Genomic DNA, 144,179 nt, shown 5'->3' with positions numbered 1-144,179 from the left:
ACTAAGGGGAAGGATAAGTGAGGAGCCGTTACACATCCTCTCACCTTATGGTGCCCTCGTATGTCTCTGGCGCCTCATTGCTTTGTCGCAGCTTAGATCTACTGTTGTGCGCTCTTTCTCAGCTTTTTTTGAACATTTTTTTCATATGATGGCTTCTCCATCGTCTAAATTGAGTAACAACCTTTCTTTGCAGTTTGCTTTAGCTGTAAATTTTTTGGATCCCTTCGGGGAAAGTTATTTAACTTTTACGATGAGGGAGCCGGAGCGCTCCGAGTCCAGCTAGCTTGGGGGCCTCACACTGAGATTTGGGTGGGGATGAAAAGTAAGGGTGGGTCCATCAAGGACGACATGACTATCTCACCCAAAAATAGATTTTTCCTATACCAAAATCTGTTTTTTGGGCTCGAGCCTTGTCGTCCTGATGGAAGTGTACCAGAGAATTAATATTCTCAGTTGTGGCTAGGAGTGTTTTAACCCTTTGACCCCTCATAGACATATCCACACTTCCACCTAGCAATGGGAACAAAGGTCCCAAGCTATGAGCACAAGCGATTTGTTTGTAATATAAGGAGAAGCAAAGGAACTTAATAGTACAGTAACACTCATAACATAATAGGAAAATATCGCCTTTGACTTTTTAAAATTATAGAATAGTACACATTGCAAATAAGAACATTATTCCACTTGCTCAATGTAGACTGAGAAGTCCCAATTATACAGTCCATGAGAGTCCATGCGCAACTCTTGAGAAGGTTGTTTAATCACACTACCAGCGGCCACCACAGTGTTAATCATTTCTTCCAACTGGCTTAAGTAATGTTTGAAGAACACTCTCGAAGATTTCCATCCCACGTAAGCCTGTAAGCTTTCAATGGACATGGATTGGAAAAAGTTTAAGGAAGAGGCAACTTTCCTAGGGTCATGACACGATGGCATATTATGAGGGTCAGCCCTTCTGATGAAATAGGTGAGTTTGGACCTTAGTTTTTACAGAGAAAGATTAGATCCAGTCGTTTCCCCTTTAAAAAGTTGACCGCTTTTAAAGGCTCGACTCTACGAGGCATTCCACGGGCACAGAGAAGGATCCTCCTTTAGTGGAACAATCTTCCAGGGCCCCCAACGTTTTGTGGGAAGTTCGTTTTTCTCCAAGAATGCAGGATCTGGGTAAAGATTTACCTCTCCTGATTCCCTTGAAAGTGCCACAATCTTGCTGACTCTAGCACCAGAAGCCATAGCAAACAAAAAGATTTGAGTAAGATTCCTTAGAGGGGTAGTGTTATCTATCGAGGAGACAAAGTGCAAGACTTTATCCAATGACTATGAGATAGCCTTGAGAGGAGCATTAGGTTTCAATTTAGCACAAGCCTTCGGGATCTTATTGAACAGCTCACTATTGAGTTCAATATCAAAAGCATTAGCAATAGATCTAGTTCACACCGACTTACATGAAGCAGTAATTGTAGAGGCCAGACCCTGTTCATTTAATGAAATAAAGAAAGAAATACAGAAGTCCATAGTAGTGGAAGAGGGCTGATGACTTTTAACAAATTCAACCCATTTTTTCCAGGAAGACAAGTATTGCCATTTATTGGACTAGTACTCTTCTATAAAGACAATTCTCTCCTTTGCAACTCTGAACTTTCTTTGAGCTGCTAGAGTGAGAAAATCATGAGCTGAAGGTTTTTCGTTATCTGAGAGGAAGCAAAGACAGTCTTCCGTTGAACATCCTTGGACAGCACTGGAGATGGTAGAGGGACCTGGAGAGGCTTGAGTTCCAGAACAAGACGATACCAATTGCTCTTGGGCCACTAGAGCCGCTGTTCCTTTGAAAGTCCGCAGTTTGTTCAGGGCTTTCATTAGGAGGTTGAACGGTGGAAATAGGTACCTAAATGTGAGACCACTAGTTCCAATCCAGGGACATCACATCCGTTCCTGCCACTTCCAGATCTAAGTTTTGATGCTTTGTACCGGGAAGCTTCTTTTTGAGGCTGTTTGCAAAGAGATCTTTTTGCAGTTGTGGGACTTCCTCTTAGATGAAACAGAATAATTTTACATCCAGAGACCATTCTGTTTCCAGAGGCTTGGATCTTGACAGGTGTCCGCCATCATATTGCAAACCCCTTCAAAATGAACTGCTGATATGCCAATTTCTCCGCTTTGCCAAAGTGAGAAGGGCTAGAATCCCATGGTTGATCTGAGGAGACCTGGAGCCCTGTCTGTTGACACAGTAGACTATTGTTTTGCTGTCGATGACTAACTTGATGTGTGATCTTGTCTTCGGGTTCAGTCTCTTCAGAGTCAGAAACACTGTCATAGCTTCCAGAATGTTGATATGAAATTTCGGAATGTGGTTGACCACCGACCCTGTTTTTTCTTGGAAGGAGAATGTACCTCCCAACCTTGTTCCGAGGCGTCTGTATGAATTGTCACGGAAGGAGGAGGATACTGTAGAGGGACATATGTCGACAAGGTCTTGGCAGTGTACCACAGCTTGAGCTGTTTTTGCAGTAAGGCCAGGGTTTTGTTGCGAAGGTCTCTCCGAGCATTTGATGCCTTTCTTCTCCAGACTCTGTTGGCATCTGTGAACTCAAGACTCTTTCCTGTTGCCCTCTGGTGATTACTCTAGAACAAAGTAGGCACCTGACAGATTTTGTAATTTCGTTTCTCTTGCCTTGCAGTAGAGAGAGAGGATGTGTGACTTTAGATTCCAGTGAAGCCCTAGCCACTGTAATTCCTAAGCAGGAGACAGCCTGGACTTTTTGGTTGACGTGAAAGCCCAGAGACTGTAGGAATTTCATGACTTCTTGAACTGTTAGAAGAGACCTGGATACCTTTGTTCCTTAATTGTTGGATGATGGCCTCGACTAGCTTTGTGAAAATCCTTGGAGCTATACTGAGCTAGAAGAGCATAGCTCTCAATACGTAGAAATTTCTTGCCAGTCGGAAACCTAGGTAGGGGAGAAGCGCCGACCTATGAGAAGATGCCAACAGGCGTCTGTAAGATCTATGGAGACAGTGTAGGCCCCCTGGGGTGGTAGGGTCCATATTTGCGAGATAGTTAGAATCTGGAACTTGTCGTTTCAGAATGAATTTGTTTAGTGCGGAGAAGTCCACAATAGTTCGAATCTTTCTTGGGCATACAGAATAGTCGCCCTGGAAAGTTCATGGATTTTGTGCAACGAATAACTCCCTTTCAGAAAAGATCCTGGACATAATCCTCCAAGAATGGGGTTGAGGGTTGGAAGAACCTCTTGAGCTGAGGTGGTTTCTGTCTCCATTTCCAGCCTAGTCCCTTGGAGACTATGCTGTGAGCCCAGGGATTGAACTCCCATCGATCCCTGAAAAGGTAAAGTCGTCCCCCTACCAGTAGCTCCTCATTGTTGTCGTGAAGGACCTGCTTCTTTAAACATCTTGCCTCTTGACTGACCGCCCCTTTCAGACTTTCCGCTGCCACCAGAGCTTTTCTTTTGAGCTCTGGCAGTATGAAAAGTTGTCGTGACTCTCTCATATGCTGGATTAAAGGCTGGAGACTGTGATACATACTGCTGGGGAACAGTGTTCACAGTCTGGGGGATGGCGGAAACTGAGGCTGCCGTGACAGGAAAGGATTTCCTTCCTTTGAAGGGACTCTTAGGCTTCTTACCATCAGGTTGAGGTCCTTTTCCGGGGTAAATTTCCTTTTAGAGAACATGCCCCACGTTTGCATAATGCTCTTATTCTCTTGAGCTACTCTGTAATTAATTCCTTAACCAATTTCTGGGGAAAGTGATCTTTCCTCTGATGTTGGAGTCAATCAACTTTTTAGGCTCGTGACCAATAGTTGCTAGGTCTAGGGCATGTTCTCTACATGCCCTTCTAGCTAAGAAGAAAGTATGAAGATCCCCATACAAAGTAGCCAGGTAAGCTTTTGCCAAGACTTGGAAGATGTCAAATTTGGAATAGTTCCCAATTAATCTCTACAGATAGGACTGGTGGGATAAAGATGCAAATAGTCTATCTTTGGCTTCCAGTTCTGCGTCCAACAGGAATTCAGGAATTCTAGGAAGCCTTTCATTAAACTGCTTGCCTCCAATGTAATTATCAAGTTTTCAAACACTAAAAGTGTGTTGGACATCTTCCCAACTGTCCGAGTAATAAGGGAAGGCTAGGGAGACAGGTTTGCACTCCTCTAGCACTGGCAGTGGCCTACCCTCCACTACTGCTTTCTTCACAGCCTCTAAACTTTTAGAGGCGAAGGCAAAGACATTATCCTTGGGAGAAATGAAGGGGGCCTGCATCCTGTCAAAGGCAGAAAGTTGGGTATTAGTAAATTTAGCCGTCTTGAGCTCCTTAACCAATAGGAACTGACCCTTGCTGTGGTCTAGCATGATAGTTTCCTTAGGGATCGTATCATCCCTAATGGATGCTTTCAAGTTAAGCCTTACACAGCAGCAAGGGTAACTGTCAGTATAGGGAAAGAATTCTAAGTCGGAGACCGGCTTAGAACCCATACCTTCTCCGATGTAGAGGTACCCGTCACTCAAAGCCATATGCCCAGCATAACGCCAAGGATTCTTAGCTGAGCAATCTGGCAGGCTCGAAGCTGGTGGAGCCTTATACGTAGGTGCCTGTTGAAAACCTTCTATCTTTGCCTCTAGAGACGCTTGAGCACGTTTATGTTCAACATGTAAGTTTTCCATGGATGCCATAAATTCCATATGACCTGGGAACAAAGGTTATTTGTTGTAGGAACAGAGGTTAAAGTAGATGCAGGGGCCGTAGATATAGGGATGGGGGAATGAGCCGAAGAAGTACTGAGCACTGTACTCACCCGATGGACATCCAGTGACTCATCAGAGGCTTCCGTGGTCAGCAGGATCATCTCCCTCTCTGGCATCACAGAAGTCGTCAACATGTTGTCGGCATCTAGGCTCATCATTTGCTGAGCATCCCGAACTTCATCATCCGCATGAGCCAAAGGTACTGGCGGGAGTTGAACTGTCGGTAACTGGTGACCAAAACCAGCGGTCACCTCGGCCTTGGGAAAGAGGAGGTCCTTAAGTTCCATAGAAGGAAAGTAAGGGCCACCTTATTGAGAGTTCTTCTGAAAGCCTCTCACTCAATGACGAATGGTCTTATGACTCCGCGCTTTCTCATCCTGGGAGACATTGGTAGCGTGGAAGCCAGTTTCTACCAGGTCTTTGCAGATTTTGCAGTTGGAAGGTTCCCAAATTGCATTTAACCCTTGGAAACATGACAGTCCGCATGCTTCCAACAAGTCTTGTGGCCACGGAGCAACTTGAACTCCCTTGTACAGGTTTCCGTTGAACATACCATGTCATCAGCAACCTGTAAAGAAAGAAAATTTTAAGTACAAGTCATTAAAAAATTTTTAACCTTAAAAATGGCTTATAATTATTAGAAAAAAAATGCATAATAAAAATATTTCTAGAATGAAAATTTCTACTGCACACATTATGGCCACAGCTACACTACAGCAGAGACTTGCCAAACAGCTCAGAAATCTTGAGAGATTCATGAACAACTATAAAAGACAGAATTGTAGAAAATGAAGGAAAGTGTCACATCAGTGGAACACCATTACCCCCAAAGTCGGTTTATTCACTTATCTTGCCTAAGCCGGCAGCAATTGCCCCCGAGGCGGCAGTAGTCGGGTCTAAGGCAGCAGCTATTCCTAGCAACCATGGCATCATGAACTGACCTTGCAACACCCCAAGGATGTCAATACAATGCAGCAGAGGCATTGACCAGTTGAAAAGGATAAAGGGGACGATCCTAAACGGAAAAAAGTCCACAATCAGGGGAAAGGTACATGAATGAAAGGCAGTAGATAAGTAAACCTGCCAAGACCTGGTCATTATCATTAAATCATGGAAAAGGGTGGACCCTAAAGATATGATAGCCATACAAGGCAGCCAGGAAGCCAAGAATTGAAAATTCAAGGGATATCCTGACAACCAGACGAGATCCAATCGACCAACTTTAGAGGATAATGTTCCTTTGATATGGAAGAGGAAAAGGAGTTGTAGATTACCAGCGTAAGGCTGCATCTTAGCCAGCAGAGGAGGAGGGGAGGTCCCCCATAGACCGCTCACATCTAATGTTAGAAGAACTCAAGCTGACAAGACTGAAAGCAGGGACAGAAGGCAACACTTTTGCCTGGATAAACCAACCAGGCAAAGGAGTCAGGGCTCCACAGCAAGAGGTACATAGTCTGGATGAGAAGCTGCAGTCATAGGCTAGGCCACTACCAAGGCGGCAGAGAAGAACCCCAAGGGGTACTAGCTCTCTGCCGGGATAGGGTTTGGCCATGGGAAATACTGTGCAGGCAAGCCTAGCCTACATAGTGGATGAAGGAAACTCAAATGCTAGGGTAAGTAGGCGAGATAAGAGGAACTGCAGTTCCTAAGACAGGAAAGGCATATGGTCTAACTAGGAAGGGGAAGGGGCAACTAGACCACCTAAGAGTGGTCTCTAAGGAGGCAGAAAGAATTAATCCAGGGAAGTATTAAAAAAAATCTTGCCTACCTAGAGCCAGACTAGATAGCCCACAAGCTACCCCGTCCTTCTATATAGCAATGAAGGACTCTTCAGTCGCCAGGGAACTGGACATGGAGGAAAACAAAGTTCCACAGCAAGTAGATGCACCAGCAGGCACAGAAAAGGGCGGGTGGGGAGGGAGACTCAGAAATTGGTGAGGTGACAGGACAGGAAGGCCTAACTGTAGCATGAGAACTAATATGTTTTCTAATGGGTCTGCAGTAAGAAGGCACAGAGAACGAGTCCTCACAACTAGCCGCTAGCCTACCAAAAACTAAAAAGGGAAGCCTAGGAATGAGCAAGACAGCACTAAAGGGAGGTCTACCTGTCAGCATTAGAACAAGGTAGTGTGTTCCAATGGATGGACGAGAAGTAGACACAGGGAACAAGTTCCCATGAGCCATGGCGCCTGGCCAGACACACAGGCTAAGTGGATGAGTAAAAAATAGTCACCCTATGACAACTGTGAAACACTATCCAATGCTCCTAGAAAGACCTTCAGGACTGCAGCTCCCCACTATGACGCATCAATAGCATGGGAGGATGGGCTGACTCACGAAACCAGTAAAGTTAAGTGATAGAAGGGAATCGTGCACAAGTACATATCCCCCAATGATGGCCGACGGCCAGGGTAGAGTTAGCCGAAGGCAAGACTGATAAAATACACACATGCAGACTACTGTATAGTAAAAGAGGGGGATACCCCATAATCATACCTCAATTGTAAAAGATTAATTTAAAACACATTCTACAATACTATGACAAAATAACTAAGCATTTCTGAGCGATTTGAATACATGAGTCGTCGGCATCGACCATGCGACAGCCGCGGGCAATAAAAGCATGCACATAGTAGAAATAATGGTATGGAGACGTGAAATTCTCCAACACAAAAGGAAATGGTACTCAACTTAGTCGATGAGGTAGAATCAGAAGTATTCATGATTGCAAAATCACTCAAAACAGCTATGAAAACACACAGAAAAACTCCAAGCCACCGTCAGGATGGCGCTGCAAGAAGGAATGGTAATCGAGGAAACGTGTTTTTAATCGCACACTGCCATCGGAAGTTGTAACGGCTCTCTCACCCACATATCCAATCCTATCCCATATCTTTCTAGACAAGGTTAACTCCTTTCGGGGAAGGATAGCCGTGGCTTATTTTAAACACGTCCCTCTTGTATACACGATATCTCTCGGGATATTCACTCCAAGGGAAAGAACCCTGTAATCCTTCTTAAGTTAAAATCTCTGGTATATCACTCGCAGAAATATCCTAAGTAGAAAGCTGCTTTTGAGGAACTTCCATCAGGATGACATGGCTCGAGCCCAAAAATATATATATATATATACTGTATATATATATATATATATATATATATATATATATATATATATATATATATATATATATTTATATATATATTTATATTTATATATAAGTATATATATAAATATATATTTATATATATAAGTATATATATAAATATATATAAATATATATATATATATATATATATATATATATATATATATATATATATATATATATATATATATATATATACATATATATATATATATATATATATATATATATATATATATATATATATATATATATATATTTGGGCTCAGCCATGTCGTCCTGATGGAAGGTTCCTTTAGGCAGCTTTCTAAGGGATATTTAGCTACAGTGATACTCCCAGAGAATTAACCAGAGGTCTCCAGAATTCTAACTCCTGGCACGAGTATCCTTAATATATCTTTAAAGATATCGCATAATATCAGGGGACTTATTTTTTTATACGACACATAGCAATCTTCACCCTGAATAGATTTTACTCTTTGAGGGGGAAGAGTGGCTAACGAAGGGGAGCCATTATCAAGGTACCCGGTGGACCCCCTCCCTGTACTACTACGATGCATTATTCCTTTTAAAAGTAGCATGTAAGCACAGTGCTTTCCCACGTTTCTCTCAGTGTTGTTACTATTTTCAAGGAATATTATCATGCAATCTCCAGCATCTTCATCCTCTGGAAAATTGAGTATTTAATCTTTCCTGTGTATTATTTTATAGCTCCCTTCTCACCGTTAAATTAACATAATTTAGGTGTGTTAAGTGAGCACTGCCATCTCCGGAGACGGCCATCTTGAGACCGCTGTCGCACGCCATAAATGCAATTATTTAGTTAGTAGTGCGACGCTCCCGGTATTTAGCTATAAAGAAATTTCTAGCTAGTTAGGCAAAATTATACTAATGAAGATTGCATATACACAGATAATATTTCCTCTTCCAATTATAACGTTTCTTTCGTATAAATTAGGGCCTCGGTGGTATCACTTGTAGCCATGGTCCCCACTCGAGTTAGGCTAGCCTAACCCGTTTAGTATACGTTAGTAACGTTAATCCCATTGTTTAACCTCTAGTATCGTTTCTATTAATTCGGTCAGGATATATATCCCCTAGAATTATTGGTATACAGTAATTCGATACGCTTCTCTTTTAGAAGAAAGAGGATAAATCCTTCTTCCCCCCCCTGAGTGCCGCCATCCCAGGCGGCAACCCTATCTTCCATCATCGCCAACGAGTAGTTAACTCCAGCTTGACATGGATAGTGTTTTACTGTCGATCTTCTTTGCCAGCGAGTATACCGGCTTTGAAGTATGACAGTAACTCGGGGTGTATTGTCTTGTAGCCGACAATGTCATCGACAGAGGAAGCGTTATTCCTCTGCCGGCTATGACGTTATTGGCAAAGGAAGCTAGGCTTCCCTAGTCTACAACCGAAAGTGGACGGCATAATTGCCGCCTCCTTTATCCCTTATGGACTAGAAGACATGTTTTATATCTGGCAATGTCACCGGCAGGGGAATTGTTATTCCCCTGCCGCCCATAACGGCGCCGGTATAGAAAGCTAGGCTTCCTTAATTTACAGCCGAAAGTAGACGGCATACTTGCCGCCACCTTTCTCATCTGTAAAATATAAGACCCTTTCCCTCCCCCTTCTGTCCTTTAGTGCCGGCCTAGATGTCACAAATGTCCTTTGGCCAGTATTCTACAATCATCCCCGCTTGCCGGGCTGACTGGGTTACCGGCCGAGTTCCTACAAACGGCGGTTAGGTTACCGCCTCGACCAACTCCCTAACGGAAGCAATGCTTCGGGAAAGGTTGAGCCGGCCCTGACGGCTGCCGGTGGGAAACCCATTATACTGTTGAGAATTCTTCAGTCCTCTCTTGGACTGCCATCCACGAACCTTGTAACCGGCAGTACAGCCGGCAACAGAATTTGTGGCTGGATGGAAGCTAGAATCAATGTATTCCTCCCCTTCTATTAGAATTCCCATTCTGGGAAGAAGGCTGTAGAAGGCAGTAGCCCCTTACACCGTGCAGTATTAATATTCTACAAGTGGAGGAGTTAGTGTAAATATTCACTGACTCCGGCTCTACGTATGAGAGTTATTCCACTCTGTATTTTCCATAATAAGGAAATTAAAAATGTTAATAATGACGGAGGTCACAGCAATTGCCTGGAGAGGAAACACAGATATGTGTCTTTCCTACTTCTTTTCTAGCTTACTATCCTAAGCTATTAAAAATAATAGTAAGTAATACTATTGTTGACCATGTGTATTTATATCAATGATATAAACAACTGAGTACTCATTTCAAACCTTTTTCTCCCCTACAGGAGGAGCCAATGGTGAAGGATACAGTTGTGTTCTGCAACCCCAAGAGAAAGAACTTTGTGGGCCTACGATGTACAGGTCGCATGCCCCCTGCTGCATTGTATCTGGATCCCTGAGGTACTGGGACCCGTATTTTAAGCACATACTATATCAATGATATAAACAACCTAGTACTCATTCACCCTTTTCTCCCTTACAGGAGGAGCCAATGGCGAAGTGTACAGTTGTGTTCTGCAACCACAAGAGTAAGAACTTTTGTGGGCATACGATGTACAGGTCTTATGCCCCTGCTGCATCGTATCTGGATCCCTGAGGTTCTGGGACCTGAAGGGTCGCTCCAATCGCTTGACCTTGCTGACCGACGGCTTTGTAGAAGATATCCCTGACACTACGGAGTCAAGGGATACAGCAAGGGAAACCCATCAAAGGTGAGTATGAGGCTTTCAGAAGAACTCTCCGGGACCTTACCTACCTAACAAATCTTTGAAGTGCCTACTGTTCCCTAAAGCTCAATCGAATACGTTTGTACCTCAGGTACAGGTCCAGCCTCCCTCTATCCAATGGACAGTGGACGCGGATATCAACAAGGCACTGCAAGGCTTGGACATCCACCAAGATCGGATGTCAGAGGTGTCCATTGACACTGGACAGGACCTACTTCAAGAAGGCCCTGAATAAGGAGTGGTTCAACCACCCACAGAGGAGGAAGGATCCGTTTCGACGATGACTGAGGTCCCTCAGCTCACTGTGCAGGCATATCAACCTATGCCGTCAACCTCTTCAGCCCTAACTCCCCAACTGGCTAGACAGGTCGGCAGGAGAGAAACGCTCTAGAGTCGATTCCACAGATGTTGACACTGTTCCGGAAGGAACAAGAGGAGAATAAGCAAGATTTCAAAGAGATGAAGAGAGAGGGACAGGGAAGAAAACGCCCTGGCACTTCCAGGGGCTCCGCAAAGCCCCTTAAAATACCTGACCTCCCTCACTGCTCTGAACCAACCCCTGGAGGTAGACAGAACACATGCCCATGTTGAATGGGAAGCTTTATATCTCCGAGACGTTGGGGGTCCAATCCCCTTGAAGAGCTTCAATTCTGGCCCAGCTTTCAGTGTACCCAGATTGCTACGTGAGACTGCGAGATGATCCTACATCCCGTGAGGAGACTATACCGAAGGAAGTCATTGTCCTTGAACATGACAAGGCACAAGCCATCCTTACCAAGACCCAGAAAAGAGCCGGATATACTAACTCCAAAGTCTCGGCATTAAGCAAGGAGCACCCAAACCTTCATTGCTCCTTCCTCCAGAGCCTTCCCCCTTTTGGGGAAAGCCCTAGACTGTGTCACGAGAGCAGTCAAAGAGGGCAAACCCTGCCCAATCCTAGAGAAATGCAAACCATTATCTCTAGCTATGCCCACCTGCGAGGAGAAGTGGAAAGAGGTACATCTAACCTTCTCCGTCTCGAAGTTGGATCCGGAGATAGCAGGCCTGCAGTTTAATGAGAACCTTCCAAAGTTGCCAATCCCTTGAGAAGGGAACAGGAGATGAAAGATAGTCTTGCCGCCTCTCTGTCTCATCAGAACTGCTTGGAAATGTGTGCAGGCCTTAAATAACGCCCCACCCTTGTGATGGATTTGTATGCTTTTCTCAGGTCAAAAAAAGGACCTGTAGAGAGCATGTGTTTGCCGCAACAATGGTGAAACATGAACCCAGAAAACTGATTTCATCAAATATCTGGGGTGAAGACCCTTTCCCACAGGAAGTGGTCCAAGAAGTCATTGCCAAAGCCACCACGGAGAATATGAACCTTCTCCAAAAGTGAGGCATGTCCTCAAAGAAGAAAATCTTCATTAGAACTGCACAATTTCCGACCGTGACCATGACCACGGTGCCTCAAATTTTGCCCATCCATAAAACACTTTCCAGATGGTCTCTCAACAGCTGGCAGCCAGTCACCTGTGTTTAATCCAGGCTTTGAAAGGCACTCGACCACCTTTTGACCCTACAAAGGTAAGGGCCCAAAAAGAGGATCCTCCGTAAACCCCCCAAGGGTGAAGGAGGACGCGGTCATAGAAGCAGGTCCTCAGGAACCTCTAAACAATGAGAAGTTCCAGGTAGGAGGCAGACTTTTCCACTTTCGGGATCGTTGGACCTTCGATCCCTGGGTCCACAGCCAAATTGCGAATAGACTTGGTTGGAAATGGAACAAAAATCCACCCCACTTTTCCAAAATTCTTCCAACACTCCACCCCCTTGTTGGAAGAATATACCTCAGAACTCTTGAACAAGAAGGCAATGAGAAAAGCGAAGCCCATCAAAATTCCAGGGAAGGCTGTTTTGTGTTCCCAAGAAAGATTCAGACAAACCCAGAGTCATTCTAGACTTGTCTCCACTCAACAAGTTCATCGAGAACAAGTTCCGGATGCTTACATTGCAACACATAAGGACCCTTCTACCAAAAAGGGGTGTACGCAGTCTCAATAGGCCTGGCAGATGCTTACTGGCACCTACCAGTCAGTCGCCCCCTCTCCACCTACCTAGGATTCAGGCTACAGAAGACAAAATATGTCTTCACAGCCATGCCCTATTGGACTAAACATAGCCCCAAAGGTATTCACAAAGCTAGCGAACACGATCGTCCAGCAACTACGCTCCAAAGGAGTACAAGTAGTAGCATACCTGGATGATTGGCTGGTGCGGGCAGCATCCAAGACTACTTGTCTGCAAGCGGCCAGAAAGGTGAGCTGGTTCCTGGAACACCTGGGCTTCAAGATCAATCGCTAGAAGTCTCGCCTTTCTCCAGCTCACAAGTTTCAATGGTTAGGAATCCATTGGAACTTGCAGTCATACCACCTCTCCATTTAAAGAAGAAGAGAAAAATAGCGGCATCTGTCAAGAGACTAATCCAACACAAGAGGATTTCAAGATGCCAACAGGAAAGAGTACTGGGCTCTCTCCAGTTCGCAGTAGTGACAGACCCGATTCTAGAAGCACAGCTAAAGGATGCGTCAGGAGTCTGGAGAAGATATGCATCAAACGCTCAAAGAGATCAACAAGGTTGACACCGACCCGATTGTTCACGCTATTAAAGCCGTGGTCAACGAATAAGAGCCTAGCACAGACAATTCTCTTGCAACCACTACGAACATCAGTGGTGATACACACGGACGCCTCCCTGGAAGAATGGCGAGGCCATTAACATGAAATGAAAGGGCAAGAAATTGATCATTCCAGTTCAAAAAACTTTCACATCAACATCTTGGAGGCTATGACAGTCCTCCTGACGTTGAGGAGACTATCCCCTCGCAGAACAGTCCACATCAGACTGACCCTCAACAACGAGGTGATAGTAATATGTCTAAATCGACAAGGCTCGAGTTCACCTCACATTAATCATGTGATGTTAGCCATCTTCCACCTGGCAAGAAGGAGAAGATGGCATTTATCAAGCAGTTCACCTTCAAGGGTTCTGCGATGTGACGGCGGATGCTCTATCCAGGCGAAAGCCGATAGAGACAGAATAGTCCCTAGACGCAGAATCCTCCTTTTTTCTGATAAAAGTCCCGGAACTGCAGATCGACCTCTTCGCAACAAGCGACAACAAGAAACTACCTCGTTATGTAGCCCCTTACGAGAACCTTAAGCAGAGGCTATAGACGTCATGTTTCTCGACTGGAACGGATGGAATCGAATTTATCTGTCTCCACCAACCAATCTCCTGCTAAAAGTCCTCGACAAGCTAAGATCCTTCAGAGGAACAGCTCCTGTAGTGGCCCCCAAATGGTCCAAAAACAATTGGTTTCCTCTAGTTCTAAAATTGAAACTGTAGCTGTTTCCTCTGCCGTACCCAGTTTTATCCAAACTGGTGCAGAAGCTGACTGTTACATTTCACCCTCGAGAACCAACAACCTGCATCTCATGAAATTTTTCGCCCTAGCAGCGAACAAAAAGTTTGGGATCTCGAAGAATGAGGCTGACTTCATTGTAGAGTACACGTCAAGTCCAACCAGGAGACAATGTGAATTGTCTTGGAAGAAAGGGGTAACCCTTGTGAAAACAAGGAGACCAACAGAAATTTCAACAGGTTTCTGTCTCTCTTTCTTTTACCTACTTGAACAAGGCCTGACTTACACTACGATAACCGCATGAAAGTCGGCTCTGACTAGACCTCTTCTATACGCCTTTGAGACGGACCTCATAAGCGAAACCTTCTTTAAGGTGCCAAAGCATGCACTAGACTCAAGCCGGCAACCCCTTTAAAGCCCATTACATAGTCGTTGGTCAAAGTCTTGCACTATGCTTCGAACTTGAACAATGAGGATTGTACTCTAAAGGAACTAACACAGAAAGTCAATTTTCTGTTTGCAATAGCCTCAGGGGCTAGAATTAGTGAAATAGTGGCCTTATCCAGGAACGAAGGCCATATTTAGTTCACAGAAGAGGGAGAACTGAACCTTTTTCCCGATCCTACCTTTCCCACCAAAAACGAACTGCCCACAAAGAGGTCGGGTCCTTGGAGAATTTGCGCCCTGAAGGAAGATGTCTCTATGCCCAGTAGAGTGTCTTAAGGTCTATCTTCGTAGAACTTCAGACTTCAAGGAAGGACAGCTCTTCCGAGGCGAAACCTCAAGATCAAAATCTATCCCAAAAATTACTGAGAGCAATGCTCACCTACTTTTTCACAGAGCGGATCCTGACAGCTCACCCGCAGGTCACGATCCTAAGAAAATTGCTTCTTCACGGAACTTCTTCCAACACTATACGAAGCAAGTACATGAAATAAAACATGTTGTGGTGGCGGCAAGTAGTGTTGAAAAACCCGTCGTCTAAGTGCTGCAACGAACAGTGAACTGCTTTGGGACTTTCCAGTGCATTGGGTTCATGGGTACATTTACCCTCAAGTGCAAATCACAACGATGATGAACACACTGTTCCATATAGGTGCATATCTGACCGACAACACCAGTGCCGAGTGAATGTTGCGTCACGGGTGTTCATGCATTTCCAAAATCTGTACAAATCAGTCAGATTTGGTTTCACATCTCTATTGAGTGGCATCATTTCAATGAAATTACATATTTTCAACAAGAAATAATATGGACCCTGATGTGTTTTCAATGCCGGATCAGATTCATACTTGATTATAACTACATTTGATAATCTAGTTACAAAGTAAAATACTAAACGTATTTGCGTCTTATTTCTGCTATCTCATTTACAGACGAATAAAGCATACTAGAGTTTTAATTAAACCCTAGAAGGGCCCAATTTAAAATCAGAGTACAGATTTCCAAGGTATGAGAAGGGTAATCTCTGAGATTTACCGTCCGTCCTTATGGAGATACAAACTTGGATCCTTATAGTCGAAGTCGACACTTTCCCTACAGGGGGCAGGAAGCCCTAAGCTTGTTCCAAGCTTAGTGGATATGACAAATAACAGTAATGTCATATATAAAGGTCTAGCAGACCATATAAGGAACTCATTCAACGTAAAGGCACTTATACAAACCCACAGATATAGTACTTTCAAGTTAATTCTCTGGTAAACTTCCATCAGGACGACATGGCTGAGCCCAAAAAACGGATTTTGATCAAAGCGAAAAATCTATTTTTGGTTGAGATAGCCATGTTGTCCTGATGGACCCACCCTTCTTTCTTAAAATGACCCCACCCAAAACTACTCTATCTGCGGCTATTCCTGCTTAAATGCAGCAAGGAATAATGCGCCGTAGTAGTATAGGGAGGGGGTCCACCGGGTACCTTGATAACGGCTCCCCTTCGTTCGCCACTCTTCCCCCTCAAAGAGTAAAATCTATTCAGGGTAAAGATTGCTATGTGTCGTATCTAAAAATACGTCCCCTGATATTATGCGGTATCCTTAAAGATATATTGAGGATACTCGCGCCAGGAGTTAGAATTCTGGAGACCTATGGTGGATTCTCTGGGAGTATCACTGTAGCTAAATATCCCTTAGAAAGCTGCCTAAAGGAACCTTCCATCAGGACGACTAGCTATCTCACCCAAAAATAGATTTTTCGCTTTGCTCAAAATCCGTTATATATATATATATATATATATATATATATATATATATATATATATATATATATATATATATATATACTTATATATATATACTTATATATATACATATACATATATATATATATATATATATATATATATATATATATATACATATATATATATATATATATATATATGTATATATATATATATATATATATATATATATATATATATATATATACATACATATATATACATATATATATATATATATATATATATATATATATATATATATATACATACATATATATACATATATATATATATATATATATATATATATATATATATATATATATATATATATATATATATATATACAGTATATACACATACATATACTGTATATGCATATATATATATATATATATATATATATATATATATATATATATGTATATATATATATATATACATTATATATACATATATACATAAATATATATATATGTATATATATACATATATATAATACATATATATATGTATATATATATATATATATATATATATATATATATATATATATATATATATATGTATATATATATATATATATATATATATATATATATATATATATATACATTATATATACATATATACATAAATATATATATATATATATATACATATATATATATATGTATATATACATATATATACACATATATGCATATATATACATTATATATATATATATATATATATATATATATATATATATATATACATTAAATATATACATATATACATATACATATATATATACATATATATGCATATATATATATATATATATATACACACATATATATATATATATATATATATATATATATATATATATATATATATATATAAATATATATATATATATATATATATATATATATATATATATATATATATATATATATATATATATATATATATAACGGATTTTGAGCAAAGCGAAAAATCTACTTTTGGGTGAGATAGCCATGTCGTCCTGATGGAAGGTTCCTTTAGGTAGCTTTCTAAGGGATATTTGCTAGTTATACGCCCGGAGAATTAACCATAGGTCTGTAGAATTCTAACTCCTGGCGCGAGTATCCTTAAGGATATCCTTTAAGGATATTGCATAATATCAGGGGACGTATTTTTAGATACGACACATAGCAATCTTCACCCCGAATAGATTTAACTCTTTGGGGGAAAGAGTGGCGAACGAAAGGGGAGCCGTTATCAAGGTATCCGGTGGACCTCCTCTCTGTACTACTACGGGCCATCATTCCTAACTTGCACTTAAGCTGGATTGAGCCGCAGATAGAGTATTTTCGGGTGGGGTCATTTAAGGAAAGAAGGGTGGGTCCATCAGAACGACATGGCTATCCCACCCAAAAGTAGATTTTTCGCTTTGCACAAAATCCTTTTTTTGGGCTCGGCCATGTCTTCCTGATTGAAGCTTACCAGAGAATTAACTTGAAAGTACCATATCTGTGGGTTTGTATGAGTGGCATTACTTTGAATGAGTTCCTTATATGGTCTGCTAGACCTGTATATATGACATAACCGTTATTTGTCATATCCACCAAGCTTGGAACTAGCTTAGGGCTTCATGCCCCCTGCAGGGAAAGTGTCGACTTCGACTATAAGGATTCAAAGTTTTTATATTCGTAAGGATGCAAGGGAAACTTTTTAGAGATTACCTTTTCGTGCTTGGGATTTCGGTACAATCAAGATTCTATTCAAAGGAATAGAATAAAACTCTGCACTCTTTTATTTCGTTTACTGAGGGATAAAAGAAGACGCAGATACATTTTTCTATTTATTTTCATAAGCAAAATAAATTGTAAATGTATACATCATAAGTAGGAGTCTAACCTTGCATAGATAAATACCTGTATCATGGTTATATATATTTTTGACCTGTAAGGGAAGAAAATACATATAAGAATTCTTTATAAAAATGCCACTCAGATGAATGTGAAGCTAAACATGTCTAGTTTCACTCAGATGTTGGATATGCATCAACACTGTGTTCAAATGTTCACACGGCACTGGTGTTAATGGTTAGATTCTGCACCTGTATAGAACAGTCTATTAATCACCATAGTGATTTTCAGTCTAAGTTATTAATACCTATGCACCCGATGCACTGTTAAGTCCCAAAACATTCCACTGTTCATTGCAGCACTAGACGACAGGTTTTATGACACTAACTGCCGCCACCCCAAAGTGTTTTATCTCATGCACTTGCTTCGCATAATGTTTATAGAAGACTCTGGAGAGATGTAAGTTGTTGGTTCTCAAGGATGAAGTGTAAACAGTCGACTTCTGAACCAGTTGGGATAAAACTGGGTTCGGCAGAGGAAACAGCTTCAGTTTCAATTCTAGAACTAGAGGGAACCAATTGCTTCTGGGCCATTTGGGGGCCACTGCTGCAGCTGTTCCTCTGACGGATCTTAGCTTGTCGAGGACTTTTAGCAGGAGATTGGTTGGTGGAAACAGGTAGATCCGATTCCATCTGTTCCAATTGAGAGACATGGCGTCTATCGCTTCTGCTTGAGGGTCCTCGTAAGGGGCTACATAACGAGGTAGTTTCTTGTTGTCGCTCGTTGCGAAGAGGTCGATCTGCAGTTCCGGGACTTTTTCCGAGATGAAGGAGAATGAGTCTGCGTCTAGGGACTATTCTGTCTCTATCGGCTTTCGCCTGGATAGAGCGTCTGCCGTCACATTGCGGAACCCCTTGAAGGTGAACTGCTGATAAATGCCATCTTCTCTTCCTTGCCAGGTAGAAGATGGCTAACATCACGTGATTGATGTGAGGTGATCTCGAGCCTTGTCAATTTAGACATTTTACTATCACTTCGTTGTGCAGGACCAGTCTGATGTGGACTGCTCTGCGAGGGGATAGGTTTTTCAACGTTAGGAAGACTGCCATAGCCTCCAAGATGTTGATGTGAAAAGTTTTGAACTGGTGCGACCAATTCCCTTGCACTTAACTTTCTTGTGAATGGCCTCCCCATCCTTCCAGGAAGGCGTCCGTGTGTATCACCACTGATGGTTGTGGTGGTTGCAAGAGAATTGTCCGTGCTAGGCTCTTGGCTGTTGACCACGGCCTTAATAGTGTGCACAATCGGTTCGGGGTCAGCCTTCGTTGATCTCTTCGAGCGTTTGATGCATATCTTCTCCAGACTCTTGACGCATCCTTTAGCTGTGCTTTTAGCACCGGGTCTTTCACTGCTGCGAACTGGAGAGAGCCCAATACTCTTTCCTGTTGGCGTTTTGAAATCCTTTTGTGTTGGATTAGTCTCTTGACAGATCCCGCTGTCTCTCTCCTCTCCTTTAATGGAATGGAGAGGTGGTGTGACTGCTAGTTCCAATGGATTCCTAACCATTGAAACGTGAACTGGAGAAAGGCGAGACTTCTTGTGGTTGATCTTGAAGCCCAGGTGTTCCAGGAACTGGATCACCTTTCCGGCCGCTTGCAGACAAGTCGTCTTGGATACTGCCCACACCACCCAATCATCCAGGTATGCTACTATTTGAACTCCTTCAGAGCGTAGTTGCTGGACGATTGTATCCGCTAGCATTGTGAATATCTTTGGGGCTATGTTTAGCCCAAAAGGGCATGGCTGTGAAGATGTATTTTGTCTTCTGTAGCCTGAATCCTAGGTAGGAGGAGAGGGGGCGACTGACTGGTAGGTGCCAGAAAGCATTTGCTAGGTCTATTGAGACTGTGTACGCCCCTTTTGGTAGAAGGGTCCTTATGTGGGGTGCAAAGTAAGCATCCGGAACTTGTTGTTTCCGATGAACTTGTCGAGTGGAGACAAGTCTAGAATAACTCTGAGTTTGTCCGAGTCTTTCTTGGGAACACAGAACAGCCTTCCCTGGAATTTGATGGACTTTGCTTTTCTTGTTACCTTCTTGTTCAAGAGTTCTGAGGTATATTCTTCCAACTAGGGGTTGGAGTGTTGGAAGAATTTTGGAAAAGCGGGTGGATTTTTGTTCCATTTCCAACCGAGTCCATTCTTGATTAGGCTGTGGGCCCAGGGATCGAAGGTCCAACGATCCTGAAAGTGGAAAAGTCTGCCTCCTACCTGGAACCTCTCATTTCTTAGAGGTTCCTGAGGATTTGTTTCCGTGACCGCGTCCTCCTCTATCCCTTGGGGGGTTTCTGGAGGATCCTCTTTTTGGCCCTTTACTTTTGTAGGGCCGAAAGGTGGTCGTGTGCCTCTCAAAACCTGGGTTGAAGACAGGTGACTGGGCCACCAGCTGCTGAGGGACCATCTGGAAGGTGGTTTGCAGCTGGGCTACCATTTGAGGCACTGTGGCCATGGTCACGGCCGGAAGTTGTGCAGGTCTACGTGGTCTCTTTGCCTTTCTGTTCTTAGGGTGGGGACCACTTTCTGAGGAAGATTTCCTTTTTGAAGACATGCCCCACTTTTGGAGAAGGTTCCTATTCTCCATGGGGGCTTTGACAATGACTTCTTGGACCACATCTTGTTGGAAAAGGTCTTTGCCCCAGATGCATGATGAGATAAGCTTTCTGGGTTCGTGTTTCACAGTTGCTGCGGCAAACACATGCTCTCTACATGTCCTCCTTGACCTGACAAAGGCATATAAGTCCTTCTCAAGGGTACCCATGTGGGACTTGTCTAAGACCATGTACATGTCTGGGACATTAGTTAGGCCTGCACACATTTCCAGACTGTTCTGATGAGACAAGGAAGCGGCAAGTCTTTCTTTCGTCTCCTGTTCCCTTCTCAAAAGATGGTCTGGCAACTTTGGAAGGTTCTCATTAAACTGCTGGCCTGCTATCTCCGGATCCAACTTCGAGACAGAGAAGGTTAGATGTATTTCTTTCCACTTCTCCTTGCAGGTAGGCATGGCTAGAGATAATGGTTTACATTCCTCTAGAACTGGGCAGGGTTTGCCCTCTTTGACTGCTTTCATGACGCAGTCAAGGGCTTTCACCGAAAAGGGGAAAGCTCTGGAGGAAGGAGTAATGAAGGTTGGGTGCTTCTTGCTCAATGCTGAGACTTTGGAGTTGGTATATCCTGCTCCTTTCAGGGTCTTGGTCAGGATGGCTTGTGCCTTGTCATGTCCGAAGACGATGACTTCCTTGGGTACCGTCTCCTCGCGGGATGCAGGTTCATCTCGCAGTCTCACGTAGCAATCTGGGTACGCTGAAAAGCTGGGCCAGAATTGAAGATCTTCAAGGGGTTTGGCTCCCAACTTCTCGGAGATGTAAAGCTTCCCATTCATCATGGGCACGTGCTCCGTATACTTCCAGGGGTGGGTTTCGGAGCAGTAAGGGAGGTCAGATACTTTAAGGGGCTTAGCGGTACCCCTGGAAGCGCCAGGGTGTCTCCCTTCTTGTACCTCTCTCTTCGTCTCTTTGAGATCTTGCTTTATCTCTTCTTGTTCCTTCCGGGACACTGCCAACATGTGCTGAATCGACTCTAGGAGCACCTCGCTCCTGTCAATCTGTGTAGTCAGTCGGTTGGGGAGTTGGGCCTGAAGAGGTTGACTGCATAGGTTGATATGCCGTCACAGTGAACTGGGGGTCCTCAGTCACCGTCGAAACGGATCCTTCTTCCTCTGTTGGTGGTTGAACCACTTCTTCTTCAAGGCCTTCTTGCAGTAGGTCCTGTTCGGTGTCGGTGGACACCTCCGACATCCGTTCTTGGTGGATATCCATGCCTTCAAGTGCCTTATTGATGTCCTCGTCCATTTTCAGTTGAATGAAGGGATGCTGGACCTGTTCCTGGGTCATTACCGCACTGGATTGAGCCTTAGGGAACAGAAGACACCTAAGTGATTAGGTAGGTAGGTAAGGTCCCGGAGAGTTCTTTTGGAACCCTCTTACCCACCTACGAAGGGTTTCCCTTGCTGTATCCCTTGCCTCCGTGGTGGCAGGGATATCTTCTCCAAAGCCGTTGGTTAGCAAGGTCGAGCAGTTGGAGCAACCCTTTGGGTCCCAGTACCTCAGGGATCCAGATACGATGCAGCAGGGGGCATGAGACCTGCACATCGTATGCCCACAAAAGTTCTTACTCTTGTGGTTGCAGAACACAACTACACACGTCACCATTGGCTTCTCCTGTTAAGGAAAAAAGGTGAAAGGAGTATATAGTTGTTTATATCGTTGATATAAATGCATACTTTTAATACTAATACTTACTATTATATTTAATAGCTTAGGATAGTAAGCTAGAAAGGAAATAGGAAAGGCACATATCTGTGTTTCCTCTTCCAGGCAATCCCTGAGACCTCCGTCAATATTAAAATTTAAATTCCCTATAAGGGAGAATACAGGGTGGAACGACTCCCGTACGTAGAGCCGGAGTTAGTGAATATTTATACTAACTTCTCCACCTGTAGAATATTAATACTGAACGGTGTTTTACAAGCGTCCCGATGATCAAAGGATTCATCAGGGATGACTGTCAGAATACCGGCGAAAGAATGTTGTAACGGCTAGGCCGACACTAAAGGACAGAGGGGGAGGGGAAAGGGTCTTATAGTTCACAGGGGAGAAAGGCGGCGGCAGGTATGCCGCGTACTTTCGCTGTAAACCAAGGAAGCATGGCTTCCTGTGCCGATGACGTCGTGGCGGCAGAGGAACAAAGATTCCCCTGTCGGTGACATTGTCGGCTGCAAGACAGTACACCCTGAGCTGCCATCTTACTTCAAAGCCGGGATTCTTGGCAGCAAAGAAGACAGACGGTATAAGACTATCTAAGTCAAGCCAGAGTTTACTACTCGACGGCGATGACGAAAGATAGGGGTTGCCACCTGTAATGGCGGCGGCTCAGGGAGGGAGGAAGGGTTTAGCCTCTTTTCTCTAAAAGATGAAAATATCGAACCTTATCCATAAATTCTAGGGGATATAAGTCCCCATCCGAATTAATAAGGAACGATACGATGAGGTTAAACAATGGGAATTACTTTACTAACGTATACATGACGAGTCAGGCTAGCCTAACTCCGGTGGGGACTGCGGCCAAGGTTGGTACCACCAGAGTCCCCGGCATAAACGAAAGTAAAGTTACATATCGGAAGAGGAATAATTAAATAGTATGCAATATCTTCACTTGTATAATTTGCCTAACTAGCTAAAAATTTTTATAGCTAAATACTGGGTGTGTCGCACTACTGACTATATAAAATGTATTTATGACGTGCGACAGTGGTCTCAAAATGGCCGCCTCCGATGTCGGCTACACTCAACCAAACATACTTAAATGATACGAATTTAACTTTGAGAAGGGAGCCTTAAAATTATACACAAGAAAGATATGATACTCAACTTTCCAGAGGATGAAGATGCTGGAGATTGCATGATAATATACCAAAAATCCGTAACAAACACAAGGAAAAGCGTGGGGCCGCACTTAGTTTAAATGCTAGACAAAGGAATGATGGCCCGTATTAGTACGGAGAGGAGGTCCACCGGATACCTTGATAACGGCTCTCCTTTCGTTCGCCACTCTTCTCCCTCAAAGAGTTAAATCTATTTGGGTGAAGATTGCTGTGTCGTATCTAGAAATACGTCCCCTGATATTATGTGATATCCTTAAAGATATATTAAGGATACTCGTGCCGGGAGTTAGAATTCTGGAGACCTATGGTTAATTCTCTGGGAGTATCACTGTAGCAAATATCCCTTAGAAAGCTACCTAAAGGAACCTTCCATCAGGATGAAATGGTCAAGCCCAAATATATATATATATATATATATATATATATATATATATATATATATATATATATATATATATATATATATATAATATATATATATATATATATATATATATATATATTTATATATGTATATGTATATATATATATATATATATATTTATATATGTATATATATATATATATATATATATATATATATATATATATATATATATTTATATATATATATATATATATATATATATATATATATATATATATATATGTATATAGATATATATTTATATATCATATATACATATATATACATTATATATAGATATATATATACATATATATATATATATATATATATATATATATATATACATATATGTACGTATATATATATACATATACATGCACACACCCATATATATATATATATATATATATATATATATATATATATATGTATATATATATGCATATACATATATGAATATATATACATATATATAAATATATACATATATATATACATGTATAAATACATATATATATATATATATATATATATATATAATATATATATATATATATATATATATATATATATATATATATATATATATGTATATGTATATATATGAATATATATATACATATATATACACATATATACATATATATGTATATATATATACATATTCATATACATACACATACACACACATATATAAATATATATATATATATATATATATATATATATATATATATATATATATATATATATATATATATATAATTTAGGACTATAATTTCAGAGCTTATGATTATACAAACATAAAAAATTAAAATTTCTCTACAGATATAGAACATTTCTTGTGGTAAAATATAGAAATACCATATATCTCTTGAATAAACAGTTTATGTATAGTTTTATGAACAAATAAAACACACTGTAATCTCTATGAAGTATTTAATAATCCATTTTACAAATACACTTTGTGAAAAACATATTACAGTGCTCATTGATTAGCATCATATTGGAATATTGCATATCATATTCTGAAATTATAGAAAGTTATTCAAAAATAAAATGGGAAATTTTACACAACTCTTATCCTGACACAAGTGACAAGTTGTAGTGACCTTTTCTCATATGCAGTTTTGGTCTTTCCATGTTCTTATTTTAGTTTGTCATCTTCCCTCTAGAATAATGTATTCAAGTATTCCTTAACATTCTTTTATTTTAGATACATTATTCAGCAAGCCCCATATAACAATCAAATCATTTAAAAATAAACATAATTTGAAGAATTGTGTTCAAAATTATTAGCCCCTCTAGCACAAGGTTTGATAGTCGAAGATTTAACTATCGATCGTAAAATTTGAATTTCCTTTTTAGAATTATGTACCCTAACTATAATCTCTTGAATGAAATATGATGCTTTTTATAAAAAAATGTTTTAATCTCTACCAGTGATAGCATTCTTTCATAGTTTTTTCTTGTATTATTTTTCAGAAAAACCTTTGTGCTGATTTGCAGAACATCCCTGCATTCCATCTGTCTTGTTAAACCAAGAGACTTGATTTGGCTCTTAATTCAGCAAGCGGCCAGTGTTGGTGGATTAAACATGTAACGTAACCGAGGAATATGTTAATGTCATTGCTATCACCTGTGTTGTTCCTTTTTCGTTAGACAGTCAACAATCTATGATTAAAGTCTGGTACACAAAGAAGAGGGGTGGCTGAATTGACCAAATTTAGTGGGTGGTCAGCAAGATGCAGATGACTAGCAGGAGCAAAGGGTTGTGAGGTGCCATAATGTAGTGTAAGCAAGCCAAAGAAATAAGTAGTCATAGATGTAAGGAAGCCTATATTGGAGCCTTGGTGCAGAGACAGATTTGTGCACATGTTCAGCCATAGAGAGATCCTCTTAGTTGAACAGTTTTGTCTGACTTCTGCACACCAGCTTTGCTTGGTCTGATCCTGGAGATCAAAGGACAAAAGACATGTATACTTGTACATAGCCATATAGACTACATAGTATGCTCTGTGTTTCAAATGTTGTGTTTAGTGCTTATGTTCCGTAAGAAACTGGGAGATTTGATGTGTTTGTGTAAATAATGACAAATGTTCGAATGACAGTGCTAATACACCTATAGGAATGTGCCTTGATTGACTTTGCATTTGCAACAGTCTTGGATTGGATAGACCAGATAATTTTTATATGATTTTTTCGTTTTTCTTCTTTTTAGACAGTCGATGTATATAATTTGTTTCCTTTGTGAGTTGTAAATTTTTCTTTGTATTTTGTGTGAATATGGAATGATGTATTTTTTATACATGTTGGATGGTATGGGGACAAGCGCCAGTGAGTACGGGAAATTCCATTGTTGAATATCATTTGTACTAAAGTCATCTTTTGATTTAGCATTTCAGATTTTGATGTGAAACAGTTTGATCAGAGGTCAATTTTTCAAAATTTCCTAGATTCTGCATGCTCTATATATCATTATCACATAAGTGAATGCTTCAAGTTGATTGTGAGGGAAACAAAACTCTATGCATTGTGCCATTTAAAGAATATTTTATGAATTTACAATTCTAAATGTTATTACATTATCAACTTCTATTGTTACATCATTATTGGAGATATAAAAATTTTATGAACGGTATAAATATGTGTTTCACAGAATTTAAGTGCAAGTAGTGCCTTAAATTATTTCACTTTAATGTGGGAACTACATTAGGTCAAAACATAAGATCCTTGTTATCTATTTATCCTGTCCTTCGAAATTACTATTTGGTGCATTATTGAAGAATTGCTCAACAATGCTTCATAGGCTAATTTTGCATTGGTATTCCCTGTCCAGCTCATGAAATGTTAGCTGGGTTTCATTAGGAACACAACATGCTATCATAGATTTTTAGACATATTTCATAATTAGGCTTATTGGTTTATAAATTTCTTAAATTACAGGACTTTAGGGAAATATCTTATTAAAATTTCCTAAAAGGCTTACATTCGAGTTCAATATTATATTGGTGCAGAATCTTTTACTGCACTGTATTAGAGGAATATTCTCTTCAAGAAAAATATGTGGGTTGTAAGTATCCTATTATTCATATGTTCCTTTCAAAATACAGAGAAAGAAAGTAGTTTTCATGATTCCTGCATAAAGAGAATTTCTAACATATTGCAAGACAATATTATGTGTACTGTAGTACATCTTGGTTCTCACTTGCATTCATATAAGTTGCTACATCATCTTCAGTGATGCAATAATGTCATTCCTGGTCTATAGTGCTACAGTTTAAGTAGCTATTATCATTATTGTTCTAGCATTGTCCCATTCTACTTTATTTTGAGTTCTTTTTAAATACACTACTTATATAAGGTCCTCTTAACAGAAAGAAGGCATAACAGCAGTACTTTTATACCAAGTTATATGTTATCCACATTATCATCTGGCCCAAAATATGCAGTAAGAACCATGGAAGGGATTAACTGGCATGTTTATAGAAAAAATCCTCTTAAGCTGACTGTCTCTTCACAACTGAAATTAATCATTAGTACAAATAAAATGTAAAGTAAATCCCTGAGACTTCTAAAAGATTTTAATATTTTAAGTGATTTTCTAAAAGCTTTCTAGCAATGGTATGTCAGGAGAACAAAGCAGAAAAGTTTCCATGTGAATCTCAATTATAAATTGTGTAACCATATTAGATTTATTTGAACTCACAAATCAAAAACCATATGCAACCAAAATATTTTTATATGGTGGATGAACAGAAATGGATATTTCTTGATTTATTTTAAAATTGCTGATAATAAGATAGAATTTTTTTTTTAACTGAATGGCTATGTAAAGGAATAATAGTTTTGAAGATGCTGACTACTACTGTATGCTTAATTTTCATCATAAGTTATGATACTTTTAAACATTTTAATAATTATTGAGCTTGCTTTTATGAGTAATTTCATCATGAAAATTTAGCCCTAAAGTTAATGGGTGGGTTCTAATTTATTCACAAGCTAGTCCTTTAGTAAAATATCTTGTTAATTGTAACATCAACTGTCGTATCAAAATTCTCTACTCACAAGGGACATATCTTTTTGCCGTTCATTATCAGTCACTTTACATTGCCTTTCAATGTTTCCTTATCAATTATCCACTTCTAGTCCAAAATATATAATGCATTTGATTATTCATTAGAGAATATGGCTTTATCTTGGAATATATTGATACAAAAATATCAGGTATTAAATGCAACTGAATTTTAATTGTTATTAAATATTTTCCGGATGATAAATATTCTAATGTATTTAATAATGCATTTCGTATGATGTATTTTCTTTCTACCTTTTAAGAAGCTGTTTGAATAATGTAGCATTTCAATAAAGTTAGAATGCAACTGAAGGCACTGCATAGAGCTCAGATATGGCAATATTTTCTGACATTTTTAATGCCATAACCTCTTTTCTTAAATACAGTGGTTCTCACAACTGACAAAATAGTTGAGTTTTCTGATGGCTCCATTCATTCTCCCGACTATATCAGTTTTATTCATGTGACATTTAAAGGTTGGTAGACCGATATCAATGAGTCGCTAAATTGATGTTCAGAAAATGGAAGTACTTGTCTGTTTGAATTTTCAAGAGTATTTATTGGTGCAAGCTACTTCACTGTCAGATTTCTAATTACCATCTACCTGATCTCTTATATTCTTTATGATCCATGCAGGTCAGTTTGTACAGTAAAAGTGACAGATAAAAAGCACTGTTGCACACTGCAATCGTGAAAACTTTGTGGAATTGTTTGACTGTACAGAAATTTATTGTTGATTTAAATTCCCTCGTTTTTAATCAAGAGCCATGATAAGAATAGTATGTTGATTTGTAAAAGAGAGAAAATTAATTCTCAAGTGACATCTTTCTTCAAAAGAAGTCTATAGGTAACAGAATATTTAATTGTTCCTTAGAAACTTGATAATAATATGATTTTTTTTTTATTTCTAAAACTATAGTCTTTTCCTAATGCAGTGTTATTACCTCATTTAATATTTTGGCCTAGAATATGTTTAGTAAATTTTTGCTTAGACTTCCCTATAATTGAAATTCATTACAGTTTAGCACCTGAAATTTTGTATCAATAAAGTTCGATATTTATTATAAAATTATCAGAGTTGGGATTATTGCATTGTTAGAATAATTAAAATCAGTTTTAGAAAGATTAATATTCAGATGGATCTTTGGTATAAATATTGCTTATAAATAATTTACTTGAAAAAATTACTGGATGCTGAATTTAAAATCAAAAGTTTACCCCCCAATTGTATAGTGTAAATGCTTGCCCTAATCACACTTCATTGGGTATGTATGTTGCTAAATGTCGTAAAGGGTTATAGTACAATGAAAACCAGCCTATGAGTGTTAGGCAAACCTAATTGGTTTAAAAAAAAAAACCATCTAAAGTCACAATAATAAAGATAAATCTTTTATCTGATATTGAACAGGAAATGCAATATGGATATTAAGGCAGGCATTTTTGTAAAATTAATTATTGTCATGATAATTATTCTATTAAGGTTGAATAGTGTTAAATTTAAATCTTTAATCAGTCTTACTTGGTTTACCTCAACTTTATCATGAACTGCTAAGAATTCTGTACACTAAGAATGTAAGCATGTGGATTTAGTATAAAGTTTTGTTCATCACCTACAGTTTTCACCTAAAGTATTCCTTTATATACAACTGACAACAGTATGTTTTTTCTTTTTCATGGGAGTATTTTAATTTTACAGAGCTGGCTGGCTAGCTCTGAACAATGTAAGTTTTGTATGAATGAGGTTTACAAGAATCGTTTCTTGGCATTAATTTTTGTTGAAGTATGGGCAAAGGATTTGCCAGTCTGCCTGGCTGCAGGTTGAGCTAAGATCCCAAGTATTGCAAGTCTGAAACCTCTCCTACCACTTCTAGCTCAGTAGTAGTAGATGGAACCAGCAAGAGTAAGGAAGCCTTGGCCCTGCCTTGATAGTGAGGGCCCCTGCTCATACCTCACCACAAAAAATGCCAATGCATGACAAAATTACTTTGTAATAGGAACTGTCATTCATTAATGTTTGGGTAAGGGACAGTACTATGTGATCTCATTCCCTGGTTAGTGGCGCTAGTTATTTTAAACCTATATGCACACACCACTACCCAGATTTCTTCGGTCAGCTTAGCATTGTCTCTGCATTGGTTTTCTCTTGGAAAATTAGGATGGTTATATGTGACAGTGCCTCTTGTTCAGTGTACATTTTACTGACCCTCAAAATTGATACTAGACATGCTATAAATAGAATATAAAGAAGTATTGTTCTTTGTGCACTGGATTCATCTTGGATTGCATTTTCATAGCTTGAGCTCTTTGTAAGCCTTACTCACGTGCGCTTAATTACCGTCCTACAGTTTCTTGTGCAAATGTGGCAGTCATACTAGCACAGGATAGCAATAATTGTATTTGATCCAAGTGGCTAGTGTGGCCATGTGACTAGGTGGGAAAATACTGCCTTTGTAATGAAAATGTTTTCAGGTCAATGACTTTTGAGATCCTGGTCCCCTGGTTGGCCTCACTAGAATTCCACTTGTCACAAACCAACTACCTCAGTTGATTATGTACAGTTTGTCAAGGTGTGTGTAACAGTGCTTATGAATAGTGCAAGAAAATAAGGAAACTAATCAATGTTCTTTTAAATGTATTTGTGTTTTCACAGTATGATTTATAGTAGACTAAAATATAAGAAACTTGAGGTTCACTTCGAGCACCATTTCCTGTTATGTTTAAAAGTTTACCAAACTTAAGACAAGGACTGGGCTGATATATGAATATTCATATTAAGATTACAATCTTAGTTATGATTATAGTAACATGATGTAATCAGCCATGTCCTGATATTTAAGTCATTAGATATCTTGGAACAAATTAAATAACAACAACGCTCCTTATTTTCTTTTACTGTCAGCTTCTACTGGTGTGTATGTATATTGTTCAAGTAACAAGGGTGCATGGGGATAGCATTATCACTGTTTAATTAAAAAGAAATCAGAAATGTAAACGGTGTGACTAAAGTCAACTAAAAAAGTGGTTAACATTGCTCTCTTAATGCACTCCCAAAAGTATGGTTGGTAGAAATCATTGTTAAACCACAGCTGGGATTCACTGATGAGTCTTGTGGCCAGTCTTAAAGAAATAGTTGGTTCCAGAAAGTGTTGGTTTTAAACATAATATACTGTACTCTTAAGTTATGCCATAGGGTGCAGTACTAGCATATGTATCTTTAGTGCTGCATTACTTATGTTCTATAAATTTTTCTCTAATACTTAGGAGATTTTACTTACTTATTTTTAAAACTGAAAACCAATGGACAAGTGCTGGATGCAGTGAGTCCCGGATGGTCTAGTATTTATTTTTTTTATTTCAATTTATTCTATTGCTGTTATTACCATTATTTTTAGCCAGAGGGGACCAGGGCACTCTTATTTATGACATCTATGTTATTACTCCTACTCTTCTCTTGTGTGTACTATTCTTGTCTACTGTGACTCTTGGTGTCCAAAGCAATGGTAGTTTTGCTACAGACTGAATTTAGTATATATAACATTCGCAGTTGTATAATAGATGTTTTATTTATTTTTGCTGCCCAATATTTTATGTCAAAGCAGATGTGTATATGAATTGCTATGTGTTGATAGCCTTGTGGTAAAGTCAAAATTAAATTCTAAACATGGAAGCCAATGCATATGTTATAAATGTAAATAGTAAATGTATTAATATTAATTATTGTAAATGTCACCATAGATGAATATCTGATACATTTATGGGACTCTTATGATGTTAGAAAAACCAAATAAATTACACTTCTGAGAGGGCAAGCTTTTCTTATGAAATTTTTAGTCTATCCTTTTAACAGACATGAAGGTTGCCGAATTATTGTTTAATCTATCCTTTGATCATGACATGTTAGTAAAAGAAGTTTGATGGACGTATATTATGAATCATACCATAATTCACCAAAATGGGTTATGAGGATACATGTTCAAAGATTAGGAAAGTGTTTAAAATGGTGAAAGATATAAAGAAACCAATCACAATACAATTTCTTTGTCCTTTGAGGTAGCACCTTGTATTATATTACCAATGGCACTACATGAATTAAAATAGTAGGTCCTCCTGTTTTATTCCATCTCTCATATACAAGGTTTTCCTGACCTGAGTGTAATTGTTCTTAATCTTTTGTTAATTTGGATTGTTTTGTCCAGCTGTGTGTGCTTTCATGGATACTCGATCATTTTCACATAAATGTAAAACCAATATTCAGTGTCTACTTCTGTTTGTCGCTAACAGAGAATGCAAACTGTTTCAAAGTGATGGTCTCTGTCAAAGTTTGAGAGGTTACCTATGAAAGAAGATCAACCAGGGTGAAGATCAACACCATGCATGCTACAGTTTGTCTCTCTTCTGCTGGCACTGTAAAGCAGTATGTTCTTACTATGACCTGCAGTATGATTCCAACCTTATTTAACCATCTTGGACAGTCATTGAGTATTTACCAATATTTTGTTCCTTCTGCTAATAATTCACTATATCATTCCCTAGTTGCATATACTCTTTAGATTTATTTTGCTTGTTCTACTATTTGCCATAAAGAATACAGTTCGTTCATTATCATATCCATGTCTATTTTATTAGCTTTTAAAACTGTATCAACAGGAATAGTCATTTTGATCTTCTATTCCTCGCTATCTTCATTCTCTCCATAGTTGCACAGCCAATGTGTTCTATTCTACTCGGTTAGAAATATATCAGTGTATTTTAAATGCAACATATAATATCTCTTATTCTTATCATGTTCTATTAAATTGAGTTTGTGGTATATGATAACGGGGTCACAAACAGGAGAAAAAAAAGTCCTGACACACTCATTATGAGCCCCTAGCTTTACCAGTTCATGTTGCTCTCAATGGATAAGGATTGCTTTATGGAGCCAAAATTCAAAAAATATCTAACATTGACATTCATGTTCACGCAGTTAAGTTAGTCAAAAAAACAAATTCATAAAAAATGCAATTTAAAACGACAAAACAGTATATTTCCATTTTTTATAATCATGTTAGTTTGATAGGTGTGACAGGCACTATACTATGCCCCATCTTTATGTTTTTGTATTATTGTTACTTCCCCATTTCTCTCCCATAGTGTGTGTGTTTATCAAATTTCAGCTGTTTTACACTTTTACCTGTGTTCTTAACAATACCCATTACCTTTGATGTTGATTACCAAAAACTAATTTCTGTAGGCTGAAGTGTCTTCCCCTATAGCCACTTACACTTTTATATGCTGAATGTACAGAACATTCCAAAGCATTGTCTTGGAAATGCCATACCCATTATGATGGTGATTGATATCTTTAAGAATATATTTAATTCTGTGTGGAGATGTGTTTCCCTCCCAGTTGCATCTCAAAGGTGTGTGAATACTGCTGTTTGGTGACGGAATAATAACAGGTCAGCATTGCCAAACTGAGTTCCTTTCTTCTCTGGTCAATACATTATCTCCAAGGCCTTCCTCCATTGAGACATTGATGGATCATCAATTACTAATTGCTCAAAATATTGCTAAACCTGATCTGCACTGCAGAACCTCAACCAAATAAAAAAACTACATTTGATAATACAGGTACGCAATTGAGATGACCAACAATGAATTTACCGCTCGTGCCAATAGTCGGTTCTTGGGAATGCCTCCAACCATGTTCCCTTAATAAGTGGAAAAGACGGGAGAAAAGCATATCTCTCACCAAACCCCTTTATTTTCAGTAGCTTACATGACTTTTTGGGGATTAGGATGCTGTGAAGTCCCCAAGAACTTCCTTGTTAAAGGCTAAAATAAGGAATCCAACATGACAAAGTACCAAAGAAATACAGTATTGTTTTCGTGCCCTAGGGCCAGTGTATCACTGTGCAAGGCATAGACTCAAATAGTATTAGGGAAACCCACATGTTTAGGGTCTTAAACTCGTCACTGCACCTCCAATGTTTAAATTTGTCTGACAGCCCATGACACATCATCACCGAGAACCAATACAAATTTTGGAGACAATACTACTTGGGTGCTTGTTTGCACTCAACCCCATTCTTTTCATTGGTGTCAGTGAAATATTGTTTCCGAGCACTATTGTTTGAAAGATTCTTCATTGACCTTTAAGTAAAGTCCATCTAATTATATTATGAATTGGTTATCTACTATTCTTAATGATAGTGGTAACATAATAGAGATGTTTATTTTTACTTCACTTTCAGTCGTTTGATTTGATTTTGTTAATACAGCATATGACACTTTCATTTCTGGCTTTCATGACAACAATCTCAATTTTATATAAATTGTTAGCCTAGCCTAAGTCTTAAACCTTTATTGTAATTTAGGCAAACATAACCCAGAGTTTTTTATGGTTACCGGCTTTTATGCCATTACAGCTCCGACTTTCGTGATAGCATGGGAGTTTTCAGATAATACTGTACAGTAGCAATTTATCACCGCTACCTTTTTTAAGTTTTATCTGTATCATATGGGTTTTAAACTAACCTTAGTTGCAGACTTTTTGTTTGTTTGCGAATTTTAGGTTAGCATAACGTAAGTGTTTGTTACTTGTCCTATACTTAGATATAATACGCAAAGGTTTTTTAATCCATTGGTAAGTACTGTATATAATATTGTTTTCACTATCCATTATATGTCTGCTGTTTACTGTTTATAATTTTGTGGACCAAGTTTATGGCCTCCTTCCTTACCCTTCAACTCATCAGAGGGTTTTGAAAGTCTTCTATAGCCTTCTATAGTTGTAGTTTTTTTTTTTTTTTTTATTGAGTTAGCCTGCTTTTAGTCTTAATTTCTTTTATAAAGAGTTCAGTGGTAGTATGATCCTTGGTGATGGGCCAAGGAAGGATCTCCTCCCCTTGGTGATACTAATAAATTAATATTTTCAATTATGAACATTGTATTACGGATGAGTGAAATCAAGATTAGGTGTAACTAGGTTGGGTGCAGTAACATGGCCAACCTTAGGTGGTGCGACAATCGGTGTCACTATTATAGCAACTGTTGTGCCGCTTGGAAGCCTGAAAATTGCCTTATCTGCATGCAGTGGGTTCTTTCTGCTGGGAGCAAGGATCCATTAGCAGCAGTGCTATTTTTCTCCTTTCCATGTAGGAGCACTGTATTAGTCAAGTAAAGAATGATGAGGCTTCATCTGCCCATCAGCGTTAGATTATGTAGTAAGGTGTTTTTGTAAAGGGGTTGTGGTGGACCAAGCCCCTGAACAAGTAGAAAATTTTGGGTTGGAAGATGATTCAGATCTCTCCACTGGATGGCAACTTTTGGGTGCTCCCCCTGGGTTTAGCCAGCTTTCTAGCTCCCCTCCGACGCAGGTTTTTGCTGGGCAGGTTACCATTCTTCCTTGGTTTGGTTAACTTGCATCTCTTGTGGAAACCTTCATCATTTCTAAGATAGTTTAGGCATCAATCTGTTCCCTCTTCGTTCCAGCCTGGATTCTCAAGGTTTCAGTTTTAGGAGAAAACTCCAGTGTGAGTGTAATCTCCTTACCCAAGTCATCCGGGCTCTTTAACAGGAAAGAAGATGGTGGGGCTGGTTTTTGCTATGGATGTTGAGCAGGGGGACCTGGTGAGAAACCCTTAGCAATCTGACACAGAATGTGTTTGCTGACATGATTTGAACACATTTTGTTGTAAAGGCTTCAATATTCCCTTAGATGATGTGGAATTAAAAAAAAAAATATATGCTACTTTTTCTCAATTGCATTGGCATTTCAAGGAATCATCCTCTAGGGCTTGCCTCCAGCTTACACCTAAGGAGGTGTTATTGATGACACAAATCTACTCAAAACAATCTAGGAGAGGCAGTTTCAGGTGCAGAGTGGTTGCTCCTCAATCACAGGCTTTTAGAGGCTACTATGGTTGGAATGATAGTGCCAGGCCCTTCTTGACCAAAATATTGCTAAAACAAGATTCCACCCTCCCAAAGAATTTAATCCCTTTTAGGGGTTGATCCTAAGGAATTCAAGGGATTCGTGGAACTTCAAAAGGTTTCATGAGGCCTACTTCCCAAAGAAATGGGAGGTTTGTGTGGATATTCATCAATTGGGTGATTGTTTTCCCTATTTTCCAAAGTCTTTTAGGCCAGCAGAGTTTAGTGCTTGGCAGACACTTTTTAATCTGGTGTCTGTCCTCTCTTGAATTGGGAGTTGCTGTGGGATCTCCAATTGCCTCTTCATCTATTGCTAAGTTACTGTGTAAGCCTACTTATAAGGTAAGACACCACTTATTGGCTGCATGCAATCTGGAAAAGGTTGAAGTTGAGTAATTCCTCCATTGTAACCCTCAGCCAACACTTCCCACTATCCTTATTGGATAAAGCTATGGCTAATACCTTGACGGGTAATATATCACTTCCAAGGAAGTGGAGAAAAACATAACCCCATATAAAAAAGAAGAGAACTCAATAATAAGGCTCTGACCCATAATAAGAATCAGTATATACAGAGGCAAACTGCAAAGAAACCAGCATCACACACTCCACCCAGTCCCTTCCAGTCTATAAGCAAATTTCCTAAAGATGATGAAAGACAGCAACATCAACTTGCTCAGGCATATCCAAATCCAGAGTACTTCTGGGCTTTTATCAGAGAAAAGGGAGTACTTGGAAGCCGACCAGGGAAGGTAAGGGTTCTGGTCCATTTTGCAGAATATCCTCAGGTTGGGGTCATCTCCATCGTTTTTAAGAGCATAGGACCTTTTCTTGGGGAGAGAGAATTGTATAATCTCAAAAGGTCTGGGTTGGTCATAGATTCCCAAACCAGTTCCGTAACACAAATTCTTTGAGGGCAAACCCCTGGAATCAACTCCTTTGTCAGCAAAATGCTGGAAAAGGGAACCATAGAGAAATGCAGTTTTCTAAGATTCCAGGGCAGGCTGTTTAGTGAACCAAAGAAAAAATATCTGTTTGAAGAGCGATTCTTGACCTATCTCGTCTCGACTAGCATATCAAATGGGACACATTCAAGATGGCAACCATTACACATGTCTGCCAATTACTACATTTAGGGAGTTGGAACTTTAATAGAGATCTAGAAGATGTTTATTGACACATTCCTATAGCTCCCCACTTTTGACCTTACCTAGGGTTTTGGCTCGGACGGGGTTCATACAGGTTTAAAGTGACCCATTTTGGCCTCAAAAACCCTAAATGGTTCACCGAAATAGCAAAGTTTATAATTCAACTCCTACAGTTGCAGGGAATTAAGGTCATTGCATATTTGGCTATTTGTAGAGGTTTTATGTGGACATTGCATACTTTAGTAAGGAAGTGGTGGAATTGATTTTTAATTTCTTTAGATGTCACTGTCCTAGCATCAAAGATCAAATTTCTTCCTACGGACAATCCTCTAGCTCTTTGGTGTGTCTTTCTTAGGTCTCCCATTCACAGCTGCAATAAAATTTTCCATACCATTTATGGGTAATAAATTCGGGTTTAGAATCATTTAGTCAAAGAAAGGCAGAGAGAAAATGAACCATTCCAAACATTTCGCAAATTCTTACATACCGCATAACGCAATCACTCATTCAAAGACTAACCATTGTGCCCATACATGCCTTGGGGTAAATTAATACTCCTAAGATCATCTTTCTCTTGACTCCAGTACCGATCAACAGCGAGGTAGTCCATTAGATCTGCTGATTTATGGTAGTGGCAATTACTCCAAATCTCACTATTTGAATGTATAGTAGCTTATGAATTGCAGGTGTGATGACTAATCCAAATAGTACAGCAGTTTGTTATAAAGAGGAGCTTAGTTAGTTATAAAAATGAGCATAGGAAAGCAAGTGACTGTATTACCGCATATTTTTTGGCATAAGGAATACATTTTACATGTCCACGAATAATACTATACCTAGTAGGTTTTAACAGCCATTGTAATATTTATACTACTTTTGGCAACAAAATCTTAAATAGTGCGTGGAAAACCTTGCATTGCTTTCAAGAACCAAACTGTAAGCTATATACTCACAATAATACATTTTTATAAGAAAAACAAATTTTTAAAGAAGTGATTTATTTGTATTCACACAAAAATCATAGGATTATAGTGTTTTAAAGTTAAAATGACAAGTACATTACTATTCACGTGACAATTTGCACTTTTGGTAATTAAGAAATTCTAATTCAGATTTGTTCTGACCTTCATAAGGGGAAGTGAACAGGGGACAAAGCATAAGTGTTTGCTATTACTGTTATTATTACAGTACTTAGGTATACTATGTTTACAAGCATAAAAATTTTGGCAAATATATATATATATATATATATATATATATATATATATATATATATATATATATATGTGTGTGTGTGTGTATATATACACATATGTGTATATATATATATATATATATATATATATATATATATATATATATATATATATGTGTGTGTGTGTGTATATATACACACATGTATATATATATATATATATATATATATATATATATATATATATATATATATATATATATATATATATATATATATATATGAACAAGCAAAGATTATACAGTATCAAGTTCTGTTGCATAGGTTCCTTTAACTTTTCCAATGGCTTTTTTACTTTTATTTCAAGTTTAATAGATTTGTTAGTCACTACTGCAATGTAATTATCAGTACTCAATTCTTTCGACACTACTAAGAGACTTCGAACATTCTTCGTTCCACAAACATGATTCTTATACAATTACTGACAATATCAAAACTTATGAATATATGTGTGCTGAACAACAACTTTGGTATTAGAAAAGCAGTTACAATAGAAATACGGTGAAGAGTAGACAAATATATTTAAGTGAAGGAACATAGAAGAATTACTGTATGAGTACAGGCAATGTAAGAAAAGAGGGCGGATGATGGTACTCTTCAGGGTAAGGAAATGGAAAATATGAATCAGCGAGAAGATATGAATTAGTTATAGTATTGTATATGGAGAGCATAAGAGATAAGGAATGGATATAGATGAAGGGAATGAAAAAGTTTATTTCCTTAGACCACGCAAAATGTAAGTATGAATACGAAGAAATTGAATTATAAAGTCAGAGATAAATAACAAAGAAATATATGAAATATTACAGGGAAGGAAGAAGAGAGTCGATGGAACAATTTGATGGTGTAGTTAAATATACAAGAGGGAAGCTGCAATCAAAATGGAGAATAAAAAAGAATATTCTGAAACCAAGATGAATTAAGAGGAAGATGAAAATTAATGAAGTAGGAATGTAGTAGTAGAATGAAAATGGTGCGAAATGGTTAAAAAGGGAAGGAAAGGGGCAAAAGGAAATATTCTTAGGGGTAGGGTAATTATACATAAAATACATGGAAATAAGATAGGTTATGCATGGAATAATGAGGGAAGATCAATTCATAGAAACGTTAAACTACGAAGATAATTGAATAAACATAAAGGACAATCTTGTTAAAAAGGATTAATGAAAGATATGGACAGGATAGCTCTAACTATAAGAATTGAGACAAATGAATAAGTCACACTTGCAAAATAAAATCAAGTGTCTAAGACAGCCAAAAATGTAAAAGCAGCAGGGATAGATGTACTGAAGTAATTTTATATATATATATATATATATATATATATATATATATATATATATATATATATATATATTTATAAACATGAGGAACGATGTTAAAGCCAAAGAAATGCTGCTTAAATTTATCTTGCAAAACAAAAGGCTGGGAGGGGGAAGAAAATATGAAAATATCGAGATCAAAGATGAAAATGGTAAGCAGCCCTTCGGTAAAGGACTTGGCGCCTATGACACTTTCTAACATGTATAAGATATTTTTTATATAGTGGAGGTGGAAATAAATGACCTAGAGAGGAAAGTGGAAATGAAAGAAATACATGCAAGACTTGAAACAGGAGAAGGATACATAACAAAATTTTTAGTTTTTGTATCGTAATACTGCATGGAAGGGTTCTACTAGGAAAAAAGTCTAGTAGCAGTTCAGATTGGATTGGATCGCCCCACATACAGTATGTGTGGGGCACGGTCTCTTGCACTGGCAGCCCGTATTCAAAGTTGAAGGTACACTGCAACTGGTTTCCGATGTGACGAAGTTTGAAAAGGGGATGAAAATCATGCTGGGTTGGCATGAAAGCCCATGCTTGGTCGATTTGGACTATACCACAGAGGGATGGACAAGATGATGATGAAACGAAAAACCAACTTCATCGAGCAGTGACTGGACGGAAGGGAATCCTGGGGCGCTGGCACCTACAGTTCATTCACCCAAACCTATTCCTCTTCGGTCCTCGAGCATTTTTCATTTATCGTATACCATCTTCAGTGGCTAACCAGACAGAAAACCTAGTAACAAAATCAATAGATAGAAAACACAGCTCCATAAAGAGGAAAATCCATATAATTAAAAAACTAATGCAAAATACACTCAACTTTGATTAATACAGTATCAGAGTTTGAGTATTGGCTATTGGGAGCAGGACAAAAACTGATCCAGTGTGTAAACGTGAAAATATATTTAAGAAATAAGGAATTTTATAAAACCAGGATGCACATGATCAACCTTTAATTGGCCACCCATACAAGGCCGTACTACCCATGAGACTATCTAGGCTGAAACCTAGAGGCCAGACAAGGGTAGGGGCCCACCAAATGCAGGGGACTATGCACCTTTTATTTTCTGTTAGTGTTAGATGTGAACACTATGGATTATCTACTTCAACTGTAGTATCATTATGATAAAACAAATGTTTGTAGTATCATTATGATAAAACAAATGTTTGTAGTATCATTATGATAAAACAAATGTTCCGGGGAGCCCGTTGGAGGATGTAGGGGGACCAAAGAAGCTTGAAGCCTCAGGATCATGTCATGTGTTAATACAATACTGCTAATCATAGAGCTAAAGAAAAGAAAAGGGGTTGTGCAAAAGAAAATATTTGTGCCCTCATAATTTGTCAAACTACAGCCTTACCTGGAAAAGCGGATACTACAATTATAAGCCTCAATAGGGAGAGAAATCTGGTAACCTACAGAAAAGTAAGATATTGGAAGTCGTGAACACCAATAAACATTCATAACAACCCAGAAGTTTTCTAATATCTATTATATGGTATATTTCCCGTTGGTGTATGTATATTTTATTGTGTATACCATGATGTATTGAGTCACACACACCGTTAATTTCTTTATTTGTATTCTCCAGGTCAAAAGACGGGTTCCTGATAATGAAAAAAAAAAACAATAACCAATTCTCATGTACAGATGTGTTAGTCATATTTTGATGTTTTTGACTGCTTCATTTTAAGATGTTATTTAATCTAATGTTGTGACATATAATGTGGGTCATTAATAAAGTATTATAATTGCCAATAATTTATATCACGTCCCTCAAATGGTTTTTGCTCCGCCGTGGCTTGCTACACTTACAAATTAACATTATATCAGTGCTCATCTGTTCTTGCAAACAGTATATTGATGTGCTGCTTATGCTAGCCACGCAGGTCACTATTTAAGGTATCACACTTACCTATAATCTGTATTACTATTAAACTGACCCAGGATGCAATGTTGTCTTTCCTTGTAAAAATAAAAACTTAATAAAATTAAACATCGTTCATTTATCCTGTATCTTACACCACATTTAAGAGGGGAAATTTTGACTGATCATTGTGATGTTACTCTTGAAGATACTGAGTAACAACGTAAGGTTAACATATGATACTTTAATTACCAGCGAAACTGGAATTCGCTATAAAAGAAAAAAAAATGACGACCGTTGGCTAGTTTGGCATTTATCTCTATATGTTTACGGATGTTTACAACTTTTAGTATCTCCTTACCAAAAAGAAGATAAAAACGAGAGTAAACTATAAAAGGAAAATAAAAAGATGTCAATCTGCTCAACGACAAGTATTTGCAACAAGTTTGAAGTCTTTAAATTCCCAGAATTTGATAGGTAAGAACATTTCGCAGCTTTGTTATAACAAATAAAACTTCCAGAAGAAAGTAAAGGCAAAACTATCATAATTAACTTCCAGGTATGCAAGACCTTTGAGTTGGAAACTCGCAAGGGAAATGGCTTTTTAATTATAAGACAGAGAATATGTATGGCATAAAAGTAACACAGCATGTGCTTAAGATTAACCATTCAGGAAAATCTATAATTGGGAAACGAAAAAATTGGAGAAATATAGATGAACTTAAGAAGCTAGCAACTGTATTTGATAGGTAAAAGTTGCCGTGACTGCATTGTGCAGAAAGAGGCTCTAGGCCTACACATGTCTTGACTTACTGTGGAGAACTATGGACCGATTATCTTAGGGTTGTAAAGACTAAATTAGTAACAGTATTCGCGTCGTTAATCTTTAACAACTAGAATTGATCCCAATGTGTCTCACTTAACATGATTATCAGTCAAGTTCTGAAAATATGAGAGAGAGGGAGAGAGAGAGAGAGAGAGAGAGAGAGAGAGAGAGAGAGAGAGAGAGAGAGAGAGAGAGAGAGAGAGAGAGAGAGAGAGAGAGAGAGACCTTTCGCAGTATTTCATGAGAAGCTATTTTGGGACCAGATAAGAGAGAGAGAGAGAGAGAGAGAGAGAGAGAGAGAGAGAGAGAGAGAGAGAGAGAGATCTTTCGCAGTATTTCACGAGGAGCGATTTTGGGACCAGATAAAACGGTAATTATAAGGTAAAAGAAAAGTAATCACAACTACTACATGGCAAAGGTTATTGTCGTAGATTAAAAACATGAAAAATACGCTGCCACGGCAAAATCAAGCTAGAAGAAGGTTACAGGGGCATAATTGTGCACAGAAATGTATCTGGATAAGGCATCCCTTGTGATGAAAGCAAGATTAAATATGCTCAACTTAAAGCAAATTTCAGGGGAAATATGATGAGAATTTGTGTGACTTGTGCAAAGAGGAAGAAGACTCTACCGAACATTTATTTTTATGCCCAAAATTAGGACAGCTAAAGAATGTAGAAATAAGTTTAGGTACGCTGAAAAATCCTAGCAGGGATCTGGCTGCATTTATAGGTAGGGCAATGCATATAAAAGAAGAGTTTAAGAAGTCCAAACTGATTACCACAATAGGTTGCCAAAACTGATGATAGCAAGGTGTTATCCTATCCAATTTCAAGGTAGAATGGAATAAAAGTAAAGATTGATAACCTCATTATGATATTAATTTATTTAAGGCACAGGTGATATAAACTTAATAACAATAATAAGAATAAGCTTAGAAGCTTTGCACCCATCTATAAAAAGATAGAGTGCCCGCAAACTTATTTTGCGGAGTGAGCAATAAGGAACCAGGAACCAGGAACCCGCCATCTGGTCTGGATGGCAAATGAACCGTAGGAGTAGCCCAGACACTTCCAGGCCCTGGAGAAATTTAGTCACTGTTTCTAAAACGTGCCTTATTGAAGGGTTGGGAGTCTTTATTTTGTTTTATTTGAGAAATACCGGATTTAGAAAAAATAGCTAATATACTAAATGTGGAAAGAGAAAAGAAACTGGAAGAAATGGAATTATAGTATAACCGTTAGGAGTTCTTGTTGTAAAGGCAAGATATCCAGTCAAGAATTAAACCTTTATGATTTTTATGGATTTGCTTATCAACTTTACTTCAAACTTCAGCACATTCTGAAAGGACATAATTTTCTCCAGCAACTCCTATTTATGGTAGAAATGTTTGACATGTTTTTATTATAAGTTGTAGCTCTAAGATCTCCAGATATTATTTCATAATCTCTTAAATTTAGAACTTTTCATCCAAAATATTGTTGGCAGCAGTACTACTGTAGCAAAGTTACTGTAGTACGTTTTATTTACCATTAATTTATTGCATTATACTGTGATTGAGTAAATAAATTACTTTTGGAAAGTTTCTAGGAGGAAGTGTCTTGTGCATTTTTATTATAAATTAATCTCCAAATATTTCATTTGGTTTCTCACTTTAAAATTCCTACCTCTACACACGTATGTCTTTCTAGTATCTAATTTTCTGCAGTAAAAGCCGAAGAAGAATCTAGATGCAGAGTGGAAGCGTTTCGTATAGTTTATTTGATAGATCCTACCATTATATGAATGAAACTAGGTCTGTATTTGATAATTACAGATGAATAATATACATTATAAGACATATATTGTTATATACTACCAAAAGGATTTATATTGTACTTTGATCACCATGATTGAAATAGTTAAACTTTAGTGACAAAAATGATTTTGTTTAATGTAAACGACGCTCGGTTCTATTGTTGTTGTTCTCTTGCGGTGATCACACGTGCGAGTCTTGGTACTCGATTAGTTTTTATTTTATCATATGTCCGACAGATAACTACAAATGAGTGGGAAAAGAAAGCACGAACTGGTAGAAACTAAAAATGTATCCGAAGAAGAACCGCCAGTATTCGATAAAAATGATGTAAGTTGGTTGTTATATACACTACCGCTAATTTTATACAACAGACTAGGGTAGGCCTATGTGGCTTGAACATAGATCGGCTAGGTTGTTGGAAATCTTACAGCCCACTCCAAAAATATCGTGGAATGTTGTTAATATCTAGTAAACATACAAATTTCTTTAGAATATAAACTTGTAGGTACGCCTGCCATCTATAATGATTTTAGAGCTGAAATTTTGGAGCTCGGTAACGCATTGCTTCACTTCAGGCTTCAAAATGTCAGTGATTCGTTAGGGGAGATTTGCCCAAGCTGGCAGATCCATATTGTTGTTTTGAGGTCTGCTATGTTGTTGTTAGACGAACACACACATGAAGGTACCTCATGTGGATGCTGAGCTATCCTTCAAAGGATGTAATTATAGCTAACTCGAAGGCACAGTATACCTAACACTAGTGTGCATCCAAAACTTCGGGTAGTTTGTAGCGCTACGGCCAAGCGTCCTAATTTGCTTAATACCTCTCCGACTGTTATCTTGTATAGAATAAAAACGTTTGGAAATGGTCTACGGATCTTAGATATGTTAAGTAGGGGGGGTCTAGGGGGGGGGGGGGGCACAGTCCCCCTGGGTAAGGACATGGCTTTTAGCATAGGTTAGGTGGGTTTTTTAAGTTAGCTTCTCCCATCGTACTCGTAGATAAGGAAACTGATGTGTAAGGGGGGGTCCAGGGGGGCGAGGCCCCCCTGGGTAAGAATACGGCTTTTAGCAAAGGTTAGGTGGGTTTTTTAAGGTAGCTTCTCCAGCCAAAATCGTTTTTAGAACGACGGCCACGGTTCAGAATATTCCTGTTTTCTACGGGATCTGGCCGTCACCCTACAAAGGCTCCAAAACTTCTATCCCAACCTAACCTCTTTGGGAATTACATGAAGACTAGTCGGTATTATTGCATGTGTTGCAATTGTTCGAAAGCTCGAAATACTATGCACAATTGGGTAGAGCATTATAAAATCATTATTTTGAATAGGATAAAACCTAAGCGCAAATAGATACTAATTTAATAATTATATAATTCTTAAAAATTGAAGCCAAATTCAAATCTGAAAGTGTTCGAACGGTGTGCGGAGCCTTTACATATTAGCGACCAGTTCCTCCAGCGAGCATATAATATGGACACCAGTTAGCCTAAACTCCCCCCCCCCCTACCTAACCTACAAGCTGTGTCCTTACCTATTGGGTGGGTGATTCCCCCCTTCGACTCCCCTTACACTGCCGTATTCTTAGTCAGCCGTCATCATACATACATGCTTTTCCAACTAGGGTTGTATCTTGGATAGTAATAATAATAGTAATCTCTATCATACATACACCCCCAGTGTATTACTGGTACAGCTCTACCTAAGATTGTTCATTTTTTTTCATGTGGTTTGTTCCTGGTTTGGTTAGTGACCTGTTTTCTTACTAGTGTAGGTTAGGTTAGCTATGTATTAGATATTAAAAAATAAAGGTGAAGTCCTTGGAGAATCAAGCGTTTGATTAGTGTCTTTTTGTGTCGGTAAACATTGTCGATGGTTGTCAATGCGTTTCCACTTTTGTGAGTTCTTGTTTTCTCAGTGAAATTGGATAACGGAATGGTTTTATGGCATATTTTCACGTGTTTTGAAAGAATTTTACCATGATTTTGATCGGAAATCCATATGTTGAGGCAGTTGATACCTAACTCCACAACTATGGATTTGCACTGATAATCATCACCAGATTAATTCAAAACACATGAAAATATGCCAAAAATCCATTCTGTTATCCACTGGTAATTATTGACAACTTATGCAAATTTACCGACTCATCGCCCTCACTAAATCAACGCTGCTTGCAAATAAAGCCTGCCATACTCTCAGAGGACTGACCTCACGATTTTCCCTGCACATGCTCCGGACTAGTCTGTTTAGTTCAAGAGGATTGGGCACCCATGATTAGGCCTACATATTTACGTTTTTGGTACTTGTTAACCAAATTTGGTACATTATGGGGTATCAAGTACAATTAGTAGCCTACATCTAATTTTGAAAATGCCAAATTTTGGTACTGTTTACTTTCTTCATTTTTTACTCAATATAAATCTATGAAATCTGACTTGAAATAATTAATGAAGGAATGTGATAGGTATTCTCTATAGGCTTCTACACGGTGGTAATTTGTTCGATACGATGTTAATGTACTTATTTCTCTTGAAGTCATTATAGACTACCTTTTCCGTTTATCCCTCTTGACGACAGTCCAAGTGTCTCCTGGGAAGAATATACTAAATGGATTTTTAGACCTTTCTGGAGATTATTTTATGCTGAAGCACTACTGCACTTTTAATTAAGCGTACTTGTTTTCACGTTTATGTATAGAAATTTGAAAGTATCTATAACAGTGTTTGATCCTGTTGGTCGCATCTTGTGAGATAGGTCGGATTAAACGCTTCGCTTATCATAGATTGGGATTACTCCTCCAAACTTCTCTACTATTTCCTCCCACCGGCACCTGCGCAGAATTAGTACCCCTCATTAATCTTTTGACTTTACTGTGGGAGACTACATAGTTAGGGAAGAGAGAAAGAACAATCTTCTCTGATATAATGATGATAAGGCAAAAATTGTTTTAATACAGTAATAAGTCAAAAAATTGTGAGATGCAATCAGTGTATATCGTTATAAAATAAAAAGGGGTCCGATCAAGAGACGAAGTATGGAATACTGTACCTGTCAAAATAGGTGAGTCAACCCAGTCGCCATGCTAGTCCGTGCCCACACACGCAAGAGATTGCTGGGGCATACTGCCAATTGTGACGGGATTAGCCTGTCCGGTCAAACATGCTGACAAGATGAGAGGACAGGCTAGTCGCGCTGAGTTTTTCCTGTTTACCCCCCATACACGTTAAAGATTGGAGCGAACGCGCCAATCGCAGTCAAATCAGCGTGCCAATCCTCTGCGTGTATGGCCTGCTTAAGGGAAGATTTACTAAAGCTGACGACTGACATGTACACTATGCAATTAAAGACTTTTTACTAGGTAATTTTAATGATAGTCAGAGAGACAGTGAATCTGTTCATTTGGTTTTATGATACTTTCTATAAAAGATAAGAAACTGAAATAACGGTCAAAGTTACCAGTATGGTTGTAATTCAAGTTGGCAAACAAATCCACTTACAAGTCAGTAAACAAATCCATTTACTCTTTACTCAACATTCAAGTGGTCTACCAGTATTAAGAATGGTACGTGTGCTCTGTTGATCTTTGGGTCACCAGGCCTGCTGTTCATATAGAAAATGAGAATCCTTCCTATCCGTGTCCATTGTCATCCACACTAATAAATGTATCTACGAGTATGTTGGTCAATGAACTACTGTAACAGCAATTATTTACTTTCATTGCTCTTTTAAGTACGCTGTGGTTTGGTCAGTATGAATATCATATGTTGCCAATTTTATGTTATGGTAATCATTTTAGTGTCAAGGATCTTGAAATGTGTTTAATTTCTTGGAATGTAATGTTTTGCTTTCAACGGATGTTTTGAATACTGTATATCTTATTTCATCTATTATTAGTTAAAACTCGATTGTTCCAACACGAATACAAACCCTTGTTCTTTACAAGGAGTAACTCAGCGTAGCTGGGTGTTCACGCAAGGTGGCACCCAATCCCCCCTTCGCAAGGAATAGCGGGAGAGGTTTCCGATCAGCTTGCACACTCACTCACCTTTACCACTTTTGACCTGGCTGTCGGAAAGAGTGGACGTGTGTAGCTCCTTTGTTTGCGTTTAAGTGGCATATATAATTTTCTATCTTTTCCTTTTGAGGTAAGGTTGCACCGTTTTCCAGAGGAAGTAGCATGCGAACATGTCCTGGTACAGACGGCTGCCCTCGTGGTATCTTCAGTTTCCCTCCCAAGACTGATGCTCACCAGCTTTGTCCTTCGTGTAGAGGAGAATCCTGCACGAAGGCATCTCCACACAACGATTGTCTGGAGTGGCCATCCTCTCAGTGGGAGCATTTAGACTACTGGAGGAAGAAGTCTAGGAGAGATTCTTTGCCCCAGAGCTCTGCCTTAAAGGGCATGAAACCCAGATATTCTGCAGGAATCCTCCCCATTTTGCCTTTGACCAATCAGCCTCTTCTCGAGTTTGATCGGACAAGAGGGCTGTGCCTTTGACTCTGACTCTGGGTGAATTTTAGCCCTGGAGGACCCTGTTGCTAACCCCTGGAGAAACAATGGCGCCCTCCTTCCAAGGGAAGTCCTCCCTTGTTATTTTTTGTGAGCTCTGTCCTTCGTTAGGATTTTCTGGTTCTCCCTCGAAGGACAGATTGTTAGAAGTGTTGAACCGCAGCGCATAGCAGGGACCACCGCCTCCTGCTGAGATAGCCCTAGGCCTTTCCTCTTCCCGAGCTGCGTGTAGGGATCCCCTTCCCTCTGGCTCTGTGCCCTTCACTGCTTCTGCCTTCGCAGCTCCTCACCAACATGAGATCCTGCAGGTTGTTCCCACATGGGGTGAGCGAACGTTCTTCTCCCGCTCAGCACCAGGGTTTCCCCCAGCAGACACCCTTGTGTTCCCCATTGGTTTGACATGCTTGAGCTAACTCCTCCTCGAGCTTCTTGTAAGCGTGCTCGTGGCTATTCACCAGCTTGTTCTAGCTCTTTGGAGCGGATAGGGGATCTGGATGATCTCCTGCACCCCATTATACATTGACTGCGCAAAAGATCCCACCGAAATGCCTCGCTTACCATCAGCAGTTCACATTGAAGTGGGCCAGCCCTTGCAGGAAATTCCCTGGATGAGTGGGGGCAGGCTAGTTACCGTTCTCTTTTCTCCTTTCCCCCCTGCTCCCTAAGCTAGGCTCAGACTCTTTGTCAAACGTTTACCTGGAGGGCATGGGCATGTGCGAGCAAGCGATCTTTTTGCCAAAAGGGACTATAGACCATCTTACAATTAGAACTACTGTATGTTTTAATAATCATTAGTGTTGATGGCTAATAACTAGCGGGAAACCAGGTTATGCAGTACTCTTCTACCTTACTATAACCAGTCATACTGTATAATATGTGGTGTGCCTTCATCTTAGGCAGTTCCTTCCTATCTTTCTAATCGGAGGGCTTAGTTTTTAATAAAAATACTTAGACTGAAAACTTCACATAAGAGAGTCTGTTTCCTGGAAGGGAACATTCGAAACTTATGCCAGTTTTGCCGATTAGAGACGAAGTACTACAAATGTTTTCGTCTTTCATGAACGAATGCTTATCAGTGTTCTCCAACCTAGTTCCAGACACAACTAATAATTCAGGCTACGCCCGTATGTTCGTGCGGCCCTCTGGTCTGTGTTATTGGGCCGTAGATGTAATTATGATTACATTACCTGTCCAACAATAGATTGAAGATATGTCTCAGTCTTACCTTTCGGAAGTAGTTGTGTGCGATCGGTTGTTACCTAACAGTCTCTTACTCAGAAGTGATCGCTAAGGAGATTTGCTGTTATAATAACTTCCACTAAGCATTACTGGCTACCCTGGTTTACCAATCTGTAACACACTTACTCGGTCAACTCCCACTGGATTGGTAGCAATTGGAGGACAGAATTCTTCCCCCCTCTTCATAGCAAGTGCGTGCAACTGTTGCACATCTTGACATCAGCTTGAGATGTCACTTGCAACGCAATCTCTAGGCCCCTTGGGAGGAACCGAGGAGAATTGAATTTTTGCTTGAGAGTCAAGGTCGTTTGTTCCACTCAGTGGAACTTTGTAGCTCTAAAGGGGGAAACAACAGTCACAATCCCAGGGTATTTTTTACCACTCTACTGGGTATTAGGTTGACGAGGTAGTCCAGAGTCCTTACCATTTTCCGATGATCAAATTGGGAAAATCTTTCCTCATGGGTTCACTGGTGTCTCAAGTCCAAGTGGAATCAAGTAAGCAATTCCCTGGACACCCTTGTTCAGCTAAGGTCAGAGGAACTGACGGACCTCAGATGGTGGGTGGCAAACGAGGACCTCTGCAAAGAGGTCGATCTTCTCGTCCCCGTCTGGAACTGATGCTCTTTTCGGATGCATCAAAAAAAAGGGTGGGGGCCCCATGTGCTACACCACACCATCTCTGGCCTTTGGTCCAAATCAGAAAGGTACCATCATATAAGTCTCATAGAGATGGGGTCATCCTTCCTTGCCCTCCAACAGTTCCACCTGTTCTTGGAAGGGCACTCCGTGGTCCCGACAAGCGACAACAACCACTGTAGTAGCTTACATAACAAGCAAGGCGGTATCATTTTGCAGCCCCTGTGCCATCTAGCAGTAGAGATACTCAGATAGGGGTAAGACTACTTGGTGGCCCGTGTCTGCTCGATTCATTCCGAGTAAAAGTTATGTGCTTGCAAACAATTTTAGGAGAGCAACTCGGATAGTGGGCTCTGAGGGATTTTTGAATCATCTTGTAGTTAACAAAGTTCTGACTTTGGTCAGTACCCTACTGTGGACCTGTTTTCGACGCCCCTGAAATTCAGGCTCCAGCTCTACTGCTCCCCAGTCCTGTGCCCCCAGGTTCTATGGCAAGATGCATACTAACAACGGTGGGACATCATTGATGTTTACGCATTTCTCCGCCCCCATCTGTCTGATGAGAAAGGCCCTCAACCAAGTAAGAATACTGTATGCGAGAACTTATCAATGTCTGATTGCTCCGCTATATGGCATCATACAAAGTGGTTCTGGGACCTCCTAGCAGCACTTCTGATGGAACTTTCTCCACGACACGATCTACTCACCACATTCCAACAGCTTGCACAAAGTCGTAGCTTCGCTTTGACTTCATGCCTTGGAGACTGTTCAGCATTGCCTCACTCAGAGAGGCTTTTTGCAACAAGTTGCGGAAAGGATGTCGGAACTCCCCAGATACTTTTCAGCGTCATTCTACCAGGCTGAGTGGTCTGTTTTTTGTGGTTGGTGTCATGGAAGGGGTATCACTCCCCTCGTTGCCTCTACAGGGTATTTCAATTGTAGCAGAGTTCCTTGTATATCTCCGGGAAGATCTGTTTCGGCAGTCAAAGGCTACCGCTCAGCCTGAGTCTCGTCTTTAAACTGAAGGGAGTAGATATTTTCTCCTCGGAACTTCTCTCTCCTCATACGAAGTTATGAGATTGCTTGTCGCCATTCGGAAGGTAGACCTCCTACTTAGAACATGGTTCAAGTCCTTCAGTCTCTGAAGGGAGCTCCCTACAAACTATTACGCCGGGTAACAGATTGCCACCTTACTCTGAAGACTGTGTTCCTACTCACTTTGGCCTCGGCCAAGAGAGTCTGTGAACTGCATGTTCTATCATAGGACATCTCCCATTCCAGGGGATGGGGAAGAGGTAATTCTCATCTTTGTTCCTGATCAAAAAGGCTCAAAATCCTGGGGTAGCGGGTCCTAAATTTTGGGAGCTTCAGGATCGAAAGTCTTCGTTTCGTAACTGAAGACCCAGACCAACTGGAACTTTGCCTGGTAAGGAGTCTGAGGGGTTACCTGAAAATAACAGCAGCAGCTCGCCCCGTGCGTCTGTGCTCTGTCAGCACAGGAAGGTCAAGAGGAGGGTCACAAAGAACACCATCATGTCGTGGATATGCAAGCTCTCTGACCTTGCACTTGATCCTGACCCTCCACCACCACGACCCAAAGCTCATGATGTTAGGGGCATTTTGATGTCCCTGGTGCTCAAAAAGAACTACTCTGTGGCGCAAGTATTGCAAGCAGCCGTGTGCAAGCGGCAGATGACCTTCACTGCCCACTTCCTGCAAGACATAACCCACAGGAGCATGGAAACATTTTCCATTGGTCCTGTGGTTACTGCAGAACAAGTGGTCTAAACATCTCAAGCTCCTTGATGGACAAGTAGCAGAAGGTTGAGAGCTGAGGTTACCCAGGTTAGTCTGGGGTTAATGAGTTAGAATTACTCACTTTCTTTCCTACACCTTCCCCTCCCTTGGGGAATCGGCACCATATAGTACTCGGCACAGCCGACCTCACCTCTGCAGGTAAGATCTATTTCCCTTGTGTAACCTAGTACTGTATAGAAATTATACTTGTTCCGTAACCGAAATACAAACCACGCCATTTACATTGGGTTTACCTTTTAGCGTAGCTGAAATGGCGTGCCATTAGAATTTAAAGAGGGTGTATTACCCCCGCGCTAGTTAGCAGGGGGGTAGGGGAGTGGTAGCTAACTACCCCTCCCCCCCTCACACACCGGTGAACTGCTTCACTTTCACTTTTGGCTCGGACATGGACAGACGTCTCTGTCTTTGTCCTCGCTTGGCAGCAATTGTTTGTTTTGTCTTTACTTAATCACTTACTTTTCTTTTACTCAATATATATGTAAACATTTTTTCGTGTATATGTATATATTTGAGTATAGAAATCAGTAAGTTTCCTTTTCAGAGTTTGTGCTTGTGTGTGTAGTGTACGATATCTCCGTGGAGCCCTCGGCAGTTAGGCCACCATGGTGTAATTTCATGGGTCGCGATCGAGTTTGACTTCGGTCTTTCTCTCTCTTGAGGTCGTTCACCCTTTTACTACGTTATTTTTACTACGCCTTTGTAGCTTCCTTCCCGTGTGGGGGGGTTGCTACGCCGTACATTTTGTCTCAATTAGTTTATGAATCTAATTGTATTTGTTGATTTTTCAGCTTTGTAGAACGATTCCTTTCGGGGTTTTCGTTCTTTCTTTAGTGTTCATTCATTTTTAAATTACATAATTACATAGTTACATAATTATAATTGTTATAATTCTGTGTTGGTTACAGCTCTCCTTCCGTGAGTGTAAGTGGTTGTGGGGGCACGTGCCTGTTGTGTAATTCTTGTGTTCCTTTCCCTCGGGATTCCTCTTCGGAGCCTTCCCGGGGGAATGAATGTTAACTAATGATTTTTGTTTTATTTTTCACAGTTACCGATCTAGTTCGTTTCTGTAATGTGACAACGGAGTGAGCTGTCTTGTTGAGGCCTGGGGATTCGGCTGTTGCTGCCTCCCCTATAGATCTTCGTCAGGGGCGTGTCTCCTTCTCCTGGAAGTACTCCTGTGACGATTGACAGCTCTCCAGTTCATTTTAGAACACTTAGGAGGCTCGCCTCCTTGGGTGGGTAACTTTCCTTCCAAGGGAAGTTTTTCCTGTCCAGGCTTGAGTTTTTCCCCTTTGGGGGTTTCTTCTCTTGCCTTTTTTTTTTTTTTTTCCGTGCGACTATGCTCTTGGTGTTGAGCGGTCGCACCTGCAGTTACGCTCAAGGGGCTGGGCAACTGCAGGAGCCCCTCTTCGGAGGATTGCTCCTTTTAGGTCACTGGCTGACTCGTCTCTTCTACGAAGTGTTTCTCTTTCGTTCGCGAGAGAGTACTCTCATAGAGACTCCTCTTCGGAGGACTCTTCTGCTGTTGTTGCTGTTGGCCGCCTTCGCCGTAAGGCTCACCGTCCGCTATGTCGTAAGGGCCTCCCATCCTCCGTATGCAGCCTACAACTCCTTCTTCTTGATCTTCCGCCCCTGGTGCAGATGGACAGCAGTCTGACCTCGTCTTCCGACGGGCAACGGTCTTCCCGACGGATAACGGTCTTCCGACAGACATCAGTCTCCCGACGGATAGACAACGGTCTTCCGACGGACATCAGTCTCCCGACGGACAGAAAACGGTCTTCCGACGGACATCAGTCTCCCGACGGACAACGATCCCTTCGGGGCAAAGGGTTGCCTCCCACGGGGGTTCTTCCCTTGCGTGTCAGGGGTCCCCTGCGTGCCCTTCTGCAGTGTTCTCTCCTGCTCATCAGCGCTTTCCTGATCGTTAGCGCTCTCCTGTTCGTCAGCTCTTTCCTGATGATCGTCTCTGCTGTTCCTGTTGGTTCCTGTTACGCGCCCTGTGCGCCCACGTTCTCGCGATCTAGAACTTCGGTTCAGGTCTTGGACAAGGACTCTTCTACGCACAGGATTCCACGCGTTGCCTTCTGCTCGCCAGCGATCACCAGCTCGCCAGCGACCACAGACGCGTCAACGTTCGCCTGCTCGTCAGCGATCTCCTACACGTCAACGATCGCCATCGATCTGCCAGGCGTGTCAGTTCCTCTGGACACCATCAGTAGCGATCTAGCGCTCGCCTGCTGTGGACCACGATCTCCGGTAGCTAAGTCTTGCCGTAGATCTTCCTCCTGCTCGCCAGCGCTCACCTTTACTTCTGTCCTTCTGTGCGCCAGCTTTCTTCAATCGCCAGCGCACATCTGCGCGCCCTTTTCTGCCACGCACCAATGGGCGCCAACGGTTTTTTCTGACCGTCTAGGATCGCCTGATTAACAGCTTGCTTCAGCGCTCACCTTCCTGATGCACCTGCGCGCCTTCTGTTAGCGCGATGCGCGCTAACCATCACTAGTCTAGCGCGCTAGCGGTTTTTTAACGCACCACCGCTCGCCAACGCGCCTTCACTCGCCTACGGGCCATCGCTCGTCAACGCGCCATCGCCCGCCTACGTGCCATCGGTCTCCCGACCGCCTGCGCGTCCACACGCCCGCGCGCCTACGCTCATGCGCGACCACGCACATGCGCTGCAATGTTCGCCCGCGCGCGAACCAACGGTATTTCATTGCGCGGACCAACGGTGTTCCGTCGCGCGGACCGACAGTGTTCCGTCGCGCGGACCGACAGTGTTCCGTCGCGCGGACCGACAGTGTTCCGTCGCGCGGACCGACAGTGTTCCGTCGCGTGAACCGACGGTGTTCCATCGCGCGAACGTCGGCTTGATTCCTGCAGTAGCCATTGCTCGCCTACGGGTCATCTCTCGCCCTCCTTCTGCGCTCCTTCGCGCACTTTCGTTTGCGCTCCTGCGTGCCCGCGCATTGGCGCTTCCACATTCGGCCACGCGCAAACCATTGATTTACCATCGCGCGAGCGCCAGGGCGATGGCGATTGCGACCGCGATTCCCGTCGGGGTTTCGCAACATGGCCAGCCTGGCGAGTCTTCTGGGGCGTATTTCCAGAACACGGTCCTCACCCCGTAAACGCAGAGCATGGCACATGCAAGACCAGGAAGAATCTTCAGGGAGGTCTGAGCAACATTCTTCTTTCCAGAACCTGGGTTAGCCCTTCCCCGTCATTCCCTGGAAGGGTTTTGCCAGGGAGCTTTCCGTTCGAGATTTCTCCGTCGGCCAAGGGGTGACTGGTTTACCCCTTCCTCTTCTCCATCTCGTGAAAGGGGCTTACCAGGTCCTTTCCCTCCTCGGTTGCGACCCGAGGTTTTGTACAAGGGAGCTCCAGGAAGATCATTGGTACTTTCCTCCTCTCGGGCTCAAGCACCTTGGCGTTTCGTCGCCAAGTTTCGAACTTGCGGGCAAGCTCGATGTTGGACCATCTGGATCTGGACGCAATGACCGAGGGCTTCCTCTCGGGTGTCTCATCCGTGGATGTCGACAAACTCAGACACCCTTCCATCCTTGGGAAGAGCTTGTTTGTGCCCAAGGACAGACACATAGACAGCGGTTGTGCGGAGGAAGTCGACTTCCGTTTTCACTCCTCCAAGGCGCTTTCTTCCAGACCCTGCAGGCCTCCAGCGCCTCTTTCTTTCAGCCTCGTCGGCCTAAGTTATCGGACCTGCTACGGCAACTAAGACAAGGTGTCCAATTGCAGTCCCCTCCTGTCAGGAACAGGTAGCACGGGAGGCTCTCCCGGGGGGGGGGGGGGGGCATAATCCTAGAGGGAGCGGCAGAGTTCACGAACTCTAGGATTGGCAACCTCCCCTTGCAGGTCTCACGCTGGGAGGATGCCTAAGGTTACTCATCAGGATAACAGCTTCCCGATGCCGATTCCTGCACGATCTCCGTGATCAGCCAAGGATATAGCGCCTGCCGTCTCTGTCAGCGATTTCAGTGTCACTGAACCTCTATGCCATGGGGTCGGCAAGAGTTTTGCCCGTTTGGGCAGAATGATCCATGCCTTAGAAGGTCCTCCATAGGATCGTCGACGGCTTTACCCCCCGGCTTCTTCAGTCGATCCTTTCTCGTAGGAAAGCATCTGAGACGGGAATTCCGTAGTCGACCTCTCAGCTCTGATCAAGTTTGTCGAACAAACTTCGTCCAGCGTGGAACAGCAGAATCGATCAGACTGGTAACGAGGCGGCAGGAGTCCTTAGGCCCTGGATCGGAAGGACGGGTACTTTCAGTTTCCATTCCATCCATCTTCCAGGAAGCTCTTGGAATTCAGCCTAGACTACAGGTGTTCCTGCTTAAGATGCGGTGTGGCGATCCCGCTGTGGCATTGCAGGTTTTTCCCCAGAGAACTCTCCCTGCTTTCCTCATGGCCGCTCAGGAGCAGGCTTCCGCCTCCTTCGCCTTTTGGAGGTCTGGTCAACTCCGGTAGGCTCGGGTTCGACCTTCTTCAACGCCGGGACAAGCTTCCGGATGCTTACCATCAGTGAGGGATCATGGTAATTTGCTAGGAGCCTTCTCTACTTCTGCCTCAACATCTGGAGTATCTAGCCATGATGTTGAGTCAACGGCCTTACCACGTTGGAAACCCCGCTTCTCGTCCGTCCAGCGAGGTTAAGCAACGTCGTGTCTGGTCGGTACTTGGATGGGTGACCGCCTGGGGACGCCAGATGCTGTTGCCTCCTCCGAGCCTTCCCTTCAGTTGACTGTGGCAAGGCTGAGGAGAGTCGCAGTACCTGTTCTCAGTCAAGCAGAGCTTTCAGCCCTACCTTGGAACGTTTCCTAGGTCTCTTTTCCTCATTGACCCGTCTAAAGTCCCGAACGGTCGCCTCAGGATAAGTTCCCTGTGGGGCGGCCCAAGTTCCGGTGGTTTCAAAGCAACGATTAACCGGACTTTCTGGCCCCTATGGGACCAGCGGAACGATTAGACCTGCAATGGGTGTTGACCTATGGAACCTCTTGATGGGAGTGGATGTTCTCGTCCTTTCCCCACATTTTTTATGCTGTTCTCGGACTCGTCAAGGAAAAGGGGGGTGGGGGGGGCATGTTCCGGTTCAGGCCTATGGTCAGGACCTGAAGGATACCTCTCCATCATTCAGGCAGGCTTAGGGGCCGTAGTCTGGCCCCTCAACAGATCCTACAGCTCCTGCCGAGTCGCTCCGTGCGCGACGACTTCATGGTACTGGCGTATTCCAACCAGCAAGGGACGCATTTTCATACCTTCGCATCTTGCAGTAGAGATACTGAAATGATTTGAGATCCTATCAATACCACTATCGGCTCGCTCATTCCGGGCAGAGGAATATTCTCTCCGACTATTTGAGCAGAGCCTCGTAGATAGCGTGTACCTGGGGGTCTTTGGCCTTTAGTAACCAGCAAGTCCTGGCCTGGGGGACCTGATCGCGACAGCTTGGAACTTCAAGCTTCCGCTGTTCTTCCCCCCAGTCTCAGACCCCAAAACTCTTTGGCAAGATGCATTCCGGTGATGGTGGGACAACATCGACGCCTGCGTCTTCCCTCCTTTGTTGTCTGTTGAGAATGGGTCTCAACAAGACCAGGTTGTCTGTCAACCTTTCAATGGCCCTGAGAGCTCCACTGGGACTATACGCAGAACGGTTTCCGGACCCTCTGCTTCCCCTGACGGAACTCCCAGGAGAGCTTCTCCCACAGCACAGGCTACTCAAACAACCACACTGCAACATCTTTCACGAGCCGGGGCATCGCTTCGGCTTCCCGCCTGGAGACACTACGCCGCCTCCTCAAGAAGAGACAACCCGCTACAGTCGCGGGGCGGAGGTCGCGTCATCTGCGATAGTCATCCGCAGGGGTCTACCAGGCGAAGTGGAGAGTCTTCTGTGGTTGTTGTCGTGGGAGATATACCTCTTCCCTTGAGGCCTCTTCTCCAGCAATAACGAACTTATTGCTTTTCGGCGGGAGGGAACTCCTTTCCGCTCTCGGCAGTGAAGCCTGTCGCTCAGCCTTTCCCTGGCCTTCAGGCTGAAAGGAATAAACATTTTCCTTCCCGCTGGACCTTTCCACGCTCATGCGAAGCTGCGAACGTCCCCCCCCCCCAGTCGAAGTGAGACCTCCAACATGGAGCATAGTTCGGACTTTTTAGTCCCTTAAGAGATCTTCTCAAGACCCATTACGTCAGGCCTCTGATCGTATTCCGTCTTGGGGCTCCTGCTCACTCTGGCCGCGGTCAGTGTGTAAGCAATCTTCTTGGTCTCGTACGACTCCGCCCTTTCTAAGGAATGGGGGAAGGCAACATTCAGGTTCGCTCCCGAGTTGTTGGCTAGACTCAGAATCTTGGGGTCCCGGCCCTTCGGTCCAATTCCTTCAAGATTTCGAGTCACCATTCTGTATCAGATGACCCAAAACCTTCTCCTTCTTGCCAGTAAAGGAATCGAGGGGTTATCTTTGGGAACAGCTGCAGTTTGTCCTCACGTGCAGCCGGGTTGGGAGCACAAGAAGGACACGGGGGAGAGTCACCAGTATACCTCTTCAGCTCGGACTCAAGGACATTCATCTCGACCTGAATCCAGACCCTCCCCCGTCACGTCGCCCTACAGCACGATGTCGGATACATCGCAACGTCCCTCGCCTTCGAGTAATACTACTCTGTGACGCAGGTGCTACAAGCTGGAGTCTGGAAGCGTCTAATGACCTTCGCAGCCCGCTTCCTACAGGACGTGACCCACAGGAGTATCGATACGTTTCTATCGCTCTGTGGTGGCTACACAACAGCTGGTCTAACCTCAGGCTCCATTTTGGACAGGTAGCAGATGGTTGAGGGCATTGTTATCAGGTTTTAGTCTGCATGAACGAAAGAAGTATGTCTGGCCCTTACTTCTTTCTTTATCATCCCCTCTACTGGGAAGCAGCATCCTAGTCTTTGCATAGCTGATCTCAAACCTCTGCAGGTAAACCATGCTTCCTTGTGTTCCGAGTATTGAGTCAATACTGTCGCGTCCCCCATACCCTGACGAGGTGGTATTGGGAACGTCCTAACCCAGAGTTCCTTCTGGAACTCCAGGTCAACTGCCTAGGACGGGTCACACTTCTTCCTTCACACACAAGTTTATGTAGGCCACACGGTTCCTTGCGGAGCAAGGAACTTGTGAGGTGCAGGGACTCCTTTTCTCGAGTGCGACTCACTCGGATTCTGAGTTCCCGGGTAAAGCCAAAGCCAGTATGGCTGGGGACTTTCCACCCTTCCTAAGAGGTAATCACCCAATGTAAATAGCGTGGTTTGTATTTCGGTTACGGAACAAATGACAAATTCGGAGATAATTTGTATTTTTCCTAACCATACAAACCTTAGCTATTTACATATATTTGCCCGCCAGCCCTGTCCCCCAAGACAAGTCCTACCTCTAAGTGAAAGTGAAGCAGTTCACCGGTGTGTGAGGGGGGGAGGGGTAGCTAGCTACCACTCCCCTACCCCCCTGCTAACTAGCGCGGGGGTAATACACCCTTGTTAAATTCTAATGGCTCGCCATTTCAGCTACGCTAAAAGGTAAACCCAATGTAAATAGCTAAGGTTTGTATGGTTAGGAAAAATACAAATTATCTCCGAATTTGTCATTTTTGTGTCCCCAATACTTCTAGCAAGTGGGCTTTGGGTAAGGTCTAAGTACTCTCAGATTCCTATGATTCTGAGAACCCATACCTAGACCAGCCACAGTGTTAGTATCACAAACACACAGCTTGCGCAGGCTGCTGCACGACAGTTTTAGCGAGGTGCAGGGTTCCTAACGACCGTAGGGAGAGAATCCCGGGTCAAATACCAAGAGCCAGTTGGCACGGACTTCCTCCCTCCTAAGAGGTAAGTCATCCTCTATAAATAGCGAGGGTTTGTGTAGAGTGACGGAACAAATGATAAATTTGGAAGTAATTTGTATTTTTCCTAATGATGCAAACCTGCAGCTATTTATACAAATTTGTCTGCCAGCCCTGTCCCCCAATAAAGTCCTGCCTGCAAGCAGTGTGGGTGCTCGGCCCAGGTGTGTGAGCAAGCCGGTAGCCAGCTCCCCACCCCTCCTGCTAACTATCATATGGCTCGTCTTTCAGCTACACCGAAAGTAATATCCCTTATGAATAGCTCTAGGATTGTATCATTAGGTAAAATACCAATTACTCCCAAATTTGTCATATTTTGTCATTTAAGATATTTAAATTATACATATTGAATTTTAGATTTTTTTGTAACTAATTTTGATACTACATAGAATATTGGTTTAAGAATTACACTGTTGAGCAACTATGGAATTCACTGTTTGACAGAGTATTTTTCTGCAGAAACAAGTTTTTAAATTTTTATCTGAGTATACCTGTTTGCTATATGACCATTCACATTATTCTTAGGTGTTCACTTAACCCCTGGTTGGCTGTGAATGGTCATTGTTTGGTTTTAGCTTTTCCACAATGTGGTTCTTTTCCTATCACAGACTTGGTGTTTGTAGCCTTTTGCTCTTCCGACTAGGGTTTCAGCTTGGTTTGTGATGCTAATATTGCTCAATTAGTATTTGACACTTAAGAGGTACCTTTCTTTGATTAATAATTATGGATGTTTTATTTCATTCGTAGCCATTATGAAGTATAATAAATGAATTGATAATGTAAAAGGAAAATTATGATTTGTATTTGTCAAATGTTTAATACATCAAATTAATTTTCAGGTTGATTATTTGACGACAGTAGATAACGAAGGTGATTCTTCTGATTCTGAGTATGAAGATATTGAGGATGATGATGATGATGAACTTCTGGTATGGGAGGAGGGTGATGAGGACGCAGAAGAGGAGGAGATCAAAGAAGGAAATACAAAACAGAAGGTGAAACCAAAAGTTAATGGTGTTGCACATGATTTGCATGAGTCCAGTCGAGAAATTGAATCAGATGAGAGTGAATCTGAGGAAGAAGAGGATGATGGTGTCGATAGCCTTGCTGAAGACTCTGATGAAGAGGAAAGTAAAAATGAAGAGAATTCTCAAGAAAAGGAAATATCACATGATAAGGACAGTGGAATTGATGCTGATAGCCAGCCCAGTACAAGCAGGTCTTCAATTATACCTGATGAATACGAGTATGATTCGTCTGATGAAGAGGACCTTAGAAATACTATTGGTAACATACCTATGAACTGGTATGATGACTATCCTCATCTTGGTTATAATTTAGATGGCAAACCTATTCTTAAACCAGAACAAGGGGATGCTTTGGATAAATTCCTTGACAAACTAGAGAATCCAGATTTTAATCGTACTGTATTTGACAAACTAACTGGTCAAGAAGTTCGACTAAGTGATGATGATCTCGATATAGTCAAGCGCATCATGGGCCGCAGAGTGCCTGACAAAAACTTTGATATGTATCCCAAGTTTCAAGATCTATTTTCACATGAAGTTATGGATATGCCTATATCAGGGCGGCCAGAGCATAAAAGATCATTTATTCCTTCACGAAGCGAAGCTGCCTATGTTGCCCGAAGAGCGGTACTAATTAGGAGAGGACTTATCAAGTATAATAAGGACAAGAAAGAGAAGAAAGATAAATTCCATTATGACTTGTGGCATGATGAAGGTACCAAATTAAGAGGTGTATACAATCATATGCAAGCACCAAAAAGGAAATTACCAGGTAAGAAGTGATGTTTATTACCTGTATTTTGTTCTTAAAAAAAGACTTTGGCAGCTTGAGAACAATATGTCACTATGGCATCTATTGAAGTATTCATATCACTTAATTTAGTTAATGATTCTATGCTAAAGTATTTTCTTATTTGTATTTTCTTTTAATGCTATCTTAATCTAATTTCATTATTTAATTTTGAGTTGCATGTCAAAGTATTTTGCTTGTACTTTAGAGTTAATGTAATACAGCACTATGGTGTAAATGACTTGTTCCTGCACAAATACAAACCCTTGTCCTTTAATACGAGAAAAGAGTTCACCGAAGCTGGAATCTTCAATTAAAATTTATAATGAGATGTAAGTAGTTACTGGCAGGTAGTGGGAAGCTCCCTCCCCCACCACCCCACTGAGTAGCCACTCTGACTTTGGACGCCAGGTAGCACAGATGTATTCTCGCCGCTAACAAACTTGCCTTTTTTCACTTTCTTTGACTATGACTGATTATTTTGTGCTCAGTAAATGGAGAAACCACATGCTGGCATGGGGACCTGCCCAGGGGTTTCTGGCTGTAGTTGTGGAACTTCGGTGGATCCCCATTCTTTGTACCCCCTTGCAGGGGTCATAACTGTGTGCATTCATCACCCTATGAGGAATGTAGGGAGTGCCATCCTCCCAGGAGCTGGGGTATGATAAGAAGTCCAAGTAAGATTCTTCACTTTCAAGTTCTTCCTCGAAGGCTAAAGAATCTGCTAGACCTTTTGCCTTTCTCCTACTGGTACTTTGGTTCTGAGCTTTCTCTGTTTTCCTCCTCCTGAAGAAATGTAGAAGAAGTATGACAGCAGTGATTTAACTTTATGACAAGCCCAGAGTAAGACTGCATTACTGCTTACCCTAAAGAAGCAGGTATTCTGTCTCATCGGGGTAGCTAGAAACCATCTTCACAGGTAAGTGCTGCTAAGAACGCTGTAGCCTTCTTTAGACATTGAGGGCATTGTGTTGTTGGAAAGACATTTGCAAGCCCTTGTAACATCAAGTGCTATGTCTTCTCCACCTGTTCTGTCTTCCCCTGCCACCCCTGCCAAAGAAGTACTTGTTCCGTAACTGGCATACAAACCTACGCTATTTATTTAGGGGTATTACTTTCTGTGAAGCTGAAATGACGAGCCATTAAAATTTAGCGAGGGTTAACTACCCATACCGCTAGTTAACGGGGCTACGGGGGGTTAGCTTGCTACCGCTCACACACCGGTGATTTAGCTTACTTTACTTTTGGCTCGGATGGAGACCAGTTGTAACCGCTCTTCCTCCTCGCCTATTTTGGACTGCCATTAATTTTTGTCTTTTAACTTGACTTTGTGGGGTATTTTGACGGTGGATCTGTTCGCAACGTCCCTGAACTTCAGGCTCATGTTATACTGCTCCCCAGTCCTGGACCCCAAGTTTCTCTGGCAAGATGCATTCCAGCAATGGTGGGACAACATCTACTTTTATGCCTTTTCCCCATTCTGTCCAATGAGAAGAGTACTCAGCAAGGACAGAACAATGGTCAACCTCTCAATGACCTCATAACTCTTCCATGGCATCACGCAGAATGGTTTCCAGACCCTTTGCAACTCCTGTCGGAACTTTCGAGAGAACATCCACGACACAATCTACTCAGACAACCACATGCCAACATTTTCTACAAAAGAGTAGCTTTGCTATGTCTTCACGCCTGGAGACTATTCAGCATCTCCTCACTCAAAAAGGATTTTCACAACAAGTTGCAAAGAGGATATCGGAATATCTGTGAAGATTGACAGCATCAGTCTACCAGGTAAAGTGGAACGTCTTCAGTGGTTGGGTTAAAGGTTTAAAGGTCGCTTGTGAATGGCAGAGGCAAGGGACAGTGACGTTACTCTAGCAATCAGGACAATGCCCTAGAGACTGACTATATATTTTATGATCAGCGCCCAAGCCTCCTCTCCACCCAAGCTAGAACCAGGGAGGGCCAGGCAGTGGCTGCTGATGACTCAGCAGATAGACCTATAGGCTCCCCCAAACCACCCAACCTTAGCTCACAAGGATGGTAAGGTTGCAGACACTAATGGCACTAACGAGACTGAGCGGGACTCGAACTCCCGTCTGGCAAACACCAGACAGACGTAGAAAGGGTACCTCTCCTTGATGCCACTATTATTATTATTATTATTATTATTATTATTATTATCTTCATTATCATTATTATTACTAGCCAAGCTACAACCCTAGTTGGAAAAGCAAGATGCTATAAGCCTAAGGGCTCCAACAGGGAAAAATAGCCCATTGAGGAAAGGAAATAAGAAAATAAATAAACCATATTAGAAAAAATTAACAATAAAATATTTCAAAAACTGTAACATCAAAACATATGTCATATATAAACTATAAAAAGTCTTACGTCAGGCTGTTCAACATGAAAACATTTGCTGCAAGTTTGAACTTTAGAAGTTCTATTGACTCAACCAACTGATTAGGAAGATCATTCCACAGCTTGGTCACAGCTGGAATAAAACTTCTACCACACTGTAGTATGGAGTCTCATGATTGAGAAGGCCAAACTATTTGAATTAACTGGATGCCTAGTATTACAAACAGGGTGGAACTGCCCCGGAAGATCTGAATGTAAAGGATGGTCAGAATTATGAAAAATCTTATGCAATATGCATAGTGAACTAATTGAATGATGGTGAAAAAGGTTAATATCTAGATCAGGAATAAGAAATTTAATAGACCGTAAGTTCCTGTCCAACAAATTAAGATGAGAATCAGCAGCTGAAGACCAGACAGGAAAACAATCCTCAAAACAAGGTAGAAAGAAGGAATTAAAACACTTCTTCAGAATAGATTGATCACCGGAAATCTTAAAAGACTTACTCAGTAAGCCAATTTTTTTGTGCAATTGAAGAAGACACAGACCTAAAGTGTTTCTCAAAAGTAAATGTGCTCTCGAGAAAAACACTTAAAATTTTAAAAAAGTCATGCAAAGTTAAAGAAACATCAATGCTGAGATCCGGATGTTGAGGAGCCACTGCTGATAGCTGAGTTCTTTGGGTATTTGCGGGAGGAAATGCGCCTTTCAGTGAAATGCTATTGCTCAGCCTTGAGTCTCCTTTAAACTGAAAGGAGTGGACATTTCCTCATTGCTGGAACTTTCCCTCATAGGGAGTTACGAACTTGCCTGTCCTCAGTCTGAAGTAAGACCTCCTCCTTGGAACATGGTTCAGGTTCCTTGGTCCCTAAAGAGGCCTCCCTACGAACCATTACGCCAGGCAACAGATAGCTACCTTACATGGAAGACGGTGCTCTTACTCGTCTTGGCTTCGGCTAAACAAGTCAACGAGCTGCATGATTTCTTGTATGACATCGCCCGTTCATGGGTTGGGAAGAGAGTTAAGTTTCTGCTTCGTCCCCGAGTTTGTTGCCAAGACTCAGAATCCGAGGGTTTCGCATCTTAGATTCGATTTCTCCCGGAAAACGAGGGCCCGCTCTGTAACCGACAACCCAGTTCATTTGTTAATACGTCCAGAAAGAAGTTTAAGGCGCTACCCCGAGTGCCCTCGCCCTTTGTAAGCACGAGTAGAAGTAAGAGGAGGATCAAGAAATACTCCATTCCTGCTTGGATTCACAGTGTTAATGACCATGCTCTTAATCCATGTCCTTCAACACGTCAACCCAGAGCCCACAATATCAGGGTCATGGGTACGTCCCTGGGCTTCAAAAGGAACTACTGTGATGCAGGTTCTGCAAGCGGACGTGTGGAAACTTCAAGTGACTTTCGCCGCTAATTACCTGTAAGACGTTACCCACAGGAGACTCGATACCTTCTCTATCGGTCCTGTGGTGGCTGCACAAGAGCTGGTTTAGCACATCAATCTCCTTACTGAACAAGTAGCAGAGGGTTGAGGGCATTGGTTACTTGGTGCTAGTCTGAGTGAATGAAAGAAATGTCGGGCTCTTTTCCTTTCTTCATCCTCCCCTCTCTTGGGGAAATCGGCATCCTGGGTCCTTTGCACAAGCTGGCCTCAACCACTGCAGGTAAACCATTGCTCCCTTGTGTAACCTAGTATTGTCCCAATAATGTTGCGTCCCCATACCCTAGTGAGGTGGTATTGTGAATGTTTGGGTCAACTCAGTTATTTCCTACACTCGGAATAACTTATACCTTGACAGTCACATTCCTAGTAACTCAACACAGAGCTTGTGTAGGCCGCAGACCATGCTTAGTGAGGTGTTAGGTTCTTCTTATTTGTGCACTAACATACACAATATGTAAACCCCGGATAAGGCCAGATTGTCAGGGACATACACTTTCCTAATGGGTGAGTCTACCCCCTTTAAATAGTGTTGTTTGTATTCCAGTTATGGAACAAATGACAAATTTGGAAGTAATTTATATTTTTCTTAACGATACAAATTTCTAACTATTTATGCATACTTGCCCGCCAACCCTGTCCCCCGTCAAAGTCCTACCTCCAAGCAAAGTGAAGTAGTCACAGGTGTGTGGGTAAGAGGGGTAGCTAGCTACCCTCTACCCCCGCTGATTAGCGTAATGGATAGTTAACCTTCGCTAAATTCTAATGGCTCGTCCTTTCAGCGAATACCCCTATAAATATCTAAGGTTTGTATTGTTAGGAATAATACAAATTACTTCCAAATGTCATTTTTTTTTACACAACAATGAAACTGGGAATATAGATACACAACAGAGCTCTTTTGAAGAAATATATAAAGAAAAAAGGGCAAAATGATTAGCTGGCTGCAACACTAGGACAATTTGGATATAGACGGAGGATGGAATGTTTGAACTTGTTTGATATACAAACTTGACGACTAAGGGGACAGTTAATAGAGGCATTCAAAATTCGTAAAGGAATAACAAATGTTGATTACACAAATTTATTTTCGCTTAGCACAAATTAGGATAAAGCGGATAGGGTTAGGAGCAAAGTAGTGAGGGTGAGAACGGGTATAAGAAAGGAGTTAGCAGCTAGAGTGGATGTGAATGTGTTGAGGTGGTTTGGCCATGTTGAGAGAATGGAAAATAGCTGTCTGTTAAAGAAGGTGATGAATGCAAGAGTTGATGGGAGAAGTACAAGAGGAAGGCCAAGGTTTGGGTGGATGGATGGAGTGAAGAAAGCTCTGGGTGATAGGAGGATAGATGTGAGAGAGGCAAGAGAGCGTGCTAGAAATAGGAATGAATGGCGAGCGATTGTGACGCAGTTCCGGTAGGCCCTGCTGCTTCCTCCGGTTCTTGGATGACTGCGGAGGTAGCAGCAGTAAGGGATTCAGCGTTATGAAGCTTCATCTGTGGTGGATAACGGGGGAGGGTGGGCTGTGGCACCCTATCAGTACCAGCTGAACTCGGTTGAGTCCCTTGTCAGGCTTGGAGGAACGTAGAGAGGAGAGGTCCCCTTTTTTGTTTCATTTGTTTGATATTGGCTACCCCCCAAAATTGGGGGAAATGCCTTGGTATATGTATGTATGTATGTACAAATTAGACCAGTGGTAACGGATACAAACTAGAATTAAAAAGATACAACACAATTCTTTACATACAAAGTAGCAAATACCTGAATAGACTTCCATCTGATATAGTAAACAGTAACATGGTAAACGAGTTCAAGAATAAGTTAAAAAAGATCATAAAAACTCTCTAAACACTCAAACCAAATCACTCTACCCAAGAGTAAATGGAGTCTCTCCAATGGACTAAAAAGTCATTGAGACACCCAAAATCCTTGTAATTCCTTCCCACTGACTCATGGTATCAAGAGTAGGGATAATATCAACTTGAAAACTCATATGAAGGGTATCTGACATGGGGAATCTAGGCTTCTTACCACTTAGTGCTAGAAGGTTCCCTTCTTTCATTAAATGCACGTATCTATTGACACGAAAGAAAATGGGAAAATTTGTAAATTCTTAAAAATTTTAAGGGTAAGTGTAGTTTAAACTGAACTTCCTGAGAAGAAGCAATATGACCAACAAGTGAGTATAGAAATATGAAATTTATTAAAGATCTTTTATTGCATCTTACATGGTGCACTGTAGGCTTTACTTTGGGGTTTTGCAGCGTCCCTTGGGCCGTAGCCTACACACATTTTTTTTTATGTTAAGATTATCTCTATTCTTGTTTCAGTTCTTTCACACCATTTCCATCGGTTATTTCATAATGCAAATGTGTTTTACTTCAGTTTCAACCATAGATCTTTGTACTCCATCTCATTTACTTTTAGAATCTCTGGTCTTGCTGTCTAACCATTTATCTCCCTCTCTTCACCATCTGGATACAGCACTGTATTGATTAACCTAGGGATTGCTGTGCCATTTCGTGAAACCAAACAGATTTTTAAAAAATTATGAACTGAATTTTCTTAATATTGATTTTTATAAATTTAAGTAAAGTTAAATATGAATTAGGTTTCAGGGCAACAGATGTACATTTGAAAAATACTGATTTTTTAGCTTTATCCATATTGTTTGTTTCAGGCCATGGTGAGTCTTATCATCCACCTCCAGAATTCCTTCCAACCCATCACAAGCTGTTAAGGGAAAGAACATTTAGCTGTCTTCGTCATGTTCCTGGTTACAAAAGATACATTCAAGTAGGTAGATTTTGTTAATGGTAGACAATTTGTTGCTTTTGCTTAGTAATATATTAAGGAAGGTTTATTTTCAACCAGTTAGATTTGAACCAATAATATGTAACAATTTTTGTTAACCTGGATGCAGTTTCCTAATTAACCATTTTATTAGTACTGCCTATCAAGTTATTCTAATTCTTTATTTGTTCTACAGGAACAGTGGGACAGATGTCTCAACCTTTATTTGGCTCCTCGTCGTAGAACTATGAAAATTCAAGCTAGTTCTACTGTAAGTACTTATCTACTTAATTTTTTATTCTTCAACTAATGGTTCTCTTCATGTGTGGCTAATTGATGTGAAACTACCATCGTGCATTCTTGAAATGGTATTGTACAAGCCCTATACAATATATTTATGAAATATATTTACCTTCAATATGTATTGAAGAAATTGAATTAATAAAAAAATCCTGTACAAAAAATACTGAATAATGAAACGAGCTATAATTCTTGCAGTAACACACACACACAAACACTCTCTCTCTCTCTTGTGGAAAAATTAAGAAATTAGAAAGCTTACATCCATCATTCATTTGGTTTTCTTTTTTTTTCTAATTTGTGTCATCATAATTTTTTTGTAGGTTTTCATTTATACAGTTTCTTTTAATAGCGTGAAGAGCTATTGAAATGAATATTTTTAAGATTCTAAAATCCAGAACGTATGAGTTTGCTGGATAATTTGTTGTTGTTATTATTACCTCCGCCAACAAAGTTGGAAGGAGGTTATGTTTTACCCCCTGTTTTTTGTGTGTGTTTGTGAACAGCGTACTGGCCACAATTTTAATTGTAGAGTAATGAAACTTGGAGGGATTAACTGTTATGTAGAAAGCTGGAAATGATTAAATTTTGAAAGGTCAAGGTCAAGCAAAATGTCCAATTCACTTGAACAACCATAAGTTTGGACATCGTTGTCGCAGAGACTTCAAACATGGTTGATATTTGAGTGTATGAAAATCCACGCCAATGCATGTTAAGATCAAAGGTCAAGTTGAGTCCAAGGTCAAGGTCAAGCAAATGGTCAAATTCCGGTCATCAATTCTACGGCCACAATTTTAATCGTAAGATAATGGAACTTGCTAGGATTTTAAACTGTTGTGTAAAGAGCTGGACATGATTAATTTTGGAAGGTCTAAAGTTAAGGTCACGGACAACCTAAATGTCCAAAATCAGTCAAAAAGGTCAAGAAATAAGCTGCCCTGCCGGAGGTCTGCGTTCTACTGAGGGCCTCTCTAGTAGTTATTATTATTATTATCATCATCATCATCATCATCATCATCATCCTAACTACAACCCCAATTGGAAGAGCAGAATGCTACTAGTCCAAGGGCCCTAATATGAAAAGATGATATACAGTATTAAGATCAGTAACAACATTTAGATAATTTATATATATACTGCTTAGTAAACTAGGAAATGAGACTTATGTCAAGCTGTTCTACAGGAAAGCATTTGCAACAAGGTTGAACTTCTGATGCTCTACCTATTTGACTACAAGATTAATAAGACCTTTTTGCATTCTGGTCCCATGTTGAATATAACTTGTAGAATACTGTGTAGTATTGACCTTTATGAGGGGGAAGGCAAGACTACTAGAATTAACTGCTTACCAAGCACTACTTACTGGATGGTACACAATCTGGAAAAATCTGAATGCAAAGGAGGATCAGAATTATGAAAAATCATGTGCTATTTGCTCAAAAAACTAATTGATTGATGGTGCTAGAGATCAATATCCAGATCATGGATAAGGAGTTTCCTAGACAGCGGGTTTTTCTCCAACAAATTAAGAATGTTTTGTCCATCAAATTAAGATGATAGTCAGTAGCTGAAGACCAGAGAGAGGAACAATATTCAAAGAGGACTTAGTTCATATAACTTGTTTTTGAAGTAGCCCTCTCTCTTCCCGCTAACAGAGGTGGAGGCGACATTGAAATGGAGGAAGGATACTCGAGACTATCCTGCATCGTGTGGTGTTTTTTTGATAGCCTCAACCTTCTATGTCGGGTCAAAGAAAAGCAGCTGCTCAACTGTCCCAGCCCCAAAAACCAGCTCAGAGAGGCGGGTACTGGCCTCGACAATCTATCGTCAAGAACTCTTCAATGCAGTCTTTTGCCTCCTGCCAGAACCAGGGTCGCAGTAGGGCCAGAGGCAAAAGCAGAGGACAACGTCTTCATTAGCAGGGTTGTTCCCCCCACTTCACCACTAGTGGGTGTATGCTTCAGGCTAACTGGAGGAGATGGTTTTTCCACGGTGCGGAGAGATGAACGCTACAGGCCCTTTTGATCTGGTTACCTCCTCCCGTTCATCAATTTTTCCCCATCCTCTGATTTCGCAGAGGAAGAGGAAAACGTCTCGTGAGAGAGGGCATTCCCCCACCTCACCACCAGTGGGCGATGCTTTCAGGCCAGCTAGAAGAGGTGGTGATTCCATGGTGTAGAGAGATGGACGGTGGAGACCTTTGATCCTGTTACCTCCTCCCGTTCGTCAGGTCTTCCTCCTCTCTGATTCTGAGACCAGCAACATCATCATCTTATTGCCAGGGGTTGGCAGAAGCTCTTGCCCTGCAACCGGAAGATCATGCCATGCTGGAGAGGGCACCCATAAGGAGGTTGATTACAATTCTCCAGGCTTCTTCAGTAGACTTTCTTATAAGGAAGGCGTTTGGAGGCTGGAGACCAATCGGCGACCTCTCAGCTCTGAATGAGTTCATCCGGCAGACACCATCCATGATAGACCATAGCCACGGTCACACAAGCGATCAGGCCTCATTACTTTATGGTCATCTTGGATTTGAAGGATGCATACTTCCAAATCTCTATCCACTCCTCCAAAAAATACCCTTGAGTAGTTGTAGCCATAAAGGTGTTACAATTCTAGGTCCTTTGATTCGGCCTGTTATTGGCGCCCCAAGTTCTCACAAGGAACTCTTATCCTCGTGGGGGTATGCCAATAGAATTCGCCTGCTCTGCTGTCTAGGTGATTGGCAGATCCTAGCTGAGTCGAAGGATGACCTCCTCCTAGACCAGGGGTGGGGAACCTATTTCGTATTGAGGGCTTTTTGGTCATTCATGATTGTTCTGAGGGCCACAGAAAATTACGAATAGTCATGAGTCAAATGAAAGATAAGTCTCAATATTTTTAAGGCTTCTTTTTGTTTTTGTTGCATACAATAACTAGAAAAGTACTCGGAGAGAGCAGACCTCCACCACGGCAGCTTATTTCTCAAAACCAGCGTGCCTTTCCCAGAATCAAATAATTATTTCCAGCTGTTTACATAACAGTTTAAAATCCCTGCAAGTTTCATTACTTTACGCTTAGAATTGTGGCCGTATGGTTGATGACCGAAATTTGACCTTTTCCTTGACCTTGGACTTGACCTTGACCTTCAATCTTTACAGCTCTTTACATAAAGGTTTAAAATCCATTCAAGTTTCTTAACTTTATGATTAAAATTGTGGCCGTATGGTTGATGACCAGAATTTGACCTTTGGCCTAACCTTGGCCTTGGGCTTGACCTTGACCTTCAACCTTAACATGTATTAATTGGTGTAGTTTTTCATACACTCAAATATGAACGAAGCTTGAAGTCTTTGTGATGATGTCCAAACTTATGGCTAATTACGTGAATTGAACATTTTGCTTGATCATAGTATGACCTTGGCCTTTGACATTGACCTTCCAAAATTTAATACTTTCCAGTTTTTTACGCAACAGTTAATCACTGCAAGTTTCATTACTGAACGATTAAAATTGTGACCAGGAAGCTGTTCACAACACACACACACAAACAGGGGGTAAAACCTAGCCTCATTCCAACTTTGTTGGCGGAGGTAATAAACCATGAATGCGTGATGTAAAATTGCAGTATTTTATTTTAGAGGCCTAAATAATTTTGCATAAATAGTAAATGAAAACAAAAATACTGCTGCTTCATGGTGAATTGTTTGCATTCTTAGCATATCTATCAAATGTGATCACATTTTATTCTGATTTGTTGCCCTGAGAACGTCTACAAATGGAACTCACTTGGTTAATGTGATGGCTGAAACTTTTCTTTGGCAAGACATGTAAGGTCAGGTGGTGGGGATAATGTTTAAACCCGCAACTGGTTACCAAGATATGTATCAAGTGAGTCATGGCTGCAAATGATTCTTTGCTAAAGCAATATATAGATGCATATTTCATCGCATGCCTCCTCATAGATGGAAAAATATCTGCCTTTATATACCGTCCATAAAAGACTGTAAACGAGATTTGTGAACTTGACTTTCAATTCATCATCACTTTGCAGCTGAATTAATTTGAGTTGTAGGTCAGAAGGGATATCTGCTGGATCCACAGTAAATGGTGTAGCAAAGATGTTTAGCTCTTGTTTTTTACTGTTAACATCCCTGAACTTTTCACTAAAGGCCTCAATTAATTTTGCACAATCATCAGCATACTTGGATGTTGAACAAGGATGTTTTACTTGTTTTCATGTTGTATTTTCCACGGTTTTAATTTGACTTTAATTTGGCTTCACACATGAAAGCAGTGAACTAAGAAACTGGGAAACCTGGGTCCCCTATACACCCACCCTCTGAAAATTATCTACCGTATAAACTTATAAAGCTCTTGAATTTTCATTTTATAAGTTTAGTCTGGCTATGCCACAATTGATAATTTTAAATAGATTTTATTTAAATTTTTCCACTCTGGTAGGCTTAAATGTTCTCTCACGGGCCAGACCAAAGAGTTTACCTGTATATGGCTCGAGGGTCTGATGGAAAGGCCTTGGGGGCCGGATTTAGCCCGTGGGTCATAAGTTCACCACCCCTGTCGTAGACAGTTCTATGGTTTTGGCCGAGACCTGTGGGTCGGGATGAATCGAGAGAATTCTGTCCTAACCCCCACTCAAGACTTGTGTATCTCAGGATGGATATAGATACAGTGCAAGGAAAAGTATTCTCGTCACAGGAAAGGATTTCTCGTATGCGATAGGTAGCTCTCCCCTTCCTGCAGCAGTCCCTTCTTCCAGCATGCCAGTGGCAGTAACCTTTGGGGCACATGACATCGTTAGAACAGTTAGTTCCAGGTGACACATCTCGTCTTTGATAGGAAGCTTTCCCCAGCAGTTCTTTCTTCCAGCACGCCAGTGTCAGAAACTTAACGTTGTTAGTACGGCGTGTTCTCAGACAGATCTTGTCTTTGATTTCTGCAGTGAGAACTACAAAGATACTGGTCACATCATATGAACATTTTGCTCCATCCAGTACAGAAAGGGGAGGAGTCCAGAAAGGATCTTGGCTAGAAGAAACAAACCTCCTGAAAGGGGGCCATTTCTCGATACCTCCTCTGGAATTTGTCCTCTTTGCAGATGCATCCAGAGAAGGGTGGGGAGCTCACCTTGGTCAGTATATGGTGTCAAGTACATGGATCGATCAAGATCGTCACAAAAAATAAAAAATCTAGAGTTTAGAGCTGCCACTTTAGCTCCCCATGAATTTTACACTCTTGGACAGGACACTCGGTGTTGATGGCAACAGTGAGGGTTCTCAAGTGGGCAGAGATCAACTTGATTACCCTGTAGGCATGTTTCTTCCTGGGCTGAAACGAACCTAGTAGCTGACAAATTGAGCAGGAAGACTCGGATAATTGGGTCAGAATGGTCTTTGTGCCCTTAGATAGTAACAGAGATCCTGACTTTGTAGGGTTCTCTGACAGTGTATCCGTTCGTGACCTCCCTGAACCACAAGTTCCTGATTTATTACTCTCCGGTTCTAAACCCGAAAGTAGCGTTTGAAGACAGGTTCCAGCATCTGTGAGATGACCTTGATATACAGTACTTACTTCTTCACCCTTTTGCCTGTTAAAAAAAAAAGGCCTCGATCGAATTCAAGCAACACCAAACCCACTAATGACTCGTAACACTGAAGTGGCCATGGATGGAGTGGTACCAGCACCTGTTCCTCCTAACAGAAACCTAGAGAGAATTGCTTACTCTCCCCGACCAGCTATGCCAGGCAGAGGCCAGGATTTTCCACAGTGCAGCAGGATGTCTTCAACTTCACGCATGAAAGTTATCCAGCATTTCCTCTCAGAGAAAGGCTTTTCACGAGACTGCAAGAAATGTCCTCATACCTCCGTAAATTCTCGGCAACAGTCTACTAGACCAAGTGGTCCAACTCCTTAGGTTGGTGTTGTGGGAGGGGTGTCTCTTCTTTCAGAACCTCTGTTCCGTTAATCGCTGAATTTTTGTTTGTCCTCTGCAAGGAGGGAGACTGTTTTGTTTTTGCAGTAAAAGGCTATTACTCGGCCATGAGCCAAGTCTTTTAGACTGAAGGAAGTAGACATTTCTTCTTCGGAGAACATTTCAGTGCTCATACGATATTTTGAGCAGACCTGTCCTCCAAGTGGGGCGAATCCACGATTTTGGAGCATCGTTAAGGTATTACGTTCCTTGAAGAGGGCACCCTATGAACTGTGAGGTGAACCTCAGACAGGGACCTTACCCTGAAAATGGTCTTCCTACTTACTTTAGCTTCAGCTACACGAGTCGGCGATCTCCATGAGCTCCTAGCTAAAAGTCAATCTATCGTTGCCTGATTCCAGGTTTTTATCATTTCTTATTTTAACCCTTATGGATGTAACCAATGACCCCGAACAGCTGTTAGTGTGGCCTTTGAGAGCACTGAGGTCTCAAGAGGACAAAGACTTAGACCTTGCCTGTAACGTTTCTTCATGAGCACAGGAAGGTGGAAGATGATTTCCAAGAACACAATCTCTTTCTGGCTGAGATAGGTTATCCCTCGGATAGTCACTTCCCCTTCCACAGAAGGGACACTTGTAAAAGCTCATGATGAGAGAGATATTAGTACCTCTTTAGCTTTTAAGAGAAATTTCTATGTGATGCAGGTTCTTCAGGTAGGTTTATGGAAGCATCACTACCTGTGAGATGTGACCCACATGTCGTTCACCTTATGACTTGTTGTAGCTGCCTTAGCTCCCATCACAGGACCAGTAACTGCCTATTGAGGGCTGAGATTACGAGTAAGACTAGGTTGAAAGTAAAGAGTGATTGGTCTATTTCCTTTCAATCTTCCCCTTTCTTGGGGGTACAGCTTCGATAGACCTCGCCAGCTGGACTCTGCCTGCTAGTTAGGTAAGCCAACTTAGTGTATAGCTATTCCCTGCTCAAACAAGGAAGAATCTTTTCCCTACACTCCTTACAAGGGGGAATATGATGTAGCCAGGCAAACCCACAATCCTGAAATGGCCTTTAAGGTACAGCATCAGCAAACCTATTTCTTTTGCCAGGTCTACGACACTGGACATTCCTAGTCGAAAACAATTCTCAAAATCCATGGCTGTGAAACCGCTTGGTGAAACGATTTCCTTCTGGGTTGACCAGGTGTGAGGAGCCCTTACTCTTACAGCATCCCGGATGCTCCATTTTTGAGTTTACCAGGTTACATTTTCAGCCATTTGGAAATTGGACTTTCTCTCACCTAAGGATGAGTCTCTTAATTAAAGGATGATGGTTTGAATTCGGTTAGGAACAAATCACAAATTTTTAAAAGAGGGAGACCAAAGCGAAGGTGGATAGCCTGTATCAAAGATGACCTTCAATCAAAGGGATTAACCGGTGATAAGGTGTGGGACAGAGGTAGATTGAGAAAGCTGACCAAAAACATCAACCCTACATAGAAGTGGGAAAAGATGTAGACAAAGAATAAAGATGTATTTTTCCCAACTATACAAACCTGATTCTTTACTCAAACTTTCCCACCAACATCAACCCTGGCTGCCTTCTAATTAGTTTGTCAGTGAGCTGGCAGTTGCCTCCCTGCTACCGACAGGTCACTATCTGCCAGTCGTTCATACCTCGTAATTTTAACTGCCATTTGTTTCGCAACTGGAATACAAACCAACGCTGTATATAGGGGTATTTTCAGCGAAGCTGAAAGGACGAGCCATTAGAATTTAGTGATGGTTAACTACCCATTCCGCTTGTTAACAGGGGTTAGCTAGCTACCTCTCTCATCCACACACCTGTGATTGTGCTTCACTTTGCCTTTGGCTCGGAAGGAGAGCGGTTGTTACTGCTCTTCCTCCTCGCCTAGTTTGGAATGCCATTAATCTTTGTCTTTTTAAATTGTTTTTCTTTTATATATATATATATATATATATATATATATATATATATATATATATATATATATATATATATATATATATATATATATAGTGACAAATATATATATATATATATACACACATATATATGTATATATATATATATATATATATATATATATATATATATATATATATATATATATATATATATATATATATATATATATATATATATATACATACACATATATATATACACATATACATACATATATATATATATATATATATATATATACTGTATATATATATATATATATATATATATATATATATATATATATATATATATATATACATACAGTATATATGTATATATATATATATATATAATATATATATATATATATATATATATATATATATATATATATACATATATATATACACACATACACATGAAAAAAATTTTAATCTTTTTACATATATGTTGTAAGTTTCCTTTTCCGTGTATGTGCTATGTGTGTTACCGCATAGTACGGTAGGTTCTCAAGGACGGAGAACCTACCCTTCCGACCTTTATCCCCTTGGACTTTGGTCATCCCACTGGCGGATTGCCTTTCATGTAACCGGCCGCCGCCACAGGGTAATCATCATTGTTTGGGTACTTCTCCAATTGGCTGTATCATCGCCTTCCCCTCTATGTGTTCTTAGTAGGGATCTGCTTGGGGAAGGGAGTGCAGCCCTTTTGGAGCTTGACTTCGGTCTTGCTCTTTCTGAAGGTCACCGGCGCTTACCCGTGGGTGGCTGGCAGAATACTCTGCGGAGGTAACATCTTTCCCGTTCATGGGTGAGTTTGCGCTTCTGAATGGTTTTCTTCATTACCGTAATTAAAATTATAACTGTTGTAATTTAATAACAAGGACTGGAAAGGCACCAAGTTCAACCGTGAAGGAAAACTGCAGAGAGGTGGCATCAGAAGCTACAAGTGCTAGGATAGGCGATACCCCTGCTTGTCCACCATTGGGGGAATGCCTACAAAGGTGCTGGCTCAGGTGGATGCAGCTCTGGGCCGAACCTTGGACGGTCTCCGGGATTCATTCAGGGTATCGCGTCCCGTTTATCTCGTCTCTGCCTCCACTGACCAAGAATCCAGTGCTTGTGTGAACTCCTTTGCGATGGGATCAGAAAAAGGGCAGGCCCTTCAGGCCGAAGTTCATACCATGTTGGAGTTGGGCGCTCTCCAGGAGGTCCTCGACTGGTCCCCAGGCTTCTTCAGTCGACTATATCTTGTAAAAAAGGCTTCTTGAGGCTGGAGACCAGTCATCGACCTCTCGGCTCTGAACGTGTTTGTCGAACAGACTTCGTTCAGCATGGATACATCAGGCACAGTGAAACAAGCACTAAGGCCACAGGATTTCATGTATACACTGGATCGAAAAGAAGCATACTTCCAGATTCCAGTCGATCCGTCTTCAATGAAGAATCTAAGATTCAACATCGACAACAAAATATACCAGTTCAGGGTGCTTTGCTTCGGCCTTCCAACAGAACCTCAGGTCTTCACAAGAGTGTTTGCCCTAGTGCCATCCTGGACACACAGGCTCGGCCTCCGTCTTCTTTGTTACCTGGACGACTGGCTGATCCTAGCAGACTCGGTGGCGACCTTTCTTCAGCACCGAGACAAACTTCTGAAGCTTTGCCAAGATCTGGGGATCATGGTGATCCTCGAGAAGTCATCCCTACTTCCCACTCAAAGACTGGTATACCTGGGCATGATATTAGACACAAAACTACATAAAGCCTTCTCGTCAGACGAAAGGATAGCGCGGCTGAGGAAGGTCGCAAGACCCTTTCTCAGACGAAAAGAACTCAAAGCCCAGAAGTTTCTATGTATCCTCGGACACCTATCATCCTTGGCCGTCTAGTTTTCAACGGCTGCCTTAGAATTCGTCTCTCCAGCGGTGCCTGAAGTCCAATTGTAATCAGGTCTTCTATTCCCCGGACACTTTGATCCCCATGGGACCAGAGGAAAGGACAGACCTCAGATGGTAGCTGGCAGATGAGATTCTGCTGAAGGGTGTCGATCTTCTTGTCCATCCACCCTATTTGATGCTTTTGTCAAACGCATGAAAAGGAGGGTGGGGCGTGGCCCACGTGATGCACCACATGGCCGCAGGGCTTCGGTAAGAGTCCATAAAGTACCTTCACACATATCCCTTAAGAGGCCTTTAAAGAGTTCCACTAGTCTTGGTGAGTCATTTGGTGGTTGTGATGAGCAACAACTCTACGGTATTGGCTTACATCAAAAAGCAAGGAATACTTTTTCACAGCCCCTATCCCATCTAGTAGTAGAGATACTGAGATGGGCGGAAGTCCACTTGGTCTCACTATCAGCTCGCTTCATTCCCAGCAAGAGGAATGTGCTCGCCGACAATCTGAACAGAGCATTGCAGGTAGTGGGTTCAGAATGGTCTTTGGATCATCTAGTAGCCAATAAACAACAAAGTCATGAGTGTGGTTCGCCGACTGTGAATCTGTTCACAACGACCATGAACTTCAGGCTCCCGTTGTACTGCTCCCCAGTCCCAGACACCAAGGCTCTCTGGCAAGGTGCATTTCAACAACATTAGGACAACATCAACGTTTATGCATTCCCACAGTTCTGTCTGATGACAAGAGTACTCCACAAGACCAGAACATCAGTCAATCTTTCAATGACCCTCATAGCTCTGCCATGGCATCACACTGAATGGTTCCCGGACCTCCTTCTTCTTACGGAGCTGCCTAGAGAACTTCCTCCATCACACAGTCTACTCAGACAACCACATGTCAACATTTACCTCAAGGCAGTACCTTCGCTACGTCTTCACGCTTGGAGACTATCCAGCATCTCCTCACTCAGAGAGGATAAAAGGATGCCTCGATATCTGCAAAAGTCATCCGCTTCACTCTACCAGGTGAAGTGGAACGTCTTCTGTGGTTGGTGTCGTGGAAGGGGTCTCAATCTACTCGATGCCACTATTGCAGTACTGTTATAGCGGAGTTCCTTGTGTATTTGTGGGAAGAAATACATCTTTCGGTTTCAGCGATTAAAAAGCTATCGTTCAGCCTTGAGTCTCGTCTTTAAACTGAAAGGAGTGGACATTTCCTCATCGCTGGAACTTTCCCTCCTCATATGGAGTTATGAACTTACCTGTCCTCATTTGGAAGTGAGACCTCCCCCATGGAACGTGGTTCGAGTACTTCGGTCCCAAAAAGGACCTCCGTACGAGCCATTAAGCCAGTACACTAGGCAACAGATTGCTGCCTAACTTGGAAGACTGTGTTTCTGCAAGTCTTTGCCTCGGCCAAATGAGTTTGCGAACTTCATGGTCTCTCGTATGATGTTGCCCATTTAAGGGGATCGGATGAGGTAAGCTTCAGCTTCGTCTCTGAGTTGGTTGCCAAGACTCAAAATACGGGTTTCGGATCCTATATTCGATTCCTTCTGGATAATGAGTCCCCGCTCTATAACCGGCAACCCAGATCATCTGTTACGATGGCCAGTAAGGTGCTTGATGTGTTACCTTAAGAGAACAGCAGTAGCTCCGCCCATTGTCCTCACTTTTCGTCAGCATGGGCAGAAACAAGAGGAAGATCACAAAAAACACAATCTCCGTATGAATTTGCAGGGTCATTGATCTTGCTCTGAATCACGATCCTCCTCCATCACGTCGTCCCAGAGCCCACGACGTCAGGGGCGTAGTTACATCCTTGGCCTTCAATAAAAACTACTGTGACGCAGGTATTGCAAGCGGGTGTGGAAACACCAAACTATTTTCACCACTCACTACCTGCAAGACGTGATCCACAGGAACCTCGATATGTTCTCTATTGGTCCTGTGGTGGTTGCGCCACAGCTGGTTTAGTACCTCAAGCTCCTTATTGGATAAGTATCAGAAGGTTGGGCACATTGGTTACCTGGTTCTTAGTCTGAACCTCTGCAGGTAAACCATTGCAAACTTGTGTAACCTGGTATTGTCCCAATACTGTTGCGTCCCCATACCCTAGCGAGGTGGTATTGGGAATGTCTCGGTCTCCTCGGTTATTCCTACAAGACTTGGAATAACTTTTACCTTGAGAGTCACATTGCTAGTATCTCATCACACATAGCTTGCGTAGGCTGCATACCATGCTTAGCAGCTTTAGCGAGGTGTTAGGGTCTCCTTATTTGTGCACTAGCCTGCCCAATAGGGAGTATCCTGGCTATGGCCAAAAGCCAGATTGGCAGGGACGTTCACCCTCCTAATGGGTGAGTCAACCCTATGAATAGCGTTGGTTTGTATTCCAGTTGCGGAACAAATAACAAATTTGAAAGTAATTTGTATTCTTCCTAATGATACAAACCTTAGCTATTTATACATACTTGCCTGCCAACGCTGTCCCCCATCAAAGTCGTACTTCCAAGCAAAGTGAAGCACAATCACCGAGGGTGTGGGTGAGAGGGGTAGCTAGCTAGCTACCCCCTTAACTAGCAGGATGGGTAGTTAACCCTCGTTAAATTCTAATGGCTTGTCCTTTCAGCTTCGCCGAAAGTAATACCTCTATAAATAGGTAAGGTTTGTATCGTTAGGAAAAATACAAATTACTTCCAAATTTGTCATGTTCCAGCTTGCTGTAGTATATTCTCCTAAATAAATAATTCATGTTTGTATAGTTATGAAAAATAGAAATTACAAAAATTTGTGGTAAGCATAGGTTATTTATTGATTAGTTTAATGATGTATGCTAGTGACATTAGTAAAAGGTCTTTCATATCAGTTTTTTTATTGAAATTAAATGACCTGCTCAAATGATTATTCTTTACCTGGATAGACTTATTGAAAGATAGTCTTGAACAGATGTGTGTGTGATATAATTAAACTAGTATAACTAATACATGAGTTAAACTAATTATGTTCAGTATTTCACTCTTATATTGTACTGTTGAATCTCTTGCAGGATCTCATACCATTATTACCGAAGCCCCAAGATCTTCGACCATTCCCCACTCAAGAAGCTCTTGTGTTTACTGGTCATAAGTCAATCATAAGGACCATCTCTGTTCATCCTCTTGGCAAGTACTTGGCATCTGGCTCTGACGATCACACTGTTAAAAGTGAGTAATATTTTTCTTTTTCTTGATTGGAACTTTATATCCTGTATTACAGAAAATAATTTTTTTGTAAGCAAGTGCAGATCACATTTTTATAAGTGTTTCTTCTAGAATGTTTTTATTCAAAATTATCAAACATGCAAATGGAAAAACACTCAGTATACTAATAGAATTTCCATGTTGAAATAAGTTTCATTTTCTAATTCTTACAAACAGAATATCGAAAGTCAATTCTTTCAGTTATAATCACCCTCTGATTTATCTAGTTTCTTGGATACAGTTCCTGAGATGGTGCTGACATCTGGACTATACAGTATTTCATTAGGGCCAGAGGAAAGGAGCTTATGGCAATGATACCTTTATTTCTTATTTCAGCGTATGGATTCATAAACACACTGCAGATGCATCTTTTATGTGTTGTTTGGAAAAAAGTATAGGAGTTTAAGTTGATATGGTGTAATTTTATTCGTTTAGAATTAATAAGTACAATAATTGATTTGCAAAGACGTTGATATATCAAGATCTCTCATAAGGCTGCGAGTAACTTCATTTACATATTGGGGACAGTGGAGCAAGTAACTGCAAGAATAACATCTAAATGTTTTATTGAATTTTTATTAGGTCAACAGTCATGTCACCAGTAAATCTTTAAAATTAAAATTTACCCAAAACACTACTCAGTGAAACTAAAGACTGTAGGCTTAATCTTACTGAAAAATCTTAAATAAATGTTCTTTTTCTTGAAAAGCTGTGAATGAAGTCAAACCCATAGCCCTTAGTATAAAGTTACTAATTGTTCCCGTACTAACAAACCTTTCGTTATTTATGTGGATATACTTTCAGTGGAGCTGGAGGGCAGCCATTAGATTCAAAATGCGAGGTGGCAACCCTTCCTAACCACTTGAGTGAGTAGGCAGGGAGTGGCTGGGTACCCAGCTGTGAGCTACGTCACTTTTTGTTTTGGCTGGTAGAGAGCGGACGTCTCTTCTCTCTTCTTTCAAGGCTTAGCCATTTAGACTATTGCTTTACACTCATCTTTTTTCTCTTACATATGTGACTGTGTTTTTTCACTTGAGCCTCCATTTCAAAGTAATGTGATAGTTTTCAGATGTTATTTGTCCTCACGAGTTTATCCAAAGGAATCCTCTTCACTGACAACTCCTTTTGGGTGTAACCTCTTCCATTTGGGCGTTGGGTTTTTCTTTTTCTCTGGATGGGAAGAATTTTTAAATCTCTCTGTTTCTTCTTCAAAGCTTATAGACGACATCGGGGTTCGAAGTTAGCTGCTGCAGCTGCGGCTCACGTCTTCGCTGTCTATGAGGTCCACCTCCCGTTCACACTTCCGTCAACTCCTGCTGACGACAGGTCATCTCGCCACCTGACGATCTCGTCGCCTCGCAACGATCCACAATTTCTCTCTTTCCGTACAGGTAAAGTTCTAGCCCGGGTATGCAACTTCCGCCTGTTGAGGATTCCGAGACTACAGACAATTGTCAACCCATGGCTTGCTAGTCAATCATCAGAATGACTGATTATTTTCTATTCACGGGGAATGACCCTGGTCGGTCAGGATGTTGTCGTTTGTGACAATCCAATGATGAGATCAGAATTTATTCTGTTCAATGATCGTAGGGGCGAGACTCATTACCTCACCACCTTTGGCGGTCGGGATGTCGTTAGCGACAGTCCGATGTTTCGACAACCCTCAAGGCGTCGTTCTTAACAATCAATGATCGCCACAGAGATCAAAACGATCATGAGATCGAAGATTATCATGATCTCGACGCTCTTCTTCTTGAATACGATTACAGTCACGAGTTAAATACTCATGATAATGAGATCGTAGGTCTTCACGATCTCAATGCTCTTCTTGTTGGAGGCGAACACCTGTTCGGTCTTCCCTTTAGGGGATTACTCCGGCATGGATTCCCGTCCTTTGTTCAGGAAATCCTTTCGGGGAAAGCTCAGAAACAAGCCTTGGCTTTTTCTCAAGCTACACTCTATGTTAACCTTCAATTTGAGATAGAGCTCGTTGAAGGGAAATAGTGTGCTGCTCGGAGGTTCGCCTCCAGGTGTGAGAACTTCCCCTTCCGAGGGAGAGTCTCTACACAACCCTTGAGAATGCTCACGATCATGAGCTAAATACTCGTGATCACGAGCGAGACGCTCACGATCATGAACTACGGGCTCACGGTCATGAACTACATGCTCACGATTGTTAGTTACACGCTCATGGTCACGAGCGTCACGCTCATGATCACGATCACGAGTTAGAGACTCATGATCATGATCACGAGCGAGACGCTCTTGGTCACGATCACAAGCTACACTCGTGATCACGAACGAGACGCTCACGATCACAAGCTATAAGCACGTGATCCCGGGCTGGGCGCTCACGATCAAGAACTAAATGCTCAAGATCAATGGCTATAGGCTCACGATTCACGTGATAAACACTCGCTCATGATCACGAGCAGGATGCTCATGATTGCGAGCTAGATCCTCACAAGCTATAAGCTCACGATCAAGAGCTATAAGCTCATGATCAAGAGCTATAAGCTCATGATCTAGAGCTATTAGCTCACGATCAAGAGCTATGAGCTCACGATCAAGAGCTAAAAGCTCACGATCACAAGATAGACGCTCACAATCACAAGCACGAGCTAGACACTCATGATAACAAGCACAAGCCAGACGATTATGATCAGGCTTGACGCTCATGTTCAAATGCTAATCACTAAATATCACGAGCTAAATGCTCACGATCATGAGCTAAATGCTCACGATCATGAGCTGAATGCTCACGATCACAAGCATGGGCTACACGCTCACAATCACGGGCTACACACTTACAATCATGAGCTTCACAATCATGAGTTACATGATCATGACCACGAGTAAGATGCTCCCGATCATGAGCTAGATGCTCTCCATCTCGAGCTGGACGCTCACGATCAAGAGTTAGATGATCACGATCATGACGCTCGCGTTCACGAGCTAGATGCTTACTATCACGATCTAGAAGCTCACAAGCTAGACGCTCACAATCACAAACTCACTCATGCTCTTGTGCAAGACACTCACACTGTTATGCAAAACGCTCACGATCTCGCACAAGGCTCTCACGACCTAGAGCGAAGCGCTCGTGATTATGATCACAGTCACAAGCGAGATAATCCTGATCGTCACCATACTGATCGTCAACTGGTTCAGCGATCGTCAGATCACTGATCATAGTTATGTCGATCATTTAACACCTGATCACCGATCGATAGCTTGTTAGTTGCTGATCGTCAACCGCTGGAAGATCACTGATCACCGATCACCGATCTTCAAGGTCCGATCGCCAGCTCACAGCATCAGCTCAAAGCTTGCTGATAGCCACGGTGATCGCCGATCCCCTGCTTGCGGGTCACCAGTGCTCCGATTCGGTAGATCTCGGATTTACCAGATCTCCGATTTGTCAGTTGCCATTCGCTGTTTTTTCAATGGTTAGATGATCCCCGGTTGCTTATCAATAGCACTGTTCGCTCTTTTAATGTTCGACGGCCAATCATTCGTTGTCTCACATGACAGTAGCTCGTTGTTCGCTTGCTTGCCGTTTGCTTGCTTGCCGTTTGCTTGCTTGACATTAGCTGGTCGGAGGTTAGTGATCACTAATAGGCCTGCTCCACTCTAGGTTTATAAATCAGCAACTGCTTCTATGAGAGGGAGCTGCTCAAAAGAGCACTCTCTCCTAGACGGCATAGATCGTCTCTCCTCGCTCTTGGGCTTGCACTACTTAGACGTTAAACTACACCCTTCTTCGACGACAGGGCTAATACGTTAGTGCAAAGCTCAGTGCCCCTCATTGTTTTGGGTTCTTGTTTGTGTATCACAAACAGGGCTTCTTGGGTTCCCAAAGTTTTCTCACCTTCTGTGAGATCAGAGGGATCCACATCAAGGTGGCCAGGTTTACGCATTGGATCCGGCATACTCGCGGGAATTAATCTCTCATGAACGTACGTGTTTTCACTTACACTTCATTTATACTACAGGTAGGCTTACAAGCAAATTACCTCAGGAACCAGGTTGCTACTTCGGTTGCTACCTTCTCCCTTGTTGTCCCCTTTAGTACTGCATAGGGCTGCTCACAAGTCGACTTTGCTTGAGTAGGAACTACTCTAGTTACGCAGTCTCCTGAAGCAAATCGGATCTCAGGTGTGGTAGGAGTGACAGATCCCTTGAATCTGTTCCTACCCCTCCGGCCGGAGACACAACCATTTGAGGTTACTGCCATTCTCTCCCTCTTAGAGATTGAAATTCAGTGCTGTCTAAGCGACAGCTATAGCAATTTGCTACGATTCTGGTCAGCCCTAGATGGTTGACTGATGAGAATAACAGAGGTTGGTGGAATTTTGTGTTCTCCCAATCTCTGTTAGCCCTTTTGCCCTCGGACCTTAGTGGGAACACATTCAACCTCCATCTGCATCCGTTCCAGGGAAACCTTTTTCTGCCTATACATCATGAAACTCTGTCTTGTTCATGAAGTTATGAAGTTAGCAGATGACTTTCTCCCGTAACCAGAGCTCTTCCTTAGGCTGGAGTGGTTGGGTAACAATATATTCTCTCCTCATGGAAGAACCTCTCCCATGGGCTCTAAATAATCGGCTCATGTCTTTTTCGCTAAGGAAAGGGAGTCCATATTTTAGCTAAAAAAGAGAGATGCTCTTGTATCTTCCATTTTCCTTCAGGAAATGGGAAACGGTCTCTCTCTTCTTCCTCATGATTGAAACATCCGATCTCATTGGAAGACGCAGTACACTAGGATACCGCCGAGCTTCACCGGTCATAAGTCTCTACTTTTAGTCTCCTCGTGAGACGAGCTTAATCTTCAAACCCTGTCGTGCGAAGAAAGGTTTTGCGATCAATCAGTTAGCACATAATTTCCTGTACTTTATAGGATTGGCCCAAGTCTTGAAGACCTCCAACTACTGACTGATCTTAAAAGTCTCGAACTCCTGTGAGACATCTTCAGTTTATCTTGATCTGAAAATTCGAGTAATCGAAGGAAAGGGACGAAGGTCATATCCAATACAGTACAGGTATCTGTAGACTGGGTCATGAGCCTGTAGAAATTTCCGCAGATTTGGCAAGACCACATCCGTCCCTGTCGAATGTGACCTCTGAAGGCCTAGCCGGGTCCCAGGTCCATCGGCACTAAGGATTGTCCTTCCCTTGGTTCTCTACAAAACCTGAACAAGAAACGGTACTGCTGAAAAGACTGCCATACGATGATCTCTCCCAGGGAGCTAATCTCTTCGTTCTTCCTGGATTTGACACTTCCTATAGAGGCACCAAAGGAAAAGAAGGGGGGGGGGGCCACATACAGTACCACATGTCCTTAAGACTATGATTAGAGCACGAATGATACCGTCTCTCAATCCCTCTGGAAAGTGCTGAGGAATGACAGTGATTTGTCGGTTTCCCTTTCGGGATATCCTGTCCACGGCTTTGGATTTTATAGAATCCACTCCTGTAGAAGTCTTCTTCCTTCGGCCTTAGTTCTAGAGGTCTTCCTTCCGGAAGCGGAATGAATATCAATGACAGGCATTGGTCTTCTTCTTTCTGCGGGAGAAGGACTGCGGTCACCTGTTGGATTCCCTTTTGCGAGCAGTTTTCTCTCAGAATGGAAAAGATGGCTTCTCCCCTCTTCCGTGCAAACTTGTAGTCGGAATTGTCTCATTAAGAGACTCGACTAGCGCATTGGTCTAGCCTTGTCGGCAAGACAAATGACACGTCACATCCAGTGGAACGTCTACGACTTAAGAGAACCCATTACGGACTTCCTTTACGACTAGATTCTCCATGGTGAGGATAGGGTGGTCTTTTTTTTTTTCTCTTCTCGAAGGTGTTATTCCAGTTATACACTCAAAATTGCTATCGAAGGGAACCAAGCTCTTAGGCTGAGGCAACGGAAGACCTTTGCTCGTCCATTAAGCATCTCCTCCAATCGTTGATCTCCACAGAGTTTGAACTGATTCATCCATAGTAGGGTAATATAGCCCTCTAAGGGATGGGTTGTTTCCTTTGGTCCCGGGGTTCCTCCTTCAAGAACCTCGGACACCTAAAAGTGCAGGTCTTCTCCTGATCTAGAAGACAAGGCTCTCCCAGTGTGGCCCTCAACCAAAAGAGAGATGTACCCTATGGGCCTCCCTCGTCTCTCACTCACGGCAAGAAGCCAAGTAACATCCAATTTTAGTTGCGGACAACGTGAACCTCAGGTTCAAGCCCTCCAACTGGAAACCTGCCACTTTGTAATTTGTAACACCAGTAACTACTTGAAGACATACCTCGAGGAGGAGGATTACCCAGACCCTAGGGTACAACACGTTTCGCCAACCCTGGATGGCCCAAGGAAGTGCATTAGACTCCCATTCCTGACTGGGACACACTGGCATATACCTGTCATTGATTCTTCCTTTTGCATGTCAGTGATTATATTAAGTCCATACCTTAGGAAAACAATGAAAGAGTTCGCTCCTAAGGTTCAGCATGCTTCTCGAACCCTAGAAAGATCAAAGGAGGTTATAAGGATCTCGTTCGTGACTGGGTCACAGGTCCTATACCAGTCACGAAATCTCTCTCCTTCCCCTCCTAGAGGTGACCCAGAGCTCATAACGTTTTAGGGCAGAATCTGTCCATTACGTTTACAAGTAGTTCCATTGTGACACAGGCCATGCCATTAGTGGGGTGAAAGGGTGTCTGATCTTCACCTCCCCTTACCTGTGAAACGTAACCCACAGAAGACCCGATACGGTTTCTCTATTGCTCCTGTGGTGGTGACACAATAAGTGGTTTAAAAATACCTCAGGCTCCTTGTTGGACAAGTAGCAGAAGGTTGAGGGCATTGGTCACCTGGGGTAAGGCTGGGATAAATGAAAGTATGTCTGGCTCTTTCACTTTCATCATCTTCCCCTCTTTTGGGGAACAGCGCCATGGGTCCCTTTGCAAGCTGGCTTCAAACTCTGTAGGTAATAACCACTTTCCTTGTGCAACCAATTATAGTTTATTGTTATATACTTGTACATGTCCCCAACGCCTCCTGCGAGGTAGGCCTTGGGAAACGTCTATTTATGTGTAGGGTTCCTTTTTAAACTAGGAACATTCTTACCTAGATGTTCATATGATATCATGCCGCTATCATACCCACTTGTATTGATAAGCGAGGTAGCAAGGTTTCCCTCTTTTACAGTCTAGGTAAACCAGGGTCAATGACTAAGTCAGTAGTCGAACTTACCACCCTCCTAAGAGTGAGTCATCCACATAAATAACGAAAGGTTTGTTAGTATGGGAACAAATGACAAATTCGGAGATAATGTGTATTTTTCCCTAATACAAACCTGTAGTTATTTATATAAATTGCCCCGCCATCACCTGTCCACCAGTAAGTCTTGCCTGCAATAAAAAAGTGACGCAGCTCACAGGTGTCAGAGTATATATAGGTGGCTGGGTACCCCCCAGCCACCCCCTGCCTACCCACTCAAGTTTTTAGGCAGGATTGTCACCTTGCATTTTAAATCTAATGGTTGCCTTCCAGCCCCGCAAAAAGTATATTCACATAAATAACTAAAGGTTTGTATTAGTTAGAAAAAATGCTAATTATCTCTGAATTTGTCATGTTTATACATGACAGTCTAAAAGTTAACTTAGCCACGGCAGTTGTAAAAATAATTGGAACAATTGTACTATGTACTCTCATTGTCAAGGCTATCTTGAATTGGACTACATTAGTTTTATTTAAAAGTGAATCACAACCACCTATTAAAAATTTTTGCATTCATACTGACTGTTAAGAATGAAGATTTTAGATTCAAGTTATATAAGTAAAGGTGTTACGTAAAGGTTGAATTTTCCAGCAATTTTAGAGAAAGGATGAAAATTGGTCTTTAATTGTTGAGGTCTTCACAGGTATTAAATGGGAATCTTGGCTGAAAACTGTTAGTTTTCAAGGCCTTATGAGATAACTCAGCTTTGTCTTAGGGTTGGCTGAGTTTCCCAACATAGCTAATACATATGTAGTAATATTTCCTATTATTGGATTTGTTTTGAGCTAGGACTTTGACTATTTGCAAAATGCAAGTAAAATGTAGATAAACTTAGCCTGCCTTACGTTACACCAATCTTTAGGCTAATATTGAAGGATGAGCGTCTGGTACTATTTACCTGCTAATTAATGACAGTAACAAAACATTTTATTTGCTCCTACGAGAAATACAAACCCTCGTCATTTAAATGGTTTTATTCCATTGCTGTTTGGCTACAACCAGAATTAAGGAAATTGTAGGATCTTAGAAACATTGCATGGTTGCCAGCATCCCACCCGCGCAGTTTATGAGAGGCTGAGTCAGCGGGGCTCGCATCATTTAACTCCTGGTTGTCATTCCAACCGGAAGCCTGCTTTGACCACTGTCCATGCTACGCTTTTCTATGTGCTTTTCTTTAGTTTCATTCCATTGTGTTGTGGTAAACAATAGTCTTTTACCTCTACTTGTAAATATTGCAAGGATCTCGACTCTTAATCTTTTCCTTTCAGATCCTTCCCTATTGGAGTATCCTGAAAATCCAATAGCTAAAGGAGACCTATTTTGTGTCTAATGATTACTACCTACAACAAAGTTGGAAGGAGGGTATGTTTTACCCCCTGTTTGTGTGTGTTTGTGAACAGTTTCCTGGCCACAATTTTAAACGTAGAGTAATGAAACTTGAAGGGATTAACTGTTATGTAAAAAGCTGGAAATTGTTAAATTTTGGAAGGTCAAGCAAAATGCCCAATTCCCGTAATCAACCATAATTTTGGACACCGTTGTGACAGAGACTTCAAACTTCGTTCATATTTGAGTGTATGAAAATCCATGCCAATTAATACATGTTAAGGTCAAAGGTCAAGAAAGAGCAAAAGTTCGAAAAATAAGTTGCCACAGTGGAGGTCTGCGCTCAACTGAGTGCCCCCTTTAGTTTTTAGATGTATTATCACCTATTGTGATTAGTAAACCTGAGATTTTACACGGTGATACAGATCCTTTGGCTTCAGCTCCAATACAACCAAAGCAAGAAACGTTACAGATTACATTAGTCTCACAAGCCTATATGAATCTTAACAGGTCTCCATCTTCCCCCACAAGTGTAATTAACTTGAGAGATTGCCTTTTGTTTTGGATTTTGCAGATCAGTGAGTTTTTTCCTCTATGATGCAAGAACATTCCCCGGTGAGAATTTTATAAGTATGATCTAATTGTGCAGTACCTCATACTCTGCACTGAGACGACAGATCAACTTATTACACCATGTACAGTGGGAGCTCTGTTAGAAGGACCTTACTATTATCCTCTCTGTGCTCACAATGAATCTGACTCCTTTAACTCCTACTGTTTTATTATTATTATTATTTTTATTATTATTATTATTATTATTATTATTATTATTAGCTAAGCTACAAGCTTAGTTGAAAAAGCAGGATGCCATAAGCCCAAGGGCTCCTACAGGGGAAGATAGCCCAGTGAGGAAAGGAAACAAGGATATAGCTAAACTACAAGAGAAGTAATGAACAATTGAAATAAAAAAATGTTTTAAGAACAGTAAGAACATTTAAGTAGATCTTTCATATATAAACTAAAAGCTTAAATAAAAGCTAGAGGAAGAGAAACAAAATAGAGTAGTGTGGCCAAGTGTACACTCAAGCAAGAGAAATCTACCCAAATACAGTGGAAGACCATGGTACAGAGGCTATGGCACTACCTAAGACTAGAGAAGATTGGTTTGATTTTGGAGTGTCTTCATAGAAGAGCTTCTTACCTTAGCTAAAGAGTATCTTGTACCCTTACTGAATAATTACAGTGCAGTAGTTAACCCCTTGAGTGAAGAAGAAATTTTTGGTTTTCTAAATGTTTTCAGATATATGAGGAAAGAGGAGAATGTGTAAAGAGTAGGCCATACTGTTCAGTGTATGTGTAAGAAAAGGAAATTGAGCTATAATCAAAGAGAGGGATTCAATGTACTACTGTCTGCCCAGTCAAAGGACTCTATAACACAAGTGGTAGTATCTCAACGGATGGCTGGTACCCTGGCCAACCTACCTAGAGATCCTAAAGGTAAGTCTTCCCCTCAAAAGAAAAAATCAGCTTCTCTCCAAGGAAGCCGACTTTCAAGTAGATCTCACCAGGAATTACAGACCTAGTCTTACTGTCCTTGTGAGAGTACAACTTTAGCTCTGTAATCGCAGGCCCACAAACTAATTTCACGCTCCCTTTCAGGTACAAGCAAGCATGCTTTTATTACGCTTCAATCAGGGAACACGCAAACAAATATTCACATGCCACCTTTGTCATGCGTCCACAAGTACATGTACCAGTTGAATGCGCTGTCATCCCATCCCACTCACAAACATGACTGCGAGGCTGCAATTTCACGAGCAATAACAACTAGTATTTACATGAAGTCCAATCTCGTCCCTCAATGCCGCATACGGTACTTGTGCACAGGTATAGACTCTGCCCAGGCCCAAGCCACAGTGTTTCCTTCCTTGGACTGAATCCAGAAGTTTGAACAGGTTGTAGCTCCCTTTCTGGAAGTGGACTTCCTTCCAGCTCACTCATGATAGAAGCTCCTGGGCCATCTTTCCTCCCTAGAAAAGGTAGTACCCTTCAGGAGTGTGCATCTTCTCTCCGTGCGATGATCAATAAATAGTGAATGGTTGCAGGTATCAGATCTCCCATTGGCTCTTTTGAAGATCCCCGAGACGTGAAGACAGACCTCTCATGATTGCTAAAGGAGAAGAATCTGTTAGCCTGATCTCCCCTACAGGTTCCAACTCCAGAGGTTCTTTTTTTTTTTTCAGATGTTTCTTGCCCAGGGTAGGGAACCCATTTAAGGAAGGAACAGGTTTCAGGTACATGGTCATAGGAAGACAAGTGTTTCCACATAAATTACCTTGAGTTGAAGGTAGCGTACCTAGTGTTATTCCAGTTTTCAAAGACAATCAAAGGTTACACGATAGTGTTGATGAGTGACAACACGATTGTAGTGACCTAGTCAACAAACAGCGTAGCGGCCTCTGTATCCCATCTGCTATGCCAGGTAGCAGTGGGAGTACAATATTGGGCTCAAGTAAATTCCTTTCACCTTTTAATATGGTTCATTCCATGGAAGAGGAATGTAATAGTAGACAATCTTGGCCGACTCTGGACGATTGTAGGTTCGGAATGTTCTTTGAATCCTCAAGTGGCAATGTCTCTCAACTTTACAGGGTTCCCCGATTATAGATATGTTCGCAACTCATCTGAACAACAAATTCCCTATATTTTGTTCCCCAGTTCCAGGTCCAACTGGGGTGATGAGGGATGCATTCCAAGACCTGTGGGACGGAATGGACATTTATGCCTTTCCCCCATTTTGCCTGATCCACCAGTTGCTGAACAAAATCAGGTCGTCGAAAAGCCTAAGAGTAACGCTGGCCACCCCAAAGTGGCCTCACGTGGAGTGGTACCTTGATTTAAACCAGATTGGCCAATCCTTCTTTGTCTACCTCACGTGTAAAAGTTTCACAAAACAGCTCACTGCCTATCTCTTCATACCTGGAGATTATCGAGCATCTCCTCTGAAAGAAGGCTTTTCGAGACTGGCAGTAAAGCAACTTTTAGGTTACCTCCAAAAGTCCAGTGTAACTGTCTCTATCAAGTAAAATAATCACTTATTTCCGATTGGTATCGTAGAAGGGTCATGGCGGCTCCACTCAATTCCACCATTCCACTGATTATGGATATTTCAGTTTTCTTATGAAAGGAGAAGCTCCTCTCTATCACTAAGGTAAAAGGCTATTGCTCAGCCTTAAGCCAGGTTTTCAGACTGAAGGGGAACTCTTAGTATTGATGAAGAGTTTTGAGCAATCTTGATTTGCTTGAGATTAAGGTTCTGAGGTCCCCAAAAATGGCACTTTACATACCTTTCCACAAAGCTTCAGATCAAGACCCTACTCTCAAAACGGTCCTCTTTCTAGCTTTAGCCTCTTCAAAGAGTGAGTGAGCTGCATGGCCTATCTTATTTTGTTTCACACACTGGGGTGGGGGGGGGAGATTTGTCATTCGCTTTTGTACTAGAGTTTATTGCCAAGATCTAAAATCTATCAATTAATGATGATAAATATATATAACTCCTCTATCTCAGCGTTCAAGGAGATAACTAATGATCCCGTCAGTTTGTTACTTTGTCCTGTTTGGGCAGTTCGTCGTTACCTTAAAAAAATTGCTCCCTTACGTCTGTCCATCCCTAACATGTTTGTAAACAAAAGTTGAAACAAGAGTGGCCAAAAATACCATATCCTTCTGGTTATGTGAATTCATACTTAAATCTAAGGCCCCTCCCAAAGCACATGAAATACATGGTGTCGCCGCAACCTTAGTATTCAGCAATAACCACTTAGTAGTTCAAGTCCTTAGTGCAGGTGTTTGGAAGAGGCAACCCGATTTTACCGCACATTACTTTTAAAGACTGTACCCACAGAGCACTTGATACTTTCTCTTAGGGCCTAGTGAGGACCTAGTGATAGCTGCACAGCAAATAGCCTGAGACAGATGCCTATGCAGGATGGTTAACCCTTTGTGACAATCATCAGTTATTCTCAGCATAAATGTGTATGAGAGTTGAATAAATTAAGGAATTCTTTCTTTTCTTTCAAACACCCCTTCCTTGGTAGTATTAGCATAGAAGACCACTTACGCAAGCAAGAATATTTATGACTTTATTTTAAAAATGATTTATACAAATCATCGAACTTGTTGAGGTTGTGGCTCAGTTACTCACCTTTTGTTCATGAGGTCGATATTTCGACTTGGCTTCTCATACAAACTGTTTGAGATTGTTTTAATTGTTATCATTAGGGTCAAGGGTCTGGTAGATTCTATTCTTCCACTGAGACTTTCTCCCTACCAAGGTAGACTCCTTTTAAATCTTGAGGGTTTTTGTTTTCTGTAGGAACAAACTACAAATTGAAAGATAATTTATTTTTCCTAGCCAATTAATCTATTTTACCTGCCTTAAGTCTTGACCATGAGTAAGTGATGCGAGTACTGCTGACTCACCCGCTCCTACCCTACCCTTGGTGGGTGGGATGCTGGCAACCATACAGTGTTAGCAGAATCTCACGATTTTCTTAATTCGGATCGTAGCCAAACAACAATGGCTTACACCCATTTAACCCTGGATAGGTACGCTCCTCGGACACCCCTTTAAGGGTATACTCGGACGCGAACGACCCCGACGCCAAAAAAAATTCTTGAAAAATCAGTTTTTGCAGTAACCTCCTTTTTTCTTTTGCCAAAAAAAACTTCAATGAATGCTTAAAACAACTGTAAAGATAAATACTACTCATCTGCAGAAAAACTATTTATTATAAATATTTTAAAAAATTAAGTAGAAAAAAAAAAGACCTGACATAAAAATTCATAAAAAATAAAGTTTATACATATATACACAAATCCTTTTAGGAATTGATTCTTGAATGTTTAGGACACATCTTGATGTATTTTGGATGAAGTCAGACCCATGGAGGTGAAGATCTGAAATGAGAAAAAAAGGGTAACTTTTTTTGGCCAAAAAAATTTGTCCAAATTTCATGAATTTTTTTGGGTACCCAAATGAAATAGGAAGTGGCTAATTTTTTTTAGGGAATAAACATATGTTATCCTAAAATAGAAATATGTAAAAAAATCTTCATTATTTTGTAAATTACATTTATATCAGGGGCCATATCTAAAGGTAATTTTTTGAGTACTTAGAAATTTCGTAAAAAAATACATATATTTAATATATAATATGATATTTATGCAGGTAAAAATATACCAAAATATCACAAATTCTATAGGGAACAAGAATATATATAGATAGGGCAGCTTACGCTTCGGATATGTCCACAAAATGGCCGCCAACCACACTGACTCAGACTCCCTAATCTGCCACTTGAAATGTAGGAAGGGTATGTCAATTTCAAGGTGTTATTTACTATTCTAATTATTATTGGATATGCATAAAAATTGTATGGTGGGTTGCTGGATAATTGTCGATTATTTTACGACTATAAAATTAAAATTCTGACCCAAAAAAATTTTTTTGAAGGGAAATAAAATCGAAAAAAAAAAAAAATGTAAAACAATATAATATTTTAGCTAAAAAAATTTGATGATATTCAATCAAAAAAAAAGTAAACAAAATTTTCCAACAAATAAACATCTAGAGGAATCATTACTCTGTGATAGTTCCTTAGTACGTAGTAATTTTGAAAGAATTGGGAAAAAACGAAAAAATGGCAATCACCGGAAAATCGAACACATACCTATATATACGCCATATCTGGCTAAAAAAAAGATAGGCATGGGTAGCCAGATCATCTAGAAACACTTTCCAACACTATAAAAATATAAGTTTTGCGACACTACTTGCCAATTCCTTACGGTAACATGACTAAGCAAAAAAATGCAAAACAAATAAAAAGGGGCACTCGCGGAAAAATGGCTAACATTCTAATATACGGCATTTCAGAAAAAAAAAATTCAGCCACGTGCTAGGCAAACCATCAAGGCACATTTTCCGACAAATAAACATCTAAATGAATAATTACTCTGTGATAGTTCCTTAGTACGTAGTAATTTTGAAAGAAATGGGGAAAAAAACGAAAAAATGGCAATCACAGGAAAATCGAACACATACCTATATATACGCCATATCTGGCTAAAAAAAGAAGATAGGCATGGGTAGCCAGATCATCTAGAAACACTTTCCAACACTATAAAATTATAAGTTTTGTGACACTACTTGCCAATTCCTTACGGTAACATGACTAAGCAAAAAAATGCAAAACAAATAAAAAGGGGCACTCGTGGAAAAATGGCCATTCTAATATACGGCATTTCAGAAAAAAAAAATTTCAGCCACGTGCTAGGCAAACCATCAAGGCACATTTTCCGACAAATAAACATATAAATGAAATATTACTCTGTGATAGTTCCTTAGTACGTAGTAATTTTGAAAGAAATGGGAAAAAACGAAAAAATGGCAATCACAGGAAAATCGAACACATACTTATATATACGCCATATCTGGCTAAAAAAAAAATAGGCATGGGTAGCCAGATCATCTAGAAACACTTTCCAACACTATAAAAATATAAGTTTTGCGACACTACTTGCCAATTCCTTACGGTAACATGACTAAGCAAAAAAATGCAAAACAAATAAAAAGGGGCACTCGCGGAAAAATGCCCAACATTCTAATATACGGCATCTCAGATAAAAAAAAAAGATATGCACGTGTTAGCCCAACCATCAAGGCACACTTTCTAACACATAAACATGAAAAAAAAATCAATAATATACGGCAATTCCTTACTACGTAGTAAATTTTTACAAATATTGAAAAAAAAACAGAAATTGGCAACCGCAGTTAAATACCCAATATACCAATAACTACGTCGTATCTGACAAAAACAAAATCACGCATGGGTAGCCAGATCATCTAGACACACTTTCCAACACTAAAAAAGCAAAAGTTTTACGACACTATTTCGCAATATCTTACGGAAAAATGACTTGGCAAAAAAATGAAAAAAAATGAAAAAGGGACACTCGCGGTAAAATGCCCGACATTCTAATATACGGCATCTCAGATAAAAAAAAAGACATGCACGTGTTAGCCCAACCATCAAGGCACACTTTCTAACACATAAACATGAAAAAAAAATGACTAATATACGGCAATTCCTTACTACGTAGTAATTTTTACAAATATTGAAAAAAAACAGAAATTGGTAACCGCAGTTAAATACCCAATATACCAATAACTACGTCGTATCTGACAAAAACAAAGTCATGCATGGGTAGCCAGATCATCTAGACACACTTTCCAACACTAAACAAGCAAAAGTTTTACGACCCTATTTGGCAATATCGTACGGAAAAATGACTTGGCAAAAAAATGAAAAAAAATGAAAAAGGGGCACTCGCGGTAAAATGGTCCTCGTGGTGATGAACGACATTTTAACTAAAAAAAAAATCATGCACATGGTAGCCAAACAATCCACCAAGACTTTCCACAACTGATAACCTATACAAGTTGCACCATTCTACGACAATTTCATAATACGTAATAACTTTGATAATTATGCAAACTACCTTAGAAGGGTAAACTCGGTCGCGCTCGACCCCGACGCGTCTCAGAAATCGGGGAAAGAGTACAGCTACAGCAATGCACATCTGGACACTACTAGAGCGTGTAGGGGAGACACCTCCTGCAGGTCGATCACCCACAAATTCAGTCACGGGGGTGAGTCACGTGAGAAAAACCTTTTTTTTTTTGACGCTCGGGGTCGCAAACGACCCATCATACCTATCCAGGGTTAAATGATTTAAGGTTGTAATACTGTAGCTAGGAAAAATACAAATTATTTTTAAAATTTCTAGTTTTAACAAAAATAGAAATTTTTATCTACAATACTGTAGTAAATACTGCATATAGAATGCTAGTAAAATAACAATAGTAATAAATGTTCCTTCACTTAAGTCTTCATTTATTAAGTTCGTTTATTCTTATGTGTTTTTTCCTCGGAAATTTGTCTGAATCAGTAACTTTATTACTCTTGTTGTTGAAAGTTGACTACTTCATTTATTAAGTTTGTTTATTCTTATGTGTTTTTTCCTTTGGAAATTTGTCTGAATCAGTAACTTTATTACTCTTTTGCTGTTGAGAATTGACTATGGTACAATATTTATTTTTTTTCAGTCTGGGAAGTGAGCACAGGTCGATGTCTTAGAAGTTATGATGTAGAGGGAGCTGTGAAACATGTATCATGGAATCCAAGCCCAAAATTATTTTTGCTTGGTGTTGTTTTTGAGAAGAATGTTGTCTTCTTAAACCCAGAATCGTATCTTGTAGACAAAGTGGTTGTCAATCAAACTAACCAGATTTTCAGATATGAGCCCAATCAAGGAGACTATATTCGTAAGTATATTACTATACTTTATTTTTTATATTTTCTCACTTATCTGCTTTAAGATATCTGTGACCATGCTTCAAGATGCATGTTGGAAAGTACCTGAAATATTTTTATAGTTACTGAATATTTTTACTGTTTTCTTATAGTTCATTTAGTTAAGTTTACATACACTTTTCAATTTAACTTGTTCAGTAAAATATGCAATTGTTTAGAAAACAAAAATAAGTTTTAAAACAAACCCATTCCCTATATTTAGCCTAACTCGTGGTCAGTGAATCCAAGCCACTTCTGTCTTAGTAGTAGAGGAAATTTAGCAAAAAATATGGATATACCTTAGTATCCAGCAGTTATTTGACTTTGTGTCGGCAATACTACTATACAGTATTCATTTCTCAGTGTAGTTACTAAATTGTTGTGATAGATATTACAGTATTTTGTAATATATTGAAATCATATACAGTATGATATCAGTTAATTTACTTAGTTTGCTCTTACAATAAAGGAATTAAATTGTTGTTTCCTCTTATAATAAAGGCATTAATTTCTTAGTTTGCTCTTACAATAAAGGAATTTTTGCAAACATTATAAGTTACCGTATATACTCGTGTAACATGCGTGTTTTGAAGACTAATTTTGAAGCTGAATTTAAGGGGGGTCGCATCATACTCATGATATGAAATTAGCATATGCACTCTTGGACTAGGCTACGTCGTCATTCAAACTGTATATCCATTTACTGGGGTAAAAAATACACATACTGTAGTTTAAATAAACTTGATTTTGATTGAACTGATGTTATACCTAACTGTATCAAATAATAATGCATGCAGTAATATTTATATTTTAGTATCATATTTATAAATAAAACTATAGCAAATTATAGTGTTTTCCATTGTTTACGTTTTTAAGTCGATCTACACTCCTCTGCGGTTTCCAAATCGGCTGATCAAGGCAAACTACCAAAGGATATTTCATATTTCCTAAAAGAAACAATTATTACGTGACCTATCATTTTCCAATTAGCATACTAATTTCGATAGTTTTATTTCAAATACTTCTATCATATATTTTATTTACCGTTGAGTAGAATCGCATATAGAAGTTAACCGGGGTTTCATTCATGTTGCTAATACACGACAATTTATAGTTTTTTTTAGCTCTGGTGCTAGATTATAAAGTTTATAAAATTATTTATTTCGTTTTATAACAAATCTATATTATCTGTTTTCAGACACTAATTTTATCATCAAAATTTTGCATTTACATTTAATTACCCGATTTACAAATTCATAGGTTCCCACTAATTTCCCATTTGTTTCCTCCAGTTTTGGACACAGCTTTCCCTGATTTCAAACAGAATAGCACCTATGAATATTGGTTGTTTTCTCACCTTCGTTTAAAGCTCATTAGTTTACATTTGGTAGTATATTTTCTTGATTTTTTTTTTTCCATAGTGAATAACGGTTTAATGGTAAATGTCAGTGTTATGTTACTTTGTTTACTATTGTACAATAGAAATATGCAAACAAAACAGCTGCTATCTGATTCGAGTGTTCATAACAAAACAACTGTTTTTTGTTTGGTTGTTATTGTGGCCGTGTGGTTTACGCAATAATTATAACGATACTTTTAACCTCATCTTTTAATTTTCTAACCTAATGAAGTAGAAGATGGGATAAAGTAATGGAGTGAAATGTTTGTCTGATGTAATTTGGTTTCTCAAAAATAACTCGCATGATATACGAGATATATGATAAAATCATATTTGTTCCGACACAAATACTCACCGAGAACTACTTTTCTTTGGAGTCACTTGTGATCTCTCAATCTCGACCAAGGTTTTCCCGCCGTTACCCCCCTTATCCCGCTCTATATAGGTTTACCCCCGCCGCCAGAGAATGCGCCCTGAGGGCAGGATTAGGGCAGGTTACTGCCTCTCTGGGTCAGCATCGCCATTAAGTTTCTTGGTCGTGAGCTGTAAACATCTCACTCTCTCGCTCTCTCGATCCTTTGGCGCGTTTGTGTTCCACGTGTTTCCAGTGTGGGGACTTGTGTTTTTCTTGCGTAGTGCGTTATTCGCAAGTGTTACAGTGCGTTCTCCCTGTGTATATCCCAGTGTACTTATAACTCGCTAGTGTTGGCCCTTTCATGTGCGAACGATGGAGCATGTGCGACGTTGCCCTGGTCCTAGAGCCGGAAAGTCGTGTGGGGCTTTCCTCTCTAAACCAGAAGTAGACCCTCACTCCCTTTGTTCCACGTGTAGGGGGAAAGGTTGCTCCACCGCGGACACGTGTCCGGAGTGCGTAAGCTGGGATGATATACAGTGGGTACGGTACGGTACCAAAAAGAAGAAGTCTTCTAAGCGTTCCCCCAGAAAAGTTAGTGGCGTTTCTTCGTTACCGTCGGCCAGTGATCGGTCCGACGAAGCCTCGGCTTCTCCGTCTCCTTCGCAGAGGAGAGGGCAGCAAGCCCCCAGTGTTGTGATTAGTCATAGCGTTCTTCCCGGTGAACCCAGTGTGAGGGAAGAACCAAGGGCAGGCCCCTCTAGAGATAACGGAGGGTCCGGTAGTGCTTCTGGTGAATCAGGCCTCGTGGCAGGGGACCAGGCGTTCTCAGAAGACTCCGTATGGGGCAGTGTTGTTATTTCAGAGTCTCCCCCGACCTCGTGGGCCGGTGCGTCGAGCTCTCCCCCGCCAGAGGACAGCCACGCTAGAGTTCGCCGCCCGAGTAGCGATGCCATCGGGTGGAAGTTGCCGAAAACACCGGGGAGGTCACCGCTAAGAATGGACGTGACCCTGGACCCCTGGCCCCCTGGCATAGATAGAGTGGACTCGGTGCCGACGATCTCCACAGCGGTCCCCGAAGACTTCCTCCAACATCCAATCTCGGACGTCCGACGGCGAAGAGCTTCCCCCACGCATCACGCGGGCAGCCGTTACACGAGGAACGTGGCGCCCTCGGACTCGTCAGAGATAGATTCATCCTCCGGGGGAGAAGTCAGGGAGAAACGGCGCGGGAAGAGGGAGCGGTCCGAAAGCGATCGTTCCCGCTCCAGGTCAAGGTCGCGACATAGCAGGAAGCGCCCCCGCTCCCACTCCCGTAAGTATAGGAGAGATGCCTCTCCCGGCGGCGCTTGGGTCTACGTCCCGTCAGGAGAGTCCAAGAAGCTCCACTCTCCAGACTCTCGTTCCAGTGAACGAGCGTCTAGGCTGCCGCTCCCTACGCACAGCCTAGAACCGCTCGACCTGCCACGCAGGAAAGACCTCGCTCAGAAGCATAAGTCCTCGAGGCCTCCGGTTCACCTCGCCCAGCGGGGGGAAACGAGCTTCTTTGAAGGCAGCCTGACCAAACCAGCCCAGCTTGTGCGGTCATCGAGCAAGAAGGATCGGTTCCCATTGTCGGGTCAGCCCACCGGGACCGTGACTTCGGCTTCCAGAGCCTTGGGGCAACCGAGGGCCCTCCCTGAGCCGGTGGCACCCGCCTTGCTGCGAGATCCACCCTCCTACGGAGCTCCCTACGGTTACAGGTCGGCCTCCCTGGACCCAAGAGGAGGACGACCGGTCTACCGGTCAAGCAACCCGGCACCCCCACGCCAGGCCGAGGCCTCGGCTGACGGAGGCGAAGCTCCCCCGTCGGAGGACTCCGCATACAGAAGGGTGGTGGGTCTCATCAGGAGGCTCCATGGGATCGCAGAACCCTCGGCACCTAAGGTGAATTCCTGGAGGTCAAGCCTCCTGAAATTCACGCATCACGACGCCCTTCCGAAGTCCTCCCTGGCCCTTCCTCTTGCCCCAGACCTAGTACTGGGACAAGAGTACATAGATAACTTGGTGGCCAGCAATGCGGAAGCCCCCAAGTCCCAGAGTGCCTCGAAACTGCTCCAGGGCCTCAAGACACAAGGGAAAGTTTACATTCCTGAAGGGCGGCGCCCAGGCCCCTGTAAAGTGGACCCGGCCTTAGACATCCTGGGACAAGGCGGCTCGGACGAAAGGGCCTCTTCAGCCCCGGTTTCCTTCTCGCCTACAGAAGCCGCCATGATGGAGGAGATGTCGAGGGACCTGGTGAACGTCTCCTCATGGCTGGACTGGTGGGCCTCCACGTTGGTGAACGTGCAAGCCTCCATCGACCCCGAAGATCCAGAGCAGCAGAGTCTCCTGACGGACCTTCTCACCTCCGGGGGGAAAACTCTCAAGTTTCTGGCGTACCAAGCGCTCGCCTTGATGGCCAACTGGGTACTTAGAAAACGTGACACAGTTCTCTCTAAGTTGTCGAAGAAGATCTCGGACAGGGAGGCCCGAGCTGTGCGTAGCCTACCGTTGGGGGGTGAGTCTCTGTTCCCTTTAAAGGAACTGGAAGTTCTAAGGGAGAAGGTGTCCAAGAAGAGAGAGGCCAACGTCCCCAGACAAGCGTCTTCTAGAAGGCCGCCATACAGGAGATCAGCTTCGGATAGCGCAGTGACTCCTCAGGCCCCCCAGCTCTTCGAGGAGGGACGCCCCTTCCTCCTCCTGGACAACAACTCCGCAGCCCTCCCGCAGAGAAGCACCAGCTTCTGCCAGCTCCTTCAGGTCGGGTTACTCCGCCTCGAAGAGAGGCAGATCAGGCCGCCCCTCTAGGAGAAGGTAGAGGGAGAGGCCCCCTACTCCCGCCCAAGCCTCGGGTTGGGGGATGCCTCAGACCTCATTGGCAAGCATGGAAAACACAAGGGGCGGATCCATGGACGGTGTCCGTCCTGAAAGAAGGCTACAGGCTCCCCTTTATAGCGGACCCACCCCCTCTTATTCCAGCCAGCCAGACAGAATGGTTGGCCCCCAGGGACCCGATGAAAAGGGCCACCCTTCAAGGAGAGATTTCCTCCATGTTAGAGAAGGGGGCCATGGAAGAAGTCCTTCTCCCAGGCCCGGGCTTCTACAGCCGCCTGTTCCTGGTAGAGAAAGCAACGGGGGGGTGGAGACCCGTGATAGACCTGTCGGCCCTCAACAAGTTCGTCAAGAAGACGGACTTCAAGATGGACACCCCGAAATCCGTCCTGATGTCCTTGAGGGAGAAGGATTACATGATGACGGTCGACCTCAAGGACGAATACTTCCAGATCCCTGTCCACCCGTCGAGTCGGAAGTTCCTCTGGGTAAAATGGGGTTCCCAGATCCTGCAGTTCAAGACCCTTTGCTTCGGCCTGTCGACGGCCCCTCAAGTGTTCACGAGGGTCTTCGCGACAGTCTCAGTGTGGGCTCACGAACGAGGTATCCGTCTCATCAGATACCTAGACGACTGGTTGCTCCTTTCCAACTCAAAGGCCCTCTTGGAGGAGCAAGGGAGAAACCTCCTCCAGTTCTGCAGGAATCTGGGAATCATAATCAATCTGGAAAAATCGAACTTAACGCCATCCAACAGAATGGGATACTTGGGGATGACGTTGGACACCGTGCAGGGGAAGGTCTTCCCCTCGGAAGACAGGATACGGAACTTCAATCACATCATTCAGCCGTTCCTGTCAGAACATTCCAGGAGGGCGAAAGACTGGCAGAGACTGATAGGTCACCTGGTCTCATTAGAGAAACTGGTTCCCCAAGGGAAGATGCGGCTCAGACCCGTGCAATGGAACCTCAAGAGCCTCTGGTCCCAGACAGGCGCTCAGAAGGCGTTGATTCCTATCCTTCCAGACACGAGAACAGCCCTAGAATGGTGGCACTGCCAGTCGAACTCCCTCAAGGGGATGCCCCTCGGGTCCTGTCCCCCCGAGTACCTCCTGTTCACAGACGCCTCCAACCTAGGGTGGGGAGCCCACCTTCGGGAGGAGACAGCAAGCGGTACCTGGTCGGAGAGCGAAAAGCATCTCCACATCATCGTCCTAGAGCTAAAAGCAGTCCAGAAGGCATGTCTGCACTTTGCAAGTCGGTTAAGGGGAAACACCGTGGCGTTAATGTGCGACAACGCCACGGTGGTAGCCTACATAAAGAAGCAAGGAGGCATGAGATCGAAGGAACTGTGCGACCTCACTATAAGCATCCTGCATTGGGCGGACGAGCAGCAGGTGGTACTGCTAGCAAGGTTCATCCCCGGGAAGAGAAACGTGCTAGCCGACGGCCTCAGCAGAATGGGTCAGATAGTGGGGACAGAGTGGTCCCTACACCCGGAAGTAGCCAGACTCATCATTCAACGCTGGGGCTCCCCGGTGATGGACCTCTTTGCAACAAAGCTCAACGCCAAAACTACCGGTCTATTGCTCCCCGGTACCAGACCAAAAAGCAGCCCTAGAAGACGCCTTCCAGCACAAGTGGCACAACTTGGACGTGTACGATTTCCCCCCCTTCACGCTGATAAGGCAGGTACTCAACAGAGTAAGAGCCTCCCAAAACCTAAGGATGACTTTGGTAGCGCCCTGGTGGCCGGAGAGAGAGTGGTTCGTGGATCTAAAAGACCTGGCGAGCCAACCACCTTGGCCTCTGCCCGCCAGGTCAGACCTGCTGCGTCAACCTCACTTCCTCAAGTTCCACGACAACCCTCTCTCTCTTCGCCTTCACGCCTGGAGACTATCGAGCGGCTCTTGAAGAAGGAGGGGTACTCCTCCTCCACAGCTAAGAGGATGTCCCTATACCTAAGAAAATCCTCTACCGTGGTATACCAGGCGAAGTGGGCCGCCTTTACGAAGTGGTGCTCGGAGAAACACATAAGACCTCTTAAAGCTTCGGTCCCAGACATAGCTGAGTTTCTCGTGTACCTTAGGGATGAAGTAGGGATGTCAATCCCAGCCATTAAAGGAGTACGGGCAGCCTTAGGCCAAGTCTTCCTCCTGAAAGGCATCGACCTGGGGACCTCGAGACACATAGCGATGCTGATTAGGAGTTTCGAGCAGTCCTGCCCTCCTCAAGCTAGGAGAGTGCCCAGGTGGGACCTGGCCAAGGTCCTGAAAATGCTAAGTCGTCCTCCCTTTGAACCCCTCAAAGATATCGGGGACAAAGACCTCACCCTCAATACCGTCTTCTTACTAGCCTTGGCTTCGGCTAAGAGAGTGGGCGAGATCCATGGTCTGTCTTACGACGTTGCGCACTCCAAAGGGTGGAAGGAAGTGTCCAGGTTCGTACCCTCCTTTGTGGCGAAGACTCAGAACCCAGCAGTCTGGGACCCGAAGTTTGAAGGTTTCTCAATTCCGGCCATTCCCAAGACAGGCAATACAGAAGACTTGAAGTTATGCCCAGTAAGGACGCTCAGAAAGTACCTGGAAAGGACGGCTCATCTCCGACCAGGTGCCAAGAACCTCTTCGTCTCCACAGGTGTTAATAAGAAACAAGTCTCCAAGAACACCATTTCCTTCTGGCTGAGACAAGTCATCGCTAGAACCTATGAAGAGGATAAAATGGCAGTGCCAGGCACTCCCCGCCCCCATGACATCAGGGGCCTGAGCACCTCCTTGGCCTTTGAGAGAAACAGGGCGGTGGGACAGATCCTACAAGCTGGCACTTGGTCGCACCAGTCGACCTTTACTGCCCACTACCTCAAGGATTATTCAAGGAAATCCTTGGACGGATTCTCCATTGGAACAGTCATCGCCGCCCTCCAATCTGTGTAGCGGTAGGCTAGAAGATGTCCCCAACGGGGAATAAATTCTTCGCTACTTCATCAGGAGAAAATCAACAGAAGAAATTTAAGAGGTGAGTCTTAGATAATAGCGTAAGGTTCCGCAGTTACCCTCTCTCCGCTCTCTGATAGGCCCCGCATTCCATAGCCCTCTAGGCACTATGTGCCGAGCCAAGTGGCAGAATGGCACTCCCGCCTCCTAAAGTATAAGTCTCCAAAGAAAAGTAGTTCTCGATGAGTATTTGTGTCGGAACAAATCAAAAATTTTAAATAATTTTTATTTTTCCTAACATACTCACCGAGAACTACTTTTCGGGTAATGGCCCTCCCTTCCGTCCCCGAGTGCCATCCTTCCATTGCCAAGTTGGGCTAAACGACAAACTTAATGACGATGCTGACCCAGAGAGGCAGTGACCTGCCCTAATCCTGCCCTCAGGGCGCATTCTCTGGCGGCGGGGGTAAACCTATATGGAGCGGGATAAGGGGGGTAACGGCGGGAAAACCTTGGTCGAGATTGAGAGATCACAAGTGACTCCAAAGAAAAGTAGTTCTCGGTGAATATGTTAGGAAAAATAAAAATTATTTAAAATTTTTTATTTTAGGGCTGAAAATTCTGGGGTTGCACAAAATAAGAGATCTACTGTTGCACCAGTATATACGGTAGTTTAGGTTAGGCATTGCATGCAATTTGTGTGAGAGAATTAGTTATCTAGTTGTTCCTACATGAAGGCAAACCATCGTCCTTTAAATAGGAGAATAGGTAACATCGAAACTAGAACACTACAGTTAAAATTATAATGAAGTATAAGCAACATAAGTACAGTAGTTATTTATCAGTAGCGGGGAGGCAACTCCCCCCCCCCCCCCCCTGCCGTCAGCCCTCTGATCATTGTGTTTCATCTCATGGAGCTTCGTCTGTTGGACATTCCTCTGCAAGCTCCTCTCCAGGATGCGCCTTGCCTCGTTGTTTGCAGCACGCATCTTTTAAAAGCACTTCCTTTATCTTTTGGCAAAGCAGGGCTCTTTTCGAAATTCATCTTATCACAGGTGCTTGTCCCCCGCGCACTCTGTGTCTAAGCGGTCTTTTTTTCTTTCCTCCTTACAGGATGACATTCATTCGTCTCGCGATTGTCAGCAATGTTCTCTGTTTGATCGCTATAAATGTTAGCCCGTGGAGAATTTCTTGCAATTTCCCTGTTCGTGCCAGGCACGAGGGTCGTTATCAATAGTGAGCTTTAATGACATCCTTGAATCACTCATCGAATTTTTGCAAGTGCTCATCACCTGCTCGCAACAAGTGCCTTTCTCAGGAGAAGGCAAGACATGGCAAAAGGGTCCGCTGTAACCCTGCTTTTCCTGACAGGCCATCAAGGTCACTATTTGTCTGCTGAACATTCTAGACACCCGTCAGAGGATCAGCCCAGACTCGCTAGAAGGGAGCGTTTGCCAATGCGTCCAAGGCATACGTCAGGTAAGCCCTCTCCACAGGAACCTACTCCTTTAGAAGAGGATTCACACCAGCTTTTCTCCCTCCTTTAGAGGAGGATTCACACCAGCTTTTCTCCCAAGCTAGATTGGTAAGACCTCTTCACAGGAACCTTCCCATTTGGAGGAGGATTCGCATCAGCCACTCTCCCAAGCAAGATTGGGGCTTCAAGAGGATCCCTTCTCCCTCGTCACTCCGGATAGTCTCATCAGGCTAAGCTCCAGGAAGCATAGCAGGGGAAGAATTCCTGTTACAACCCCCAGTGGATGACACACACAGCTGGACCCACAGAGGGTTGCTCTTTAAGGGAAATCTCATTGGTGGTTAACTACCGTCTGTCCCCAATCAAGTTTTTTTTGGTCTTTGGTAGAACATCCTCCTCCAGTTATGAGACGTATGATCGACATTTAACCAGATAACCGGCCTTTAGATGACATCACTCCAGAAGACTGTAGGACGACACCAAGCCATCTCCCTTCACAGCTGGCACCTCTAAGAGGGTGAGTAAAGACTTGAGACTGCTCTCAAAGGTTGTCGACCTCTGAATCCGAGAAATTCCCGCCAACTTCAGATCATGAGGATCCCTGATCAGTACGCATGAGCTGGACCCTCCTCCTGCCATCGATCTATTGAAGACGATTGATTTGCCCACTGCAAAGAGTCCTAAACTGAGTAAGAGACACTCCGAACTTAGTGTTGACTTTGGTAGCACGGAAGTGGCTGCAGATGGAGTGGTACCCAGATCTGCTGCTCCTTCTAAGAGACCGCCAGAGAATTGTCCGCTCTCCCCGACCTTCTACGTCAGCCTCACACTAGGACGTTTCCTCCGTTATCTGGACGACTGGCTAATCCCAGCAGACTTGGTGGCAACCCTTTAACACAGAGACAAAGTTCTGAGGCTTTGCCATCTACCATAGTGCACCAGGATCCCTTCATCTTTATGCTTGGAAGTTATCCAGCATCTTTCTAAGAAAGAATTTCTCTTTAGAGACAGCACAGCAGATGTCTGGATACTTCTGCAGATCCTCGGTGGTAATTTACCAGGCCAAGGGGGCCATCTTCTGTGGTTGGTGTCGTGGGAGGGGTATCTCTCCTCTCTCAGCCTCTGTTCCTGTTATCGCTGACTTTTTGTACTATCTCTGTAAGGAGAAACTCTGCTCCATTTCAGCACTAAATGCTATTCCTCGTTCTTGAGCCAAGTCTCGAGACTGAAGGGAGTAGCTATTTCTCTGGAGGAAATTTCTATGCTTATTTGGAGTTTTGAGCAGAACTGCCCTTCAATTTTGGAGAGTCTACCATCCTGGAACATGGCAAAACTGTTACATTCTCTGGAGGGGGAATCATCTAAACCATTGAGGCAAACCTCAGACAGGGACCTTACCCTAAAAACTTTTCCTGCTTGCTTTAGAGAGAGGGATCTAATTTAGTACTGAACGGTCTCAAAATTTGTTTATATTAATTATTCATTACTTCTCTTTTTAGTTTATTTATTTCTGTATTTACTTTCCTCACTGGGCTATTTTTGCTGTTGTAGTCATCAGACTTATAACGTCCTGCTTTTCCAACTAGGGTTGTAGTTTAGCTAGTAATGATAATAATTATATTACATCGCTTCCTTTGTGACCCAGAACCTGCATGCTTTGTTTTTATGAGAGGGATTTCTCGGTTGATGAGCTGCAAGAGGTCTTCGTCCACGAGACAGTACTAATATCAATCTGTGTGAAAAGCTTGGATGACCCATCTGAGGAATAGGTTACCTTGTTAGATAACCATGGACTTTGTGGCTTTCTTTTTTTGTCCACCTATTGGAGGATAGGAAGCTCCAGCTATTTAGCATTATAAATCGTCTTTGACAGAACCTCTTAAATGAGCTTTTGGCATGGATTTAGACTCGCAAATGTTTCATGAGATCATCCAGTCTTTTGCTCTGCATAGATCATCACCAATACCTGTTGTATCTTGGTCTCAGGGTAGGATGCTTGAGTTTTTGTGATAATTAAAAAGTTCCTCCATCTCACTTAAAGATCTATTGTAAACAATCATTTTTATAGCTTTAGCCTCAGGAGCAAGAGTCAATGAAGTTGCAGCCTTTCAGAGATATCAGGAGGTTATCACCATAATCCCAGGTTATCTCCTAATCCAAACCCTTGGCCTCCTACATTCAGCCAAAAACATAAAGCCTCTTCAGAGATGGGATCCGCTTTATATTTCGGCTCTAGTGTGGTAGTGACCTCTGGTGTCTACCATGCATCCATACTTACAGAGGCCCACGTTCACTGAACGTAGCTTGTTTTAAAATACCCAGAATAACATTCCCCTATCAACAAGGGCTATCCGTATTTTAATGACCCTCCTAATTAAAAAGGCTGATTCTATCTTCATTAACAATCCCGATGTGAGTAAAGATGCCTCTTCATTAATGTTTTTTGCTAATATGCAATTTCAGGACATCCAGAGCTTTACGGGTTGGTCTGAGCATAGGGCACTCATTGAACATTAGCTGAAACAAATCCAAGCAGTACAAGATTCATATGATGTACTTGGCTTGTTTGAGACATCCTTAGGAGGAACTCAGAGAGAAGGAGTACTTCAGTCAGGTCCTTCAGTGGAAAGGTGATGACTAGCATCCATTGTTCTTTGGAGTCATCCCTTATGATGTGAGAATCAGCCTTGTTAGTTTTTCCCTTTATCTATGTAAACATTTAATTTTTGTGCCTTATTGTTTGGTGGTAGGTGGTTGTCCTCGATGGTGCATGAGCCTCGTGCATTGGAGGGGAAATACATTCCCACTTGGAAATGACAGATCGCAGCAAGTTAATACACAGGTAAATTGGTCCCCAGCTGTAGCATTGGTTCTTTTGTCTATGCAGTGATGATGCAGTAATGATGTAACCCATAGCAGACTTTTCATCATTGAAAATGCTGTGTTGAGTTCATTAGTATATGAACTCGAAATTTGTTCTTTATTCGTTGATACGCTATCCCCAGAACAGGAAACAATATTTCTTTAGTATATGTTGTTTTGGATTTCTTGTTCTACGGTTTTGCAGGGAAGTCTTTGGAGACCACAGCAACTCCCAAAAATAGGTTTTTCCATAGTCAAAACCCCTTTCTTATAATTTTGTTGATTTTCTATTAGTCTTAAAAGTAACCTCATCTCATCCATTTCTTATAAAACCACATTGTCTTCTTTTGTGTGGAAAGGAAAGGCTGATGCAGCAAGTCATAAAAATTGCAAAAGTCCTGAAACTCCATTATGATATTGAGCCAAGATTGAAAAGTCTTATGTGAGAGGAAATTACTGATCGAGTTTATCACCTCTGCTCAGTCAGGCAAACTTGCCCAGTTCTGCACATAGGCTGATTGGTTCATTGATATTGAGGGAGTTGGGAGAAGAGAATATGTATTGTATTTACATGTATGTTTTTGGAGTGAGAAGTCTGTAAGTTGAGTCTCCTTCAGTCCTGTAGCCTCTTTCTTGCTTGTGTAAAGTATGCATTTCTTATTTGATGACAGTCTTTTTTTGTCTACTGATTCCGTTACTGCCTGTTGAGTAACCAAGGTTGGCTTGAGATCTTGAAATTTTTAAGGAGAGGTGGTCCTGCTCTGTGTCTTCTCAGAATATGGATACAAGAAGACTACTTTGTGAGGCATTTTGTGTGTGAAGGACATGCTACTCCCATGTTCTAAAGAAATTAGACTGGTAGATATGAATTGATTTTTATATTCCTCTCATTCTTTCATTATGATTGGAAATGAATGATATGCCCAGTCTGAAAAGTGGTCTAGAGTGTGGTGCATTAGAGGTGTATGAGTTACTATGCCAATTTTCAATTTTAGCAAATTTGTCACATTTCTAAATATACAAGCGCTAATGGTGAAATGATAGACATTGAGCGAAATCCGGGACCAGTACGTCCTAGATTTCGTCAATGTCGTCTTCTGTATTGCAATATTCGTGGTCTTCATGCAAATATCCAAGACCTTACAGTTGCGTCCAGACAGTATGATATTCTTTTGTGCTCAGAAACTTTGGTTTCTAATATGAGGCATTCATCTGAGCTCCTTATAACTGGTTTTAAGAAGCCAATAATGTTGAAACGTGATGCCATCCCTAGGGCCAGGGGAATGGCGGTGTATATTAGGACCGAGTACCCTGCTTCTCATAAGTCCTGCTATCAATGTGGATGTCATGAGATTCAGGTAATAAAAGTTTGTGGCAGGCATAACAACTTTTATTTGTGTTAGATCTACCGGAATCCAGACATAGATGATTCTATCTTCGATTGTCTTCTTACCATTATGGCTAAGATACAAGAAGATGATAGAAAGGCTTCTTTTGTCTTTGTTGGGGATTTTAATGCTCACCATAGGGAGTGGTTAAGTTCTATCTCTCCTACCGATCGCCATGGCTTAAGAGCTTTAGACTTTGCCTCTGAATCAGGCTGTGAGCAAATCATAAATGAAGCTACTCACAGGTCTGGTAATTGCTTGGACCTCGTATACACTGACTCCCCTGGCGTTATAACTAGTAAGGTTGGTTCTCCAGTCGGGACATCTGATCATGCCTTGATTTCATTATTAGTGAAGACTGAGCAGCCTGTCCCTGATATATCATATTCTTGTAAAATTTATATGAAATCCCAAGCAGACTGGAATGGGATTTTACATGATCTTTTGTGCTTGAATTGGTCACAATTATATAATAGTGTAGATCCTGTTGTCCCTTTGAATGAGAATCTAGTCAACATAATTGATAGGCGTATCCCTTCTCGTGTGCTAAGGTATCGAGTGAAGGACAAACCGTGGTTCAATGATGATTGTAGACGTGCTTATTTGGAGAAACAGGAGGCCTATCATCTTTGGAAGGGGAACAGATCAGATTTGACCTGGAACAACTATACTCAGCTTCGAGCTTTTGCTCAGAGAGTTTATGTCTCAACTGAAAAGGAGTACAATTTAACCATAAAAGAAACACTTTCTGGTACAACTCAGGAACATAAATGGTGGTCTACCCTTAAATCTGCACTCTTTGGTGTAGATGCAACAGTTCCTCCTTTACTTGAACCAGATGGCTCAGTCACTCACTGTCCAAAGGAAAAGGCAACCCTTTTGGCTGATGTTTTTGACAGTAAACAGAGTAATGAAAAACTTGAACTTCCTCATTCCTGTTTTCCTGAGGCTAAACTAACTAGTTTAGCTTTTCGATCTCGTGAGATTAAAGCTCTGTTGATGGACCTTGATGCTTATGGAGGTGTAGACCCAAATGGTATTTTTCCTTTGTTTTTTATAAAGACAGCAGATTTCTTAGCTCCAAAGTTATCTGTTATTTTGCGCAAGTTAGCAAGAAGAGGAGCTTTTAGCACTAGTTGGAGAATTGGTAATGTTACTCCTCTATGTAAATGTGTTTGTGGTAGCTCAAGTCCCACTGATTACCGCCCAATTTCCATAACTCCCATATTATCTAAAGTTTTTGAACGTCTTCTGGCAAAACGTCTTAATAGGTTTGCTGAAGGTAATCATCTACTCCCTAGTTTGCAATTTGGTTTTCGTAAAGGCCTTGGAGCATGTGATGCCCTTCTTACAATCTCCAATGCTGTACAGAAATCCCTTGATTGTGGTCGGGAAGTTCGTATGATTGGCCTTGATTTTAGTGCTGCCTTTGACCGTGTTAATCACGAGGCCCTTGTTTTCAAACTGAAACAGTTGGGAGTGGGTGGGTTGTTTCTTAGCATTATTATTGATTTTTTAAGTAATAGATCTCAAAGAGTTGTTGTTGATGGGCACCATAGTGATTATAGGAATGTGATATCTGGTGTTCCACAGGGTAGTGTTCTTGGCCCATTACTTTTCATACTATATACACATGACATGTGGTTTGGCCTAAAAAACAAGCTTGTTGCATATGCAGATGATGCAACTCTCTTTGCATCAATTCCATCCCCTGAATGTAGATCTGGGGTTGGTGAATCCCTTAATAGAGATTTAGCTAGAATTAGTGCATGGTGCAAATTATGGGGTATGAAGTTGAATCCTAACAAAACTCAAAGTATGATTGTAAGTAGGTCAAGGACGGTGGCTCCTCAACATCCGGATCTCAGTATTGATAATGTTTCTTTAAATATGTATGACTCTTTCAAAATTTTAGGTGTGATTCTCGACAGTAAATTTACTTTTGAGAAACATATAAGGTCTCTGTCTTCTTCAATTGCACAAAAAATAGGCTTATTGAGAAAGTCTTTCAAGATTTTCGGTGATCAATCTATTCTGAAGAAGTGTTTTAATTCTTTCATTCTACCTTGTTTTGAGTATTGTTCTCCTGTTTGGTCTTCAGCTGCTGATTCTCATCTTAATTTGTTGGACAGAAACTTACGGTCTATTAAATTTCTTATTCCTGATCTAGATATTAATCTCTGGCACCGTCGTTCAATTAGTTCATTATGCATGTTGCATAAGATTTTTCATAACTCTGACCATCCTTTACATTCAGATCTCCCTGGACAATTCTATCCTGTTCGTAATACTAGGCAGGCAGTTAATTCTAATAGCCAGGCCTTCTCCATCACGAGACTCAATACTACGCAGTACTCTAGAAGTTTTATTCCAGCTGTTACCAAGTTGTGGAATGATCTTCCTAATCGGGTGGTTGAATCAGTAGAACTTCAAAAGTTCAAAGTTGGAGCAAATGCTTTTTTGTTGACCAGGCGGACATGAGTCTTTTTATAGTTTATTTATGACATATTTGTTTTTTATGCTGTTAATAGTTTATATATGACATGTCTGTTTTGACGTTGTTACTGTTTTTAGAATGATTTATTGTTAATTTGTTCTCTTCATTTATTTATTTCCTTATTTCCTTTCCTCACTGGGCTATTTTTCCCTGTTGGAGCCCCTGGGCTTATAGCATCTTGCTTTTCCAACTAGGGTTGTAGCTTGGATAGTAATAATAATAATAATAATAATCATGAGTGGAAAGACAGGCCGGGGATAAGTTAAAACATTTCTGGTACTTGGTGCTATAGTGCATTAAGCTGGTAGGCTATTCCAAAGTCTTAAAGAAATAAAAATGACCATTTCTTGACAGATTCGAAATATTCTCCAGCAGATAGTTTGAGTGTTGTGAAACAAGATAAGATACAAATTTAAAATGCATGTAAAAAAAACTTGCACTCTGCATATTTATGGAGAGAGAAATTGTAGGAAAGAAATTAAGAGATTGAAAAGTTGTGGCCACGTAATACTGAGATATGTGGTTTTAATGTTTTGAAATATATTACTTCAATGGTAGAATTTTTTAACTATGCAATATTCTTAGACTATGAAATATACTAAGTTCTCAGACATTTATCTAGTTCAGCCAAATGATGAAAATGGAAGGTTAGCTATCACTTAAAGAACTAGTAGGTATTGAAAAGAGAATTAGTCAGTACATAAGGATAAAAGTCATATAAAAAGACCTAATTCAGACATATATGGGCAGGAAGTGCACAAACACCGATGATTAGTGAAAAGAGAAGACTCGATATGAAATGGTTATGGAATCATAAATATAAAAAAAAAAGAAATTTAAAACACATTATAGTTGAAATTTATACATAACCTTTATTATTATTTACAATTAAGAAATTTTTCTTTCATAGGAGTGGCTCCAAATAGGAGCAGTGCTGTAGTTTCTGCCCTATTTATACATATTGGTCTTGAATAGGATATGAATTCCTTTCGGGATACTTCTGTAGCCTCACCCCTGCTTCTGAAATATACATGGAAGTCTCATCAGTATAATGTTGACATTCCCTAAATAGTACATGAAAATTAACGTATCCTTTATTAAATGGGGTTTTTCCTTTTAATTTAGATAAACTAAGTTCCTTTGAAATTTACTGTTCCTACATATAATATTTTTTTACGTGAAAGAGTTACCCTTCATTGTATCCAGTAAGAACACTATGTCAGCAATGTTTTTGTTGTAAAGTATATTACTTAGACCACCAAATTGTATTTTATTTCTCATATGGGTGTCCCTGACTGGTTTTTAAATTACTGTATTAATATATTGTACATCAGGGGGATACAGAGTAAGAGAAGTTGGACGCTCATCTTGCTTTTCCAACTATGGTTGTAGCTTGGCTACTAATAATAATTGGTGGAAAGGACCCAAGGGAAAGAATGAAGGTTCAAAGACTGAAGGGTTCTAGTTGGTGTTGAAATGCAGGTTTTTTGTGGAAAGATATAGTTATTACAGTAATAACCCTCTTTACGTCGGGTACCTCGGTTCCAACTTTACATCACTCATCCTGAAATATTAAATACAAAAATAAGATCCACATAACACTGTTTTATGCGACCTTACTTCGTTCTCCACATTGTTTAATAACAATGAAATACTGTACTTTACAAGGAAGCTTTATACTGTAGGTATCTAAATCCAACTCCAGAGTCTAAGGAACGTAGGTAAATATACTGTAGTTGTATAAGGCAGTTAATTGCAAAATTCACTCAATTTCCTCCTGGGTCTTAACATACAGTACTAGACATAAAGTTTTGTGTCGTTGATTAGTATGTCATTCTTTCATTCCTAATTGTCCTCTTGTGGGATACTGAACAAGTAACACGAGTATCTGCAGCATCCCTTCTGTTCTTAGTTGCTTTTGCTTTTTAGCCTTCCACTAAATCTTTTTTTCCTTCCTTTTTTTTATTTGGCTCTCCACCTCTACCTTTCACTTCATATTGCAACTGCAGAGTTTTCCCCCCAGCTGTACCTGGTCACTAAATGGCTTACAGGCCCTACTGCTGGATCATACAGTATATTCCTAATTCATAAGTCCAATCCAATCATCCCTCCTATGGAAATTTCTATTTCATAGAAAACATATTATTATGTATGTTCAATGTGTTATCCGTTGTAATTTTTTTATGGTTTGTTTCTGCTACTGTATAAGCATCACTATTTTTGAAAAAAAAATATTCATATGCATTTCTTCAGTTTCAAGCCATATTGAGCTAGCATGTGAATTGTAGTATAGTTTCTTTGAGATATATTTTCCATCTAAAATTCTTTTTGGAATATTTTCACAGGACCTGAGCGTGTCACAACAGCTGTCAAGTGGAGAACTGCAAGTGCTGATGAATGGGCTAAAGGTTACAGAATTATAGTGGAACATTTCAGATATGTAAACAAGGTTAGCAATAGTTATTACAGTTTATTTTTAAAGTGTTTGGTTAAAAGACAAACTTTTTTAAAAAAGAAAAGCATTTCTTGGAAACGTGTGTTTTAAATTTAAGTTGTTCTTATGCGAGGTACAAGCCATTATCATTTAAATGGGGTTGTTCTTTCATTAATATAAACCAACGCTATTATAGAGAATATTACTTTTGATGAAGCTGAAAGACGAGCCATAAGACTTTTAGTGTGGGTCAACCATCCGTTTGGGCTTACAGGTATTGCTCGACTTACGACATGAGACTTACAACTATTCGACTTTACGACCATTTTTTTCAGGGTGATGACGTCACAAGTTTATCGGAAATAGGACGAATATTTCCTTGAAAATAATTTATTTTCTTGTATACATATAAACTGATTTATCTTGGTAAATTATTATTTTCTTTTATTGTAAATATTCAGTATTTATTTTCAGTTAAAAAATACATTAAGAAAAGTTTTAATATCTGTCGAGTACATATTATATGTCTGATGACGTCACATCACCGGCGGAAAGCGTCCGGGCAATACAGTGATTTCCTTCCAATAGGCTAACGATTAATATTAGTATTTCCATTATCGAAATATTAAGTAACGATACAAAGTATTTTGAGGGTCTGTATCGGTTGTCATGAGTACTACGTAGCGTAAATTTGACTGTACGCTACTTTTTTTAATCTCTGATAATGGATCGATGTTTAACTAAAGAAAATATACTAATAGGGCAAATATTTTCTTGAAAATAATATATTTTCCTTTTACACTATAAAAAATAAAAATACTTTTGGTTGTTAAGTTAGTATTTTCTTTTCATTTCTTGCAAGAAAAAAAGAAAATGGATTTACATATTTTGCAAGTCATTGTAGAGCTTTACGTCACGTATCTTGTGACGTCATGTATTTGGCAGAAGCGAGCTGACAAACCGAATGATTTCCTTTCATTATGTTGCCGAGTAATCTCATTACAGCATTCCCATAATCGAAACACAGAGTAACGATATCAAGTGTTTTTAGTGCTCTGTATCATTAGTTATGAGATTAGTACAACTTACCGTGAATTTAAGGAAAAAAGTCTGATGACGTCATATTTCTGGCGGAAGCCGAGAGGCAAATCAAGTGATTTTTCTTCCGATGCGTTACTATTCCCATAATTGAAACATCGAATAATGATATAAAGATTTTTTTTAATGTTTTTCAAAGAAATGTGGAGATTTAACTGAATTAAAAATCAAGAGAGAGAGAGAAGAGAGAGAGAGAGAGAGAGAGAGAGAGAAGAGAGAGAGAGAGAGAGAATGTACAAATGTATGATGAACATATTTGAAAAACTATACAGGAAACGATATGGAGAGAGAGAGAGAGAATAAAGTGGATAAATAATGTACAAATGTATGACGAACATATTTGAAAACTATACAGGAAACGATATGGAGAGAGAGAGAGAGAGAGAGAGAGAGAGAGAGAGAGAGAGAGAGAGAGAGAGAGAGAGAACATATTTGAAAACTATACAGGAAACGATATGGAGAGAGAGAGAGAGCGAGCGAGCTTGAGCTTTAAAAATGAACTACCCGTATGTGATTGCGAGAGCGAGCACACACACACACACAGAGAAAGAGATAGTGTACTGTACAACTATTTCGCATTATACCTAATGATTAGACGAACTGTATGGAAACTGATTTCCTGTAATATATTGGCGCTGATGTAATATTCATGGAGATATTTCTAATGAGTTAAGAAATTCTAAAAGAAAGAAAAAATATATGCCATACGTATGTACGCCTTATTTTGATACGGTAGGTACCGGCACTTTCTGATCAGCTGATCACAACCAAAGGAAGACAAAATTTTAAGTACTTCTCGATTGGTAAAATACTTCCAAAATTGAAAAATAGAATACAAAAATGAATTAATAGAGCATATGATATCCTATGAAACAAAATGGAATAATGATAGACATTAAGAAAATATTGATAAAATATGATCGAGATGATTGCCGAATCATAACGCACATAATAAATCTACGGAAACTTCACTTTTCTAGTTCGACATATGACGAACTCGACTATCTCCGTCGTAAGTCGAGCAATACCAGTAGTTAGCTACCCCGCTCACTCACACACCTGGGCTGAGTAACCACTTTTGCTTTGGCTAGGTGGAGAACAGACATTGCCACACTCCTCTCCTTTTTCAGCTTATGTATGCTTTCTCCTTGACCATCAGCGACCATTCCAGAGAGGCCTGCACATCACCTTGACTCACCGTTCCTTTCCCTTCTGACTTTAACAAACCTCCAAAAAAGTATTCTCCGATCACTTCTGTGTGTCCATCTTGCCCTTTCTGATTTTGTCTAGAAGGCATGCATGTGCTGTTTCGCCAGGAGAAGAGACCTACATCTCCTCAATTTCATATGCCTAGACCGCGATCCCTTTGGAGGTGATCTCCATCTTTAGGCCTTCCCAAGGGTACTCCGGACCTGTTTATTGTGGGGAAACCGCCATCCTGGTTTGATACCTGGGTGAAGGCAGTAAAACAGGCAGTCGCGGGTACAGCTCCACCATCAAATACAACAGTATCTTCTGCTCCTTGGATCCCTTTTGAGATGACGGTCTCCTCCTCCTTTCCCCCTTTGGACCCTAGGTAGAGGCCTGCCACTTCCAGGGCCCCAAACTCCAATATGCTCGTCTCTTCCATCAGGGGGGTGCGTCAGCTGTGGGATTTTCTGCTTACATCCATCACGGCTTTTACATCTTGCAGATTCAATGTAACTCCGGTCCTGACGAAGCAGAAGAGGAGAACGAGGAAATAGACCCCCGCCGTTTGATAATCTCCATCCCCGTACGAGCAGGGTATCCCGATCTCCAAGGCAGGTCTCATTCATGGCAACGTTCCACCCATAGAGGTGGTACCCTCGGAACTTCGACCTGTGTCCAGACCACCGGAAGGATCTGCAGCAGCACCTTCTGCAAGGAAAGGTCAGACCTCTTCGGGACGACAGGAACCTTCCAGACCTTCACTGCTGGAGGAATTTCAGCTACCTTGTAGAGAGTTTAAGGATGCGAAAACAGTGCTGAAGAATGCTGAGGTGAGAATGGCTCCAGTATGAGAAAGCTTGTGGGATCTCCCCGACAATAGGGATGTCTGCAAGCGACGTACCTTCAGTCTTCAGTTGACCTCGACCCACCTCGGGCTCCAATGGGTGAGATCTAGGAGGTGAAAGATGAACTGGACTTTGAAGATGACTACCTCCCGGGGCCGCCTGTCCAAAGTTCAATTTTGAACCGGAAGAGGAGTCGGAATACGCCTTCTGGCATGTTCTAGCCTGCATGAGGGGTATCAATGGGTTAGCTAGCCTTGAGACATCCCCTTAGGAGGGCAAGAACACGGTCCTAGACCATTTGTATGGCCCTCAACGACCTCCTAAGGCCAATGCAGCCTTGCCCTGGTCAAAGGGATTTACAGCGGCTAGGAAGAAGGCATACTCCCAGATTGCCGGCTCCTCTAGTTCGCTCTGAGCATGCTTGTCCTCAAAGTTTCTCCCTTTGTCATTCATACAGCAGAGGAGATATTATGAGGTCTCGGACAATCCTCTTCTGGCTTTATCTCTTGACTCCTCCGTACAATCTCTTGAGAGAGAAATTGCCACATTGAGTGGTGTTTTATCTTATCCATTCCAGTTTGCATCCATTACCTCTGGACTGATTTGTGCAAGTGTGAATAGATTATTGTAATCTACATTTGTTATTCCTTTAGGAATTTTGAATGCCTCTATTAACTGTCCCCTTAGTCATCGAGTTTGTTGTTCCAGTAAGTTCAAATGTCCCATCCTCCGTCTATATCCAAATTGCCTTAGTGTTGGAACTAGTTTGGTGACCCTAGCTTGTACTGTATCTATATCCGTATGAATACTTGGAGCCTAAAATTGGACTTTGTATTCTAAATGGGGTCTTACTAGTGATGTGTATAGCTGTAGTACAGTGTCTTTGTTTCTGTATTTGAATTATCTCTTTATGTAGCCTATTAGTTTCTGTGCTTTCTTTTTAGCCTTTATGCTCTATTTATTCTATTTTGTTGACTTTCAAATCCTTTCTGATAATACCGAGATCTTCTTCCTTGTCCACACTTTATATTTCATTACCCAGCAGTGAGTAATCTGATTGTGGGACTAACATAATGTGCACGACTACATTTCCAACTTTTGAAAGGGATTTGCCATTTTCTGGACTATTCTCTTAGTGTCATTAGATCCGCTCTTAAGGCTTCTATGCCTTCTGAGATCGCAGCATTTTTACCTAGTTTAGTATCATCGCAAATTTGTCTATTCTTCTAGTTAATCCTAAATCTATGTCGTTAATGTAGATCAGAAATAGCAATTGGCCAAGGACGGATCCTTGAGGTACTCTGCTTGTAACATCTGCCCACTCTGAAGGTTCTCCATGGATTAAAACTCACTTCTCGACCCATTCAGCTGGCTCGTCAATGATGCCTAGTGCTTTAACTTTGACCATTAATTTTTTATGAAGAACTTTGCCAAAAGCCTTTTGAAAGTCTAGGTATATGATGTCTATTGCCCTGCTTTTGTCATGAATGCTAAAGATGTGGAAAAATTTCAAAAGATTTGTCACACGTGATCTCTTTTGTCTTAAACCATGTTCTGTCAATCAGAAGATTGTTTTTCTCTATATGTTCTACTATTGGATCTACTATAATTGAGGAAACAATTTTGCAAGGCACCGAAGTTAGACACACTGGTCTGTAGTTGCCAGGTTCTTCTTTTGGCTCCTTCTTTTAGATTGGAGGAACATTGCCTAGTTTCCATCTTAGTGGTGCCTTTCTTTAGTTGGTTGTCTTTCGGAACATTTTGTAAAAGTGTGGGGTTATCTCTTCTACTTCTAAAATCTCTTTTGGATGAATACCATCTGAACCTGGTGCCATAGACTTACTGAGTCCTTTTATTTTCTTTTTGACTCATCCATTGTAAAAGTGATTCTGTGTAATGGTTGTGGCCCTTCATATTTGATAGGTGGTTCAGGGAGGGTCGTTGATTCTTCCCTAGCGAATACAGTTGTGTAATATGCATTCATCAGTTCAGCTGTTTCCAAATCATTTGTTATAAGATTACCCTCAGAGTCTCTTAATGGGCTAATGTTTTTGATTGGTTTTCTACTGTTTACAAATGCAATAAATTCTTTTGGGTTTTCTTTACTAGCTGAAGCCACTCTTTTCTCTTCATTGATCTTGGCCTTTCTAACTAGGTTATCCACTTTTCTGCTTAAATTCTTGGGCTTGGAAACTTCATGAATTGAAGGCTGATTACCCATTTAATTATGTTTCCTGTCTCTACTTCTTATTGCATTGGCTATTTCTCTGTTGAACCATTCAGGTTGTGGAGTTCCATTTGGCCATATTTTTCTATGCAGTATACATTTAGATACCTTTTTTCCTTATATATTTCTACAAGGGAGTCCCGTTGTGTATCGATGTTCCCTGTTTTGTCGTATTCTAAATTCATGGCGTTATTCCTTCAGTTTTACCCAGTTACTATGTCTGTAGTCTAGCTTTTTTATAATTTTCCTTTCTTTTAGATGAGGAATATTTACCCGAAACCTAACTATTCTGTGGACACTTTTGCCAATATTTTCGCCTACTGAAACACTCATACTAAATGTTCTTCTGTTATTAGCACAATATCTAGTATGTTGTTTCCCCTGGTTGGTTTATCGACCCTCTGATAGAGGAATTCATTGTTGATAAATTCTAGTACCCTATATCCCTCTGTATTTGATGTAGAATTCATATTGTCCCAGTTTACTGATGCATTGAAATCTCCCATTACGACAGCTAACTTATTGTTAACTTCTTGTCCAAGTTGTCTTTACAGCTCTTCGTCCTGTTCTTGTGTTTGATGTGGTGGTCTGTATATTACTAGTTTGAACATGTTTTTTTCCTATGGTGTTCATATTTGCATCTGTCACTTCACATTCGGTTTGTAATATAATTTCTATGGGGTTTAAGTGATTTTTAACGAATAGCATTAATCTTCCACCTTTTTGGGTTAGGCAATCCTTCTTGAAAAGCCTGAAATCTGGGATTTTGTATTCTCCGATAAAAGCCTTTGTTTTTTCTTGAATCCAGGTAATGCCTATCACATCTAGTTCCTCACTAGCTATCATTGCCCTGAAGTTTTCCATTTTGTTTTTAACTGACAGAGCATTGAATTGTGCCACTCTAAGAAAATGTTCTATTTTTTTTTTCTCTCCTCTGGCTTTGCTAGTTTCCCTGATTTACTAGTGTTTTAGTTTTACTTTCGTCTGCATTATCCAAGTTTTCTGTAAAATTTCCTCTTTGTTGTTGAAGGATTTACTAAGGGTCTAGTTTGTTCCTGGTCTACTGTGTTTAAGAAATTGTACAGGCTGAGGTTAAGTTGGTTTCTGTGTACTCTCTTGCCTTCTTCATTAAAGTGTATTCCGTCTCTTTTGTATAATGTTTTCTTGCTGTAGAATATATCCCAAAGATCTATAAATTTCACTTTCTTTTTCTGGCAGGTGGACTTAAGCCTTTCATTTATCACTATGGCCTTATTGAGGGTAAAGTGGCTAACATTGAGTATTAGGAGAATACCTATAACTATAGTACTATTGGTCTTGTTTCTAGCGCTTCCAACAGTTTTTTTTTTTTTTTCTAACTGTTTAACCAGATGTTCTGTTTGGCTAGCAGTATCCTTTCTTAGGAATAGGTCATTTCCAGTTGCCTGACCAATAATAGTGGTCTTGTTCTCTGTTATAGTTTTACTGACCACTTCTATCTTTTGTGTGTTGACACCTGGATATGACCTCACCTATACTTCTTTTTGAGGCCGAAGTGCACTTCTTGGTCCTGTACCATAGAATCTTTGATCTTTCGGTGTGATTTGAACATGCATGCCAACATAGAAATACACTAAAATAGACCTTACATAATCGTGAATAAGGACTAGAATCGCAAATGTTTCAGTTGGTGGTGGGGGGGAGATGTGAGGATCACTACGTCTCTAAGCTGGGGGGGGGGGGGGGGGGGGGGGTTGAGCAATCCCTCAGGTAGGGAATGTCGCCATTGGCAAGAGAGAATGATTTGATTCAACATGGTAACATAAAAACAAACTAAAATAACTCATACGCCATCAGAAATAAAGGCATAAAATCCCAAAGACTTAGTTGGTTGGATGAAGAAAGGAGGGGCTAATATCAGGGAGAGGAGGAGATTTTGTAGTGAAATTTCCCGAGTGGGAACTGTGATGTATGACCATGTACTGTAGTCTTTTGTAGAATATACGAGTGATTTTAGCTTCCATATGGTTTATATTTATAAATGACATATCCTGTATGTCATTGTGTGTAGCACTGGGCATGTTTTGACATCAGGCAACGTCATCGTAGCGAAAGGGTTAACGGGAGGGTTTTCCCCGTTGAACTTGGGCACTGAATAGCCTCACGATGGTCTCACAAGCCCCAGGTCTAGACTGCTTAGTCTAAAATTACAAATCATATGAGGGAGGAGTAGGTAATCCTTATCTCCCAAGGTTGTTTTAATTTATGAAAATTACCAGGCCGTGAACTCAGTGTTGACAGCCTGTAAGTCTCAATACATTCATGACAGTCATTTAGTTGTTTCTATGAATTGCGTATTGCTTAATGTTATATGGCTAATTCTAGGAGTATTTAATGTATGGTAAAATGTTGTCTTAATATAGGACTCTGGACTACTACTACTACTCCAGAAGTTAGTTTAATATGGATGTAAATTCTGTCCAATAGCTTTAATATGAGAACTAATTGCTGTTAACTTGGATTACTTTTTCTAACAGATTGTATGGCACAAACAAGGTGATTATTTTGCAACTGTTGTACCTGAAGGTGATCATCGTTCGGTATTAATGCATCAGCTTAGCAGGTGGAGATCACAGGTTCCATTCAATAAATGTAAAGGCCGTGTTCAGACAGTTGCTTTCCATCCAAAACTTCCATTTTTATATGTTGTGGTGAGTACCCTATGAATTAAAGTTTTTACTCGGGAAATTCTATTGTATGATTATTTATATGAAACTCTTCTTATGTTTACAGTGTTTATCTGTCAAAGCTTTTACAAACTTAGTAATTTTAATGGGTTACTCCTAGTTTCGTTTTCTACGACCAGACAATCAAAAAAGAAAATGGGTTGATTATAATAGGTTGCTAGACAACGCCACTGTAAGGTGGTGCTATTTGGTTGAATTGCTTAAGTCAAATATCCCCTGGTCGTCGTGCTAAGAAGAAGTAGTGACTCTTCTCTTTTATGATCACGACTTTGTATCCTCGCGTTACCCTCATGGTGCTTAGTGCTGTGTGCTTTTTCTTTATCATTGTCACCTACAGTGCTTTCGTTATTTTGTGAGTGAAATGTGTGGTATTATGGCTAGTTGTTCTAGCGTTATTGTTTTAAAAATCTATACAGTAGTTTTAAAACCATGCAATGCAAGTTGGTAGAAGTCATGCTTTTAGATTGAACTCTGTTATCGTTGAGAAAATCCTCCCCCAATAGATAAAAGATGCACAACGGTCTTAAAAGCTGATACAGTTTGTGGTATGTTAAACAGGATGTATTGGCAATTATATTCAAGTGAAAATTACATAATTAGCTATAGTTGACTCCTATGTATCAATATTAGTTAAGACAATAGAATATGAATTTCCTGTTTCCTAATGTTGCAAATGTTATTAGTTAATAAAAGTAGTTTGTCACTGGTTGTTCAGTTACTAGAGTTTGAAGAACTAATTTTCCCTTTTTTAAATATCTTATATTCAGTTATTAGTCACTATATGGAACAATTCTCGTTAAGATATTTTCTTTGTTGACATACAAATAATATATGGTATTTAAAGTCCTGTGAATTTTCTTTGGGGGGAAGAGTGTATATACATATACATTATTTTATAGTATGAAGTTCCACACCTGTATTGAAATCTTTATTTCTTTCAGACCCAAAGCCATATACGTGTATACAATCTCTTGAAACAACAAATGACCAAGAAAGTTCAGGCAAATTGCAGGTGGATATCTTCCATAGCAGTACACCCAGGTGGAGAACACTTCTTAATTGGTGGATATGATCGTAAGATGAACTGGTTAGTATTGCCTAATTTTTATTTACAATCAAGAATTCATTTTTGTATTTCATACATTATACAGTACTGGTAGTCACTGGAAACAGTGTGAAGCGCAGTCTTCAACCTTCCTTTATTTGCATCTGCTACATATTGAGTTGTAATATTACAGTACAATGCACTAATAAACAGAAGACATCTGACAAATGATAGTACTGTAGTTAAATAATAGAAATACAGTGATGCCTCAGGATACGAAAGTAATCCGTTCAGGATACGGTTTCGTATCCTGATTTTTTCGTATCCTGAGTCGCGTTTTACATGTAAATAGCCTAATCCGTTCCAAGCCTTACAAAAAGTCACCTTTTCTTTCATAAACACGCTAAACTGTAGTAATAAACATGCGATGCAGCCATTTCTATCATTCAATAATTAACCCAACCGTTAAAAACAGCCTAATCCATTCCAGAAACCACCATGAGATTATTCAATAATGTAGTTATATCCTAGTTATCCCCTCCAAGCCCCAAGAAAACGGTCCATTTTCTTTACTACAGTATAAAAGTTACGGTACTGTATGTAAAGCATTTGGATCAGTGAAGGTGTATTGTTACCTGTACACCTAAATTAAGGGTTGATACCCTGAAAAAAAAGGTACTGTACTCTCGGCGACGAGTTGAGATCTCGTAAGCTTTTCGTATCCTGAAATTTTTTTCGTATACTGGGGCAAAAAATCTTTGTATCGCTTTTCGTATCCTGAATTTTTCGTAAGCAGAAACTTTCGTATCCAGAGGTATCACTGTATAGTTGATCCTACACAAATGCAAATCTTCGTTCTTTAATGGGAATATGATTTCAGCTTGGCTGGAATCTGGCTGTTAGAATTTTAATGGAATGTCGGTGGCAACTGATGAAAGGTTAAAGCCCCGCCTCCTCGCCAGGACACACAGGCGTTACTTTGACTTCAGCTGCCAAGGTGTACAGATATACTCGTGGTGTTTTTACTTTGACTGTTTAAACTTTATTTTTCTTTCAGTGAAATTGTGTTTTCTTGATAGAGAAACCATAAGTAATGGTTGGAATATGGGAAGAAAAGAAGAAGCCAAAACATGATTGTTTGCCATCACAATTTTTCCTCATAATCAAGGAAATCCCTTGGCATTCTTTCTTATTCTTCCTGTAATCTGATCTTTCTCCATCTCCCTCCACTGGGGTGACGAAGAAGACTGACAACGGGCAATATTGCCTTTCGGTAGCTACGGAAGAAACGGTGGCAGCGTCATATGTTGTCAAATAGCAATACTGTACTGCGCTTTTTCGCCTAATAAGGAACCAGAAATGACAATAAGGACACTGCTGCTTTCCTTAGGATTATAAGACATTCCATCAACACATAATTTACTAAAAAACTTGTATAATAAGCAGGGATCTAGCTACCTGGAAAGCAGTCGGATATACTTAATGTAGAACCCCTCTCTCTCTCTCTCTCTCTCTCTCTCTCTCTCTCTCTCTCTCTCTCTCTCCTCTCTCTCTCTCTCTCTCTCTCTCTCTCTCTCTGGATTTTTTAATGGCAGAATTCCGGGAAATGAAGAAAAGAACATCATATCAGAACAGGAAGGAAGCATGGGAGAATCCATATTATTACCAATATTAAATAATGGGGATGAAACACAAACCATAATAGTAATGAATGCACAGGGTTTAGTCACGAGTAACTCTAAAAGGAAAATTAGAGTTCTTAGAAGAACTAACCCAATTTGAAAAAATAGATATATTAAATATAAGTGAAACATGGTATTCCCAAGAGACTGGCAGTGATGACCAGATAAAGGGTTTCCAAACTTATAGATCAGACAGAAAAAATAGGAATCAAGGGGGAACCGCAATATATGGAAGAGACATAAATCAAAGAAAAGTATGTGAAAAATACAGCAACACAGAATGTGAATTGATTGCGGTAGAATTTGAATTTGAAAAACTAATGAATATTGTAGTTTACAGACCCCCAAACACTAAGGAGTTTGACATAATAATAGAAAAAATAGATGATATATGTAGAAACCATAAAGACTGGAATATACTCCTATCCGGAGATTTTAACTTTCCTTTCGTGGATTGGAAAGAACGGATAGAAGAAAGTGGTTGTATGTATACATATAAAAAAGATAGTAATAGTAGCGCAGAAGATAAGAGGCAATTTGAAAAGCTTCAAGATATGCTATTAGAACATGATATGCAACAAATAAACCACATTCCAACAAGAAAGGAAAATGTCCTAGATCTAGTATTTGTGAATGAGGTGAACTATGTTAAAGAAATAATAGTGTATAACACGGGAATTTCAGACCACAATGTCATAGAATTGATAGTTCATTCCAAAGCAAGTGATCACAGAATTAATAAAAGCACAAAACTTTGGGAAGGATATGGAAAATATAACTTTTACAGTAAGAATATAAAATGGTCAGAAATAAATGAAGAACTGAATAAAGAATGGAAAAATGTATTTATAAGTGATAATATACAGGTAAATACGGATATACTGTACAAAATACTGGAGAAAATTGTTGAAAAATATGTACCGAAAAAAAACAATAAACAAAAGACGTGCATACCAAGAGACAGAAGAATCTTATTTCAGAAAATTAAAAAGTGGAAGAAAAATCTTGCAAAAGAAAAAAATGTGTGGAAAATGAGGGAAATAAAATGTAAGATAGAAAATGCAGAACAAAAGATTATACAGTCGAAAGAAAATGAAAAAAGGGACTTAGAAGAAAGGACACTTCAAAATATAAAAAGAAACCCCCAAAGTACTTTACTCCTATGCAAAAAAGATGCATAAAAGGAGAATAGAAATAGGCCCTCTAAGAATTGAAGGACGGCTAACGAATGAAAAAAAGGAAATATGCAACATATTAGCAGAAAAATATAAGAGTGAGTTCACGCCAAGAATTGCGAATGAGAGTAATGAAACAGAAATGAGAGAAGAAAATGTTGAATATCTAACGGATATAGATATTAATGAAGCAGATATTGTCACGGCTATAAACGAAATTAAAAATGGATCGGCAGCCGGACCAGATGGAGTTCCAGCGATTTTGTTAAAAAAAACTGCAAACACTATCGCGAAGCCACTTGCAATACTGCTAAGACAGAGTATAGATATGAGCGAGATATATGTTAAACATAAATTAGCTTATATAACCCCTATCTTCAAAAGTGGATCAAGACTAGAGGCAAGCAATTATAGACCTGTTAGTCTAACATCACATATTATGAAAGTGTATGAGAGGGTAATAAAAAAGAAAATAATGAACCATTTGGTCAAAAATAATTTGTTCAATATGGGTCAACACGGTTTCGTACCTGGAAAAAGTACACAGACCCAACTGATAGCTCACTATGAAAACATATACAATAATATGATAAATGAAAAAGACACAGATTTGATCTATCTAGATTTTGCAAAAGCCTTTGACAAGGTAGACCATAACATATTGGAGAAAAAAATGAGAAAGCATAATATTGTGGGAAAGATAGGAAAATGGGTAAAAGAATTCCTGCAAAACAGAAAACAGATAGTGGTTGCAAATGACGAGAAATCAGATGAAGCCCAGGTAATATCTGGTGTGCCCCAAGGTACGGTATTAGCTGCACTGCTATTTGTTATTATGATCTCAGACATAGACTGTGATGTTGAAAACTCCGTAGTGAGAAGTTTCGCCGATGACACAAGAATAAGTAGAGAAATTACTTGTGATGAAGATAGGAACTCACTACAAAGAGATCTAAACAAAATATATGAATGGGCGGAGATAAATAGGATGGTATTTAACTCCGATAAATTCGAATCAATAAATTATGGAAACAGAGAAGGAATGGTGTATGCATACAAAGGACCTAATAATGAGACAATCACAAACAAGGAAGCAATTAAAGACCTTGGTGTAATTTTAAATAGGAATATGTTATGCAACGACCAAATAGCAACACTGTTGGCTAAATGTAAAGCAAAAATGGGAATGTTATTCAGACACTTTAAAACAAGAAAAGCTGAACACATGATTATGCTTTACAAAACTTATGTGCGTAGTACACTCGAGTACTGCAATGTGATATGGTACCCACACTACCAAAAGGATATTGCGCAAATAGAGAGTGTACAAAGGTCCTATACTGCTAGAATAGAAGAAGTTAAGGACCTTGATTACTGGGAAAGACTGCAATTTTTAAAACTATACAGTCTAGAAAGGAGAAGAGAACGCTACATGATAATACAAGCATGGAAGCAAATAGAAGGAATTGCTGAAAACATCATGGAGCTTAAAGTATCAGAAAGAGCAAGCCGAGGTAGATTAATAGTGCCAAAAAGCATTCCAGGTAAACTGAGAAAGGCGCACAGGACATTAATCCACTACGCACCAGCATCGATAATGCAGCGACTATTTAATGTGCTGCCAGCTCATCTAAGAAACATATCAGGAGTGAGCGTAGATGCGTTTAAAAATAAGCTCGATAAATACCTAAGATGCATCCCAGACCATCCAAGACTGGAAGATGCAAAATACACCGGAAGATGTATTAGCAACTCTCTGGTGGATATACGAGGTGCCTCACACTGAGGGACCTGGGGGAACCCAAACAAAAAATAAGGCAATAAGGAAAGGTAAGGCTCTCTCTCTCTCTCTCTCTCTCTCTCTCTCTCTCTCTCTCTCTCTCTCTCTCTCTCTCTCTCTCTCTCTCTCTCTCTCTCTCTCTCTCTCTCTCTCTCTCTCTCTCTCTCTCTCTCTGTGTGTGTGTGTGTGTGTGTGTGTGATTGCAAGTAGGTTGAGGACTGAATCTCTTCAACCTCCAGATCTCTATATTGATAATTTTTCTTCTAACTTTATGGCTGCTTTAAAATTTTAGGTGCAATTCTTGATTGCAAATTTACTTTTAATAAACTCATTTGGTCTGTTTCTTCTTAAGTTGCCAAAAAAATTGGATTAATTGAGAAAGTCTTAAGAAATGTTTTAATTCTTTCACTCTGCCCGGTTTCGATTATTCTTGTCTGGTCTTCAGCTACTAAATCTCATCTTAGTTTATTGACCAGAACTTTTTGGTCTATCAAATTTGTCATTCCTGATCTAGATAATAATTTCTGTCACCATAATTCAACTAGTTCTTTATGCATGTTTCACAAGACTTTTCATAATTCCAGACTGTTCCATCCTGTATGTAGTACTAGATGTGCAGTTAATTCCTATAATCATACCTTCTCCATCATAGGCTCAATACTACGGAGTTCTGTATTCTAGAACTATTATTCCAGCTGTGACCAGATTCCCAATCTGGTAGTTGAATCGGTGGAACTTTAGAAGTTCAAACTTACAGTAAATGTTTTTATGTTGAACAGGATGAGGAAAGTCTCTCTTTGGAGTTTATATATGACAGATTCATATTGTTCTTAAAATATATTACTGTATATAAGTTCTCTCCTTCAACTATTGAATTCCCCTAGGTGTTTAGCCAAATCTTCACACTTTCAGCTTGTTGTCTGTTAAGATACCCAGATGTCTGGCTGAAATTATCTGCCTCTTAAAGTTTGCATCTTCAACACGATCTGACAATCATGTTAACAGGAGAGGTCCAGCCTCAAGCCCAAGCAAAGAATGGAGTACCTGAGTATACTGGTGGAACTAAAGAAGGTGAAGATAGTTACTTCGGAGAATTGCATCAGACTTGGGGAAAGTAGCTCACCTTTTCTTCCTCAACCTACTTATTCCAGTGTGGCAATGGCAAAGTTGCTCGCACACCTCTCATCTCTTCATCCCTGGAGAAGCTTGTACCTCAAAGGTGACTCGAGAGCATTCCATCCAAAGGTGCCTGAAGCATTGGTTACCAGCCACCGAACACCTTGTTCCAGTGACCCAAGAATTGAGGGAGAATCTAACATGGTGGCTAAAAGACAAGAATCTCCTCAAGCTGGACAACTGGTTAGTAGTCGTGCCACCCTCTAGTAGTATAGTATAGAAGCTACAGACTTTATGGGCTTCCTGTTTATAGATCTTTTTGCTAGCAAGTTCAACAGGCCTTTGGTTTACTGTACTCAAACTCTGGATACAGCAGCAGCTGTAGAGAATACTTTCCAGCACCTGTGTTGTTTTTTCTGCTGTTTTGCCTGATTTAGAGGGTAGTAAACAGAAGGGTGATTACCCCAAATCTCAGGATGACCGTGGTGGCTCCTAAGTGGCCACAAGCAGAATGGTACCCAAACCTGCTGATGCTCCTGACAGAAGTTCCATGGGAACTTCTGTGCACCAATCTGCTCTATCAGCCCCGCATGCAGATTCCATGGCTCCCTCCTCTTCATGGATGGAGACTATCCAGAATCTCCACTAAGAGGAAGGCTGTTTGCTAGGAATAGTAAAGGAGATGTCTGGATATCTTGGAATCATCAGCAGCAACATATCATTCCAGTCGCAGCAGTGAAAAACTGTAGCTCAGCCATGAGCCAGACATTCTGACTGAAGGGCTTGGACTTTTCCTCATCAGGGGAAATTGTTCATGCTCATGAGTTTCTAGCGGTCTTGACTGCAAAGGAAACTATGCTTTTCTGGGATGTAGCCAGAGTCCGTAGGTCCTTTTAAAGTTCCACCTATGGACCATTAGGAGTTTCCTCCCACCTAATGACGAATCTCCTATTAAAGGACGAGAGTATGTACTTGTGTAGGAACCAATAAAAATTTTGAAAGCGCTTTGTAATTTTCCTAACTATACAAACCCGAGTCTTTTAATTTCATTTCATTTCCCACCTCAAGCCCTTAATGAAGGTGAAAGTAACCACCGACAAACCTCATAAAAATTCTAACTGCCGAATTCCAGCGAAGCTGAAATCATACTTCTATTAAAGGACTCTGGTTTGTATATAGTTGTTAGAAAAAATACAAATTACTTTTAAAATTTGTGATATTTTAAATCCTGGCATAAAGTAAATGACTATATTCGACATAAGATTTACTGTAGATATGTAGATAGAATTTAGGGATATTTAAAAAGGATAAATTTACTATTATCACCTTACACTTTTTGCAATTTGATTTGAATTCATAATTATGTATTTTCAACCTATACCATGCAAATGGTTTGGCTTGTACATTCAAAAAGTCGTACTTACCTACCATTGTATATATTTTAACACCATTTTGGGATTTCTTTTGATATTTTAGGTTTGAGATGGAATGTACAAGGAGGCCCCATGCTCTTCGTTATCACAAATCTGCTATCAGAAGTGTTGCTTTTCACCGTAAATACCCTCTGTTTGCCTCTGCTGCTGATGAAGGAAGGGTTGTGGTATCCCATGGAATGGTCTACAAGTAAGTCATGTATTTGTGCTTATTTAATCTCACTCTATTTGCTAGTTACAATCTTGTACAGTTTACCATTAGTTCTACCTATTATACATAATATTCAAAAAATCGTATCTGGAATAACCCATAGTTTAGCCTTACAAACTCTAAACATGTCCAGCCTATCTCTTCAATCACATAAAAGTTTGTGTACTTAGGTTTTTAAAAACTTGGCTATCCTGACAATTGATTTATTTTTTCTATTAAGTCAGGTTTTAATGTTGACCAAACATCAGTAGTTAACTCTCAAGTGTTTGGACCAAATAACATCAGTAGCTAACTCTCAAGTGTTTGGACAATAAACTTGGCATTTATAAAATTTTCTTTATTATTAGTATTAATAGCCAGTTACAACCCTAATTTGAAAAGCAAATTTCTACAAGCCAGTACTCCTACTGTATATGGAAAGCAGCCCAGTGCAGAAATTGAATACTGTAGAGTAGTTATTAATGAGAAATAAAGACAGAGTAGTTATTAATGAGAAATAAAGACAGAGTAGTTATTAATGAGAAATAAAGACAATTGAATACATTAAGATCAGTAACAATATTAAATCAGTGTCATTTACATTATGTACTATAAAAATGAGATTTTGTCAACCTGCTCAACACAAAACCATTTGCAACAAGTTTGAACATCTAAGTGTTCCGACGCGATATACAAACCTCGTAATTATTTAATATAGGAAGTCCCCCCCCAGCCCGCTTTCATCATTCACTCGCTTCGGCTCAATGTGTATGGTTGTGCTACTCTCCGCTCTCTACACTGCAGCCCTTTGCCTTCCCTTGTACTTGTGTACTAGTGATTGTGTGATTGTTATGGAGGAAAAAGTTACCCGTAAGATGCGATGTTGTGTAGGCCGTGGCAGTCGCTGCAGTAGGTGGCTTTCATCGTCACCTGTAGACCCGCACACGCTCTGCCCAACATGCAGGGGAAAACCTTGCTCTCAAGGTTCTCCCTGCCGTGTGTGAATCCTGGCTGCCCTTGGAGCGGCAAGCTTTTGAGAATCGACGCAAATATCGCCGGACCCCTAAAGCTGCTTCTGCTTCGGAGAGCTCGCCTCTTTCAAAGAAGAGGAAGGGGGAACCGTTGGAAAGTGTCGTCTCAAGAGACTGCCACAGCGATGTCTGCTCACGCCCTCTCCAAGTCTGAGGAGGGTGCGAGTATGATTTTGGGAACCTCGGATTCACAGCCTGTCAGGGATTTCTTGGGTTTTGCCGGGGGAGCAGGTGACCTTAGTGCTCCCGCTACTTCGGCGATCTCGAGCGACACCCGACATTGTTGGACTGTCCGATACTGATGACGACACATTACCTGATAAGATGGGCGTCTATCGGATTATCAGGTAAGCCTGACTAGGATTTCTTAAAATGCCGTTTAACTCTGGTGGACGAGCTTGAACAACGTCATTTGAATGATCCGATTGTTGATGAACGCATGAATGTAACTGATTTTGTAACTATTGACTCCCATGTTCCCTGATGCCCGTTGTTGTTGACTGTGTACCTGATAAAGCATTTGTTCCTGGCAAAATGCAAACTTTTTCCAAGGGTAAAATAATTGCAGGGCTCTGTTAAAACAAGGGAGAGTAAGGTTTTAAACACTAAGATTTCTTTAACGACTGCTGGCAAACCCTTTACAGCTTCCCCCGCAAATCAGTTAAAATTAAAATCTGTCAAATCTACTGATAAGCAGTTAAAATTAAAATCTGCCAAAATTCATGCTGATACAATATGTTTTTCATGTTCACCACGGCTTTTCCGACGGACATGGCTCAGGTTGTTCATCCTCGTCCAGTATCGTCTGCTGTTGCCTCGACCACCGTTCCAGTACCTTGTAGGGGGCACAAGAAGAGGAAGCGTGGGCGGTATTCCTCTTCTAGTCCCTCCTCTTCGTCTTCATCTTCTGACTCTGACTCTTCTCCACCAAGGAGAAAGAGGAAGGGGAAGAGGGCCAGGAAGGCCAGTCGAAGGGACATGGCACCCCGAGACACTCTTCTCCTCCGGAGGATGAGGGCGACGCGGTTCCCGTGTTCCCCAGACTCGTGGGATTGTTCACGGCGAATCTCGCGCAAAGCCTCCATGCACGACAACCGTGCTCGAGGGCATAGGTATTGTCGGGGTATTTGAGCGGGGAAATGAGAATCCCAGCTTCGACACGAGAAATCACAGCTGTGGTCTTGTGAAGAATCCTCGGTACGTATAACTACCTCCACAGCGGCAGCAAAGCGGACCGACGCTGCGACTCGTTTGTCGCGTGAGCAGGGAGCTGGCCCAGACAGCCGCGCACTCAGCCCGCGCAACTCAGGCCCGGCACGGAGCCACAGATCCACGACATATGGGCCAATCGTGCACGACCAGGCTAACTTACGTGCAAACCAGCCACGCACACCACTCGCGTGACTAACCTGTCTACACCTCCTGGTGTGAGCACTGCAGTTCCCAGCCACCCCACTTACACTCGAGCTCCTTTGGGAGGTTTTGGGGCTCGTAGCGATTAGTCACGCACTCGGTCGCTGTGCGAACCTCGATGTATTCCATCGGGGATGAACCCTGCCTTCCTCAACTCATGAATACACGCCTGGTTCAGTCTTAGGACCAGATCAAGGGGATATCATCACCCGTGCAGTATGTCGCTTCCCCTACACTTACGGATGTAGCGGGACTGAAGGATCAGCCACCTCGAAAGATCCCAAGGTGGAGACGCAGTTCCTAGAGGTCATCAACCTCATGCGTGAGATTAATGGCCTCAGGGCTCCTCCTGTGGTAGTGTCTTGAAGATAATTGTACAGCCTTGGAGATCCTAAGGGGAGCTCCCGAAGACAGTTCACGGCCCATCACAATACCCTGGTCGATACGGGCTGCTCGAGTATTGGACCGAGCGAGTGACCAGATCGCAGGACCTGGCAACTCTCTTAGGAGCCAAGGTTCAAACAAGCTTCTCCCTCAACCACTCCAGCGGTAGAAGAGGTACTATGTCACAGAGTCTTCTGTGCCTTGTCCTCTCCCTCTTGACCCCGCGGTCGGAGCGCTTGCTGGGGGTTCCTCAGTCGAGAGAGTGAAATCTCAGAGCGTGTCCTTCTCTGCCTCTGAGATTTCAATTATGGAGTCTATCTCTGTAACTGCTCTCCATGCTGCTTCGTGGCTTGACCACAGTGTTTGCGCGGGACACCAAGCTCGCTACCCCCGAAGACATGGAGCAGTACAGGAACCTGGCTTTGTCTGGTGTGAAAGCTGTTGCTCACCTCTTGGACCAGCTTGCTACTCAGTATGCCAATCTGATCCAAAAAAAGCGCGAGGCATTAGTCGCTCGTTTGGCAAGACGAATTGGTTCAGGAGAGGCCGTGGCACTCGGGAACGCTCCTAATAGAGCTGCAACTTCTCTCTTTCCACCAGAGGAAGTTTGGGCCACACGGGATAAATGGTGCCTTGACTCGAAGGACTCCATTATCCACCAGACGCAGACTGCGAGTTTCAAGGGACTTAGTCCCCCGAAACCGTCCGCAGCCAGGCCAAGCCCGCGGGAAGTAGCAAGGGCTGGTCGTGCTCCTGCTGCTCTTTTGCAGCCGAGACCTGTTCCTGTTCAGAAGTGGTCTGCCCCCAAACAGACCTTTCAGCCTTCTTCGGGAGCTCCTTCACGTCGGGGAAAGAACGGGTAAGCGAGGGAAAGGGAAACGCTGAGATTGCCTTTCCCCTTCGCATGCTGCCGAAGGTAGGGGGATGCCTATCGCGCCATTGGGCGATGTGGTAGCACCTCGGGGCAGAGGAATGGGTAGTGTTGACCCTTCGCGTAGGGTACAAGCTCCCATTCGTGCTTCATCCCCCCCCCTCCATCCGCCACTCAATAGCTGTTCCACACTTACGCTCCAACATCTCCGAGGGCTCTGACCTTAAAGGCAGAGGTCCAGAAAATGTTGGAGAAGGATGCGCTAGAAGTCGTACACGATCAGTCACCAGGTTCTTCTGTACTCTAACCTTGTCGAGAAGGTAAAAACTTGAGGTGCTGTGGAAAAACCAAAGCACAGTGCCTTGAACTCTTATTTCTTGTTGTCTAGGCTGAATCTTGAGTACTGCCTTGAAGGCGGATGGACTGCGATCTGGAAGTACGCATCCTTTGGGTCCAGTGTGCATATGAAGTCTTATGGTCAGACCATGTCTGCTTGTCTCCATGCTGAACGGAGTTTGTTTGACAAATTTGTTAAGAACCGAGAGGTCGATGACTGGTCTCCAGCCTCCAGACGCCTTTTTCACAAGAAAAAGTAGACTGAAGAAGGCTGGAGACTAAGTCGAGGACCTTCTGGAGAGCGACCTTCTTTAAGAGGGTCTGGACTTCTGCCAGGAGGGCTAGCCCCCTTTGCTGATCCCATTGCAAAAGAGTCTATTGACACTGAATTCCTTGTCAGGGGTGTGGTAGATGCTATGAACGGGATTAGATACCTAACCGAAGCGCGGAGAATGTCCAGGGTTCGGCCCTGAGCTGCTTCCACCTGTCCGAGCAACTTTGTAGGCATCCCGCTACTAGTGGACAAGCACAGGGAGTGCCTATCCTAGCGTTTGCAGCCTCGAGCGCTCCCTCTAGGATATTTTCCTCCCCTGGAGGATTTACTCCCTTTCCTGTCCTTGGCAGGCAAGTACTTCTTAGACACTGTTAGCTTCGCTGCTGTTTTGTTTGTCATGGTCTTGGCTGGACGGGACTGCTGAGGAGCTAGTGGTTTTTTAAGGCTTGTCAAAGTCCCATGGAGGAGGGAGTTCTGATGGGACTACCTCCATCTCGCAGCAGCATGTTCCACGTCCATAGGCTCAAATGGATGAGATCCCTCTAGAGAGGAATTCCTGAGCCTGGTGATCTCGGCATTTGGGACTTGCTGGTGGAATCTCTTAGACACCGCGTCCCACCGTTTTGGAATGGAATTCGCCCATAAGTTTTAAACTCGATAGTGCGGGTGCCTGAGTGCAGTAGTCTCCATTGCTTTCCTGGTACATACCTTTGAGAAATCCCCTGTTCGTACCAGGATCCCCAAGGTCTCTAGTTAAACATCAAGATGTGAAGTAGCCTGCATGGCATACTTTGTGACCTCCTGATTAAGGATCTTGGTTGCTGAGAATGAGACATGTCGGTTGGAGAGTTTCTCTAGAGAGACTCCCTTTGGTGAGCTCTTCCAAGGAGTGATGGAAAGGATGAGCTGGACGAAATACCTCCTCTGCTGATGACGAGGAGGTGGGAGAAGCTTAATGGTAGAGCCGGAACGTTGGGAGGAGGAGAGCCTAGAGAGCTTTAAGGCGATCTTAGTCCTGGCACTCTTCAGCCCCTGAGACCAGGGCAAGGCTGCACTGGTCTTTAAGGGCTTCTGGGTGCCAAACACACAGTCTGTTTTTCCTCTTGTGGGGGTATCTCTGGGTCAGTAAACCCATTGAGAACCCTCATGAGAGTCAGAACTTGCCAGAATGTATGTTCCGACTTTCTGCTCTCCTTCCACCACCGAGAGCTCTTCTCGGTGTGGGTCGAGGACATCCTTCGAGTGACTGGTCTTATGGGCTTAGGCTTCAGAAGAGTCTTTAGGTTCCTTCTGAGGAAGGGGGAAGGCCGGATTGTCATGTCCCTCCTGACTTCCATGGGCGGAGGAGAACTCTCCTTTCCTCGCACGACTCCCTTGGCAGAGGTGAGGTAGGAGTGTGTCCAGTGGAAGGTGCAGGGCTTGGTGGTCTAACAGGAGTCAGCTTTACCCTCTTGGAAGTGACCTTTCTGAGACTCCTCTCCTCTCTTCCTCTTCAGAGGAAAGGAAGCCGTGGTTACTTGCAGTAGGTCTGCTGGAGCTGTAGGATACTCCAAAAAGCTGGCTGACAGAGCAGGCTTGAAGGCTTGCACCACTACTCTGACCATAGCACTGAACCATGCCGCTGACTGACTGACGCACAGTCAGACAGATTACCTGAAGGGTAAGGGACCAAAGGTTTCTTGCGAGTAGTCTCTGCTGTTGATGGGTTCGCCTTAGGGAAAGACAGCTTCAGGATCCTGAACCCTTCTGCGGAGACCCCCTTCCCCTTTCCCCGGTGGTCGCGGTGTAATGAGTTTGCAGGAAGGGGAATGAGGTGATGGTGACCTGTCTATGCAATGTTCCTTAAACCTACGAGCCTGTAGAACCTGTTCATGGCGCTGCTGAGCACTGGCGTGCAGTAAGCCACTGCGCAGAAGAGCGCGGGGGCGCAGTATGACTCTGCGCAGGAGAATGCCGGCGCGCAGTTTCCAGTGCATGTGCCGGCGAGCCCTAGGGTGCTGAGGTACTGATAAGCTAGAGAGTGCTGAATGAATGATTTAGTTTTCAGGCATCCTGACATCTAAGGTCATTGACGCCGGTAACCTTTAATTCATGTATACAAAAATAAAAAATGAAATAAAATGAAAAATTAAAGAGTATTCAATTAAAATCATAAAAATTGAATGTCATAAAAGTTAAATATTTTTCAGAAGACCTGCTTCTGAAAGAAATCTAAAAATGCCAAAGGACACATCATTTCCAAGAGGTACTGATAAGCTAGAGAGTGCTGAGGTACTGATAAGCTAGAGAGTCTGATGTGTAGTGAAGCGCTGGCGCTTGGGAGAGGGGCGAAGTACAGGAGAGTGCTGTAGGTTTGGAGAGTGCTTACATACAGGAGAGTGATGGCAAACCAGAGACTAAGGCTGCGCATGAGAACGCTGATGTCTTTGGGAGCGCTGAAGAGCAGCTGGCGTGCTGGCAAATGCCGCACTTTGAACTGCGCGGGAGATCGCTGGGGCATCGGAGGGTGATGTGGACGAGCAGGAGAAGGCTGGCGATCAGGCGAATGTCGAAATGCTTGAGTGAAAATGCTCTAGAAAGCGTTGGAGTGCAGGCTGGTGCTGACGTGCTGTTGGAGATTGCTGGTGCCCTGCAAGGCGCTGGCGAGAATTGGCGCGTAGCCGAACGCTTAGGTAGAACATGTGGAGGATGTACAGGAGACAGGAATGGTGAGAGCATGTTGGCTGGAAGGCTGAACAGGAACAAGGATGTGCCCTTTGGAGTGGCGAACATCCACCGATGGGGATCACGAACGATCCGCCGAAGAGACCAGGGCCAAAGTGCCGAAGAGGCACCTTTTCACCGATGGTGAAGGGCCACCTCTAAGGCGAAGCGGAGGGTGAGCTCTGTAATGGAAAAGCCCTCTATTGGCTGTTGGATCAGCAAGCTGATCTTAGCAGCAGTCCTCCGAAGAGAAGTCTCTCTGAGAGAACTTTTCCCGGGGGAAAAACACTTGCAGTAAAGACAATGGACTTTCTTTCCCCCTTAAACATGAACAGGCACGGGAAACGTAGTCGGCAGCTGGAGAGTGATGGGCGTTGGCAAAGTCCAAAGAAGCCGCTTCTGACACTACAACGTTGACAAGAGATAGAGGAGCCACCTCCGACGTCGATGACGGCTAAATACTCGCACCATGGAGGATAAATTGTAACAAGGAATTATTGGAGGGCGGACTCGGAAGCCCTAAGGACGCCCACATCTGTAACACAAAATATAGACAAGGCCTCACCTGGGGGGAGAGGTGGGGCTCCTTCGCTACGGGAAGCAAAATCATCTCTCGAGGACTGCGGTTGGCCAAAAATTAAAGGGCCTACCTTACTGCTCGACGGTCTCTCGGAAGAGGCGTATGAGATGGTCTTGGTTTTTTTCCTTCAAAGGAGAAATATCCTGCTTAGACTACTTCTATCGTCGCCCAAACCTTTCCCACTGGGAGGCAGACCACTCCCGACACTCATTACACTTTGGTACCACTGTCACTGTTGACCTCAGTAGGCGGGACAAAGGGTGTGGCGGTCGGTGTCCACAGTCGACATGAAGGTACTGCAGGGCAGGTACGCATGGTCGGCAGAAGTCAATACAAACACCATCAAAGAGAAAGCACAAACAAAAAGCATTAATGGAAGTCCAAAATATAACTTGGTGAGGATGAAGAATGGCAACAACTGTTTACCATCCGAGCCAAAGGCAATAGGGCTAAATCACTGGTGTGTGAGCGGGAGAAAGCTCCCCCCCCCCCCCCCCCCCCCCCGCCAACTTGTGGAATGGGTAGTTAACCCTCCCCAAATTTTAATGTCTTGTCATTTCAGCGTACGTTTGTATTCCAGTTACGGAACAAATAGGTTTTTAAGATTAGAGTACAGTATAAGCTTTATGTGTGATGAATTTGGCTGTATTGATTGCCTGAAAAAAAAAATTGAATGTAATAGGAAAATTGTAGATAAATTAATTCGTATTTCTTTTTCAGTGATTGGTTGAAGGATCCTCTCTTAGTACCATTGAAGGAGTTGAAAGGTCATAGATTCTTCGATGCTCTGTATGTACTTGACTTGGCATGGCACCCATATGAACCATACCTTTTCACGGCTGGTGCTGATGCAACAATAAGATTATGGCATTGAATTTTAACAAGAATTGTAAATGTTATTTTCAGTATACTTTAGTTTACTGTTAAACTGGTTTTCTTCCTACTGTATTCCTTTGGTAGATTTTTTTTTTTATATATCACAAGGTAATCTACTTGTTAGTTTAAAGGGAAATTTGTTATTCCAGACTCCTTAAAAAGTGCAGTTTGCAAGGGAGTGCTGAAGTGCATCTATGACTTAAGTTACAACCTTAACACTTAGAAGTCTGACAGACATTAAAAAAACATCCCCATATACTGAAATATCCTGAAAAGAAACCGGTTTATTTACACGTATAACCTGAAAAGAAAAAGTTTATTTAAACTTTGATCTTGATTTAAATGTATATCCTGAAAAGAAAAGAAACAAATTTAAACTATGATCTTGCTCACAAATTTCCTATAACACTAATATGTAAATCAATTATTACACTAATGTGCAAATCAATCTCTCCCACTTTCTCTGAAAAAAATCAGATAAATTATAACTTAAACAAACAAGTTTTATAGGATGAAATATATCTTGTAACCTCAATAAAAACCCATTTATGGTAAACCCCAATCCTATGATAAAAAAACAAATCCATTTAATAATACAAGACTCATCTCTTAGCCAAACACACACACACACACACTTACTCACAAACTGGAGCCAGTCTGGAAAACATCATCAAAATAATAGAAGAAATTCCAAAGAAGATCCAGGTGATAAAGAGACTTATAAAGAACACACCCTACTTGTGCTGAAGTACAACAGAAAATAAAGACACAACAAAGATATTCTGCTCAACATGCTTATTCTGGGTAGAAAATATAATTGAGTCGAGACTCAATCTGCAAATAGTTGAAGATAAAGAGAAGGAAAAAGAAGAAGAAGAAGAAGAGAAAAATTAACAGGATATGTGTAAGGATGCAGAGGAAATCATTGATACAACATATGATGCCATTCAACAACATACTTATGAAGAAATAAATTATCAGATGGAAACAAATAATAGACCCAAGAGACTCTACCCGGACCTACATACTTTTAGGGAAGAGCAAGAAAAAGAAAAAAGAAAAGAAAAGATATAGTCTGCAATTTACTGAAAAGAGGGAATTGCAGATATGGCGAAAGATGATACTACAAGCCTCCAAAGATATGCCATAATTATGAAATATGGTAATTGTGCATATTTAGACGGATATGGAGACGAATGCAGAGATCTCCATCCAAAACTATGCAAAAACCTGAAAGAAGGAAAAGGATGCAAATTCAACAAAAATTGTCGAAATATGCATCCTGCAACCCTGAATGAAAGTCAGAAAACTCAAAAGCAAACAGACAAGAAAAATGAAACAAAAAAACAAGCCTAGTATATACCGCGCTATGCACATGGCCCCAAGATAGGATGCTTTTTAACTCAAATATGCACAATTAGAGTGCAACTACAAAAAATTCATCTATAATGCCAGGGGTTGGTGCAGATATGGGGATAATTGCAGGTATACACAAAAATAAACATGAAGGCGAAAGAGCAAATATAATAGAAAAGTTGGATTTTTTAATGGCAGAATTCCTGGAAATTAAGAAAAGAACATAATATCAGAACAGGAAGGAAGCATGGGAGAATCAATATTAGATAATGGGGATGAAACACAAACCATCATAGTGATGAATGCACAGGGTTTAATCACGAGTAACTCAAAAAGGAAAATGGAGTTCTTAGAAGAACTAACCCAAATTGAAAAAATAGATATGTTAAATATAAGTGAACATGGTATTCCCAAGAGACTGGCAGTGATGACCAGATAAAGGGTTTCCAACATATAGATCAGACAGAACAAATAGGAATCAAGGGGGAACCACAATATATGGAAGAGACATAAATCAAGGAAAAAG

At 41.4% G+C, this 144,179-nt stretch overlaps 1 protein-coding gene and 1 pseudogene across 1 annotated transcript; both read left to right on the top strand.

Annotated features, from left to right (window-relative positions):
- The first annotated feature begins 44,419 nt into the window (after positions 1-44,419).
- On the top strand, positions 44,420-142,349 carry LOC137642700 (ribosome biogenesis protein bop1). The gene is made up of 11 exons (XM_068375491.1): positions 44,420-44,588; positions 61,203-62,163; positions 68,667-68,782; positions 68,976-69,050; positions 81,923-82,079; positions 98,883-99,101; positions 117,233-117,336; positions 125,199-125,372; positions 126,350-126,495; positions 133,683-133,829; positions 142,142-142,349. The coding sequence occupies exons 1-11, from the start codon at positions 44,508-44,510 to the stop codon at positions 142,293-142,295; spliced, it is 2,334 nt and encodes a 777-aa protein (XP_068231592.1). The 5' UTR covers positions 44,420-44,507; the 3' UTR covers positions 142,296-142,349.
- On the top strand, positions 57,085-57,203 carry LOC137643402 (5S ribosomal RNA; annotated as a pseudogene).
- Positions 142,350-144,179: the final 1,830 nt, after the last annotated feature.

The sequence above is a fragment of the Palaemon carinicauda genome, chromosome 6, assembly GCF_036898095.1.
Source record: "Palaemon carinicauda isolate YSFRI2023 chromosome 6, ASM3689809v2, whole genome shotgun sequence".
Lineage (NCBI taxonomy): Eukaryota > Metazoa > Arthropoda > Malacostraca > Decapoda > Palaemonidae > Palaemon > Palaemon carinicauda.
The sequence above is the reverse complement of the archived record's forward strand: the minus strand, read 5'-3'. Positions and strand labels throughout refer to the sequence as shown.

Excerpts from the sequence above, each read along its gene's own strand:
- LOC137642700 (XM_068375491.1), top strand. The coding sequence starts at position 44,508 with ATGAGTGGGAAAAGAAAGCACGAACTGGTAGAAACTAAAAATGTATCC. Across the intron at positions 69,051-81,922 it reads AAATTCAAGCTAGTTCTACT|GATCTCATACCATTATTACC; the intron begins GTAAGTACTTAT and ends AATCTCTTGCAG. Across the intron at positions 126,496-133,682 it reads TATGATCGTAAGATGAACTG|GTTTGAGATGGAATGTACAA; the intron begins GTTAGTATTGCC and ends TTGATATTTTAG.